Source organism: Strix aluco, chromosome Z (genome assembly GCF_031877795.1).
Source record: "Strix aluco isolate bStrAlu1 chromosome Z, bStrAlu1.hap1, whole genome shotgun sequence".
Taxonomy (NCBI): Eukaryota; Metazoa; Chordata; class Aves; order Strigiformes; family Strigidae; genus Strix; species Strix aluco.
The window spans coordinates 57,384,560-57,528,738 of record NC_133971.1 but is presented as its reverse complement, the minus strand read 5'-3'; the positions used below and the strand labels follow the sequence as shown (position 1 = coordinate 57,528,738).

At 40.2% G+C, this 144,179-nt stretch overlaps 1 protein-coding gene and 1 long non-coding RNA gene across 7 annotated transcripts; one reads left to right on the top strand and one right to left on the bottom strand.

Annotated features, from left to right (window-relative positions):
* Positions 1-59,573: 59,573 nt before the first annotated feature.
* On the bottom strand, positions 59,574-143,191 carry ST8SIA4 (ST8 alpha-N-acetyl-neuraminide alpha-2,8-sialyltransferase 4). 6 transcript variants are annotated; one of them, XM_074811857.1, is made up of 5 exons: positions 142,729-143,191; positions 138,132-138,263; positions 120,564-120,821; positions 107,761-108,054; positions 59,574-64,530 (listed from the first exon to the last, which is right to left on the bottom strand). In XM_074811857.1, exons 1-5 carry the CDS (start codon positions 142,839-142,841, stop codon positions 64,248-64,250), a joined length of 1,080 nt encoding a protein of 359 aa, XP_074667958.1. In that variant the 5' UTR covers positions 142,842-143,191; the 3' UTR covers positions 59,574-64,247. The 6 variants fall into 6 exon arrangements, with proteins under 6 accessions (XP_074667958.1, XP_074667960.1, XP_074667959.1 ...); XM_074811859.1 differs by lacking the exon at positions 142,729-143,191 and adding an exon at positions 140,865-140,964; XM_074811860.1 differs by lacking the exon at positions 59,574-64,530 and adding an exon at positions 86,572-87,033.
* On the top strand, positions 75,973-84,059 carry LOC141918150 (uncharacterized). Its single transcript, XR_012621586.1, has 2 exons — positions 75,973-76,211; positions 81,197-84,059. It is a non-coding gene; the product is annotated as an uncharacterized LOC141918150 (long non-coding RNA).
* Positions 143,192-144,179: the final 988 nt, after the last annotated feature.

The window sequence follows — 144,179 nt, the reverse complement described above, 5'->3', positions numbered from 1 at the left end:
AATATTCATAACTTATTGGACGGGACAGAGAAACAAATGGCATTGAGGACGGGTAAGGCACAGGCAGAAGTGGCAGTTATGAATCAGATGGTTGATGGAACTTTAGAGCAAAATTTTCCTTCTGGAGATTCACAGTGGGATCCAAAGCATGGGGAGCATAGACAGAGATTAAACTGATATCACAAATGGGTTAGTGTTAAGTTAATGGTTGGACTAGATGAGCTTCAAGGTCTTTTCAAACCTAGATGATTCTGCGATTCTGTAGGCTGAGGGGAAATCTCAATGCCCTCTATAACTACCTGAAAGGAGGTTGTAGAGAGATCGGGATGAGTCTCTTTAACCAAGTAACAAACCATAGGACAAGAGGTAATGGCCTCTAAATTGCACCAGGGAAGGTTTAGACTGGATATTAGGAAGTATTTCTTTACAGAATGGATTGTTAGACGTTGGAATGGGCTGCCCAGGTAGGTGTCCCCATCCCTGGAGGTGTTTAAGCGTCGGGTTGACATAGTGCTTAGGGATATGGTGTAGTTGAGAATGGTCAGTGTTAGGTTAACGGTTGGACTAGATGATCTTCAGGATCTTTTCCAACCTAGATGATTCTGTGATTCTGTGGGTTCTGTACGGGGTAAAATGTGCAATACCTAAATCTGTGAATCGGTCTAAGCTATACAAGGTAAGACAGGATAAAAATGAATCTCCCTCTGTGTTTCTAGAAAGATTGAAGGAAGCTGCCAGAAAATATACTGATTTGAAGATGGAAACAGAAGCAGCTCAGATGCAACTGTCCTTGATCTTTTTGGGCAGTCTTCACCAGATATAAGGAAAAAGCTCCAGAAACCAGAGAGAGAAGATTCAAGAAAGTTGAGTAAAATGTTGGAGGCTGCATGGAAAGTTTATAACAATTGAGAGAAAGAGGAGAAGAAAACTAGAGAAAATAGGTTACTGGCTGTAATAACAGGCACACCAGTGAGAGATCGAGGACGTGGGAGAGGATGAGGGGCTACCGGGAGAGGAGGAGGATTTGTGAATTCTGGGAACCGAGATTTTAATGCACCTCTAGGAATAAGTCAGTGTGCTTACTGTAAAGAAGAAGGTCATTAGAAATGAGAATGTTGAAAGACGAGGGGCGGTCAGCAAGAGCCAGCAGGAGTAATGACCTTAGATGAATGAAGGAGACAAGAGGGGAACCCAGCTGAACCTCTGGCTGTAATTAAGCTGGGAGAAAAAGAGGATAAATTTTTAGTAGATACAGGAGCAACATTTTCAGTACTGAATACCTGTAAAAGGAAATTGGGAATGAGAACAGCAAACATAAGGGAAGCAACAGGGAAAGAAGAAAAACAGGCTATTCCTACAAACCCTGTATTTAAAATTTGGGAACAAAATAATTACACTTAAATTCTTGTATGTACCAGAATGTCTGATACCCTTGTTAAGAAGGGATTTGTTGTCCAAATTAAATGCAGAAATTGTTTTTGAGAATGGGGAACTCCTCCTAAAAATACCTGAGTCAAAGACAGGAGAAATCCTGATGATACAAGAAAGAATAAAAGAACAAGAAATTCCACAGGAAGTAGATCTAGCAGTAATCCCTACAATATGGGAAACAGATAAACCCGACAAATCAAAATTTGCACTACCTGTGAAAATAGAATTGACAGAGTGTGCAACACCAGTAATGATTAAACAGTACCTGATTAAACCAGAAGTTAGACGGACAATTAAGAAATTGATTGACAAACTTTTGGAGTATAAAATTCTTGAGGAATGTGAATCTGAATATAATACTCCAATTTTACCAGTTAGGAAATCTTCAGGTGAATATAGGTTAGTACAAGATGTAAGAGCAGTGAATCAGATAGTTAAGGACATTTAACCTGTAGTGGCAAATCCATATACATTGTTGACAGCATTAAGAGACCCATCAGTGGTTTACAGTGCTTGATTTGAAAGATGTTTTCATTTGCATACCTCTGGAGAAGGGAAGCAGAAAATTGTTTTCCTTTGAGTGGAAAAATCCACAAACAGGATGAAAAATGCAATTGACATGAACAAGACTACCCCAAGAATTTAAAAATAGCCCAACCATTTTTGGAAATCAGCTGGTGAAGGAGCTTGAAGTATGGAAACAGAATGATTCACGGACAAAGCCTGGACACTTACTTTTGTAATATGTGGATAACATACTGATTGCTGCAGAAGAAAGATCCACCTCCATAAAGGTAACAATAGAACTTTTAAATTTTCTTGGACTAAACAGGTACAAGGTATCCAAAAATAAAGCCCAAATAGCAAGCCACACTAATATATGTGGGCTTTGAGATTTCAAAAGAACAGTGGCAATTGGGAACAGACTGTAAGGAAGCCATTTGTGGCATAACGGAGACAAAAAATGTTCATGAACTAAGGGCCTTTTTGGGAATGGCTGTGTGGTGTTGCCTTTGGATAATGAATTATGGTTTAATAGCTAAGCTATTGTATGAAGCTCAAAAGAACTTTTCCTTTGTATGGGCCCCACATCAGCAACAGACCTTTAAAGATTTAAAATGAGCTCTAATGTCTGCACCTGCCCTGGGACTTCCAGATTTAACCAAAGATCTTCAGTTGTTTGTTTATGAAAGACAACATCTTGCACTGGGTGTACTGACCCAGAGAATGGGAAGCTGGAAGAGACCAGTTGGATAATTCCAAACAGTTGGATACTGTGAGTAAAGGATGACCTACTTGCCTTCGAGCAGTTGCTGCTACAGTAATGCTTATTCAAGAAGCCCTAAAATTGACTTTGGGAAGAACAATAACAGTATGTGTCCCACATACAGTGATAATTGTTTTAGAACAACAGGGAAGACATTGGTTGTCCCCAAGTAGAATGATAAAGTACCAGGTGGTCCTGACTGAACAAGATGATGTGGTTTTAAAAACAACTAACCTGATAAACCCTGAAGTTTTTTTAAGTTCTACACAGGAAGAAGGGCAGCTGGAGCATGACTGCCTGACTACCACTGAACTTGTGTACTCCAGTTGAGAGGACTTGAAGGACACAGCTTTGGAAGATCCTGATTGGGAGTTATACACAGATGACAGCAGCTTTGTGGAACATGGAGTTCAATACTCTGGATATGCAGTAACAACTGAAAATTCGATCATAGAGGCAAATGCATTGCCTAGCACCACTTCAGCTCAAAAGGCAGAATTCATTGCTGGTCTTGAATTAAGTGAAAAGAAGAAAATAAATATCTGGACTGACTCAAAGTGTGCTTTTTGGGTAGTACATGTCCATGGAGTCTTGTGGAAAGAATGAAGATTATTGTCCTCCCAGGGATCAAATATTAAACATCAGGATGAAATTTTGCAATTATTGTAAACAGTTCAGAAACCAACTCAGGTGGCAACCATGCACTGTAAAGCACATCAGGTTGGGAATACAAAAGAAATCAGAGGAAATAACTTAGCAGATAGGTCTGCCAGAAAAACAACGAAAGAAATAAATTTACAAATGGCATTGATTCCAACCAAGACAGTAGTTCTCCCAAGGGAGAAACCTAAATATTCAGAATAAGATGATAAATTGGGGCAATTGTTGAATGCTAGGAAAAATTTAGCTAGATGGTGGGTTACATTCAAGGGACAAGTAATAGTACCACCTCTTCTAATGAGAGAAATAATTCAGGTAAAACATCAGGAATGTCATTGGGATGTAGAAGTTTTAGTAACCCTTTTAAAAAGCCAAGTATTATCAGTCAAAATGCTAGGATTAGCCAAAACAATAACTGCAAGATGTGATGTGTGTTTGAAAAATAATCCAGTAATAAAGAAAAGGGTCCAAATGGGTAAACTCAAATCTGGAACAGAACCCAGACACTATTGGCAAGTAGACTTTTCAGAGTTGCCTGGACAAAACGGGTATCGATACATTCTGGTGGGTGTTGATAATTTTACAGGATGGCCAGAAGCCTTTCCTCGTCATACCACTCATGTAAAAGAGGTTGTAAAATGGTTGCTACAAGAAATAATCCTGAGATTTGGAGTCCCTATTGGGATCTCTTCAGATAGAGGCCCACACATTGTTGATGAAGTAGTACAAAGTGTTTGTAAAACTCTGGGAATTACTTGGGATTTACATACACCATGGAGGCCACAATCCAGTGGAAAGGTAGAAGGAATGAATCAGAGTCTAAGAAGGCAAATTGGCAAAATACGTCAAGAAACTAATTTAAAGTGGCCTCAGGCACTTCCATTGGCATTGTTGCAAATCGGCATACAACCAAAAAGTGGCCCATCAGTTAGTCCTTATGAATTACTATAAAGGAAACTGTATGAATCTCCAGTATCAAATCCAAATATGCATGTAAAAGGAAAACAAGATTTGTATAATTATTTACTTTCCTTAGGAAAAACCCTGACTGCAATCCGCAGATTTTCCCTGGAAAATCCAGTACATGACTTTCAACCTGGAGAATATGTCTACGTGAAGACATGGACTTCTGAACCCTTGCAAGAACGTCGGAAAGGACCCTTTCAAATTCTGCTGACTGCCTTTACAGCCATCAAAATCACAGAATCACATGGTGGATACACTACACTAGAGTGAAGAAGATGTCCCCTTCCAGGAAGGTCATCAATAGGGATCCGGGAACTTCAAAACTGACCTAAAATATGTCTAACTTTATATATCAACTGGATATTGTTTTTTATTTGATTTCAATCTGGAAACTGATGCTAGTGGGATCCTGGTTTGAAGTAACAATTGAAAAATAAAATGCAACTGAGAATTATGAGGAAATGTTAGACCTGAAAGTGAGGAATAGAAGGCAGGTAGAAACAGAACAGCTAATATACCTCCCACGGAAAACACCAGAAGAAAATTTGATGTTAAGATTGATTAAGAGATTTGCCAGTTTGCAGAACGTAACACAGATTACTGCTTGTTTACCAATACCAAGAACAGTAGGTGAATCTGTTCCATGGGGAATTTTAACAATGAATTTGACCAATTTAAGATATGAGAAAATGAGACTACTCATTGCGAACAAAAATCTGTTGTTGAGTGGTATGAACAAGTGAAAATTATCAGGAAACAATGAGAGTCCCCAGGGAATAAAGCAGATTGTGAAAAACAGTTAAATTATGTTTTCACAAAAATAGGACAATATTAAACTGTTGGGTGGTGGTCATATGATGAACAAACCAGAAACAATGTAAGTAGAAACATCATGGAATGGAAGTGTGACAAAACCAATTAGACTACACAGGAGGAGATGCAATGAGGTTCTATATGGTCCATGACTATATTTTCTCAGTTTCAATATATGGCTAGAACTCCTTGGTGGTTTACTCAGGATGGGACAATTTTTGCAGCCTTTCCATCAGTAAATGACAAAGGAAGCACACTGAGAAAAAAGGAAAATTTAGTGTCTTGATGGAAATGTGAGAAGGTATCTAACTGCAGCAGCATACACCTAGTAATTCAGAGGATTCCTCCTTTGGCTGCTGCGTTAAAATATGGGTGTCTTTGCCAAGGACTTGATTTAACAAAACCCTATACACCCAAAAGAGGAACAGTGTTTAACTGTAGAAGATCTGCAATTCAGAGTCCAGGACATTTAGTTTGGGCAATGAGTGATGGAACCTGAACAATGTATCTGCCCTTGGATGGAAAAGTAAAACAGATTACTTCATTTATGCCGATGTTCTGCCCAATTTGGAAATCTCCTTTTAAAGGATCCTTAGAAAATTTAAAATTAAAGTGGGTTAAAAGATCAGAGGCCGATGAAACATGGAATGAACCCTTGACAGGAGTAAAAATTAGGTGGGTTCTGGAATCCCTTTGAATCCCATAGCATCATATAGAAACAGGGAATGGATGTATTGACTGACTGGACAGGTAGAAAAACAAGGAAAGGATTCAAGGCATTAAATTTTCAATTGCAGGTGTTACTAATTGTTACTGATTTGTTATTAAGTTGAGTTGATGATTTTTGGTGATTTTGATAAGAAATTGTTAGGACGAATTGTGGTGGTTTAGTCCCTGCTGGGGTCTGAGACCACGTGGCCACTGCCCCTCCCCCACAAAGGGAGTGAAATACAAAGCCCCAGGACTGAGATAAGGAGAGGTTTAATACAACAGTGCAACAGCAACACAACAAACAACAACAATAACAGTAACAGTAATAACAATGAACAGAGCAAGATATCTACCGATACAGCAGTGGGAACAGAGTGATGGCATTACACTCGTGTTAACCGACTGTCTCGCGCTGGCGCCAGGATGTGACATCAGCATGATATATGAATAACCCGGCTAGAGCTTCCCCCCACTGCTGGGGAAACTTAACCCAATCCTGGCTAAACCAGGACATAATCCACCCCTTCATTCTATACCATGTGCGTCACATCCAGCTGCCATTTAGCAATGAGCATTGACAAAGAAAAATTAACAAAAGCACAGTATAATTCACGGTGTGTTTTCACCCACAATCAAGTCCCCTTCTGGTATGCATTGGACTTCTCCATACTCCTGCATCACCCACCAGGTGCACCCAGGTCCTTGAGCAAAAGCAATCCTGTGGATGGGTTTGCCTTTGCCTGGCGCAGCACTAACCCAGACCGTTTTTCCCAGCAGATCCCTCACGCGCACCACAGGGACTTTATCCCCGTCTACAACACGTGGAAGTTTTGACTGAGCCGGGCCAGCTCAATTGGTAGTTGACTAACTTGGTGTTGACTAACCAAGTGGCTTTTGTCAGATGCGCGTCCCAATAATTCAAGGTTCCACCCCCCATTGCTCTCAATGTAGTTTTTAACAGTCCATTGCAGTGCTCGATCTTCCCAGAGGCTGGTGCATGGTAGGGGATGTGGTAGACCCACTTGATGTGGTGTTCTTCTGCCCAGACATCTATGAGGTTGTTTCGGAAGTGAGTCCCATTGTCTGACTCAATCCTCCCTGGGGTGCAGTGTCGCCACAGGACTCGGTCTTCAAGGCCCAGGATGGTGTTCCAGGCGGTGGCATGGGACACTGGATAAGTTTCGAGCCATTCAGTGGTTGCTTCCACCATTGTGAGCACGTGGCGCTTGCCTTGGCGGGTCTGTGGCAGTGTGATATAGTCGATCTGCCAGGCCTCTCCATACTTATATTTCATCCATTGATCTTCATTCCACTGGGGCTTCACCCGTTTGGCTTGTGTGATTGCAGCACACGTCTCACATCCGTGGATGATCTCTGGGATGGTGTCAATGGTGAGGTCCACCCCTCGATCTCGAGCCCACCTGTATGTTGCATGTCTGCCTTGGTGGCCCGAGGTCTCATGGGCCCACCGGGCTATGAACAGTTCACCTTTACACTGCCAGTCCAAGTCCACCTGAGCCACTTTGATCTTAGCAGCCTGGTCAGCCTGCTGGTTATGTTGATGTTCATCAGTGGCCCGACTCTTGGGTATATGGGCGTCCACATGGCGCACCTTCACAACGAGGTTCTCCACCCGTGCTGCAATATCCTGCCATACTTCAGTGGCCCAGATGGGTCTGCCCTTGTGTTGCCAGTTGTTCTATCTCCATTGCTGCAATTGCTTCCACAGGGCACTTGCCACCACCCATGAGTCAGTGTAGAGATAGAGCCTCGGCCACTTTTCTCGCTCAGCAATCTCCAAGGCCAATTGGGTGGCTTTCACCTCTGTGAACTGGCTCAATTCACCTTGTCCCTCAACAGCTTCAGAGGTTTGTCATGTGGGATACCACACCGCAGCCTTCCATCATCGATGTTTTCCCACAATGCGACAAGACCCATCAGTGAACAGGGCATGTCGCTTCTCCTCCTCTGGCAGCTCGTTATATGGTGTGGCCTCCTCAGCATGTTTCACCTCCAGTTCTGGTGACATCCCAGAATCTTTGCTCTCTGGCCAGTTCATGATCATTTCTACTAATCCTGGGGGGTCGAGGTTCCCTATTCAAGCCCGTTGAGTTATCAATGCAACCCATTTACTCCACGTGGCATCTGTTGCATGATGCGTGGAGGGAGCCTTTCCTTTCGACATCCATCCCAGCACCGGCAGTCGGGGTGCCAGGAGGAGCTGTGTCTCAGTGCCGACCACTTCTGAGGCAGCTCGAATTCCTTCGTACGCTGCCAGTATCTCCTTCTCAGTCAGGGTATAGGTAGCTTTAGAGCCTTTGTATCCCCAGTTCCAAAAACCTAGAGGTTGGCCTCGGGATTCCCCATGTGCTCTCTGCCAAAGGCTCCAGGAAGGGCCATTCTCCCCAGCTGCGGTGTAGAGCACGTTCTTAATCTCCTGCCCTGCCCGGACTGGCCCAAGGGCCACTGCCTGAGTAATCTCCCGCTTAATTTGTTCAAAGGCTTGTTGTTGCTCAGGGCCCCATTTAAAATCGTTCTTCTTGCGGGTTACATGGTAGAGAGGGCTCACAATCAGGCTGTAGTTTGGGATGTGCATCCTCCAGAACCCCACAGCGCCCAGGAAAGACTGAGTCTCCTTTTTAGTGGTTGGTGGGGCCATGGCTGTTATCGTGTTTATCACCTCCATTGGGATGTGGCAACACCCATCTTGCCATTTTATTCCTAGGAACTGAATCTCCCTTCCAGGCCCCTTAACTTTCTGTCACTTGATGTCAAAACCAACCTTCAGGAGGATTTCAATTATCTTCTTTCACTTCTCAAAGACTTCCTCAGCTGTGTCCCCCCATACAATGATATCATCAATGAACTGCAGGTGTTCCGGAGCCCCACCTTTCTCCAGTGCAGTATGGACCAGTCTATGGCAAATGGTGGAGCTGTGTTTCCACCCCTGGGGCAATCGATTCCAGGTGTACTGGATACCCCTCCAAGTGAACGCAAACTGTGGCCTGCACTATGGTGTTATTGGAATGGAGAAAAATGCCTTAGCGATGTCAGTCGTGGCGTACCACTTGGCTGCCTTCAACTCCAGCTCATACTGGAGCTCTAGCATGTCCGGCACTGCAGCACTCATCGCTGGCGTAACTTCATTCAGGCCACGGTAGTCCATGGTCAGTCTCCATTCACCATTAGGTTTTCTCACTGGCCATATAGGGCTGTTGAAAGGTGAATGAGTCTTGCTGATCACCTTCTGGCTTTCTAGTCGACGGATCAGCTGATGGATGGGGACCAGGGAATATCGGTTAGTGCGGTACTGCTGCCGGTGCACCGTCTTGGTGGCAATTGGCACTCGCTGCTCTTCAACCTTAAGCAACCCCACCACCGAGGGATCCTCTGAGAGGCCGGGTAAGGTGGACAATTGCTTAACCTCCTCCAGGGCAGCTATACCAAAGGCCCACCGGTACCCTTTTGGGTCTTTAAAGTACCCTCTCCTGAGATAGTCTATACCTAGGATGCATGGGGCATCTGGGCCAGTCACAATGGGGTACTTATGCCAGTCCTTCCCAGTTAAGCTTACTTCAGCCTCTAACAGGGTCAGCTGTTGGGATCCCCCTGTCACTCCGGAGATGCAGATGGATTCAACCCCACTGTGGCTTGATGGCATCAGGGTGCACTGTGCGCCAGTGTCGACCAAGGCCTTATATTCTTGTGGGTCTGATGTGCCAGGTCATCGGATCCACACCTTCCAGTAAATCCGATTATCCCTTTCCTCCACCTGGCTAGAGGCAGGGCCTCTCTAATCCTGCTCACCAACACTCACTTGATCTAAGAGTGACTCCCGCAAGAATGACTTCCTGGTCCCCTCAAGAGGGTCAAGCATACTGTTGGCCATTCTATTCTGTCTGGGGGATTTCTGACTGGACACTGGAGCTGCATCTCTCTTCGAAGACTCTCCTTACATGGTCATCTTCCCTTTCAGCTGCTGTACTCATGCAGCTAGGGCGGAAGTGGGCTGTCCATGTCACCTTCTCATGTTTTCCCCATGGTCGCGGAGGAAGAACCACAGGGTGCCCCGTAGTGTGAACCTTCCACTGCGTTTCTCTTGGATGGGGAAGCGCCTGCTTCTAATAGCTGAGACATTGGCCCATGCAGGTGGAATGTAGGACATGTCCTATTCCATTTTCTGGAGCCTCTGAGACAGTTCCTCTACAGCTGAAACCAAAGCATGTTGGGAGGAAGGGAGACTTCCCTCATATTGCCAGAGCTGGATAATCACTTCATCCACTGTTTGAGTCTGGGTGTCTCACCACCAGGACACTACTGCTAATGCTTTGGAATGTGCCTCTGGTCCACTTTGCAGGAGCTTCCGCCACATCAACTGTGTGCGAGGGGCCTGATCTGGATCCATTGGTGACTGCTTATCATTCAGATCACGATAGACCATGTCAAACACAGCCATTTCCCTGATGATTTGAATGCCTTTCTCCATGTCGGTCCACTTGCCTAACCGACATAGAGCATCATCCTTGTAGGGGTTCCTCTCCCTCACACCGAGCAGGAGTCGCCTCCAGAGGCTGAGGGTTTGAGTCTGTTTCCCTATTGCCTTGTCAATACCAGCCTGCTTGGCTAAAGGTCCCAGCTGCTTGGCCTCTCTCCCCTCCAGTTCAAAACCAGCAGCTCCACTATCCCAGCATCAGAGCAGCCAGGTGCAAATTTGCTCGCCTGGAAGGTGGTTAAAATCCTTCCGCATATCTCGCAACTCACTCAGGTATAGAGATCGGATGATTACCTCCGGCTCTTCCTCCTGCTCTCATGATGGGCCTGGTTCATTATCACCCTGTGCACTGCGAGGGGATTTTTTGGTATATTTGGTTTTCCGTATCGGGGCAACTGATATTGGTACTGCTTGTGCCTCTGGCTCTGCTGCTGTGCTGGTGGAGGTGACTGATACTGGCACTGCCTGTCCCCCTGGCCCAGCTGCTGCACCAGTAAGTTCACTTTCAGACCCTGCAGCCCTTTCTCCCCCTTGAGGGCAGTGATCAGTGTTAACGGTGATGCGGTAAGCATGGGCAAGCCCCCAGCACATCGCAGCGAGTTGTGTCTCCCGGGGTTTGTCAGATTGGCAACACACCTTTTCCAAACACTCCACCAGTTTGTCAGGACTCTGCACTTGTTCGGGATTGAAATCCTAGAACGTTGGGGGTGACCACTGACTCAGGTACTTGCCCATCTTCTCCCACACACCTTGCCATTTATAACTGTCTGCCCTCATGGCAGGTGTCCGGGTGGCGCTATTATTGGAGAAATACTGCATGGCCCAAAACAAGATTTGGCAGACATTTAGAAAGCACTGTGCTGTGAACACAGTGGCCTGCGTGCTCCAGGGATAGCTGAAACTCTCAAAAACCGAGAGGATCTCTTCCCCTGGCTCACCCATAGAGGGGGTGAGACCCCTAACAAAAGCCCAGGCAGCAAACAGGTACCAGTTCACCCCCACAAGCAGCCATACAAGCCCATTATAAGCCAACAGTAACCAGTAGAGCAGAACAAGACCCTTGGTACATTTTCCACCGAGAACAAACACCAGCACTAGGAGCAGAGTGGATATAAGGATTAATCCAGCCCCACCACGCAAGCAAATTGGTCAGCATTGCAAACATTTCTTATCAAACAAATGCAAGTAAAAACAGAAAAAATTACACCTAACAGATGGCTCTAACACACCTTCTCCTTTTGTCCTTATCTCAGCCTTGTCGTGCCCCATGTTTGGCGCCAAAGTTGTGGTGGTTTAGTCCGTGCCGGGGTCTGAGACCACGCGGCTGCTGCCTCTCCCCCATGAAGGGAGTGAAATACAAAGCCCCAGGGCTGAGATAAGGAGAGGTTTAATACAACAGTGCAACAGCAACAAAACAACCAACAACAACAGCAATAACAATAACAGTAATAACAATGAACAGAGCAAGATATCTACCAATACAGCAGTGGGAACAGAGCGATGGCATAACACACGTGTTAACTGTCTCGCGCTGGCGCCAGGATGTGACATCAGCATTATATATGAAAAACCCGGCTAGAGCTTCCCCCCACTGCTGGGGAAACTTAACCCTATCCTGGCTAAATCAGGACACTAATCAATTAAATGGAATCTCACAGAAATATCATTTTTTATAAAAAATAGTGGTGTAATGTTTTAAGTAGTCATAGAGATGTTGCATTTAGTTTAAAGTATCCATACAACCAGTTACACTGGTACATGAGGTACCATTATTAGACTGGTGTAAGGATGATTGATAGCCCTGAAGACTGTTTTAGAAGTTGTATTGTAAAAGGGCCTCAAAGCATGTTAAAATTGCAATGTAAGCCAAAGTCCTTGAGTCAAGGGCATGGGAGGGTCTTTCTTCTGAGACAGTAGTCTGTGGTGGTTGCAAAAGCAACCCCCTGACTCATTTCAGGACTCAAGTGTACATGACCGGAAAGAAGTGGGAATAAGAAAATGAGTTTCAGGAATTATCATGTTTATGTACGAGAACTTGATTAATATCACAGAATCACAGAATCATCTGGGTTGGAAAAGACCTTGAAGATCATCTAGTCCAAACATTAACCTAACATTGACAGTTCTGAAGTACACCATATCCCTAAGCGATATGTCAATGAGACTCTTAAGCACCTCTAGGGATGGGGCCTCCACCACCTCCCTGGGCAGCCCATTCCAATGCCTAACTATCTGTCTGTAAAGAAATACTTTCTAATATCTAGTCTAAACTTTCCTTTATGCAACTTGAGGCTATTACCTCTTGTCCTATGGGTTGTTACTTGGTTAAAGAGACTCATCCCCAGATCTCAGAATCACAGAATTGTCTAGATTGGAAAAGAACTTGAAGATCATCTAGTCCAACCATTAACCTAACATTGACAGTTACCAACTACACCATATCCCTAAGTGCTATGTCAACCCTACTCTTAAACCTCTCCAGGGATGGGGACTCCACCACCTCCCTGGGCAGCCCATTCCAACGCCTAACAACCTGTTCTGGAAAGAAATGTTTCCTAATATCTAGTCTAAACCTTCCCTGGAGCAACTTGAGACCATTACCTCTTGTCCTATTGCTTGTTGCTTTGTTAAAGAGACTCATCCCCATCTCTCTTGCGAACTCCTTTCAGGTAGTTGTAGAGGGCGATGAGGTCTCCCCTCAGCCTCATCCAGACTAAACAACCCCAGTTCCCTCAGCCGCTCCTCCTACGACATGTGCTCCAGACACTTCACCAGCTTCAGTGCCCTTCTTTGGACACGCTCGAGTGATTCAATGTCCTTTTTGTAGTGAGGGGCCCAAAACTGAACACAGTAATTGACGTGCAGCCTCACCAGTGCCGAGTACAGGGGTAAGATCACTTCCCTGTCCCTGCTGGCCATGCTATTTCTGATACAAACCAGGATATCATTGGCCTTCTTGGCCACCTGGGCACACTGCTGGCTCATGTTCAGCCAGCTACCAATCAACACCCCCAGGTCCCTCTCTGACTGGCAGCTCTCCAGCCACTCCTCCCCAAGCCTGTAGAGCTGATGGGGGTTGTTGTGGCTGAAGTGCAGCACCCGGCATTTGGCCTTATTGAAGCTCATACAGTTGGCCTTAGCCCATCGCTCCAGCCTGTCCAGATCTCTCTGTAGAACCTCCCTACCCATGAGCAAATCAACACTCCCACACAACTTGGTGTCATCTGCAAACTTACTGAGGGTGCACTGAATCCCCTCGTCTAGATCATCAATAAAGATGTTAAACAGGAGTGGCCCCAAAACCGAGCCCTGGGGGACACTACTCATGACCGACAGCCAACCAAATTGAACCCTGTTCACCACAGCTCTTTGGGCCTGGACATCCAGCCAGTTTTTTACCCAGCAAAGCGTGTGCCCATCCAAGCCTCGAGCAGCCAGTTTCACCAGGAGAATGCTGTGGGTAACGGTGTCAAAAGCCTTCCTAAAGTCAAGGTAGACAACATCCACAACCTTTCCCTCATTCAATGAACAGGTCGCGCTGTCATAGAAGGAGATCAGGTTTGTCAAGCAGGACCTGCCTTTCATAAACCCATGCTGACTGGGCCTGATTATCTGGTTGTCCTGCATGTGTTGTATGATGGTACTCAGGATGATGCTCCATCACCTTCCCAGGCACGGCAGTCAAGCTGACAGGCCTGTAATTTCCTGGATCATCCTTCTGACCCTTCTTATATATGGGCGTCACACTGGCCAATTTCCAATCTTTCGGGACCTCCCCGGTCAGCCAGGACTGCTGGTAAATGATGGAAAGCAGTTTGGTGAGCACCCCAGCCAGCTCCTTCAGCACCCTCGGGTGTATCCCATCTGGTCCCATAGTCTATGTATGTCTATGTGATGCAGTAGGTCACTGACTATCTCTTCCTGGAATTTGGAGGGGTCGTTCTCCCAGTCTCTGTCTTCTGGCTGAGGAGGCTGGTTTCCCTCAGTACAGCTAGTCTTGTTATTGAAGACTGAGGCGAAGAAGGCATTAAGCACCTCAGCCTTTTCCTCATCACTTGTTACCATGTTTCCACCTGCGTCTAGCAGGGGATGGAGGATCTCTCTGGTCTTTCTTTTGCTGCTGACATACTTATAGAAACATTTCTTGTTGTCGTTGATTCCTGAAGCCAGATTAATTTCCATCTGGGCTTTAGACCTCCTGATTTCTGCCCTACATAGCCTCACAGCATCTTTGTAATTACTGTGAGTGCCTAGTCCCTTCTTCCAAAAGCTGTAAACTCTCCTTTTCTCCCTGAGTTGCAGCCAAAGCTCCCTGTTTAGCCAGGGTGATCTTCTCTGGCACTGGTTTCTCTTACAGCACCTGGGGACCACCTGCTCCTGAGCCATTAAGACTTTCTTCATAAAGAGTGCCCAGCCTTCCTGGACCCTTATACCCTTCAGGACCATCTCCCAAGGGATTCTGTCAAAGCACTTGACTAAACAAGGCAAAGTCAGCCCTTTGGAAGTCCAGGATGGCAGTTCTGCTGCCCCCTCTCCTGACCTCCCTAAGAATAGAGAACTCTACTATTTGATGATTGCTGTACCCTAGTCAGCCTCCAACCACCACATCCTCCACCAGTCCTTCTCTGTTCACAAAGAGGAGATACAGCAGGGCACCTTCTCTGGTCGGTTCACTTACTAGCTGTGTCAGGAAGTTATCTGCCACGCTTTCTAGGAATCTCCAGGACTGGTCCTGCTCTGCTGTGTTGTATTTCCAGCAGATGTCTGGGAAGTTAAAGTCTCCCACAAGAACAAGGGCAAGTGATCATGAGATTTCTCCTAAATGCCTATAGAATATTTCATCCACCTCTCTGTCCTGGGTGGGTGGCCTATAGTAGACTCCTACTGCAACATCTGCCCTGTTGGCCTTCCCCCTGATTCTAACGCAAAGACACTCCACCCTGTCTTCACTACGCTTGTACTCAAAGCAATCATAACGGTCTCTAACATACAGCGCCACCCCACCACCTCTCCTCCCTTGTCCATCCCTCCTAAAGAGCTTGTAGCCATCAACTGGTGCACTCCAGTCATGGGAGACATCCCACCATGTTTCTGTAATAGTCACTACATCATAATTTTCCTGTTTCATCATGGCTTCAAGCTCCTCATGTTTGTTACCCATGCTGTGTGCATTGGTATACATGCACTTCAGATGGGCTGATGTTTTGCTCCTTTCCCCCTTCAAATCTAGTTTAAAGCTCTCTAGATTTGTATTATATCTAGATATCTACATATCTAGATATGTATTACTGTATCCTATATAAGCAGCATGCCACACGAGTTAGGCGTGCATTGTTGGTGAGACGACTTCCCTACGCTCCTGGTCATTAATAAAGGAGTGTCTACTTATCTCCACCACATTGGTGTTGATAAGCTCTTTATCCTGTTTTTGCTGACAAAGTCACTTTAACAGAGTGGGGCTTGTTACATTATTTTGATCTCATAATGTTTGTGGAGCTTTGTGAAAATACAGTTGCCTTAGCAAAGTTATTTTCTGGTAATTTTCTTGCTATTGTTTTGTATTTTTTTTCAAAACATCTGGCAGAATCTAAATCAAAACCACTTACATATCATAGATAGAGCCACAATGCATACCATATATAGACCTTAAACTAGAAAAGCATTAAAATAAAATAACATAAATGTCTGTCAGGTCCTTAGGCTTACAAAAAGGCATCCAACTGTCCTTACTGCTTACCTACCCATTCAAATTTTTATGCCAAAAGTGACATAGATGCTGACAACTCTGTTTTGAGCAATCCCAAGCATGTTAAGTATCTAGGACCTTTGTCCCATCTAAAACTGTTTGAGTTTCACAGGCAATATGTCCTTCCTATCCTCATATGCAATGAAGGTCCCTCCCCATTGGATGTACTGTCTGATTCTTAATATGTTTTCATTTCACTGCATAACAAAGGATCATTGTTATGTACCAACTGGTAAGATTTAAAACACATATACATAAGAAGGACTTGCCTGTCTTCTGCCTATTAATGCAGAAGTAAGAGTCTCACCCAACAAATAAGAGACTTTAATAATTGTCCTGATAGGAGTCAGATTTCCCTATTTCCCAGTGATGTGGAAGTTAAAATCCAAAAAACACATTTGGAGCTGATTATAGACTATATTACAGGCCAATGAAAAAACTCACAAGAGCAAACACTGAATCCTATGGTAAAGGCAGCCAGGTAGCTCCTGTCCCTCCTTCTGTGACTCATGTTCTATATTAGGAAGTTTTTGCATAAAACCCAGAAATAATGAGAACTAAAGTAGTATGAAAAAATACATTAGGTTTTCTTTAGGATAGCTTCACAGCAGTGGTAAATACAAGTGTCTGTTTTAATTTTGTCTGGCATTTTTTTCTTCCATCTTCATTCACCTCCTGTGTGAAAGTCTTTTAGCTGGACAGGGAGATTTCAGTAGCACCCACCCCCGTCATTACAATAAACGCATAATAGCATAAATAATAGAGGACATATAATGCTATTTTAGTTCCCTAAATAATTTATTACTGTATAATCAGTAGTTTTATGGATAACATTATAAGCAATGCTGTCATCCTGAATAATGAAACACTGTGATACCTTAGAGCAGAAGAGAGCAGGATTAGAACTGAACTGATTTGTGAGTGCAAAGACCACTGATTAGACTCTCCACTAAGTCCCACTGACTTCATTGTCCTCTAATTTTACAGTGTGCATGATTTTATTTTTTCTAATTCAAACAACATCTCAAGAAAACCCCTATCCCTGAGTTTCATGTTCAGAACTATTTCATTGTCTGCCTCAAAACCAAAATAATGTTCCAGAAATGTAAAGTACAACATTTAACCAAATATACTAGAGTCCTTGCCAAGATAGTTTTTGAGTCAACAAATTTTAGGTCCTTGGCTACTGTGGCAACAGTGAAAAACTGTCATGTTTAAACAGTTATTTCTCCAATGTAGTCAGAATAAAACACAGAACAATTCATCCAAAGAGTACTTTTCATCTTGATTATGTTTTTTCCTAGATGCAAATAGAATAAATGTGGTCTAAGATTATGTTAGTCTTCCTTGATTATCACAAGATGGTATAACTGCTGTCAGAAACACATCTGGTTTTAAAACCATAATCCAGACAAGCAACAGCAAAGGGAAGTTTGCTTTAAAAGACCCTTAAAAAGAACTTCATTTATTTGGAGTCATTAAATCTTATTTACTATCTTTCTCTTAGATGAAAGCTTTTAAAACCCAGCTCTCTGGAAAGTGCATATTCATTTAATAGAAATAACAGCCTGAACTACCAGGAATGAATCCTGTATATTATTTTTTTCTTTTGCATTTCTTAAACTCAAAATGTAACAGATTGTCAAGGAACACGTGTGTTAACTTTTTCATTTAATTGGATTTTCCTTGCGATGAATAAAGCTGTCTGTAAGGCCTTTATTTTTTGTGTATTGAGAAATGTAAACAGACAACAATAGGGATGGTTCTTCAGTAAAAACTGTAACTTAAAAAACAAGATGAAGAATTTTGCTAATGTGGAAACTGCCATTGTTTCCAAAGTGGTACTTCTTATCCTTTTTTGAATCTTCTGCTTACTGTCACTTTGTAGATATTGTCATCTAAATAATAACACACAGAATGCAGAAATCAGAACAAATTATCAAACAATCATAACATGATCTGGAATTGCTTGTGAAAAATGTCTTTTCATTTCTTCCAGAGTTTCATTGTGTACAAAACATTTTATATTTTGAAACCAGAAGTATCAACTATAGTGTCAGTCCTTCAGGATTCTTGTTTTTTCTCTGAGCTGAAAAATTCCCTTCCCATATATACATATATAACTGTAGATATATAGGTATAGATATGTATATATATATTGATGTGTGGACTTTCCAACTTCTTTCTTCACTCATGTTTGAGATTCTACCTGCTAGATCATCTAGTAGAGGAAGAAAGGAGTCAAGCAGGCTTAGTGACAAGTGGAGAGACTGCATGCTAGAGGAATATGGCTTCCAGCAAAGTTCCTTTAAACCTGTGTTAGGTGTTGGAAGCGTGGGAAAAGCAAAACAATGAAAAATCTGCAAAACACACATTTCCTCGACACATGGTGCCCAGAACAAACACAGGATGGGATGAAGATCCAGTGATTTGTGTTTGCTGTGGCACCAAGGAGGAATGCGAAGCGAGGTGGAGGCCACATGGTCCCATTCTTTCACTTATCTCCTCTCAAGGACTGTTTTGCAGTAGTCTGCCACCTTGTCTCTCACCCTTTCTCTTCTCCCACAAAAAACAGTGCACCCCTTGCACCAAGTAATGTGCTGTGTCGTTATTCGAGAGATAATGTCTTGACCACAGTCCCACCCACTCACACATACATACTATGATAAATACTACTCCAAGTTTCACAGAATCACAGAATCGTCTAGGTTGGAAAAGACCTTGAGGATCATCCAGTCCAACCATTAGCCTAACATTGACAGATCTCAACTATACCATATCCCTAAGTGCTATGTCAACCCAACTCTTAAATACCTCCAGGGATGACGACTCCACCACCTCCCTGATCAGCCTATTCCAATGCCTGACTACCCGTTCTGTAAAGAAATGCTTCCTAATATCTAGTCTAAACCTTCCCTGGCGCAACTTGAGGCCATTACCTCTTGTCCTAGGACTTCTCAAGTTTGTACCTAACTTGAGAGGACGATAATCCGACACCAAATTGGAGGGACAGATCGATGGGTTTGTGCTCCTTGCCCCTCCCCCACCCCCACCCTCCCCCCACCCCAAAGGGACGCCTTTTGGTAAGATTTGAGCCCTCGGCTATTCCGAGTGATTACTTGGGAATTTAGCGTGTATGTGATTGCAATCGTTTTCCTTTTTGTATGTAGTGCTGTATCGCCAACCTGCAGTTTGTGCATTTATCGCAGGCAATCTTAAAGAATCTGTAAATGTTGCATAAAAAATAAACTGTACTATTCGTGAACCTGACTGCTTCTATTGAATGCAACCAGACCTACAGCTACGGGCTGTTCGTGCATCTGGTGTCAGAGCTATAGACACGGCCCCAACTGGCATACCTATTAAGAGATAAGTCCTGCCGTCCCTACCCCTCTAATCTCTGAGGATTGGCTAGAACGCAAGGGGATTAATCTCTTACCAAATTTAGCCTCACCTTAAACGCAACAACCCGGTATACTGTTACCCTGGGCTGACAAGTAGTGCCATGAAATCTTCCCAATTTTATGATTTTGTTGTCAAGACACAGCTGGTCAGAAACCCCTTCTGTGAGAAGACTGGAATGGTGGGTTGGGAATGGAGCCCAAGGGACCCTACAGTATACACAAGTGGTATCTTTTCTCCAACTGAGTAGTTACCTTGAATTCTGCACCTACTTTGATGTAAGACTCAGCCCACTGTAGCCACATAGACCTGCAAGCTCCCTTAGAAGATACCTGGCAGCAGCACTAAGTCTTCTGCTGTGAGAGCAGATCTCTCCCAGGAGGTGAAACATGTCTTGAAGTGCTGTGCAAGGAGAGAGGATGGTGTGGTTCACTTTAGCTATACCTTTAAGTGTGGGAATGTTAGGTTATGTGATAAAAGCTAATCTGCACACCCACAGAGGAGCACAGAGAAACAACAGCTGGTGTGGAAGCCAAAGAACCCTGCCTTGCCTAGTCCAGGCCCATCACAGAACTCATCAGTCCACCAAACGCCCATCTTCACAAGCCCAGAAGAGCCCAGAGGTACAAACACAAGTGGAAAACCAAGGTAAGGACTCAGAAGGGACACAAGTTTTGGCCCCTCCCCAAGTTGTCCCAGGAGAGCCCCAGCTGCATTGTCCAGGCATGAGACCCTTCAAGATGAGTCAACTCCAGAGCACCTTTCAGACTGAATGGTCACTGCCTAAGGGAAACGGGACACATTACGGCATGCAGATGAAAAGCATTTTGGTACAAGATGGGGTGTGTAGGGCAGGAGCCACAGGCAGGGCAAGGGATGGATTTAAGTGACTTGGGAGGAATAAGAGTGGGAAAATAGAGGAATAAGGTGATAAAAAGCATCCATTTTGTGTAAATTGTTTGCTGGTCAGTACACTTGTCTAGCCATCTCATGCACCTGAATAACGCAGTCAGCCCTACCTTCTCTGTGTGTACAACTAAAACATGGAGCTGCAGCAACTTCAACTCTCTTGGGCTGTCAGATCTGGCATGACATATTTTCCTCCTAACAGTAGCAACTACATGAGATCGAAGGCATACATGTGAGGTTCACTTTCCTGAGGATGGAACAGAGTATCTCATGGACAGATTACACAAGAGCTGAGATCTGGGACTGTGAGCACAGGAGTTGTTTCTGCATTCACCCATGCTGAAGAAAAACAGGATGCATATCTTGTTGCAAAAAAAGAGAATTGCACTAAGAAATCTGCTCTTTCACAAATATTGATTTGCTGAAAGGTCAAAGGTTCAAAAAAAGGTTCAAAACAAGATAAAAGCATTTACAATATTTGGAAAACCTAGGAAATTATAAAGGAAATCCAAGATATTTTCCTCTAAAATGGGGAAAGGAGGGTTACTGGTTTTGTAAGTTACTCTGTGTTTTAGACAGCAAATGCTGTTTCTGTAATTCATCTTTTCCATTCACTACGTCATGTAAACAGGTGTCTCTTCTTTGCAGACTTAACCAAGATGGTTAACTGGTTGCCCCTCTCAGCCACATACCTTATGGTAAACTGTACTTTGTGGGTTAAACTGCATATTTTGCAAAGAAAATGCAAAACCAAACCAACAATTTCCGGTGCCTTCCCTAAACTCCCACTGTGTTTCCAGGACAGACAGTTGCTATTCTACAGTCTACCAGCAACAGATCAGAATGACTTGCTCTCTGCAGCATAAAGAAACAAGAAATACACACCAGAATATTACACATAACAAGAGGAAATTACAATACCTGAGCTCATCTAACAGATTGCTGATGTTGGAAAGGATGTTAGATCAGTTTAATTGATTAAATGTAAGTGTAATTTTATCCTCAATGGAATACAAGTGCAGCAGCAATAAAGCTCAGTAAATGTCCTCAGTTAAATTGTTGTATTCAAATTTATAACAGAAATGTGAGTCAGGGTGAATGGCATTTCTTATAATCCATAGCTTGGACTTGTTCAACCTTGCTTTAATACTTCAAAGAGACTGGCTCTGTCAGTTTCAGCAGAGTTTTAAGACACAGGAAAGACTGATACTTTTTCTTTTCCCCATCTTAAGATTTTATTCCGTTTCCTTCCATAAGGAAAAATAGTTTACTGACTAGATCTTAATCTTAATGTAGTACCTTTATGGGTTGCAGACCAAGCTCTGAAGTACATTTCAAGAGTTGTCATCATTTTGCTCACTACTAAACACATAAAGATACATACAAAAGAAACATCAAAATGCTCAGAGCACTTGGCATTACTGCCTCCTACTATTTAATTTTATGCAGCACAAAGCTTTTCATATTAGGTATACTTATGGTGGATTTTGCAAGCTCAGTGGACCACAGTGTTGTTTCAGAACTGAGCTTTATAGTAATATAAATGTTAACTAATATGGTAATGGTTATATTCTTGGGGATATTTTACTTCTTGTTCTTCTTCCCCAGTTATCAATATTTGATTGAGCTCAACATGATGTCATAAAGACGATTACTTTTGCACTTCCAAGGACACAACTGGTAAACTTTTTAGTGTCCGCATCATACTGTTTTGGAGGATACCAAAATATCAGTAATGCCTAATAGATAAATCACTTTCCTCATCCCCTGTCCTTCTGTAATTCTTTACATTTATGACAGGAATGACCCAGATGCAGATGACCAAATTCTCTGGTTTTAACATTGCAGGTTGGTAGAAGCCCCTGAAGGCCCCAGACTACGAAACAGGAAACACTAGGCTGGAGGACTTAGAAGGAATTTAGGCTACATAAGTCTGAGACAATTTTTTTGGTCTTGTGTCTGTTGCTATTTAAATCTTTTGGTTGGCATTTTTGGGGGCTTTGATGGTTTGTTTCATTCTGGATTTTTGATAATGTGTCTCCTTCTCTTCACGTTTTCTCTCTTGCAGATCAATCACAGTAACCCTCCAGCCTCTAGGGATATCTTTATACTTCTGCTATCTAACTGACATGCACTACTTGACCAGGTACTTCTCAGTGCCTTCCTCCCACCTTCCCAGTTCCTGCTGTAGATAGTCTCTTCAAACAATGTCAGTTTTCCTTGGCTGGAGACTTGCTCCACTTACATTACAGTAGAACACATCAATCTATGTGTGTACTGCATCTTTCAAAAACCTGATGTCTCATTTAACGTCTTCTTAAGCTTGGACATCCTAAAGGTTTCAACTCAGCAACCTTCATTCAGATAATAGAGGCACTACAAATACGCATCATCTTTTAATTTATCTAAATTTATCATTCTGGATCTTACACTTGTTTTATTGACCACAGCATTCAATAAACCCACATTTACTAGAAGTGTGTCTTTTTCATGAGATCCACTATCTTCATGCCTTCTGGAAGCTATAAACCTCCATGTTTCTAACAGCTATGAATGAGACTGCTTAAGGTCAAAACAAAGAATTGTTTAGTTTTGGAACCAAAGACTCTGAGCTTAATTCCACTGTTACATGAACTGTCAACGGTACATATGGCACAGGATAGATAACTTTCAAATCTTCATCTTTCTATAAACTTTTTTAGATGACAAGCAAATGAATCTGGAAGTTATTTAAAATCTCAGATAAAAACAAAAAGAACACTTTAAAAATAACTTGCTCAGTCAAGGTGCAAAGTAATGTAGAAAGGGACCTAAAAATATTAGAGTATGTGGTGAAAACAATAGTAAATTGACAACCACAATAACATGAATTTGGAAGACAGATCAAGAGCCTTACAAATGGAACAAATCACATAATAGTTGTAAATCTTTGTTGCAGCCTGTAAATAAATATAGCTATGTATTTTTTGTTTATTCTACTGAAAATTGACTAAATGTATTTCTGTGCATGCAGCTTGAAGACTTAGTGAAATAGCTAATGTAACTATACCGGAACAATACTGTCTCTTGATCTTGAAATCAAATCAATACAGCAATATATGACTAACAACCTGGAATGAATCAACTAATTCAACTCCCGGAAATCCACAGGTATGATGTTTAACTACCTTAGTATGAGCCCTCTGCAACAGTAACCTCAGGTATCAGAAGGACAGGGTTTGACATACACATAAGGCTGCAGCTGCACAATTTTAGGGAACTGTTTTTCAAGCAACAGGTACAGCTAATTCTTACTCAACTTAACTGTTCTCCTGGGATATGGAGTGTCTTGCAACTATCACTCTTCTTTTCTATGGTAAACTAGTTTTACATATATGCTCAAAAATTATGGTAAACAGTGACTAAGTAATTTCTAGAAATATATCAATGGACATGCTAATATTTAAGAGAATTTCAATCATACTATAAAGTTATGGACAGTAGTAATATGTAAACAGAAAGTTTTAAATAATAAAGAAAGATTAATTCTTTAGTTTTCATGGTATTTTAGCATACATTTAGGAATAAGAATAGATTGTAGATGCAGTAGTCTTTGTCAGATCTAGTAGGACATTCAAAGCAGAACAGAAAATAGACCATGTTACTGAAAGACTCTGCCTCAAAGCAATAAGGAGAAAACAAAATCTTCCAGCCTCTGCAAAGAGCAGGGATCAAAAACTATCAGATACCACGTTCCATCACTTTTAGTTAGTATCTCCAACCATGGTTTTCCTTTGGAGCCTTGGCTCTGGGGTTGTTACAATAAGAAGAATTTCTCACTTTTTTCTCCCTTTTAGACCGACAGGACAGCAAAGGCTCCCATTATGATGTGGATGCTAAAGGAATACACCTACCCAACTTCACAGATGAGACACCAGGATTTTTCCTCCATGGGTACTTCCACAATTCTTCAGAACAAAATAGACATTCAGTTGTTTTGCTCTGATAACATAAATAAGGTAATAGCTTGATCTTAATTCAATTTGACATAGCCCAAGATCACTTCTTTCCGCTATTTGTTCTGATTATCTCTTCTTTCTAGCATCAAAGACTGTTTCAAAGATGTTATGAATAACATCTGGAAAGAAGATGTCCTCATAGGCACAGCATTAATGTCATCAGCCCTTTCCTCCTCCTGATGCTTAACCTGCCTGATTTCCTTTCCTGTTCTTTGCATGTTCAGTGACCAAATGACTAATTTTTTTCCCCACCCCTCTTAAATTTCTCCTATTTTCACTTACATTTCCATTACCCAAACAAATTTAAAAGTAATCATGATCCTTCTTGGTTACTTTGAGGAAGCAGAAATAATTGTCTTTATTTGATTAAATAAAAAAAATTCTTGGCAACATGTCTCACTCAATATATATTTCTTAGGTATCAGTTATGCAATAACTTAAGAAACAGTTTGCATGGCTTAATTTTACACACAGAAAGCCCTGCTCCTGTAAGCCAGCACAGCTATAGTTACACAGCTTGTAAAGTAAGATCCAAAGTATCTACTTTTGATGAGATATGTTTGATCTTGAAACACTTAGTATATGTGAAAATAAAAATAGAGTCTATTTTTAGATTTTTTGTTAACTATTTGTCATAGTGCTTCTATACCACTTTTCATCCAAATAACAGCTTTATGTCATAGTTTTAATCAATATTTCAAACTGTAGAATGTGTGTATTCTACCTCTGCCAAGATTAGATCATAAACTGTAGGAATTCTTCATTCTTATCATTCTTTAGTCAGCACAAAATACATATTTTTATTTCATGAGGAGAGACAGAGGTTTCTTTGCTGGACCTACAGTTACTGATCTGATTAAGTTTTTACCCTGAAAGATATGCTGTTTTAAAATAACATTTCAACTTCTTTCCAAAGTAAGGTCACTTGTCTTTTATTTTTACCTTCTAAATTTAGGAAGCAATGTCAAGCTCTATGGGAAAACATCAAAACCCATGGAATTAATTTTTTTAAATATGCTGAAGGGTTCTCAGCCAAAATTTTTTAACCAATTTTAGAGTTTGTTTTAAGATAACTCTTACTGAAAAGCCAAATTTACAGGACGTTTAGGCATCTCTACACATGCTAATATGAACTTTTCAGAAGTTCTACTTCTGGCTGCTACAGCACAACACATTCCAAAATTTCACTCAAGCCCCACAGACTTAAATCAGGACAATTTTCGTAAGCTTGAGATAAAAATCCCCAGTGATCTCATTCTAAGATAAGATGTGTTTTCAGTATCAGATGAAGTTTCCAAATGTAAACTCTTGCATTTCATGAAACCACTCTTCCCTCACACTGCTGTTTCTACATCATTCAGATAAGCGCTCATCCAGGAAGTGAAAGAAGGAGCCAAACTTTCCTATCTCCTATATATCAGTGTAGAAAGTCTTTTGCAGTCTGATCTGAAACAGTTGACTTCTTGCTTTCATTATGTATTTTTCTTCTGTTGGAAGAGAAGCAAACAGAACAGAAATTAAATGTGAAGTGTGTCAGCAGGAGAGTACACATGGAGACATTAACTTCACCTGTGGTAAATCACCATTTTTTTCATCAAAGCTTGCAGATGAGGAACATACCTAGGCTGAAAGACTGCTCTGTGCTGAGTAAAAATTCTAGAGAGAAGTGGCCACTTAACTAACAAGTGACAGGATTGCTAAAATTAGAATAATTGCCCTGGTAATGTTTAATAGTGCTGTAGACAATCCACAGCTAATGAAGTATCTGCTGTGTAACAGCCAATATAATAAAAGATTTCTTTTTTCATCTCAGTCTATACATCAGGGGCTTCCTTGAGAAAGAAAGGGAGACAAAACTTACAGGGAAAAAAAATGGCATTAATTAACTGAGAACACATAACACATAAACCAAAGTAATAAATTGACATCACTTTGTAAGTAACTAAAAATCTTGCAGGAAATATATGCAATTCAGTTTGGTTTTATATATATATATGTTTAATACATACACATTTTGCTTCAAAAGTTTAGTGTTTTATATATATGTATCTATTATATCTATATATGTATGTGTTCTAAACCTATGAAACAAAATAGGTGCAAGTGCACATTCATAATTAGTAAAGCAAGAAAGTAATTCCACGTCAGCTGGGAATTGACAAAATGAAGAACTTCTGGGATCAAAACAGAAAACTATTTAAAGACTTTTCTGTGTTGTAGACAACCTGATCTGAAACAGACTAACATCAGCAGGAAGACAACAGTTTCCTAGTATGTTAGTTTCCTGAAGTTAAAGAACATTAATATCTTAGTTATCCTGTATGTACTGTTAGGGAGCCTTGTGACTCCCTAGCAGATGAGTAGGAGAAAAAGCAGAAAATCAGACCTCAGAAATCCAGTCAAGGAGTCATGGATGAAAAGAATGAAGAAACAGTAGGCTACCAAAGCACACAGACTCCACTTGGTCCCATCATCATTAGCCATTGTAAGGGTCGAGAAATAAAACCCTGCACTTGCAGGAAGTGGACATCTTCCAGTTCCCCAGAACTTCCCCTTTCTCCTTGGGATATCAATGCTTTAGAGGCCTGTCAAGTAAAGTTTTATCCTATTCTAGCTTAACTCTGTTTTGGGAGGTATCTGTACCCTCCATATCCAAAGCTAAGCCAAAGCAATCATTCCAGGGGATTGTAGAATAACACACTTCCTATCTAGACAACTGTTTGTCCTTATCACATTCAACATTTAAAATGCTGTTATTTCTAGATTTTGAGGGTCTGTAAATTTGCAGAAATGGAATAGTCTCACTTTAAACATCTTTGGTTACAGGTCCTCGTATAAGTATCTGTTACAGTATGAAATTCATGCATGTACAACCAAAAACTGAGCTGATAAAGAATAAAAAGGATATCTTGTCACTGAAACGAGAAGGATCCTTGAAGTGAAAAGTAAATGCTACTGGTTTTAAGTTTTTGTTTGTACTGTCTGTTTTTGAACATATTTGCTGCCTATCCATGTGTGAATAAAATACAAGAGTTTGTGAACAAATAAGGATTGTATGCTATTTGTTAAAGGTTTCTGAAGTTTTGTTTAATTCTTTTTTGATACAAGGTGAGGTCAAGGTGATGATGACCTCTTTCTGTTTTGCTGCAGATGCTTTAAAAGGCTTTGGAGACTTCAGAGAGTGTCTGTAAAAAGGTTTTTAGCACTGTGAGGGTGAACATATTTCCTTTCTCACATGTGCAGTTTGCAATGCTGCCATTCATCTGAAGGAAGGTCCTTTCTTTCACCTGCCATCTGTTTCAGCTTATGCACACACAAAATCCACAGTAAGTCTGAAGGAAAAGGAGGAGTTTCCATTATATATTGCTACTTCTTCAATCTGTTTTTCTGTGATATTGCCCCTGCTGTATCTTTTTACCTTCCCTTGGCCTCCTAGAAACTCCATTTCTTCTGACATTATACTCAACCATGTTCAGTCTTAGTCAATAAATACACATTTCCCACAGGCAAAGATTTTTGAAGTACCTGGAACTCCGTATTACCAGTCTCCAGAGAAGCCATGGTAGGAGCCTGTAATTAGACAGGGATCATTTAAAACAATTTCTTAGGTATGTGACATAGCTGCTGTGTTCCTGGTTACATATATATGCCCAACATCATCCCAGTTATGCGCCGTTCTAGATTATAGCAGTGCAACATGGATCAATATATGCTAGTTATTGAGGTGTCCAGTCTGATGTACCTAGGCATGCTTGCTACTTGCTTTATTCTTTACAGTGGTGAGTTGGATGACATAAATAATTTGTGATGAAAGAAGAGTGTTTCTCAAGCCAGCTCTTAAGGGCCCCTTTCCATTTCTGTTATCAGTTTTCTGATAGCCACTTGGCTAATACTTTGATTTATGGCCAACTTCCCTTTGGACTCTGTAGTAGTAAGACACAGGTTCCCTTTTCTTCCCAAATAGCTTGTTCCCTTTAATCATACTTCAGTTTGTTACTTAGATTCTGATGTTCATTGCAGCTTCCTCAAAAGTAAAATCTGTGCAAACCAGCTGAAATCAGATCATCAGTAGAAACAAACTTCAAGATTAGCTGGTACTCAAGCAGAGAAATCTCAGCTGAATACTCAGCTGAGAAAGCAATACAGTTGGTTGCAAAGCTAAACTAGTTGTAAACAAGTAAAGGAGAATAATGGTATATTTGCATTTCAGACACAACTGGAAGTTTAATATATCATCATCTTCTAGAGATGACTGTTCAAGACTCAGATTTTTATGTTACTACTTCTCTATTATTATAGCCAGTGAGTAAAATTGGGCTGAAGAATAATTTATTCTTTTTTATATACTCTTTAGTAAAGAAAGAAGAGAGAACCTGAACATTGTCATTTCACCTCTAAACCATAATTAATTGCCAGGAAATTTTATTTAATTTGAAGAAAAACCAAACATGTAAAAATTAAAATAGGGTAACAGAAAGAGGGAAAGAAAGGAAAAGGAAGAAAAGGAAGGAAGGAAGGAAGGAAGGAAGGAAGGAAGGAAGGAAGGAAGGAAGGAAGGAAGGAAGGAAGGAAGGAAGGAAGGAAGGAAGGAAGGAAGGAAGGAAGGAAGGAAGGAAGGAAGGAAGGAAGGAAGGAAGGAAGGAAGGAAAAGAAAGAAGAAAGAAAGAAAGAAAGAAAGAAAGAAAGAAAGAAAGAAAGAAAGAAAGAAAGAAAGAGAAAGAAAGAAAGAAAGAAAGAAAGAAAGAAAGAAAGAAAGAAAGAAAGAAAGAAAGAAAGAGAAAGAGAAAGAAAGAAAGAAAGAAAAAGAAAGAAAGAAAGAAAGAAAGAAAGAAAGAAAGAAAGAAAGAAAGAAAGAAAGAAAGAAAGAAAGAAAGAAAGAAAGAAAGAAAGAAAGAAAGAAAGAAAGAGAAAGAAGGAAGAGAGCTTTGTAAGGGAAAGAAGCACAAGAATTTTACATAAACAATTAGGAAATTAAAAAACAAAAACATAATCACAGACTGTTCTTGCATGATATCACCTACATGTCTACCTAAACAAGAGTCAGTTATAGCTTATTTAAATAGGTCATCAGTCAAATAAAGAGCTTGTAGATGAGAAAATAACTTTCTATGTATATTGGAAGAATACTGTTTTTCAGTTCATAGCATTCTTTGGATAACAATAATAACAAGCCAAAGAACTGTCATTTTATAGAAGAATCCGGAGGTTGGTTTTATTTCTTAAAGCTCACACTAAATATAGTCTTTTTGGCAATTATTCCACAGAAAAAATTAATTTGTTCTAACAAAGAAGCAGGCTGAGTCCAAACTGTTTACTTTGTAAATACCATTTACTGTAAACTAAGGGTAAAAAAGCAGCTTTATTAGGTGAATTTTCCATTTCACTACTTTTGCATGAGTTATTTAAAATATCTTGCTTTGACAAGGGATTGATCTGAAGACACAAGAAATGCAAATGTCATTTTTAAAATAAAAGAGACTTTTACAGGTATTGTAAGTAAATATTAGGATTTTGTTCTTAAATTTCATGCATATAAACTTAAAAGCTCTTACCAAATAAGATTTAACCAACGTCATGAGCCTAGGGACACAGCAAGGAGGTCCAAGAGAGTTTTCTACATTCTTAGTTGACTAAACTTCAAGAAGCAGAAAACAGATCATCAGATATCAAGGAATGAACATCCAAATTAGCTACTATTCATATAGTCCAGTTTCAGTTGAGACACTCAGCTGCAAAGCAGCATACTTGATGGCAAATACAAACTTATAGGCAAGTAAAAGAATAATGAACAGTGGAGTAGAAAATCAGAGACTGGAGTGTCATACTTTTTAAAATTGCAATGTATTCCTTTTCAATATGCCAGGATTTTTGTTTTGCTTGTTTTACCACAGCTAAGTCTGTATGCTTACCATGCTTATGACTTCCCTAACAAAATCCATACATTAAGTTTTTGAGGGCCTGGGAGACAGGAAGGATTTTTAAAAAATAAGCTTTGTTATTGTAAGTTCAGAGGGGTAAAGGGAAGGGAAGGATGTTGATCCCCACGTTCAAAAATTTGGAACTAGGGAGAGAAAAGCATCCAAAGAAAATCTATTTCCAAGGCAGGGAGGGACAGAGAGAAAGAAGTGTGACCAGGTGCGGGGAGAGAGGCAGAGCACGAGGGAGATAGGGTCACAGGCAGAGTGTCTGTGAGAGAGAAAGGGAGTGAGAATTAGTGACAGAGGCAACATGAAAGAGAGGAAATGGGGGAAGAAAGAGGGAGAGAGGGAGAGAGAAAAGGAAGATTGGTTGTGAGTAGAGACAAAGCGTGTGTGAGGAAGAGAGAGGACAAGAAACAACTCATTTTTGCTTTACCTATCTTGTTATGAATGAGAATGATTTCTGACATCTAATGAAAAGTAAATATAACTTATGAAGAAAAATAAACTTTATTTTCCTGCTATAAGTTTTCCTATTTTTCTAAATTGGATTTCATCTTCATTTTTGAAACCTCTCCTAACGCTAAAACTTTTCCTCTTTTTACCATCAGTGCCAACCAACTATAATCACAACCCTTATACCAACTGCTCTGCCCTGTCAGAGGCTAGTAGATTCTGACTACAGTACTGCAAAACTGATATCAGATTATTTCCAAAACCACATTTCCATCAGTAAATAGGTCAGTGAGTCCAAGTGCGACAGACAAGGAGCTTAATCTCTCTGCTGTGAAATGGTGAGTGGCTATCTGGGTTCTCCTTCTTCAGGCGTTGTGATCTATTAAGCACAAAAGAAGTATTTCTGTAAATAAATATATCTGAGGATCATTCATTATTAAGCTGGAATGAGAAGAATCAACAATTTTACTATAATTGGGAGTACAGAAAAAAGGAACAAGCAAACAAGCGAAAAAAAAAATCACCACAGGCAAACTCCCAGCCCACCCCCATTTGTCACCTCCCAAAGATTCAGTTTGCAGATACAGTTCATTATATGCACTGTGCACACTAAATAAAATAATCTCTTCTAGCCACGGATTAAAAGGAAGTCAGTGTTTTAACAGGGTGACATCAGCTGCAGCATTTCAGCTGGGCTATGACTGCTGTCTTTGAAAGAGTTTGATTTGGCTGATCACAGCCATTTTTCTGGGATGTTAACTACAGACTACAAGCAGAACAAATTCATTCCTGGTGGTCCTTGCAGCACACAGTATGAAATAATATGAATGGAGGCCCAAAAAATGTGATCAACATGGAATTAAGAGCCTCTGCCAGAACAACAGGACAACCTGCAGGTGACCAACAAAGATGTGAAGGGCTATTGAGCACTTTCTGGTCAGCTGTCACTAGCTCTCAGCAAGTGACTCTAAATTAAATGCCCATTGAATAATTTTCATTAATGTGATCTGTATACTCTTTTCTAAAGGATTTCTCTGGTCTCATCTTAAAATATTTACTAGGCTGCAAGCAAAAACACATGCAAAACACCCTGAAAATGATAAAGGAGTCATATTCTGGTTTGATCCATTCCCATATCAGAACATGGTTAGTAAAGAATGAAAATGGGACAGTTTCTATATCAATATTCATGATCACCTTCTTTCCCTCCCTCATCTTTGTAAGCTGGTGCACACACTACTGTCAGAGGTCTTCCCAAATACAACTGTGCTACTGCTCTCCATGTCAATTCATCACAATATCCTCTGAAGTGACCAGGATGCAAGAGACACATGATGCTTAGGCAATAAAGTTCAGTTTGCTGGCTGTAGCTTATCAGCTCAACATTGCTTTAACTTCCTCTTCTCTATGTTATTGACAGGGGAAAGGAAAAGGGTGTGGTGTTACAATTGGGTCTATGACAGCATCCTACCACTCAGATCTTGCAACATACTGACCAGAACAAAATAAACCCCACATGGTATTAACCTTCCATCTTTTTTTCTATATATTATTTCAGCCAGATTTCCAGTCAGGAGGAATGTAAATTTTTGAAAAACATTGCTAAGAATTAAGTTATTTTCACTCTAAAAATAAGAAGCATCAAGTTGTGATGCATTCCTGTGATTCTTACTAGAAAAGACAGTTAATTTAAAAATCACACCACATGAATGTCTGTGGTGTTTAAACTTATTACACATTCATTGCCAAGCACCATGTTAGCTTGAGGGTATATAATGCAATCACTGTTTAGTCCTGCAATCCTCATCCAGGCACTTTTCAGAAGATATTAGTCCTCTTAAGTTATTAGTGTCAAGCCCTGTCCCTATAAGTGCAACCATGTCTAAAGTAATTCACACTGTGCATAAAGGGACCAAGGATTTTTCTAGGATTTGCTTACATTTCTGCATGCAGCTACCTCTACAAAAAGTTCAGTTATAGCTGTCTTTTATGTTTGGTTGATATCAGAAAAAAAATTCAAGTGTTGGGTTTTTCACAGTGGTTCCCAGGTGGTTTCCTGCAGACAAAGTGACCACAGATCACAGGATTTCTTTTCTTGAACAGTTCAGTGACCACAGGTCTCTCAAGGCCACTTCAGCTTAGCTCAACTGAGCTCAAAGACTACTCTAATATTGCTGAGGCGTCGCTCCATGGATCGATGGGACAGAGAGATGGACAAATCCAATTTTGCAGCTTGTCTCTTTTATCAAGTAAACTAAAGATGCCAGAGCTGCAGTTGTCCCTTTAAATTATATATATTTGAAAGTTATTGTCTTCTGAAAATTTGCATAAACATTCCATGCATATTTTATAGAAAAAGTGACAAAACACATTTATGGAAAAGTGGTATGAAATAGCTGAATAGTTTTGGGGAAAAAAAAATTTTGCAGGCCAATTATGATCACATTCACTTAGTGATACAAGACAATGAATTAGAAAAATGTTATGAATGTTATCTACTCTTCAAGGACTAAGTTTGTAGAACTTCAAAGACAAAATATCATTGTAGATGAGAAACCCATTAAGTCACTTTTTATTTTTTTTAAGATCTTCAGAATAAAAGGAGAAGTTATAATTTACTCAGTGATAAATGTGAAAAATATATATAACATAAAAATTGTATTTTTGCATTTTGCTTGTGGGTTTGTATTATTTCTTGAAAAACAATCAAACATGTACATCTTTTCCCCCACCCCATCTTCTCCTACTCATGTATAAAGTCAGGTTTTACAATAACAATTTTAATAACACACACAAACACACACCAACTCCCCCCTCTTTTTGGTATTCAGTTAAGTACTGGTTTGTTACTTTGTTCTTTAAATACTCAGACAAATTAGAAGCATGTCAGAGAAGCTGATATTTTACAGTTCTTTAAAACCAAGATTATTTTAAGTAGCACTTCAGTGAGGAGCTCCTTTTCCATTGGATTTGAAACATTTAAATGTATTAGTCAATTGGTTTTTTACATATGTTTTGCTAAAAGTCAGTTCTGTCCTAAAATCTGAAAAAAAGTATATACTTTAAAAAGTACATAGATTTTATGTAAAATATGCATAAATGGCCAGAATGTATGTTTACAATACTGAAGTGGGGTAGCTGTAACTGCCCCAGGAATGAAGTACTACAGGAGGAAGAGTGTTACATTCAACTACGTGAAGATATTTGTCCTGGTTTAACCAGGATAGGGTTAAGTTTCCCCAGCAGTGGGGGGAAGCTCTAGCTGGGTTATTCATATGCCATGCTGACGTCATGTCCAGGCGCCAGAGCGCGGGAAGAATCGGTGATCACGTGGGGTTCGCGCCACTGGGTTTTCTCTCACTGCTATATTGGTAGATATTTTGCCCTGTTCATTGTTATTACTATTATTGTTATTGTTGTTGTTTGCTGTGTTGCTATTGCACTGCTGTATTAAACCTCTCCTTATCTCAGCCCCGGGGCTTTGTATTTCACTCCCTTTGTGGGGGAGGGGCAGCGGCCTTGTGGTCTCAGACCCCGGCAGGGGCTAAACCATTACAATATTTAAATATTTCAACCATGAGCACTTCTCTATCAGCAAGCTGATGTGCATCTTTACTGACAAAGTCTCTGTTACATGCGTCCCAGAAGGTGGACAGGAATGTAGGACTTGAATTTAATTGTCTAAGCTAAAAATCAAAACACTGTCCAGCCAAAAACCAATGAATTGTATCTTACCTTCCCACTGGGTACAGACCCATACTGCTCTAACAAGTAGCATACACACTGCTTAGGCAGCTCTGGAGATGTTTTGTTCTGCAGTTGAACACACACTGGGAAAATGTGTTAATGATAGCTTTTTATTGAAATCTGCTTGGTCATTTTTGTCTGCAGGGAGTAGGACCTGGGTCAGAGAAAGATCCGAATTATGTCCCTAGGAAATTTTCTACTCTGCTCATTCTGAACTTGTAAAAAGAACAATGACAGGGTAAGTCAGTGATTTAAAAGTGTTGTGATCAAAAGAAGGAACCTGGAGATAAAGGAGACAGTTACTCCAACTTTGTAGAAACTATACATATCTGGTTAACGTTAAAAAGGCTGATAGGAGGGGATCATCCTGCCCCAGGAAACACCACAAGATAGATGATTGTCTGAGAAGAAAATTAGCAGTAACTGGGGAAAAGATAAAGGCAGTAGGGGCAAGACTGTGACAGCTGATTCAATTTAAGATCCAGAAGACGGGGCGGGGGGGGGGGGTGTCATTACAGAAAATGTGTATTCATGTAATCTGAAGTGTGATTACCACCTAGCATCCCACTCTGTGCAGACATGGAATAAATAAATACATCTGCTTGGGTGTATATTGGTGTATTGCACACTGAGTAAATGACCTCACTTGAGGGACAACAGTTTTGGTGACTGAGATGGAACTGCACTGAGAGCCTTGCCCAGATCATCTGTCAATGAGGATTGCCCAATGGGGAGAACAGAATGGAGTGGACTCCAGTGCACCCCGACCTGTTGATCAGGGACTCCATTGGCTCCTCTCCCACAGTTGGACAGCAAGGGACACAACGGTGCACTGTTACTAAAAGAGGTATTTTTAAAGTATGAGGAAAAGGGGGGTGGAAGGTAAGAAGTAAGTGTCATTTGGTAATATTTATTTTGTTTTGAGCTCTGCATAAGTCATATCACGAAGACACATGGCAGTAGCATGGTCTTGTTTCTACACATTGTTTTGATAATGAAGAAGGACATCCCTCATTCTGTATTTGGAATTTTGGTGTATGAAATGTTGGTTTAGAAAATTATTTTTTGGTACCAAAATAGGCACTACTACTTCCCCAGAGACACCCTTCTGCTCTCCTCTAGGATGCCTCATGAGAAACTGGAATAAATTTGGAGGGGATCCCCTGACTAAAAATTGAATTCAGCAGTGGCCACAGTATCAATTCAAGGATGGTGAAAAATGGCCTGAAAATGGATCTTTAAAATATAATACTATATTGCAATTAATGTTGTTTTGTCAAAGAACTGAAAAATGGGATGAAGTTGTATAAGTTGATTTGTTTTTGTTTAAGACATAATCATGAATCTTGTAAAAAATGTAGATTGTTGATGTATGATGCTAATGGAATGTATGTATTAGCAGAAAATTAACGGAAAAAGATGGAAAAAAAGAAATAATAGGATAGTAGTGACAGTGAAGATGAAGACCAGCCCACTTCCAGCTCAGGAGTGAGTACTTTAATGTGTATATAATAACTAATAACTTGTATGCTGATTAACCATAGTCAATGTACTGCACATATTGCAGAAGTGATAGGAATGTCATATTGTAATTGATGGAAATAGCATACAAAGTTTACAATAATGGAGATGAGAGAGAAAAGAAGGAAAGACTCAAAGGGAAGCATAAAGGAATAGAATTACAAGCTTCGCTGTTGGTAGGGACAGTTACTGGGAGCCCAAATGGAGGCAGAGGAAGGGGCTGAAATAGAGGTGAATGGAACAGAGAATGAGGACACAGGGTTAACTCTTTGAACTGTATCCCTGTGGGTCATAATCTTTGCAGGAAAGAAGGGCACAAGAAACGTGAATGACCACAGAGAAAAAAATTATTTGTTAAATCCTCAGGAAAAGGGGGGCCAGAATCAGATGTTAACCTGACTATCAGGAACATCTGATAATGAATGATGGGGACCAGGGGAGAATATAAAAATCTCCCCAGCTGATCCTCTGGTTCCAGACAAGCTGGGGAACAAACTATTGATTTTCTAGTAGATAGTGAGGCAACCCATTCAGTAGTAAACATTTGTAAGGGACCTTTAAGTAAAACACATATGACAGTTGTTGGGGTCATGGGAAAGTGATCTTTAATGCCATTTTTTAAACCTATGGAATGTACAGTTGGAAGTACTACATTAACTCATGAATCTCTATACATGCCAGAGTGCCCACTCCCGTTGCTGGGACGTGACTTATTATGTAAACTGAGAGCACAGCTAACATTTTCTGATGAGTCTATTCAGCTACACGTGCCTGAGGAGACAGTGTGGAAAGCTCAAATGCATCTATTGACTGAAAAGAAACAGAAAGAGACTAGGATCTCAGAAGAAATTTTGGATGCTGTAATACCCTTGGAGGAAAGCCAGAAGATCTTCGCCTTTGAATGGAAGAGTCCCACTACCAGTAAGAAAGTAAAACTCTGCTGGACTGTGCTGCTGCAAGGATTCAAGAATAGCCCGAACCTGTTTCATAATGTACTTGACAAAGAATTGGAAGAATGGTAAGATGGAAATAGTTTTGTGATGAAAGGGGAACAGAAGGTTGCATATGCCGTGGTAACACTACAAGAAGAAATTGAAGCACGAGCATTGCTGACAACACTTCTGCTCATTATAGCTCTAACCTGAGCCTTGGAGCTGTCTAAAGGTAAAAGAGTAAACAACTACACAGACTCTAAGTATGCGATTGGAGTGGTCCATGTGCATGGAGCCACCTGGAAGGAGCATGGACTACTGTTTTCCGAAGAAGCTCCTATTAAGTATGGATCAAAGATTCTAAAATTGCTGCAAGCTGTTCTAGAACCAACAGAAGTTGCAATTGTGCATTGCAAAGCCCACCAGAAAGGAAAAACAGAAGTGATGAGAATAAATTGAAAGACTGAGGAAACTAAGAGTTGCAGAAACAGGATAATTCATCAGAGCATTGATTCCTTTGAGAAAAGTTCAGTGGGAACCTCCAGAATACTCCAAAAGAAGAGGATCAGCTTGCCAAACATGTAAAATATACCAAATCAGAAGAAGGTTAGTGGGCAACTAAAGACGGACAAGTATTGAGAAATATTGAAGAGAAAAAAACGCACAGTGAATCTCATGGGAGCAGATGCTTTGGCTGCAAGTGTTAAAGGATATGCTATAGGACTAAAAATGAAAACATAGCTGATGTAATTGTATGAACAATCTGAAAATTCAAAGAGAATTGAGGTAGGCCAAGCCCTGGGGGAATACTGGCAAATAGATTTTTCTGAGTTACCAAAATGTAATCAGTTGTAGATACCTTTTCAGGATGGCCTTTCAGGAAGCTTTTCCCTGTCTCACCAACAAAGCTAGGGAGGTAGAAAAAGTCCTATTAAGAGAAATAATACTCAGATTTGGAGTTCCTCAGATAGAGGACCCCATTTTATAGCAGAGGTTGTGAGGAATGTGTCTAAAATAATGGGAATCAAAAGGGACCTACATACCCCATGGAAACCACAATCTAGTGGGATGGTGGAAATAATGAATCAGAGCCTAAGAGTAAAGTCTGCCAAGAAACATCACTTAAATGGCTGATGGCTCTTTCTTTAGCCTTATTAAGAACACGAATTCAACCAAACTCCAAAGAAAATGTGAACCATATGGAATATTATACAGAAGGTCCTACCAAATAACTGTTTTTCCAGGGGACAGTCATATAATGGGAAACCATAGCTTAAGGGATATATGTAATATCTCTGGGAAAGGTACTCCCATCTTTGCATAGATTTGTTGGTTTAGCTTCCCCAGTGACCCTAGATTCTCAATCACATCCCTATCATCCAGGAGACTTGGTGTACATCTGGATCTGGGGCAATGAACCTCTTAAAGAAAAGTGGAAAAGACCATTCCAAGTCCTCCTGATCACCCATACAGCAGTCAAAGTGGAAGGGATCAGCTCATGGATGCATGTCTCTAGTGAAACCAGCCTCGACACCGGATGAACCTCAGTGGAGAGTGAAATCATCAGAGGATCTACAGATAATATTAACAAAGAGATGAGGACATTTCTCATGTTATGTGTCTGGGGATGGGGTGAGTGGGGAAAGATACCATAATTGATGGAGTTTGTCATGACTACTGTCACGGTCCACTCGGTGGACTCGTGATGATTCGTTTGCTACGATCTCGAAAGTGCAAAATTAAGGTGACCAACACCAAAGGGGATAACAGTAATCAAACAGTGAAACTTTATTGGGTTGCCTGTGAAGAGGCACGCGATAGTTAGAGATGGGTGAAAGAAAGGAGAAAAGTAAAGTTAAGTTTTAGAGAGAAGAGGGAGAGAGGTTATAGCTACCACCGCTGATCTCACGACGTCCTAACGGTCCCGGGTCCAGCTGATGCTGCGTCGTCGATCGTCGTGGTCCTTGGTGGGGAAGCTTCCAATTTTCGTTGTCCAGAAGTAATCTTTTATGCTTAGTAACACACCTTGCTCCACCTCTGCCTCAGGGGTCTCCGCCCTTCTCAGAATTAAATTATCATATCTCCACCCCTCTCGAGCAAGGCCATCGCGCGTGCGCGGGGGGGAGTGTCCGAGGTGTGGTCAGTCTCAGAGGCGGGTAACCTTCAACCAGGAGGTGTGTTTTGGTATTATAATGAAGCAAAGTTCATCTGAGGTTCATGATTTCTTCATCGGTGTTATGGCAACAGTCACGATCCATCTTTTTGACAATGGCTATGCAATTACCACTAACTGCTCTGGCTAGGCCCAGGTACCGAACAATAGCACAACACTCTTTGTACTGCACGGCTCAGGCACCAAAGAACAGCACTGCACTGCCTGCACCACACGGTTCAGTACTCAGGAGAACAGCACAGCACTGGCTGTGCCACACAGTTCTGCATTCAGGAGCCTTTGCACCACATTCCATTCCAGGGGTCGGCAGCTGCGCTCCAAACAGGCCGTTGTCGGGTACCTCACTGTCCATGTCCCTGATGACAATGTTGAGACAATGCTGATCTTCTGACCGACTCTTACAACTACACATATGAGAACTTAAAAAACAGCTTTGCAAAGGCAGTGAATATGACTGATTGTTGGATTTGCTCACAAATAATGACAGGGGGGGCAGGATTTCCCTGTAGAGTAGTTCCTGTATGGGCCAGAAGTGTGTGCAGGATATTGGGAAGAATACAATGGAACCAGGTACAATGCTTATAGTACTACGTATAAAAATTGTACCAAGAAAAATATAAAGCCATGATGATACCTGTAGCGCAAAATACCTACCCTGTGTCTGAAACATCTCAACCAATAGTTGTACGAGGTCATGGGAAAATCAGGCTCATATGTTATAAAATAGAGAAGGATAACTCTTGGTCAAAATCTTGGAAAGTGGGCAACAGTACCTGTACACACTATTTAACACCCACCACCAATGTCACCATGTCTGTTATAAATCCTGTTTCCAGCAGGACATGGTACACATTCTCTAATAGTTACAGCTGGACTAAAAGATGGAAAGAAGGAAAAACATACTATATTTCTTGCTCTTGAACTTACTTTATTTGTGGAAATAATGCATACAAATGGCTCCCACCAGGATGGTATGGTTTCTGTTACATGGGGATATTAGCCCCACCTTTTCAAGTCTCAAAAACATTGCTGAAGGGACATCCCAGGAATAAAAGGATGATAGACACTAAAGAGCACCCAGTGATTAGTGAGGGAGACTGATTTTTATAGATAATGTGCCCCGTGCGTGCTGCACAAAAATATGGAACTTACATAAACAAATTGAGTATCTTGGTGGAGCAGCTAGCCAACACTACAATCAATGTGTTGAATAACACCTCATTTGAATTATTACAGGTCAGTAGCCCTGAAAAACAGGATGTTCTTAGACTACCTCATATCAAGAAAAGGAGGTACTTGTGCTATAACTGGGAAAGAATGTTGCATGTACATAGAAGATGGTTTTAAAATCCAACAGTCAGGAATATAATCTATTGAAAAGGCAGTACAGGAAGGGGAAAAAACAAAAGCGAAATCCAGGTGGCAATGGCTCACTTCTTAGTTACCAGATCTACAATGGCTTAAGAAACTATTTATAGCCATACTGGGAATAGGAGTGATGTGTATATTATGTTGCATCATGATTCAATGCGTTCTGCTTATTACCTGATATTTAGCAAAGAAGAGTAGGGGTCACAGACAAGATAAATGATACTATTATGAGTAGATGTAGAATAAGACTCCCAAAGAGATCTTACTTTGGAAGTCTCGAAGGGAGAAATTGTTGTAAGATAGTTACTAATTTAAAAAGGAAGGGCCATTTCAGCAAAACAACCTTATCTTAGAAGGTACTTAAGAAAACTGCTCAGAACTAGATGAGTAATCAAGAACTGTAAGAAACTGAACTAATGACTGTTAACGACCACTAACAACCACCAAAGATCACATGGAAGCCCCTCGGAGACCCAAGCTGCACATGTAGTGACTATGTAGATATGATAATTAGTTCTGGGTAATTTAATGCATGTGTATGTGTACTGGGTCTGGCTGAGCTGGAATTGGTTTTCCCCTATAGCAGCCCTCATGGTGTTGTGTTTTATGTTGGGAGCTGGCAGGGTGTTGATAGCACACTGGTGTTGTGGCTACTGCTGAGTGGTGCTTACGCAACACCAAGGCTCTTTCTGACATTTCCCCCCCACAGTGGGATGGGGTGGGCAAGATCCTGGGAGGGATCACAACCAGGACAGCTGACCCGAACTGACCAAAGGGATATTCCATACCATATGACGTCTGCTCAGTATAAAGCTGGGAAAAATGAGGAAAGGGCGGGTGGGGGGTGTCACCCTTGGTCCTCCGAGGCAACCACTACGCGTATTGGAGCTCTGCTTCCTGAGAAGGCCCGACATCGCCTGTTAATGGGAAGTAGAGAATAAATCTGTTTTTTTTTTTTTTGCTTCCGCGCGCGGACCTTTGCTTCGCTTTGCTTATATTAAAACTGCTGTTGTTTTACCCACAAGGGTTGGGTTTTTTTCCTATCTTATATTCTTTCCCCTCTTTGCCCTGTTGAGAAAAAAAGGGGAAGGGGTGGAAGTGATAGAGCGACTTGGTGGGTACCTGGCATTTAGCCAAGGTCAAACCACCACAGTATGTAACAGAGTGATATAAGTTCTGGCTGAGGCAACATATGGTGGAGATGTTCAGTGGAATGATTCCTTCGTCCCCTGCTAAATAAAGTAATGCTTGCTTGTTAATGCAAAACCCAGCATTAAGGAGTTTTATTCCCGATTTCGATGACAGAATTACCACCTAGCATCCCACTGTGTGTATATTGGTGTATTGCACACTGGGTAAATGACCCCACTTGAGGGACAACACAAACATTGGAAAAGAAGAGGGGTAAAGGACTAGGGCAAATGAGTTGACTAATAGCTGGGAAAGTCAAAAGGACTGATTATTGACCTTTGAGAATTAAATATTACCTTTGAGGAGATGTTCTGTCATTTCTCAGGCAGCATGATAAATTTCATAATGGTACTTTACTAACTAGAGCTAATAGTTGAGAAAACTTGTAGAGCTTCTCCTGCCTCATGTTGCCAGGGCTCTTCTTTCAGTGATGCAGTTACCTACACCTTCTCTGATTTACCTCTCTTGGCTGAACCATTATTGGGTACATACATCTGGAACTGCATTACAGATCAGGTCAGACACCCATCCAAACAGTGTCTTGTTAAGCAATGCAAGATACTTCAAAGTTCCGAAGCAGTAACCAAATGCATTAAAACATTAGTCCCTAACTTTCAGTAATTTCTGCACAATAATAATGCCAAAGCAATATCCTCTGCTCTTTAGTAAATCTAGTTTACACCCATGTAAGCTCACAAGGACAGACTTGAGGACTTTGGACAATTGCTTTAAAAGAAAGGGCAAGAACTTGTCCACTGAAAAATAACAGAATTGCCTACTGTCTCATCGCATGCGGTGGGTGTTGCGTTTAAGGTGTTGAATTCATTTGGCAAGAGATGAATCCCCTTGTGTTCTAGCTGGTCCTCAGAGATTAGAGGGGCTAGGGGTCGCTGGACATCTCTTAATAGGTATGCCAATTAGGGCTGTAACTATAGGCCTGACCCAGATGCACAAACAGCCCGAATGCTGTAGGTCCAGTTGCATTCAAGAGAAGCAGTCAGGTTCACGAATAGTATTGTTTATTCTTATGTAACATTTACAGATTCTTTAGGATTGCCTATGATAAATGCACAAACTGCAGGTTGGCTGTATAGCACTACACACAAAAGAAAAACAATTGCAATCACACACACTTAATTCCTGGGTAATCACTTGGCATAACCGAGGGCTCAAATCTTAACAAAAGGTGTCCACTGGGGGCGGGGCGAGGGGGGGTGTGGGTGTGGGTGGCGAGGAGCACAAACCGGTTGATCTGTCCCTCGAAATTCGTGTCAGATTATTGTCCTCCCAAGTTAGGTACAAACTTGGGGTAGTATTTATCATAGTATGTATGTGTGAGTGGGTGGGACTGTGGTCAAGCCATTAGCTCTTGAGTAAAAACACAGCATATTCCTTGGTGCGAGGGGTGTGCTGGTTTTTGTGGGAGAAGAAGAAGAGTGAGAGACAAGGTGGCAGACTTCTGCAAAACCGTCCTTGTGATAGGGGGAAGAGCAGGAGATAAATCTGTCCTTGAGATAAGTGAAAGAATGGGACCATGTGGCCTCCACCTCGCTTTGCATTCCTCCTTGGTGCTACAGCAAACACAAATCACTGGATCTTCATCCCTGTGTTTGTTCTGGGCACCATGTGTCGAGGAAATGTGTGTTTTGCAGATTTTTCATTGTTTTGCTTTTCCCACACTTCCAACAGAACAATGACTCAGAGGAACAATTGTGCTGGTGACTTTATTAACTGACCACTTTAGTAAGTGAATGGAGACTGTTTGGCAAGCATCAACTGATAACTGTCTGGAGAACGAATAAAGGCACTTTGGTGATGAGACTATTTTCCTAATAACCCATCAATGAACAACCAATCGCAATTCAATTCGTACAAAAGTTATATACATGAATATATGTAAGAAAAAGAGAGAGAGCGGAAAGAGGAAAGAGAAAAGAGAAAAGAGAGGAGGAGGGGATAGGAAAAGGGGAATCGCCACCCTTGGATCCTGTGTTGTCGCAGAGTAGTCAGCTTGGTCTGTAGGTGGTCAGCCGACAAAGACACATGTGGGGTGTTGCCTTTACATAGTCTTTCTTATGCATGCGCAATCGGTTGTTCCATGAGGTTCTCATTTTCTCTGGCTTATACCTGCACAGTTAGGCAAGTTCTGTCTCTGGGCAAGCACAGGAGGGAGGGGGGAGAGAAATGGCGCACTGCTCCACCTCCGCAGAGCTCACGCGGCTTCTCCCCCACACGGCATCCCGCTTGAGTTGTTTGAGACATCCTCTTTATGAACAGTTTCTTGTTTATGAATATTTTGTGGCAACTACCCATTTCTTCTTCTTCTTCTGGCTGAAAAAAACTCCAACAACAAAATCCCTTTCTACTCTTATCTATACACATATGAAAATTAAGAACAAATGGAATAAGTATGCTTCCTGAGCACTCTATAATGATGCTCAAGACTTTTTTTTTGTGTGGGAACAGATTTAAAAACTAGTATGTGATCCTAGGAGTTGTGATATCCCTAATCAAGTAATGCTACATCTGCTCATTTGTGATTCCATTTTCTCTTTTACCTTTATCTTCAGACTGGCTTTTAGCTTCAATAGTCATCTTAAAGGGGTTGTTCAATCAAAAATAGCATATTTCATGATTACAAGTGTTTTACAAAATCAAGAACATTTATTCTGTGCTCTCTTAACCAAAGATTAACGCAACGTAAGAAATGCTGTATTACATGTGAAAAATAATCATCAACATCATAAGATCTTTGTTCCAGAGAGTTTTCCTAACACAAATTTGTCGGAAATTTGACACTAACTTCAAATGCTGTGCTTCCTTCCCCTACCCACCACACATTGATTTCAACAAATACAGCTTTGAAATGCATTCACACAATTTGTTTTTACAGTTCTAAGATGAAGTTTCAGGGAACAATGAGGAAGAGAAACCACTCCACAAACGTTAGGTCAGCAGTCCTTTAGAGATGGGATACCATAGGCTGCGGTTAAACTCATGGCCATGCTTACTCCCAGTTCTGTGTGTAACCATGTAGTCCCGTAAAAATCTATTGCGGTTGCTAGTAACAGACCATACATTTTGTACTGAGTCTGCAAGGCCTCAGGACTGAGGCTTGTCACAGGCTTGTTTTTGAGTTTTCCCAACCTGCCTGCAGGTTTGCCTGGTTTAGCTGTGACAAAAATTCTTCTAACTAACAAGCTGTCTATGGCTAATTTGTTCTAACCTTTTTCATTGTATGTCACAGCAACATTTTTTATATTGATCGTAAGAGCTGTCATCCTGTCTGCCATGAGCTAATATTCTGACATATCCTACAGAGAAGCAGCAGAAGTTTTGTAAAGTGGAGGCACAGGGTGTGGCGTAGTGGGTTGAGATGAGGTACAGACTTGGCCCTGGAGGCCCCAGAGAAATAAACAATTCACCAGTAGTCAGTTAAAATGCAGACTTGTAGCTAGAAATAAAATCTGATTTTAGGTAACAAAAAATGGTGTGCAATATACACAAAGGCATCTATATAGTAAATTTGGGTGTCACACAGAGTTGCAGACTAATGAAGAAAAAGCAAGATGTAAAGATGTATCAGTAAACATAAAAATGGCCCTAAGGGGATCCTAGAGTGAGAAAGAAACGACCAATATGAATTATCACATTCTTCCTGGCAAAGGAAACTGGATGAAGACAACTCCCCAAACTCACCATGAACCATGAGAATGACCACACTGACATTAAGACAGAAAGGAGCAGAGGAAGGATGAGCATAGCACAAGAAAAAAACCCCAGAAACTAAGTGTGTGTATTAAAATTTAAATTGTATTGTTACTATTACTAACTCCTCCCCCCCCCCATATTCTAACTGCATTATTATTCTTTTTCTGTAATAAATCTAGATTAATAATGATTCTTGAATTACATTATCCAGATTTCACTGATACTAACAATAGATTCTTGGATTTATATGCAAAGTGTGTTTCCTCTTTACCCATAAATAAGATTTTGAAAGCATTGGCCTGATACTGTGCCATCACATTTCTCAGCTGGATGGAAACTCAGGAAATTCAGCCAGCAGTAAAAGTGTCCCCAGGAGACTAAAAATGTAAGAATGATGAAATGGGAACTACACAGGCAAACGAAGGCAAAAAAATTTTTGTGGGAAGCCCCCACCATTGCCAAGACTTAATTTTTTCATAATTTCCTGTTTCCATATATGCTGTATTATTCTTTTTTTATCCTATCAAGAAACATTTGAGTTAATGCTAAAAGGAACCTTCCTAGAGCTCATAAATCAAAATTATGTCTATCATATATTCTAGTTATGAGCACTAACATAGGTTTTCTTTCTCCTCACACTCATGATGTGATCATAAGGTTACTTTGAGCACTGAAATAGGCATATTTTTTTCTGCGGGATTAGAAGACAGACAAGCAGAATAGAGAGCTGGTCAGTCACCACAATGTAATTCAGGGCGTTTTGTACAGCGTTGGCAAGTGGCCTGGCTGATAAATGGGAGATTTAATGTGCTGACATCTAAAGCAGGTTAATGTGGACTGAAACAAGCTTTAGTGTTAACTGCTTGGAAATGCTCTTCCCTTTTGAAGTACGTTCAAATCTCTAGCCAACTGATTCAGTCTTTTTTTTCCTTCTTTTTTTTTTTTTTTTCTAACACTTATAGCCAGAAATGCCATCAAGAAAAAGATTTTTGTCACTGAACCTACCAGTCTCAGTACTTCATAATATCCGGGATCTGTTAAAAAGGTATCTAGAGAAGGAAGATTGATCTTCTATCACATTTATTTCATGTCAAACTGCTACAGACATCCAAATTGTCCTGAAGAAAAATTCATTTAACTCCTTTCCACCTCAAAGCTTTTGGCAGTACTGCAGCAATGTAAACCAGCTTCAGCATCATCTCTTATGCTTCAAGTCTGTGAATGAAACTTTGTGCCATAGGCAGTGAACTGTTTCGCAGACCATGTAAGACTAGAAGTGCTTTTGGTTGCCACTTTTCTGAGTTATTTCTATCCTGAGGTCAATAATGCTTCATTATTTAAAAAACATATTTCAGAAAAGACGACAAGAAAGGGAGAAGCCACCACTGTCTTACCTAAGCCTTTTGCTAGAACTTTACAGAGGCAAAGTCAAGGGCACTTAAAGGAATTTTTCTTTCTTAAATTTCAATTTTGCTTACACCCTTGTCCAGAATCATGGGAAAATGAACTAAAATTACTGGTGCTGAACAAGCTGATTTCCCCCCTCCCTCCCCAAGTAAACATACTTCCATTGGCTTAATACAAGACAAAAACCAACTCAGGGTAGATAAAGGGGCTAAGAGGTACTCTCATATAACAACAGTTCTATGATCCTAAAGCAAACTTTTACTTCCTTTAGGCCCCTCTTTCTTGCTGAGGTGGCCGCCAGCTGTCTCGGCTGCACACTTTTACTCTTCCTGCAGGAACACCTTCTCATCACTGGGGAACTGTCAGGCAATGCTGACTGAACTGCTGTTACTCTTGGGCACAGTCTGCAGGTGCTCCCACACAGGTCCTGCCTGTGCCAGCAAGAGTGGATGCAGTGCTGAAGGCTTACCTGATTCTTTTGCAAACAGGAAGTTCCAAAGTTCATTCCAACTTCATAGCTACTTCTTCCCCAGACTAAAGCTACCTAAGGTATTCCTTAATATGCCCACATGTTCATACAGCACTCCAACCAGAAACTTTTTACCTCTTTAAAATAAGGAAGTTTGTAAATGCATTTTGTAAAATAGAAAGTAGAAAAAAGTAAAAGCAAAGGCCTTGTTTCAGGCCTTTAGACCTCATGTTTTCTTTTCTCCCTACTAGATCCAGAGAGGTGTTGCTCTTCCCATCTAAAACATTTATCCATCCCTAGTGTATGTCAGACTACTTAACCACCCTCCCTACTAAAATGGAATCACTTCTCTCCTGAGGGAATTTGTTTGACTTCAGTTCTGGGCACTGATTCCTTTCAAAAACTTTTTCAATACTTAGCTCCTGGCACTTTTCCTATGTGTCTGTATAAACAAGATGTTAGCGCCTCTTGATTATTTCTCCGTCTTGCTGGGTTTTCATACTGGTAGAAGAAAATACAAATAATCCTTTGCTTTTTTGCTGTTTAGCACACACAGCATTAGAAAAAAATCTCGCCATCAGCTGCCTATAAATCCTAATTCCTCGCTTGCTTCAGGAAAGCTTTCAAGGTAAGACAAGAGTCTGATAGCAATCAACACAAAGACAGAGGTGCCTACCACACAACTCATTAGTTTTAGTCCTAGCTGTTGCTTAAGCCTAAAAGATAGGTTTTGTTAAAAAAAAAAAAAAAAAAAGGAATGACTGACAAATATGTGGTAATATATGTAATATATTAATAGAATCACCATTGTGCTTTGTCAATGGTAGCTGATGCACAGAAAAAAAGTGTTTTTCTTGCTTTCATTTCAAAACATCTGTGTAACATTATGAGTTGTAACTAGGTTAAGTGTTCAAGGACCAGTATACCGAAAGTAAAACCAGAAATGTTTATAAAGTTTCTGCACTGGTTACCTCATTTAAACAGCTTAAGATTCAAACAGCCTGAGCAGTGGTTTTATTGTGCCGCTACTCTGAAACACACTCACTCAGATGATATTTGCTAGAAACAATTTTAAAAGCCACCTCTGTCACTCCACTCTGTCCCCCAGATCCCCTCAGACCAAAACTGACCACCAACAGCTGACCCTTGCCTCACAGCTTTGAGGAGGCTCATGCAGCAGGGCTGTCCCAGTCACTGGAAGGGGACATTTGCAGAGCTGACTGCACTCCTACTTACATGGCATCCGCAACAGTGTCACACCATTAAGGTCAGCTTTCTAAACACACACTGCCTCTCCCTCTTGTTATGTTTACAGTCCTCATAATTTGTCCATTACCTCATTATTGCTGATCATTCTTCTGGACTAAGTTTTATGTACTTATTTCTGCTAGTGGTTTCAGTCTTTATTGCAGAATGCCTTTCTGAAGGCAACAAAATCTCTATTCTGCAATAAAAGAAAATTATGCAAATATTAGCTACTCATGACACATGTCAAACATCACCACCCAGTCACCTTGCTCTTGCTTCCCGTCTGCTTTCCATGCACACTCTAGGCTGGCTGTAACAAAGCAGCCACAACAGTGAACATGCTCTAATTTCACTGTCTCTAGTTGATATATTTCTGCTGGAAGGTAATATTTCAATCTATCCTATATAATACCAGAGAGAAGCTGTAAATATATTGTTGGCCCAAATTAAATTTGAAAACAAAATGCTTTTTAAATATCCATTTAAATGCTATCCATTTAAATATCCATTTTAATCCACTAAATATTTGGGTGTTTTGTTACTAAAGAATTGTTACAAAAGAATTGTTACTTTGATTAAGTGCTGAGAAAAACGTGGTTTCATCAAACACAATGCATTTTCGAATAGCTAAAATCTAAACCACTTCTCTGCACATATTTTATATGTTGTACTGTAGTATAGGCCAAGACAGTGACTCAGGTGACCCTGAGGACTTAATCTAAGACAAGTAACAGAAGTGTGTCTTCCATACTACTTGAGAGTAGGAAATTGTAGGACAGCAATCCTGCCCTACAGCATTATCAGAAAGTAAGCTGGCCTCATATGTCAACTGATAGTCTAAAGTAATCACACTTACCCAATGAGTATTTTCTCTGCTGTCTGTGTAATATAATACATGTCTATTTTCTACCTGGTCTCCTTTTCACTTTAGATTGTGTCTCAATGATAAGAGAAGAAAAAGTATTCAGGAAAGTTCTTTGCCAGCTGCATCATCAGTCACTTCAATAGTGAGATCAGTCATAAGCAAGGGAAAAATCCATAGTTCTGATACATACCTTATAAATGAGCTCAGTCTGAAGTCACCTGTATAATGGCTCTCTCCTGGTTTACAATGCTTTCTGTGTTCAAAAATAAAAGGTTTTTCTTTTGCAAATTAGAATTTTTCTTAAAAATTTTATTGATCAGCTTTATTGGTTCAAATGCATTTAACTAATTTGGATGGTCAGCAATATTTCTATACCTCATAAATTAAGTAAATATATATCTGCATGTTTTATCTGTACTTCTCTGTAAATATTTACTATTTTGTCAAGGCAACTCAAGAAGAATTGGCTTAAAAATTAGAACCTGTGTGCTCCTCTTCAACAGCTAAGCAGAATAGTGCTACTGCAAACCAGAGATTTTTTTCAGAGCCACAGTCCTGCCATACTGTAGTCTGTCAGAGGGTATTGTCACAGCCTGTGAAGTCCAGAGACTGATCTAAATAACAACCAAGTCATTTTCCATAGATCTACTACTTCTTTCACACTGCCTGCATGTCTAACCTTCCTTTCCAGGATTTTGACCTGCAAGTAGGAAACTGCGTCTGCCTGGTAACTAATGGTGCGTTGCTCAGAGTTACTGATTTCTTGCCCCCAGGTTACAGAATTTTCATGTTGCTATGCTCTCCTGCCTAGCAAGGTGGAGCTGAGGACCTGGGCAGGTGACCTGATGAGGACAGAGTGATTGCCCTGTGACAAAAGATTGGGTGCACATGGGTGTTTTCCCAGTTCTCAAGGGTTCTGCTAATTTTCCTCTTGACGTTGGTGGGTATATGCAGGTATAGACCTTACATGTTCTGTAACAATTATCAAAGAAGCAAGCAAATGAGAACACTCTGAGGAGGAAAACACCTTCATTAAAGCAATACAGTGTTATCTTAGCAAAAAAAGAAAACCCACAATGAAGTCAGAGCACCATCTTCGAACTTTATATTATAAATTTTAATTAACTAGGAGTATCGCTATAGCAGATAAGATCCTCTGCTTAGTGACCAAGACATCATTTAGATGTGTACTATATAAAAGCAGAAGGATGTTCATCTTAACTCAGCTACATTTTTTCTGTCTTTCTGTTGACTTTCATTATGGCAGCAACTGAACTGAAACTGAAATTTATCAACTTGTTGCGGTATACTAGTAAAAAAAAAAATCTATAGTTAAGAAATATACTTTATACAAACTATTTCTATGCCAAATAATTACAAACACATATTCTAGTGCTATGTGCTATTCAAATAAACGCACAACTAAGCAGGATACAGAGATGAAAAATCTTTCCTACTTTTAGAGAACTACTAGTTTTCAAGCCAAAAAGTTCTTTATTGGAGAAAATGCAAACCATCACCTTTTTTCAGCATAAGTGTTTGCCTGCAAGCCAGCTTCCAGACATATTGGTCTATTTAGCTCTAAAAGATCAAAACAAAGCCATATGTTTTTAATAGGTTTTCCATTAATTGACACCCTTTCCAAAACATGAAAGTAACCAATACACAAGGGTGTCTAGAGTCACTTGCTTCATCACAGTCACCTAAAGATCTGTTCAAACAAGAAGCCATACAAGTATAATCTGATCTAGTGAAACACAAGAATCCAGGAACAGAATTCTCCTGGGCTGCATGGTAACTCTCATACAGTTCCTGAAAAGCAAGTTACTTTCCCTGGCAGAAATTCTGCATCATCTTTCCAAATTTTGTCATATGTTTCAGATAAGAAGCTACTAAAAATGAAAGGGAGAAAATATGGACTGGATTTCTACTCACCTGTCTTTGTGTCACAACTGATATCCTCAGTTAGAGGGTTTCAAATACTATCAGTAGTAGAGACTGGGAACGAGAGTTTACTTTTATTGAGAAAATAAATACCTTCATTCTCTTCAGGTATTTTTCTGTCCTATCTAAATTCATATAGCTCTCTCTTTACCTGCAGCTTACTTCAGCCTGGTTTGCTAAGGCAGTAAGGCTTATATGACGCCATTGCTTGTCTGTCAGTTCATTCTAATAACTTAGTCAATGAGTCCAGCACTGAAGTGCTAAGGCTTGGACAATAGGCCCAAGCCAGAGTTGACCTATAGATGAATCCTGTATATTTTATAACTGATAGGCATTGTACTAACAGGTATTATACTAAGTTATAACAAACCACCTATTCTGATGTAAAAAGTGGAAGTATTGAAGCCTGAGCAACAGGCCTTGAGCTGAAGCTGCTAACTCAGTATGTAATCATTAGTGAAATATGTATGGAAGATGTAGCTATCTTGAATGTATATTTATCTTTTTTTGTGTGCGGATAAAATAACATGGTCATGGAAACAGTTGTCTGGCACTGTGGCCTGATGTGAGACCTAATCCAACTAGGTAAGCAGAGAAGCTCCCTTAGCTTCTCCCTTGAGCCCTGGCCAGGCTCTGGGGGAATCTAATGTGAGATTGAAAACAGATATTTCCGCTTAAACCAAAGGTGCCAGTTATTCTGGCTTGCTGATTTTGGGGTATATAAGGCTGGACCCGCTCACAGCAACTTTGGATGCCTCACCTACGGGTGGACGCACTGCGTAGGATTTCCTACTTGCCGGGACAGGCTCTCCAAATCCTCGCTGTAACCGGGGCTGCCCAGTGACTGCAGATGTGGATGACGGTAGCATATGCAAGTGGTGATGTATCTTTCTTAATCACTATTCTCTCTCTCAGGTAGTAATGATTTGATGCATTACCCTGTATTTTCCTGTTTAAGTCCACTATTCTGTCTTTTCTTACTGTATGTTTTCTGTATTACTTTGTTATATTATTTAGTTATCCCCAGTAAAATACACCTACTCTTTTCACTCTGGTGTCTGAGTTTATTTGGTATTCCTAATCAGCAAAACAAGCACAGGCCCAGGATTAAGATTAAGGGACTAATGCATCTTTCATATGAGGAAAGGCTGAAAGAGCTGGGACTGTTCAGCCTGGAGAAGCCTCAGGGAAATCTCATCAATGTGTATAAATACTTGATGGCTGGAAATGAAGAAGAAGGAGACAGACTCTTCTCAGTAGTACACACTGACAGGACAAGAGACAATGAGCACAAATTAAAAAATAGAAATTCCATATGAACACAAGAAAATGCCTTTTTCCACTGTGACGGTGCTCAAATACAGAACCAGGCTGCCCAAGAGAGGTTGTGGAGTTTCTATCATTGGAGGCTTTTGAAGCCCAGCATGGTCCTGGAGAAACTGTTCTGGCTGACCCACCTTGAGCAGCAGGATTTGGACTGCATGATCTCAAGAAGCCCCTTCCAAGCTAAGTGATTCTGTGATTCTGTACTGATTCTAATCCCTTGATCAAATTCAGCCACATTTACTAGAAGAGTAGTTGTCTTAGACATTTTAAATTCCTAAAACTTTTTTGGAAATAAGTTACATGGAGAGGGAGAGTGAACAGCACTATTGCTGCTGCAGGGGAGACAAGTAGAACTCTGCACTCCTTCAGCGGTGACAGCCCACTTCCTAAATGGGATACAGATTTATTAGCATGGGCATATTAGCCCTTGCATAGCCGCAAACTGGCATCATAGGAACATTTACTTGCCTGGCTTGTGAGCTTCTCTGGCCTTTGCAGAACAGGTCTTCTGTCCCATGCTGCAATAGTTGGTACTGGAGTGATGTGGGATTATTGGAAGAGGAAGCAGCTTAATGGACTCTGGAAGACACTGGAAGTGGAAAGGTGGAAGGTGGAAAAGCAGCTAATATGGAAGGAGCTGAGGTTACTTCAGGACATAAATTTGTGTAAAATCAGGCTTTACACATGGTACTACTCATAGGATGACTTGTTTGGTGAACAGAGTTAAAGCTATTATAGCACCGAATGATGTTTGTGTATCACACAGCACTCTTCTATGCGCTGTAGAAGCAGAGCAGAGAGCATTACCATGATGCACTGCCCAAGCTACTCCATCCTTCTAGAAGAAGCAATTCATACATGTGGAGTACCATACTACAATAGATATTCTTCTTCCAGGCTGGCGCATTGCTACTTAATACTGCTTCAGGCCTCAAATAGGGTCTCTTTACACACAGATTTAGGATTCAGCTTGCAGTTGCCAATGATTCAGCAGGAGTAAGAACAGAGAGCTTGAAGAGAAAATGGACAATCCCGGAGAGGAAAGCTTGAATGCCATGCAGCTGGGGGTTCAGGAGAGGAACACTTGAAAGCATCTGCTCTTATTTTGCTACTGGTTTTTTTCTTGTTATTTTCTGTTATCTATCACAAACTGTTCGTAAACGAGAAAATATTCATAAAGAGGATGTCTCAAACAACTCAAGCGGGATGCCGTGTGGGGGAGAAGCCGCGTGAGCTCTGCGGAGGTGGAGCGGTGGGCCATTTCTCTCCCCCCTCCCTCCTGTGCTTGCCCAGAGACAGAACTTGCCTAACTGTGCAGGTATAAGCCAGAGAAAATGAGAACCTCATGGAACAACCGATTGCGCATGCATAAGAAAGACTATGTAAAGGCAACACCCCACATGTGTCTTTGTCGGCTGACCACCTACAGACCAAGCTGACTACTCTGCGACAACACAGGATCCAAGGGTGGCGATTCCCCTTTTCCTATCCCCTCCTCCTCTCTTTTCTCTTTTCTCTTTCCTCTTTCCGCTCTCTCTCTTTTTCTTACATATATTCATGTATATAACTTTTGTACGAATTGAATTGCGATTGGTTGTTCATTGATGGGTTATTAGGAAAATAGTCTCATCACCAAAGTGCCTTTATTCGTTCTCCGGACAGTTATCAGTTGATGCTTGCCAAACAGTCTCCATTCACTTACTAAAGTGGTCAGTTAATAAAGTCACCAGCACAATTGTTCCTCTGAGTCACTGTGGTGACTTGGCCCACCCTGCATCTCTGCCGAGCAGAGAATGGCTCTTCCACTGGCACACAGACTCTTGGGAAATTCAAAAGATTCACCCCTCTTGTAACCCACTGCGTGGGATGAGACATCTTCATACTATCATGTCATTAACCTTTACTTTGACTCTTGCTTTCCTGCATTCAGAGGATTATATAGGAAAACAATGTGGGAACTGGCTGCTCAGACACTGTTCTTGAACTTACCAGACCTGAAGCTCTTTTTTGTTAGTGCAACAAAGCAATAGATGGAGACAAGGATTTGAAGGCTTCAGAACAGCTGCTGAGTCATGAAGGTGGGTCAGAGAAACCTGATAGCAAAAGCAGACAGATTACTTGGATTTAATAGCAGCTGTCAATCTCTGAAAGGAACAAAAGTTATTGAGAACAATAATCGTGAGGTACTAAGGAAGGAAAAGAAGTCTTAGAAACTCTACCTGGACAGCACAGCTAGATCATCAAAGAAGTTTTTTTTGTTAAGGTACTATTTGTAAAAAGGTATGCATCAGTAAATGCAGAGCTTGCATCTGCCTATCTGCTACCATCCAGGGAAATAGTCCATTCCAGTCCTTCTGTATTAGGAAAACACTTTGTAAGTGTGATTTCCCTTTGTCAGGATTTCAGAAATTGATTACTTAAGGCTTTAATTACTTGAGGCAAGAAGACCAGCTACAAAAAGCATACAACTGCTTTAAACATTTGTTAAGAGATTAAAGATGATGACAACTATTCGGAAGGATTCCTTCTATGTACAGAGCGTATTTTCAGACAGTCAGGGCCTTTGCTGACTCTCCATGCCCATTCTGACCTTGGAACTAATTAATTTTCCAGTTTTACATGGGTCTGGGTCTTAACTCCAGGATAGAATCCCAGTATGTTAATAGGCTTTCTTTTTGCAGGGGGATTTCCAGGAATGCCTTTGAGTGTCTGTTAGAAGGGGACTAAGTTTAAAGGCAGGAGTTGGACTCAGTTGTGTGTTATCAGCACACTGACATAACAGTAACACTCAAAGCTGTTCAATCACGGTAAACAGAAGAAAAAGCTTTATTAATAATAATCACCCACAAAATGGTCTAGTCCTGAGGAATACCATTTAAGCTAGTCTAGAAGAACTAGAAGGATTGTTTTATGAAACACAAAAATCTGAGTTCATCCACAGATACACAATCAAAAATGCTATCGCTTGGGCAAAATAATTATTCTGATATTTATTTTTCTCTGGAGCAAATAAAGAGCTGAGAGACTGAAAATTTTTTACATTGTATTTGGAAATGTCCATATGTGTAGTTCTGGCATTTGGAGTCCTAGCACAGCAGTCTGCCATTCCTGATTGGAAATGTTTTGTTTTGCAATGTTTCCCTGGGCTTTATAGGAGTTGTATTTTGGGTGGGTGTCCGCACTTTCCACTCTGGGATAGAAATTTTGACTTCACATTGCCTCTCAGAATGAAGAACACTCATGAGAAGCCCCCTGGCTCTTCAGAAGAGGGTGCTCCTTGGTGTACCACAACAGATGCTAGTCTGTAGAGGAGACAGGGGATAAAACCTCCCATCTAACTCTAGACAGTAGATTTAAAAGCAACAGAGTGAAGACTGTATTTATTCTCTGAGTCTCTGATGTACAGGTAATATGTGATATGTGTCTGTAGATCTGTTTTTCCTCACTCTTTCAAAAGACCAAAGACCATTTTATTTTAAACATACTCTGCACTAAATAGTATCAACTCCACTATTTCCACTCAAATTATGGCAATGTAAAATGAGTGAAAAAAGGTGAGAATAACCAGAGTATGTATACAACAGTCTAGAGAACATGGAATGACTGTGAGGAGACTAGGACACTGACTTGTAATCAACAGACACTTTTTAAAAGGAGAGGTGTTTCCTGTTTGTTCTAAAATAATCGAACAACACTGAGACTTAAGCAATGATGTCTCCTTTAGAACAGAACCTTCTCATTCCATCAATGTCATTTTATGTTTCTCATTGTACTTTCCTTGGAATACATTTTAATCTCCAGGAAAGAAGTATTCTTTCCTTTGAGACCACAGCCTCTACTGTGCTGACTAGCTACCTGTGCAGTTGGATAGCTCTGTTGTCACCTGAGTACCATAAAGGAAAAACTAAACTGGAAGTGGAAATTATACTTCCTTTGGCAGTACTCCTTTGAGAAGCAGTCTTTCATATTGTTAATCAGGTTTCTTAAGGCTTAGAAGCAGCAACTGAATCACATCAAATATCTAGAGTTTTGCAGTAATAAAATGGTGAAAACATCTCCTTGATTTATATATGTATTTTTTTGGGGACATAAAAGACAAACAGAAGACAAGAAGAAATAAACTGAATACAGAAAGGTGGGGCTCACAAGGCTACTGTTAAAGGCTGCAGGAGTAAGTACAGCTGAATATTGCCAGTGTAAGCAGGTCTTCATTACAGTGCAAGAATTTTTCATGGACACTGTTACTGATTATCAATTATATGCTTATATTTCTCCTGTAGTAAGTAATCAAAAGAGAGCACTTTCCCAATAAAAACGGTCATTTAAAATAATCTAATTAATATGACAGAGCTGTAAGCCTGATTCAGCAAAATATGGCCTCTTGCGCTCATGCCATGAAAAAGAACACAGCTCAGCAAAATTTTGACTTATAGCATTTTCAAATACATAGATGCTCTAACAGTGTGTGAAGGCTGAATCTGCAATTATAGAATAAAAATTATCAAATTCATTATGGAAAATACTGGGTTTTTTTCTAGTTTCTATAGCCAGGGTGTAGTTGTGTATTTGCTTTTGCAGCATGCCTGGCAAAGGTTATCGATCTGTTACTGATTTAAACATGATACTGATTGATTTGCTAGACTTTAAAGCATTGTGTATGGTTTTGGCACTATTGTATATGATTTATACAAGCTATATTTTCATTCTCTTAAATTTTGAAGTGTATACAGAGATTAATTCTGGCCCTCACTAGGTAAGTTTTGCTCTCATATGAACCACTTCAAATATTTTATAATAGATTGTATTAATGGGACATTATGAATGGCTGGCTCCTCCAGCTGCTTCAGGCCAGGACCTCTCCTGCCCGGCTGATGGAGCCCAGCCTGATGCCTGGGGCACTCGGGGTGTCTGCCCAGGCTGAGGGATGAGGGTGATGTTTTGCCATTTGCAGGCTCCACCAGAAGTGAAGCTGAGCACATATCCCTGTGACACACACCAAGGACACTGACACAGATGGTCGCTCACACAGGAGACTCTGCCTCGGACAGCACACCCATAAAGGACTCACACAACCACAAGGGCAGACAGCTCAGCCCCCTCCTCCTCCTGAGCTGGCAGAGACAGCAGGGCACTAGTGCAGCACACACAGGACACTCTCCAGGTTCACGAGCACACACATGTTTGCAGATCCCTTGAGTATCAGCACAGCCCCTCTGTCTGTCCAGCACCCCAGGCCCAATCCTGGGCCCCCTTGTCTGCCCCACAGATCCCTGACTCGCTGGTGGGTCCAACTCTGTGCTTGCTGCAAACGCACAGAACTCACACACTTGGTCCACATTACCCACACTTGCAGGTCCCCCTGGTCACACCAGCACAGACCCTCTGCCTGTATGAGACCCCTGCCCATCTGAGACCCCTGCCCTGACCCAGGGTCTCCTACTCACCAGTTTGAAGTTTGGTGGTGATTACACACAAACACCCCTCACACACTGGGTTTGGGGAGGATACATACACTCAACCCCAGCAGCTGGCACCAGGCATATGGACTGTGACCTGTGGTCCTGCTCCAGCCACCAGTGCTGAGCCCCTCATTTGCCTCATTCATGCTGATGACCCCACAGCAGGTGGTTTTGGGAACACACACCATTCCTGCCCTGTGGCTGGAAATTAAAGACCTCCACTTGCTCCAGCTGCTAGCACCGAATCATAGAATCATAGACTCATTTAGGTTGCAAAAGACCTTTAACATTAGAGTCCAACTGTAAACCTAACAGTGCCAAGTCATGTCATGTCAGCTCAATCATGTCCCTAAGTGCCACATCTACACGTTTTTTAAATACTTCCAGGGATGATGACTCAATCACTTTCTTGGACAGTCTGTTCCAGTGCTTGATAACCCTTTCAGTGAAGAAATTTTTCCTAATATCCAATCTAAAACTCCCCTGGCACAACTTGAAGCTGTGTCCTCTCATCCTATCACTTGTTACTTTGGAGAAGAGACCAACACCCACCTCACTACAACCTCCTTTCAGGTAGCTGTAGACAGCAACTGAGACCCCCCACTCACCCCAGAAGCCAACACCACAGGCCAAGGACACCCAGACCCCTGATTTGACTCCAGCAGCTGGCACGAACTCTTCTCACAACACTCCCCAGCATCTGGCACTGAGTCTTTGCAGCACTCACACGCATGGGATGTAGAGAGAGATTACACAGAGAGATAGCTAAGAAAAGATTTAATGGGAAATTCAGACAGATTGTGGCAATCAGGCACAGGGTCCAACCAGACAAGCATACTGACTGGTCATGGTTCACATGCAACTGGCCTCTTTTCTGTCTATTCCTCTTTTCTTCCTCCCCTGCACATTGCCTCATCAATTTGTACAGTCCCACCGACCCCCTCTCCAACATCCCGGACCCTAAGGTCTGCATCCTTATCAGCTGAAAGTCCTGTTTGCCTGCAGTTTCTTGATAGCTGTTCAGTTATTGTGACTGATGAGGTTGACTTCTTGTCTTTGTCTCCATTATGATTTGCATGTCAGTTTTGTGTCTCCATATACTTTATTGCTTCTGCCTTTCCTTAGTATCCCATTTGAAGAGGTTCTTGATCAGATAATCTTACGGGAATAAACATTCCTACACTTCATGTATCCTTACCAGACAGAGTAACTGATCAGTTTGGTTCCCATTGCTGCCTCCCTTATAATTTGTTGGTCAGGTCTGCGTCTCTGTGTTCTTATTTATGGCTTCCTCCTTTTCTTAGTATCCCCTATTGTGTTGAGAAAGTCCTTGACCAGACACCTTAAAGGAGCAGACACTTTCATTCCACATATCCTTACATAGCACATAGTTGAAAAATATTATTACAACTATGTTACAGAGGAATATGGAATTGAATATAGGAGAAAAAAAGGAAAAAGAATTCTTTATTTTACAGTTATACAAATAAAAAACAATCCCCATAGGTGTACTTAAACTAATATTAACAGTGTCAAACATAACAATCTTGACAGAATACATACCGATACTTTAAACCACAGACAGTGTATTACATATGCTCAGTAGCAATAGTACTGTGCAGGAATGAAGCTCTTGTAAACGCTTTTTCTTTATTTTATTTACATTTAGAATAATTGTGCTTTTCCCTACACAAAGTAACAGTGCTCTTAAAAATAAATAATGTGCAATTTCAGAGTTATATCCTGAAATACGCTAATCTAGATCCCCATCTAAATCCTGGACATGTCTCTCCCAGGAAAGTCACTGTAAAGAGTGCTCAGCACTTTGCTAAATCCAATACTAAAAAAAGGTACTGAACCCACACCCGGTCTTCTTCAAATTGCCGTCAACTAGAGAAAAAGTGCTGACCTTAAGCACGTTGCTTATATTGTTTAACAAAAGAATGATACAGTCTTATTACACATCAGACTGTGTAAACTATCCAAGGTTTGAAAAGTTCAGTAGATCTTTTATCTGGAGAGTGGCTCAGAGCTGTAGGAGAGAGAACTGTCCCAAAGCTGAAAACTTAACAATCAAATATATTTATTTATTAATTTTATGAAATATGAAAGACCCTCTGCCACAGGAACATTAACATGTACGTTAATAAACAGTTTACAATAAATTTCTCCGAATGAAATCAAGTTGTTCAATGTAAAGCTGCCACAAGATTTGGAAAAATACACACTCACTGCTGTCTTGATGTAGTTCCCAGTTCTTATTTTTAACATACATTTAGGAACCATAGCTGGCAATTGGTATGACTGATGTGAGGATAAATTTGACGAACACTCACCTGATGGGCATTCCTCAGTTGTTCCTCACTAGGGCAGGTATCCTAACAATATTAGGGATCCTTCTTCTTTTTATCCTATCTACTTTGTATTAGATAGTGTTGGATGTGTTGTAATAATAATAAAGCCTGTTTATCTGATTTGTGCTATAGGCAGCAGAGGAGGTCTGAATGTATATAAACAACCAGAATCATTCAAGGCAGCTATGGAAGCTTGAACTGTTGACTGCTGCCCTGTGAAGGAAGGACCATGAGGTGAAATTTGTTCCACTGTAAAGTCCTTATACAGCAGCTAAGCCTTTGGTACTACGTCCTGGGTCACCTTTAGGGAAGAAGAGTCATGCAGTGGAAATAATCTTTTTTTTTTTTTTTTTTTTTATTTAGGACCTAGGATGCCTCAACAGAAATGCGTGAGGAGCCCCAGAACAATACAGAGCCAGGAAGTATAAGGGAAAGGTAAGAAAGGGAATTTGCAATGAGACCACTGCTACAGCTTCCCAAGAATGAAAGGGCTAACAACCAAGGTCATGTAATCTAACAGGAAAAGCTCTGTGCATATCCCACCTAAGGTCATCCTAGAGTAACCAGTAACTGGTGATCACAAACCTCCTAAAACCAGACAATTTGCATCACAACAAACTACACATCAGGGAGCCCCTGAAGTTTTGGGCTCCTCATGGACACAGATCTTACACAAGACCAATAGAGTAAAATGACTCCTAGTCCTGTGAAAACCTGCACAGTTAAAAACTACAACTGCTACTTGTCTCAGAGGATGGTTTGAAACCTACTACTCACTACATTACACTTCAGCTCAGGATAAAGCTAGGGCAGATTGAGGAGTCATATGCTTTTGGTGGGGAGGCACCTGGTGTGGGAGGCAAACTGGGCGCCAGTTTGAGGGGTGGGTGCTATGAGAAGGATGACTGTGGATGATGGTGGAGACCTGTAAGACCATGGCTCATGGTGACAGAAGAGTGCAGTACTGAAGGTGGAAAGCCTGCAGGAGACGAGGTTAAGACCCAGTTTTAAGAAGGTATGGGCAAACTCTGTTGTCTTGAAAGTAGGTGTTACTGTCATGTCTTGTGCCAAACCAAGTTGGAGAAACCTTGCCCTGTATCACCCTCTTCTATCAAATTTAGTGATAGGACTCCATGGCTTATGTACTAAAGTTAACTTCACTCAGAGAGAATCAAATGTGAAGTTTGCAAAACAGGCTCAGGCCAAATTTTTCTTCTTCCACTGACTTCCAAAGGCAGACTTGTTCATCTGTTTTCCTATTTACATCTCATTGTTTTCACTTATGCAATTACACAAGTAATTTTATTTTTTTTTACTACCATAAGAATTAGTGTCTCCATCTACCTTGCTTTCAGAGAAATAATCAACTGGTTATTAAAACCTTCCCTGAGGTGAAAAAAATCACCTGTCGGTTAATATTTTAGTCTACTTGAATTCCCTTTTTGTTGATGGCCTGACACTAGAGAGAAGATGTTCCTAGAAGAAAAGATAAAGCTAACAAGATGCTGCTCTGAGCTTCTGTGAGACTGGCATCTATGAATTCTTTATCTCAATATAAATTCTGTCAATGTATATGAAATATATTTTGAAAGATCAACAGCAGCAAAACCCTAACAGATCAGGAATAGGCCCAACTTCCATCAAGGATATAACCTTATTTTACACTGCAAGTTTACACAGTGTACAAATAACGCCCTCTGGCTTATCAGCAACAAATTAAAACACATTCCAATCTGTACTGCTGTTTAGTTCCTCATGATGCCTTGGTTTCAGAGGTGATCATGTTAGGACCACATCCCATACCTTAGCATATAGCCAAAGTAAACTGTCCTGGATAGGACAGAGGTGAATAAGGAAAGATGCTACCGTGTCTTAGATATAGCAGAATGAATTTCTATTTGCCATCAACTTTTGGCAAAACTGTCTGCAAGGCAGTGATTTAGCTACTAAATTTGCATAATCACAGGACTTTAGTCATGCATGATGAAACACATGTGAACTTAAGAGGAAAAATGGGTAATAAATGGCACTTTTAGCTAGCAAATGTTTGTGTTGTGCTACATATGAAACTACTCAAGCTAGTTCAAAATTCAATAGATACACCAAATAGTGTATGTGGAGATGAGGACCTAAGGTAGAGCTGAAAACATAACAAGAAAATACCTATACATTGTATCTGCATGCCTCTTCCTTAGCCTAGCCTGACATGAAAATGGTGGAACCATGGTGTTCTTCATTTACCTGCTCCATTAGTGCTAAAACATAGCATATGCAGCCAGGTTTTGTATCTTAGTGTATGCTGCACTGACACTCCACCCTCTCCTACCCTCCTGTAATTTCTTGTTCTCTTTTTTGAAAGAAGAAAGTGAAAGAATTCTTGGGTTTGTGGATAAACAAGAACGATACTCAAAAAAATCACTGTGAGATAATGCAGCTCTGTGTTATTTCAGTCAATTACACATCAGAACATCAAGCTGATACAAAAGGGGTATATTAGCGATAATCATCCAGCATGATTAGAAATTTAAGTTTTAAAAGAACTGCTTGATCTTTTATTTTCCATTTAATTGGCTAGGTCTTTTTTTTTTTTTTTCCTTTAGATGTGTTCCAATGTCACCTGAGTTCCTTTAGACTTTGTGTTGTGTTTTTCTTTCCATCAGAAATAAAAATTGTGTGCGTATATATATTTGAATACACGAAATAATTTCTTTACTCCTGCAGATATTTCTGAAGAATGAAATTCTATATGCAAAGTCAGTAAAGAGGCTTTGTTTTGAGATGCTGAATTCAAAAATTTAAATAACATAAAGAATACATTCCCTTCAGTAGGAAGAAAACATCATACTAAATCTAGACCTTTTCTTCATGGGAAGGTAAAAATGTGTATGAGTAATCTTTGGTACCAAAAATAAGGGCACCTTCTTGTATGTCTTCAAATCCGAACACAACAGAAAAACTTCTCTTTAAAAATGGATCAGAATGACCTCTGAGTAGTTCCATGTAGTAGGTACTGACAGCAGTAGCTAGAAAAATAATTGGGACATCAAGAGTTGTGTGACAGCAGGATACAGCACAATAACAACTGATAAAATATTTGATGTTTCCCTCCACTCTCACAAATATTTTTCCTAAGACAATTTCATAAGAGATATACTTTTAATTATTCATAACATCCTCAAAATCCCTTAAGGGCTCCAATACTTAAAAGCAACAAAACCCAACCAATAGCAGTAAGAAAAACAGAAACAAAAGCTGAGGTTATAATACAAGATCAAAACCAGTCCTCTGACTGAAGGCATTTACTAATTTGTTTGATCTTATGGACTTCACTTTTTCTACTCAATTCCATCATGATCTTTTCTGCCAAAGCCTGGTTGATTTGCTCAAGAAAATATTCTATCCACCGGGGATTTCTTCTGTGGGCTGTCTGACCACAGCATCAAGTCAGCAGTAAGCAGGATATATTTTTCTCCTTTAATTAATGATGAATATGTCACTGGATCCTGTAAACACTACTGAGTATACATTCAAGCTTTGTTCTTAGTGAAAGTGGCACTTACTTAAATCCTTGCAGTCAAGATAGCTTAGTTATATAGCACTTTACAGGTATAACAGCTGGTTATGTACTTCTGATAAAATTCCTTTTTCTGATGGCTTAGTGGGTATTGAAATATATCCTCACTGAGATCCCACTGTCATTCCACAACATCTTTATGATGAAGTGTGTATTCTGTACTTCTTATTGTACTTTACATGGGCTTTATTGCTGTACGCATTTCCCTGTTGTTAATTTAAGTGCTCCTCTGTTATGTAATACATACAATGTTTTAAACTCTAATGGCATCCTATGAGGACTGGCATTAGAAAAGTACCGGTATTTCAGATCATCATAATAATGATACTTGACTGGTTTTCCATGTACATCCTTTGGGAATGGCCAAAATCCATACAGGTGAATCTCATCACAAAATCTGGTGGCAAGAGTATACATGAGGAGACCAGTGCTGGGTCGTTTAATGTGGACCTTGTTTGTCAGCCAATAGCTGCAAAGATAGAAAAAGTAAATTTAAGAAACTCTCATACAACTTCGTATGAATAAATCCTGTAAACTTATTTTATCTATTATGCATTCGTTTTACACTATAAAAAAAGCGAAAGTTTTCTTCTTCTTTCTAAACTGAGATCATAAATGATGACCCTGTTTTGTCACACCTTTATTCCACCTAGAAGAAAAGTGAGATCTTAGTTAACACGGTGCTGAAAAAAAGCTGTCTAACTAAGGTTCTTAGTTCAGGCTTTAACCCTAACAAGAAGTCATGATGCCTGCAAATACTAGAAAACTGCAGTTAACTTCCTCAGCCAGACAAGGGAACAGTCTATTGCTATAAACTTTGACCTCCTGCAGTATCCAATTCACCTCATCAAGTCAGCCCTACACTGAATATCTGATTGGCCTAGTGACTACTTCACAGATTGCTTGTCTAAATAGAAAGTAAATGGAAATAATAAACACAACATATTAGGAATCTAACTTTCAGAAGTAAACAGAAGTGAAGCTTTAATTACTTTGCTTGTGATTAATTATATAAAGCTTGGCTGTTAACAGCAGTCTCCAGAAAAGCAAAATCTTACACTAATAATTTTAAAAAGGTTTTGTTTTGTATTCAACAGTTCACAGATCCGACTGAAGCTATGGGACAGTTTCCCTGAGCCAGTAACAACATGTCTGGTTGTGGGTTTACAAGATGCAGAGAGATTTCAAAGAGGCAAATGGTGGGTAGGTGCAGAAAGAATATGAGAACTGAACTGGACTCCAGCATGTAGCTCACAGCAGTACCTTAAAAATCTGCCACCAACATTGTTTCACATTCCCAACCTTTAAAAATAAAAGTTCAGTAAAATAGTGCCAGTCTGTTACTGGTAAAACACTTCTCCCAAACCTGATTCAATGTAAAGTTTGTTAGTACTTTATAGAAACGAAAAAGGGTATTTAGAAACTTAAACCTGGTCATTCTGCTGGTTCAGATAAACAGCAGCCACACACACAGTTGTACTGGTCAAACTGTGGGAATGAGTGGCTGCAAGTAAGCAAGTCTTCACACAGTGTTACCACACAAACCTGACACACTGCACTGTATCACTATATTCTTTGTTAGTTATAGGCTGTGAATTGTTTCTACCATAGCCCAGACAAAGGGTCAAGGGAGATAAGCCTTATCAGACCAGAGTTAGCCTTGTGTTAAAGCAAGGTTACAATAAGGTTGGAACTCTGAATATGCAACCAGATTGCCTTAAAGGCATTTAGTGGTGTAGCAGGATGAACACCCCACCTATGAGATAGGATAGTAACAATATGTCTTTAATCAAAGCTTAAAGTGCCTTAAAAGCATCAGATGTTGTGCAACATTAAAAATAACCATCCATTGAAACTGGTCTTTTCAGTTTCACTTTTTGCCAAAACCATTTGGCCTAAAGGCTGATGTCTTTGAATCACAGATACATATGCATGGGAAATATATTTTTTTTGTGTGTGTGTTGTGCTCAGTTTCTTTTTTGAAACCTGAAGGACTCTGCAAGCAGAAGCCAGTTCTACGCTGAATGATTGCTTCTCCAAAGCCAACAGAAGGAATGACTCAGAATTTTGTTTGGCTGTAAAAAGCAGGATGGAAAAAAGCATATTTAAGAAGCAAATGCAATGGGGAATGGTTACATGTACAAATGACAAATGAATTACATATACATTTTTCATTGTTTTCATAAACCTGAGTTTTCAGATAGAGGTTTCTGAGATAAGATGCTAAGTAGTTTATTTCCTACTCTGAGAAACCGCAACATTTTAAAACAAGACAAGTCAAAGTAGACACTCCAATTCTAGAAGATTTTTTAAAAAATGTTTGCTCATAGAAAAATTATTGAAGAAAAAAAGCTGACCACTTTTGGCACTTCATATCACAGATAAAGCAAAACAGATTAAAAGTGAAAACTAATTATTTAACTTTTGTAGAAATGGGTATTTGTCTCTTCAAAAGTTGGTACTCACTCTAATCACACGCAGTCAGTCATCTACGTGAGTGTCTCTAGCCCAACAGCAATCAAACCTGATGTACTGCAGGACACAACTGCTATCATCTCAGCTGAATTTCACCCTTTCAGGAATAGGATGATCACAGCAGAGAATGAAATTAATAGTAAACAGGTGGATCTAAATAATTGGAAAGGATGCTACATCTTACTTAACAGCTTCCGTACAGGAATAATGTGATGAAGGAATAGGATGTTACAAAGAGCCTCTCACAATTTTAGAATATAAAAGTAAATCTTTTCTTCTGCTTGTCATATTCAGATATCATACAAAAGGGAAGTTTAACTGTTTGGTTTCTCTTTAAAAATATGAAAAATGAAAAATAGTACTTGCTGTACTTACTATCAAAATTTTGCAACTTGAGATCAACTCTACTTCAGATGAAAAAAACCCACGTAATACAATGAATGAAAAGTTAGATTCATTCCGTGCTCCTCGCTGAAGTTTTCTGGTAGCTACTCTAATATGAAACCTAGTTAAGGCTGGTGTTTAGAGATTGATTGATGTCATATATGCTTTAACCAATAAGCACTTCTGTACCTGCTTTCAGTTTCTGGAGTTTTGTTATAACTTTAGTTTTAAGCCTAAAGATACCCTTCTTACCTATTTATCTGCGATGCACTCATTTTCTGTATAACTAAGGTTACAGTGTGAGGGAAGCAACTTATCACAGATCTGAGAAAGAATCTCTTGTTTCTTGTAACTAATCTCTAGATCTTCACCCATGACCAACTCCTGTTTTTCACGCTGGATATAGGAATAAATTTAATTGACAAAGGAATAAGTGCATTTTGCCATGTTAGAAAATGGAGTCTGCTATTTAAACATCACTAACAAGCACCACTATTAAGTGGAAGGCTGCAGCCACACAGTGCACCACTACAATGCTCCAGTCACTTGTTCTCTTGATATCTATGCTAAAACAACTCTTTTGTGGGGCCATGCTCTAAAGCAGGCTACTGAATTTACTGAAATGTGCCAACGTGTAAACACACTTCATTTCTTGACTTAAAGTTGAGTAGCTTGAATTGAAATAGATCTCACTTCAAATTACTTTTAATTAGATGGCTGATGGCAACTTAGTAAAGACACTGGCAATGTATCATGACTTTCAGCTTAACACTTAGAAGTTAAAAATAAACCTCCAGTGGTAAGGGAAAAACACAGCACCAAACATGAAAAAAAACCCATGCAAGAGTAGAGTATCTTGAACTACCTGAAATAATGAAGGCCAGTTCAGTACTTAAATTAATTTAGAAATGTTAATGTATTTGATTTTTATAAAATTACACTTAACAATTATCAAAATTGCAAGTGGTAACTAAAAATAGCACAATACACCAAAAAACTAAAAGGACACCCTGATCACAGCAGGGGACTGCAAAACTCTCATGAAAAGAAGGTATGGTCAACCAGGTAATGGCTCTTCTAATGATGCCTTTCTTCTCCTACTCCTTTGTTCTGATATTATCTTGTCTATTTTCACCTCTGCTCTTCATCCCAAATCCAAGCATCTTTGCCTCCGAAACTTTTTTACCTGCCTTAGACATATTATGTAGTAAGTCATGGCCACACACTTTAGACCTTCTCTTTCATCCAGTCCAATATGGAGCTCTTTTCTACAATGTTTTCTTTTTAACGGGCATACATGCTACGAAGAGATTTCACGTGATTTTAAATTTTGAACAGTGATCTCCTGCATGTTTCAGTGTATGTTACATATAAAAGTGAAAATAATCAAAGACATCTTTCAGTACTTCTGTTAAGACTGGAGATAAGTATTGTCAATAATGGATTCGTGCCAGCATTTTTTTAATACTTTCTCTTGCTTTAGGCATAAAGAAAATGTTTTTTCCTTCCTTTTTAATGCTACTTTCTTATCAAAACAGAGTTCTTTACATGTAGTTCCACACCATAAATAAAAGACTTGCATGTTTTAATATTCTGTATGTAAAAATGTAATTTTTGGCACAGAGTCTTCTTTACCTCTACTAACATAATAACGAAAACTAGGGTAAAGGAGAAAGACTTATTAGATACAGTAATTTGATTTTAAATTGAGACATGGGTAAAAAAACTAAACATCTCAGTAATTACTTTTACCAGAATCATGGGATCATTCAGGTTGGAAAGGACGTCAGCAGATCCCTAGTCTAACCTCCTTCTCAAAGTAGGGCCCCTCAGCCACTGCTGATGGGGCCTGTCCTCCAGCCCAACCACCTCTGTAGCCTAAGCTCAACTTGCTGCATTTGGCCACTATCTTTCCTGTATTAGGGGGGCTCAAAATACAGCACAGGGCTCCAGATGTGGTCTAACAAGTGTTGAGTAGAGGGGTACAATCACTTTCCTCATGTGACCATCAATGCTCCTGTCAATACAGCCCAGATGTTTTTGGCCCTTTGCTGCCAAGGAATACTGATGGCTTGGTGCTCTTGCTGCCTGCCAAGATGCCCAGGTTCCTTCCAGCAGAGCTGATCCCAGACACTCAGTCAGTCCCCAGCCTGTACTGCTGCAGGGTTTACCCCTTCCTAGGTGTGGAACCTAGGTGGTTCCTTGCTGAATTTCATAAGGCTCCTGTGGGTCTATGCATCCAGCCCAATCATCCATCTAGACTTTCACACATCTGGTTGTCCAGTCAACCAGACCACAATATCTTAACCTGGATGCAAGAATATTGTGGGAGACAGTGCCGAAAGCCTTGCTACCACTGAGGTATATGACATCCAGTGCTCTACCCTCATACACAAAGTACAGGATGTTCATAAAATGCTCAGTTATTTCACCAGCTAAACTTAGTAAAAATGTACAACTCTGTGTCTCTTCATGAAGCAAGTCCCTTTTAAAAGGGACTTATCTTTCTCAGGTAAAATCATGTTCTGTTCTTACACTGACAACAAACAATAAATTCTAAATCCTACTGTTAGAAATGAAAAGGTTGTGTTATTTTCTTGGAAGCTTATTTTCATACTACTATAAGCAAGAAAAAAACCATGACTTTGTAGTAAAATACTACAGTTTCCTACTATCTAGGAGAAAAGCTGATTTGAAAACTATGATCAGTAGCCATCAGTAGTTCTCCATCAAAAGAAAGTTGCACATAACATGGGTGGAAATTAAAGGATAAGAGTGAAAATACAAAATAAACCTTACATATTTGAGGAAAAAATATGATACAATTTAATGAATGGGAAATGTAAGTTAAGCAGAGAATTGCCTGCAAAGGCTGGCAAAGACTTAAGGTGTTACTTCTTCAGAGATGCGTGTGGAGGCTAGATGTGGTCCTAAACTGTGTGCAAGTCAACAGGGCAAATTACAGATACCTTTATTATAACATGTTTATAATTTGGCACATTTGGATGCCAATTCTTGCCGTCCCAGGAGCTGAAGGAGGCTTTCCACTCCAAGTAAAGAAGGAGAAACTGGAAAACTCTCTGCCAAGAACCTTCAGCCCTGCACTTGCTGTATCTCCACCAGAATCAATGGGATTACACTGGAAAGTAAGAATTTAAGAATTTGCTTCTGTTGGTGTCAAAAAACTCTCAGTCTCCTTGAGCTTTGGACTTCTAAATATACATTTGAGTACATTCTATTTTTTTTAACTTTTTATTGTGTCTTTCAATCCTCACAAACATTCATCTCTTTTTAACCTCAGCTGACCTTAAACTATTTAACTCAACCTTGCATGAAAGAAATTTGAAATAAAGTGAGACCAAATGAAAAATAGAGTGTGAGCAGAATATAAAACATTCCTTCTCTGATCAGGAGTAACCTTCTGGCAAAATAATTGCCCCCAGTCACTGGTACAACACTTCAATAGTTGTAAACTGTTCTTCGCCACTGGGCTCTGAAACAGGACAATGCAGTACAAGTTACAAATCACCTGTACTGTACATTGGTCTTAAGGCTTGTGTCAACAGTAAATTGATATGATTTATAATGATCTCCAAAAATGAAAGGAACCATGAAGGAAAGAAGTATGAGTGGAAAAACTCTTTATACACCTGAAAACTGTAAGAAAAGCAATTAAATATGTGAAAATCTGCCCTGATGAATATCAGATACATAAATTTTTTACATGCCTAATCACTGTTAAAAGATTGCTTGGACACTTATATTTGTCTTAGTGTTTATGGAACCTCAATATTTTGGCCTTTAAAAATACTGAATCTGTTTCTGTCAAAGTATCACCTATGGTTTAACCTACAGTGAAAACCACCAGACTTTCACCATATGTAGCAAGATACCTTTACATTTATCAAAATGGAATGTACTACTATCAGCGTAATTGCAGAAGAAATGTTAGTTGAATAGCATTTACTACCAGATGACTTCTTGCAGCTATTGACAAAATTAAACTCAAATAAACACATAAAAATATAGACATCTGTTTTAAAAATAGTTAATGTTAAAATGATTTTCTGACAAGACTGTATTACAACGACTAATACATGCAACAATTGATGCCAATCATTGTTACATTAAATGGATGCTGGGGAATTCAAATGACAATTGTTTACTCTGCTACTGCAAAATAGATGATTTCTGACTACATTAAAACATGAGATTGTGGGAGACATCGGCCTGTCAGCCTTGCACAGCCTTTGAATCAACAGCTAGGCTTTGATGAGAAACAGGCCTTGGGAGAAAGATAAGAAACTGCTGAGTTGTGCCAAGATGGCAGGGGAAAACAACAGATAGCTGCAACACTGAACTGTGGAAAAGTACTGAACTGTGAGAAGTTACCGTCGAGTGAACAGCGCGTGAACAAGAAGGTGATTGGTCTGCACAGCGCGTGTTAGAGTGGTCTTATGCTGATAGGAGAAAAGGTTGAAAACTGTCTAATTGCTGATTTGCTAATTATGAAGTAAGAGCTTTGGCGAGAGCATAAGTATGTACTATTGGAAAAATAAACGGCTTTGCTGTTTTCTCTCATAGAGTTATGCAAGTCCTATATCCTCCCACAACATGAGATGTGCTTTCCCAAGGGTGTACTCAAAATGTTATGTGTCGTCTCAGATAGTTTAGCTTACTTAACATCTTTATTTGCCATATCTACATATTCCATAGGATTTCTAAGTATAAATGAGATCAGAATCTGGTAGTGTATATTTCAATGGATTTTTTAACTCCTTTCTCTGGACAAGACTGAATCCAAGGAAACATAAATGTTATAACCCTGAATAGCCTGAAGGATTTTATACCAAGCTCTGTTCATTGAGTGGCAAGCTAATCTCCAAGTAAACCTACTCATAGGCACTTGCTCATCACTGAAATTCTGTTCCTTCTACAGACTGTAATTACATGGAAAGAGCATTTTTAAATGGGCTGTCTGAGGAATCTTATATGGTATTTGAAAAGTTAAAATATTAGCATTAGTAAGAAGATAGGGAAAAAAGATTGTGAAAAAGAAGACAAAACATTTAAGAGTTACTCAAGAGTGTCTGTGTCAGTAGAAGATAGAGGATGTATATTGCCTCGATTACACTCTCTCAAAAAATACTGTAGAACAGGACAAGACACAGAGAAAAGCTATCAGAAGAATAAAGTGACTTCTGTATGAGGAGAGAGTAAACTGAGTAGCTTGAAAAGGAGACAACTAAGTGAGGATATGGCAGAAAGATCCAAAATTATGTAGTGTGCAAAGAAGGCAAATGGGGACTATTTTAAAACAAGTGCTGTAACATAAAAACTATGGACCTGGTGGAGTTAACTCAGCGGTAGGTCTAAAATAAACAGATGAATACTTTTTTATACAACACACCATTGAACAGTGGAATTCATTGTCACAGGATGTTTTGGATGACAGTGGCCAACTGACTAAAAAGATACAAATTGTTAAAGTTCACAACACAGTGGTGCAGATGAAGCTCCTCTCAAGGGCTTGCTAAGCTGCTGGCCGTGAAAGCACATATAACAGCGTAAATGCTTGAAATTTCCTCTGTTTCTAACTTTTCTTCTAAGCCTCTCTGTTGGCACCTGGCACTGGTAAGACCACAGGCTAGAGAGGGATCTACTTAAACAGACACTTTTATGTTCTTGGACTCAGCGTCTGCCTTCTCTAGAAGATGTTAGCTAAAATAACTTCCTCAAACTCAGAATGAATTGCTTGTGGTTTCATGTCTTCAGTGGGATTAATCACATCAAGATATGAACAATCCTTCAACTGTCCCTCTCAATATATGTGAATGTATTAATTAAAAATGCATTATTTGTCCTTGTCTTACTGAGATATGCCTTCGGCAGGAGGCTGTACAAGGAATCTAGAGCATTAAAGAATTGAAGTGTGAACAATAATACTGAGAGTGTGACATCCAGCATGGAAACACTGCAGAGTGTGTTAGATCACTTTACAGTTTTAAATGTACACTATTTTGAAACAGCATACACAAAAAACATTTCATTGAAAGCAATAATGCACTTTATGAAGAGCTGAAATACCCCCCAGAATTGTCATTTGCTTTTTACCAAACTTAACTCACTACTTTAATAGTAAGGGTTGTTTTTGTTTGGGCTTTTTTTCCCTTTACCCCCTCCTCTTATATTGTCAATTAAATTCAAATTCTTGCTTATAAAGCAGATTCCAAGGACCACTTGAGAGATTGGACTCTGCCTGGCAATATTCCTTAGAAAGAGAAAGAAAAGACCAGTGATATCAATGGTGAATGCAGTCATGTTACATACCTTGCATTGCCACAGATAAATGAGAACACGGCCAATAGGCGGCCATTCGATGTCATTGCCATTGCAGAAAATTTTAACCACTGTGAGCATAGTCTTTACTAGCTATGGCAAAATAATATATTGAAGCTCACTTTTACCTGTCTTAAAATAAAATGGTTCAGCTTCCCTGGTGTAGGAGACTGTTTCGCTTTGCACCATTGCTCTAGCATGATCTGCTCCTGAAACTGCTCTAATGAACTTTTCAAAAATCACCTCAATAGGAAAAGGGTCTGCTAAGAATAAAGAAGAATAAAATATAGCATAACATTGCCCTTCTCTTGCCAGTGAATTAATTCTCTTGCTAAAGTTAAGACCAGTTAAGCCTATGAACTCTTTTCTCATACATAAAAAGATCTTGGTGTAACAGCTGGAATCCTCCACAGGCCCTACATAGTATGGCGTAGGAAGGCCTATATATGAAGGAGAAAGCCTTCAGGACTAATTACCAGGATACATTTAAGACTGGGAACATGTCTGAACTCTATCCCACTTCTGCAACATTTCCAAGCGATCAGAATACTTATATTTATTTAAACACACAAACTCCTTTAGTTTTCATCTAAAAAAATAAATTATTCACCTAGGTTTAGAAGGAGATCACAGGATGAATAAACCTCTTTAACCATTTGATAAAAGCATTCACCCAAAGGAACAGACCCTTTCAATCCTTGATGAACCAATGACAACAGCTTTTTATGTGAAACCACCATTAGTTTCAAAATATAAAATGCCCATGCTGATTGATTCTTCAATCTTGATTCTTCCTTCATAAAAAAAGAACTTTCAAAACTGCCCACATATTTTTTGATTTGTCAAGGTTTCTGTTAGAAACACTCTACTTGTTTAAGAAGTTGAGTCTCGCTTGGTTTGTTCCAGCAGCAGATAGTAAACCCCTGCAGAAGAGTCTCCAAGCAACAGGAGTTGCAAACCTCACAAAATAAAAAAGAAATTAAAATGAACCCAAATGTAAGCAATGAACAATATACATTTATTTCTATTCAAAACAACGTTCCAAATAATTCTGCAATTAACACACAGAAACAGCTGGAATACTTACTATGTATTTTTTTTAAAAGCAATTGAAATTACTCTGAAAAAGACTATGTGGGACAGGAAACAATGATTTAACAGCTAGTTCAGTTTAGATTTCACTGACAGGAATACTTGCCATCAGTGTAAATTACTAGTAATAGTGTAAAAATGTTTTCCAGAAGGTCCATAAAGAACAAGACTGTAAAGTAATATCTTATATTAAATTTCAATCTTTAGGCTATGTGAAAGCAATAGGAGTGCAGAGACACTAGCCCAGGCCTGTATATCTTTTCTTTTGCAACAGTAAGTTACAGAGAGGATTAAGAAGAAATGTCTGCACGTGCTTCTGTGAAAAGCGATTCATGCAGCTTCCAAAACACTGAACATGTCAAAGTAAGAAAGTGATGTCTTTTTTTCAAAAGACAACCAAGGTGTAATTGAAAATTATTTGGTTTTGTTCCATGAGCAATATACTAATGATCAAACTGGCAACATAATTTATCTGGCAATTCATAGAGATACTAATGTTGGATTATTAAAAGGAATGCTAAAAGATCAGAGGTTAGTTTTGCAAGGAACACTGTAGAACCAAATGCTTAGCTGCTAGGATGGTAGAAACAAATAATTAACCTTAAACCAATCTGCTATTGTATATGCATGTCAAAAAGCAGGAGCCTAGGAAGGATTAATGGGAAGTAGAGACAGGGAGCTGCTATGACCTGCCTATGTCTGTCAAACTATGAGGAAACTAGGTAAAAGGTAATATTGGCAGGGGGAGATCACGACCACTGACCCATGGACCACCAACTCTAATTACACCCCAGACTCAAAAGAAGGTGGCGGAGAGGGCAAACTAGGCATGCATGCTAATTTATATGCTAAGCATTAAGATTATGACCAATCACTTAGTAGATATGTATCAGTGTATTGAATATGTATAGATTGGGTGTATAAATAATCGTAGGTTTTGGGACCATGGTGTACTGTCTCAGGACAGGCACGTGTGCAGTACATTCACGTAATAAAGGAAAATACCTCCATTCTGTGTATGAATTGGGCCTCTGCACACTGGGTGATGAAGCCCCATTTTTGGGACAACAATACTATCATTAGCATTATTTTGACACTAGCTGAGTTACAGGTACTCTTAGAGCAAAATATAAAATTGTTTACTGCACTTCTAAATCTATTTTGCACGTACATCAATAGCCCTTTTGAAAATACATACTGATTTCTTTTAAGGGACAATATTAGTGAAAGTCCACCCCCGTAACCCTTCGTACAAGTAATTCTCAAACTGATTTACACACTGCTGAGTACAGTATGTCTGATAGCAAAGACTTAAACAATTTAGTTAATATACCAATAACAGGACCCTTTGTATACCAATAACAGGCTCCTTTGTATAAGCTTCATACAGACAAGATAAGCAAGCCTACGTGGCGAAGAGTGACCATTCCCCAATTCAGTACACATTGTACAGACAAGATAAACGAATGTGTGTGCAAAACCAGTCTCGCAATGCATGCATTAGATTTCCTGGAAATAGGCAGGTACTTAACATATGCATTAAATTCCCTGAAAATAGGTGGATACTTCTCGGGAATTATATAAATATTCATTTTTTAAAATGTTTATAATGAGTGTGCTTTTTCCCTTGATGTGCATGTTAGGAGGAGAAATCTCCGATGCACCCAGCGCTGCAATAAACCAGTGTCAGCTTTCTAAACTATTGTTAGGTTTGCAGTTTTCTTGGTTAGGATTTTCAGTAACAGAATTTGGCGACCCAGATGGGACAAGTTTTCCAGTGCCTTGACGGACCAGAGGAATTGTGAGAACTCCAGCATGCACCAGAGTATTTTCGGGGAGGCCCTCCAATTCCCTGGTTGGGTGAGTTTCTGCAACAGCTATCTGGGAGATTAACGACATTGGTCACAAGTATTAGTTGCTCACAAGTAAGTCATATCTGAATTATGTATGCGTTGTTGAGCTATTGGTATTGGAACTTGTAGCGTGCAATTGTGTAATCCATACTACCGAGATGCCCAGAGTCTGGATTTTGTTTGGGTATTCGTGGTAATTTTGAAATTGTAAAATGGGAGCTGGATAGGCTACTGAAGGGGAAATTCTTAAGTGCTCTCCCTTGGAATGTATATTAAAACACTGGAGCAAGTTTGGGGGCAACCCCCTCACTTGGAAAAAGTTGATAGAATACTGTAATCATTGGTGGCCTTGTATACTTTAGATGATCAGAAGAAACGTTCTAAGAATGGAAGTATAAACTATAATACAGTGTTACAATTAATGATGTTTTGTAGATGCAAAGGAAAATGGGATAAAATGCTGTATGTGAATTTGTTCTTTGTATTATGGGTTAATTATGATATACGTAAGGAGTGTGGCTTGACTGCAAGTGAAAGTGGTCTATTAGCACTAGAAGCAGAAAATAATATACCGCCTAAGCACTGTTGCTCGGTATGTAGCATCAGCAGGTGATGCAACAAATATGAAGAGAAATGGGGAGAAGAGGAAGAGAACGTTGAGAGGTTGGTCGGATCAAGAAAGGGCAGAGGGGCAAGGACAAATAAGCAGGAAATTGCACCACAAGGCAAAAGGGGTGAGAACGAAAGACAAAGGGAACAAGCGAACAAAAGGCAAAGGGAACAAAGGAATAGAGATTTGGGTAGTTCCTATGAGGAGGAAGGTTTCAGTCCGATGGCAGGTAGGTCTAGGCAGGGAAATGCTCAGAACATACAAGCCCCTCTCAGGCAAGCGGTAGGAACAGACAGACCACTTTGGGTAAAGATGCCATTTTCGGTATCAGATTTAAATGCTTGGAAGGAAATGGCAGGCATATATAGGGAGGACCCCGAACAGGTGGCAACAGTTATGGAAACTAGTTCAAGAATCATGATCTGGATTGGAAAGATCTGCAAGTTATCTTAAACCACTTAGTGTCTTATGAGGAAAGAATAATTATTATGGCCAAAGTTAGAGAGGAGGTGGACCGAGTGCATATTCAAGTCGCACAAGAAGGATGGATAGAGGATAATTTTTCTCCCAACAACCCTAGCTGGGATCCCAACATCCCTGCTCAAAGGTTATTATTAATCGAATACCAACAATTTTGTATGGTGTTTGGAATGCTATTTCAAAGTCAAAGAATTGGTCTAAATTGTATCAGGTCATCCAAGGAAAGAATGAGGATCCCTATTCTTTCTTTGAAGACTAATGGAGGCTACAAGGAAATATATTGATTTGAATTCGTAGAATGAGGTGAATGGTGTCTTGTTGGTCCACATTTTTATGGGACAATCTAGTGTCTGGAAAGTATATAACAATAGGGAAAAGGTGGAGAAAGAAAAACAGAGAAAAGAGAAGCTTAAAGACAGTAAGATAATGGCAGCAGCCATAGTACAGCAAACTGGTAGGGTCAGAGGACAGGGCTATCAGGGCCTGAGGGGAAGAAGGCTTCCTGGTGGAGCACAAAGGGCCGGAATACCATTAGAAAAGGAGCAGTGTGCTTTCTGTAAGCAGAGACAACACTGGAAAAGGGAATGTCCACAATCAAGGTAGCAGGGCCTTGAGGAAATGCCAAGGCAGTCTGTTAACATGGTGATGATATTAGATTCAGACTGAGGAGGACCGAGGGAAGAATCAGAAGCCTCCCCAGCAGAACCCTGGTTATAGTAAGGTTAGGAAATGAGAAAGTAAAATTTTTAGTAGATACAGGGGCTACTTATTCAGTATTAAATACATGCAAGGGTAATTTCAGTAATCAAAGAATGTCAATTATTGGTGTCACAGGGCAGAAAGAAAATTGACCATTTTTCCAGCCTTTGAAGTTTGGAATTAGGAAAAGGGTGTTAACCCATCAACTTCTTTATATATCAGATTGCCCTATGCCGCTATTAGGACGGGATATATTAATTGAATTAAATGCAGAAATTACTTTTGAAAAAGGAAAAATCCAAAACCATATTCCTGAAGATAAAGCTTTGGATGCCAAAGTCTCCATGTTACAGGAGGAAGCTGTGTTACAGGAGATACCAGAAGAAACTGAAAACGCTGTGACACCTCTCGTACAGGCTTCAGGAATACTAGGATGATCCCGAGCAGCAGAACTGGTAATCATCCAGTTGAAATCAGATGCCAGACCCGTAAGACAAAAGCAGTACCCAATTAAATTAGAAGCAAGAAAAGGATTAGAACCATTAGGTTCTAATTGTATTGTAGGACAATTAGTGAATTTTGGATTATTAAGAGAACACCAGTCAGAATACAACACCCTGTTACTGCCAGTTAAAAAGCTGCATTCAGAAGACTATAGATTGGTTCAGGACTTAAGGGCTACAAATCAAATTGTGCAGGATGTCCACCTGGTAGTGGCAAACCCGTATACTCTTTTGGCCACCCTGAAGGAAACAGATAAATGGTTTACTGTATTGGATCTGAAAGATGCATTCTTTTGCCTTCCACTGGCAGATGAAGAGTCAGGAACTGTTCAGGTTTGAATGGAAAAGCCTTACAACTGGTAGAAAAACTCAACTGAGCTGGACAGTATTACCACGAGGATTTAAAAATAGACTTACAACCTTTGGAAATCAATTAGTCAAAGAATTAGAGGGCTGGCAAAAGATGCATGAAAATATCACCTTGCTGCAGTACATAGATGACATGATACTAGCAGCAGGTCAAAAGAAGGATTCATACAAATGACAATAGACCTTCTAAACATTTTGGAACTACTGGGGTTCAAGGTGTCCTGGAAAAAGGCACAGATTGCCCAGCAGTAAGTAACATATTTGGGGTTCACAATTTCCCAGGGCAAGCGTAGTCTTGGAACTGAAAGGAAAGAGGCTTTCTGTGAAATCCCAGAACCTAAATCAAAACAAGGGCTCAGAGCATTTCTCAGAATGGCCAGATGGTGTCATCTATGGATAATGAATTTTGGACTCACTGCCAAACCCCTATATGAAGCTGTAGAAGGGCAAGGAAACCTCCTTGTTTGGACTCAGGAGTGCAGGGATGTGTTTACAAAATTGAAACAGGCCTTAATGAGTGCTCTGGCTCTAGGCCTCCTGATTTAGAAAAAACATTTGAACTACTCATACATGAGAGTCTGCATATTGCCTTAGGTGTGTTGGCCCAGAGACTGGGATTGTGGAAAAGACCCAAGGGATACTTTTCAAAACAACTAGACAAAATCAACAAAGGATGGCCAGCATGTCTCCGAGCAGTGGTGGCTACAGTACTACTGATCCAAGAGGCCTGAAAATTGACACTCGGGCAAAAGCTAATTTTATTTGTGCTCATGCAGTTACAGCAGTTCTGGAACAAAAAGGACACTGGTTGTCACCAAGCCAGATGCTGAAATATCAAGCCATTTTTTGAAGCAAGATGATGTGGAGCTGAAAGTAACTACAATCCTGAATCCAGTGACCTTTCTAACCACTGATCTTGGTGGAGAATTAACTCACGGTTGTTTGCAAACAATGGAGCTGATATACTCCAGCAGAGAAGACTTGAAAGACATGCGAATGGAAAAGGAGACTGGGACCTGTTTATAGATGGTAGCAGCTTTATGCAGGTAGGAATGCAGAAAGCAGGATACATAGTGGTAACCATGGAGGAAGTAATTGAGGCCAAAGCTCTCTTATCTAACACTTTGGCCCAGAAAGCAGAGCTCATAGCCTTACTAAGAGCATTAGAGCCGTCAAAGGACAAAACTGTTAATATATGGACAGATTGAAAGTTTGCCTTTCTCGATGCTCATGGGACCGTTTGGAAAGAAAGGGGACTCTTAACATCTCAAGGATCCCCGGTCAAATACAGGCCAACGATCCAACAATTATTACAAGTAATTAATCTACCTAGACTAGTGGCATTGTAAGGCGCATCAATGCAGAAACAGTCCAGCAGTGCATATAGGAAACTGTATGGCACATAAAGCTGCAAAAGAAGCAGCAGAAAGTCAAATATTGCTAGTTTTGCCGGAAACTGGGACCTAAGAGTCTGCAGTATGCACCAAAAGACAGTCAATTGGTTAATCTATTAAAGTCAAATAAAAATCAAGAAGTGTGGTGGGTGAATCCTTCACATCAAATAAGTTACACAGGAAATTATGCATGAATTGGCTAATAGACCACACCAAGAAACTCACTGGGGAATTAAGGCAATGGTAGAGGCATTGAAAACACAAGTGCTAAGTGTATAAATGACTGGAATGGCCAAAAACATAGTGAAGAAATGCGAATTATGCTAGAAGAACAATCCTCACTTACCCTGAAGACCTTTACCAGGGGTGACAAAGAGAGGAAAGAGTCCAGGAGACTACTGACAAATAGACTTTTCTGAATTACCATGGCAAAATGGATACCAGTATCTTTTGGTAATGACAGATACCTTCTCAGGCTGGCTGGAAGCTTTCCCTTATCATACCAACAAGGCAAAAGAAGTAGCAAAGTGTTACTTAAGGAAATAATACCGAGATTTGGGGTACCTATAGGATAGGGGTTCACACATCACAGCAGAAGCCGTTTAAAGTTTAGCTAAAGCATTAGGGGTAAAATGGGATCTCCATACCCCATAGAGACCTCAATCAAGTGGGAAAGTAGAAAGAATGAATCAAAGCCTAAAAAGACAGATAAGTAAAATTTGCCAAGAGGCTCAGATAAAGCAGCTGGATGCTTTATGCTTAGCTTTGCTACGAATACGCATCTAGCATAGAACTAAAGAAAAGGTTAGTCCATTTGAAATCATATATGGTAAACTTTATTAGGTGACAGAAAGAGGAGTTAATCTGAAATTGTAAGGAAACATTACCTGAAAGAGTATGTTATGTCTCTAGGAAAGGTTCTGTCCTCTCTCCACAGGTATGTCACTGTGAGCACACTGCTATCCCTGGACATGCCTGTGCATCCATACCAGCCCAGAGAATGGGTGTATCTGAGGATGTGGTCAGCCAAACTGTTGAAGGAAAAGTGGAAAGAACCCTTCCAGATTTTACTCACCACCTACACAGCTGTCAAACTCGAAGGAGTCACTCCATGGATACATCACAGCAGGATTAAGACAGCTGCATCACCAAAATGGGCTGTCAAACAATAAGGACCTTTATGCTTAAAATTAACTCAGGAATTATGAAGTTCTGAGTTGTATTGCTTGCAGATCTGCTGAGAAGTTTAAGAGTTGGTGAAGACAGAGAGACCAGTGCAGACCTACATGAAAACTTAATTCTAACTTTAATACTGGAATTTGGTAGAATGTGTAATCTTACTAATGTTACAGCATGCATCCCGATTCCTCATTCGGCTAGACAACCTATAACCTGGGGCATCATTACCAGTCAATATGTCCTCCCTGAAAGAATGGCAAAATATTACTGACACAGTTAAAAAGGCAGGTCTTAGACACTACATAAATCCCAAGGGCAGGTGTCACAAACAGCAAGACTTGCAGACTCCCTCTAAGGAAACCATAGGCTGGCATGTGACTACTGGGGACTGTCAACATAATGAAGTTTTGCTCCTGAATGGAGAAAAATTATGTTGGAACTATGATACGAATGTCATTGCCCCGAGTGTCACAAATGAGACTACTATCCCTGAATGTTTAAACCTTAAAAAGAAACTCAAACCCTGGACCAGACCAGCTGAAGGGGATTGGAAATATATAGGAAATGTAGACTGGTGTTTTAATTGGGGCATGAAACCAATTTATATAAGCAAAGCCAACTGGAGGTGCCCCAATGTTTTAAATCATAGTAAATTCTTGATCCTAAATTCTACTTTGATAATGACGGAATACTGCAAGAAATACAATTTTTTAAATTAAGACTGTAGAAAAGAAATTCCGCCTCCAGGTTACAAGACACAGGTCACGTCGGATGGATATTGGACTACCTGACTGTGACTTAGTACAGTAACTAGACAAATAACTTTAGGATTATTGACCCTATGTTGTACACAGAAAAAGAGTCCAATCAAAGCCCAATACTGGGGAGAAATTAAGAGACACTGAAACAGAAAAAGACCTTGATACTTGGACAGGGCATTCCACAGCAGTACAATTTGACTGGGGATTCCAAAGTTTCTTATTACCAGGACCAACGGCTTTAGAAAATCGAATACTGATAAAAAATTTGACTTGGCAAGTAGAAACTTTGTCAAGAGCCACTGAAAAAGGATTCCAAATTATTAATAAACATGTCTAAGCTAATACTAAAATGGCTTTACAAAATAGACTAGCCTTAGACTTGCTATTAGTTGAAGAACAAGGGGTGTGTGGATATCTTAAGTTAGACAAAGAACAGTGCTGTATCCACATCACAAACATCACCTATAACCTGCTAGAACCATTAAATAAATTGAGAAAAGTAGCAGAAGACAGCAGAGTGATCAGGGATGCAGCAGAAAATACTTGGCTCAACAAAATCTTCCCAGGATTAGGCAGATGGTCTCTAAAAGGACGGTGAGCCATGTTGTTGGAAGGAATAATTTGTGTAGTTATAATTATAGTTGTTACAGGAATCTGCATAGGTTGTACTAACAGAACCATTGAGAAAAATACATGGAAGTAGTAAGAAAATCTAACTACTTCTGAAGGGGGGATCGATACCAAAGACTTAAACAATTTAGTTAATATACCAGTAACAGGCCCCTTTGTATAAGCTTTGTACAGACAAGATAAGCAAGCCTACATGCTGAAGAGCGACACTTCCCCAATTCAGAATGCTTTGCACAGACAAGATAAGCGAGTCTGCGTGCACAGAGGCAGTCTCGTAATGCATGCATTAGATTTCCTGGAAATAGGCAGGTACTTCTTAGGAATTATATAAATATTCAGTTTTTTAATGTATATAATGAGTGTGCTTTTTTCCTCCATGTGCATGTTAGGACAAGAAATCCCTGATGCATCCAGTGCTGCAGTAAACCAATGTCTGCTTTCTAAACAATCATTTGGTTTGGAGAGTCTTCTTGGTTAAGATTTTCAGTAATGTGTCCATACCATACCCATTACAGTAATGCTCCAGTCCATTTTAATCTGAAAAACATGTGCTTTAAGACCCTCCCATGACATAAAGAGCAGTAAAAGAGAATGATCAGGACATTTACTTAACAAATGTCTTCTGATGCAAACTGAGAACACTAAGGTAGAGACATTCAGTGACAACTATTGACTTAAAAGGTAACAGATACAGTCTCCAAAATATTTCCTGAAGACTGCAATTAGCATGTTTAAGCAATTCTTTGAGGTCTCTCACTAAAACTGCCTTACTGTACTTGAAAAAGCAACAGCACTGTTTCTTTAATACTGAAAGCGATGACCCTTGATTCTCATCAGAGACTACATATCTGTCTAGAACAGAGATCATGAGAAAGATGCCAACACTTTCCTGGTAGCATAGGTTGGGTTTAGCGGTCATCAGATAAGAATGACTGCAAATCTGATGACAGCACAACAGCTAGGACTTGACTTGCCATTGTCATGCTTTCATTGTCATTATAAAGAACAAAGTGAAAAAGATGGCAAAGAAGCAATAAATAGTGCATGTGTGTGCTTGTATGTAAGACAGTGAAATAGCAGTTTTGATGCAGAATCTCTAGGAAACAGCTACATATTTTTCAGGACAAGGAAGACGAAAATCAAAGCAATTGAACAATAACATTTTAAATGTATTGTGATAAATATTATCTTATCTGAAGAATCAGATTGGAAATAAAGATCACTAGAGAAGCTTGCAGAATGAAACTGTTTTTAACCCAATGCTATTATTAAGAGACTGGGCTTGGTAGAAGGATCATTATGTCCATGTTTCCTCCACCCACTTCACAATAACCATCTTCTCATAGCCTTACTGGCCAGGCTGGAATGCATGCACATCCTCTAATGTTGACATATTATTTTTAAGACCTACCTAACAAGTTCTTTTGTGAATCTGAGATCCTGTATTAGAATTCCTTAGGTCCTAAACTTTGGTCCATTCAACATTTCCTTAACAGTTTCAGGAAGCCAAGGTCACTTTTGTTAATTTATTTTCAGTAGAAGGGCTTTTTTTCTTGCTTATCATTGGTCTTCCAGATCATTTATTCACTGCCATCTACAATTAGCCACACAGTATTTTTTCAATGGTGTGGGAAAATGTATCTTCTCTGACATTACTTTCATGTTTACCTCACAGTGCAAGTCATATTCATGACAACTTTTAAAATAAGTTTGCTGAGCAAACCTTTTGCTGATATATATAGGACACCTTACTCCTCAGGCTGCGCTTAACTGCTCAGCATTCTTACAGAAAAACCTGAATAAGGCTTTTCACAGCTCCTTTTCACCTCTTTTCTCGAAGTGTTCAAGCTTCTGGGAACACACTTAATCACTTTTCACCTTGACTTTTAAGCCACAGGAGAAGTGGAGAGTAGAGACTACTTAGGTAGCTACTGAAAAAAGCAAAGAATATCCATACATATATTTTTTAAAGCCACTTAAGCCCTTAGGAATCCATTTACACCAAAAAGAGTGCTGAATCTTTGTCAGTAAACCTGGTTAGTCTTCTGTGGCATAGCAATTTAAACACTTATCCTTGCTTCAGAGTCATGGAAGTCATCAGCTGACACTCATTCTAGCACAGTATGTTCCTCTGGTGACCATTTTTAAGAGTGAAACATATCTTCATTTTAGAAGATGTTAGTTATAAATTATTTAGAGATCACAAATGCAGTAGATGTGCACACAGGTACATAGCAAAGGTGCAGTAAAACAGACCTAGAGTACATTTTACAGACTAAGAAAGCTAACAGATAAACTTCTGGAGAAAAGGTTTTCCTTTCTGGCAAATCAGCTCCTTCCTGAGGTCTGGTGGAAAGAGACAGACCTCTCAGTGAGGTGTTGCATATCTTATTTCTGTGACATACTTAGACAATAACATATTCCTGCAATACAGATAATGGAGTAAAATACAAAATTCTATGAATTAAAGAATCACATAATTGCTTGGGTTGGGAGAGACCTTTAAAGATCATCTAGTCCAACTCCACCTGACGTGGGCAGGAACACCTTCCACTAGATCAGGTTGCTCAAAGCCCCATCCAACCTGATTGAACACATCCAGGGATGGGGCATCCACCACTTGTCTAGGCAATTTATTCCAGTGTTTCACCACACTCACTGTAAAAAATTTCTTCCATCTAATCTAAACCTATCTTCTCTGAGTTCAAAACCATTGCCCCTTGTCCTCTCACTACAGGCCTTGGTAAAAAAATCTGTCTCCGTCTTTCTTATCTGCCCCCTTTAAGTATTGAAAGGATGCAGTAAGATCTCCCCAGAGCCTTTTCTTCTGTAGGCTGAACAATCCCAACTCTCTCAGCCTTTCTTCGTAGCAGAGGTGTTTCATCCCTCTGACCATTTTCATGGCTCCCCTCTGGACTCATTCCAAGAGGTCTGTGTCTTTCTTATACCAGGGACTCCAGAGTTGGACACTACTCCAGGTGGGGTCTGGACTACTGAGCAGAGTAGAGGGGGAGAATCACCTCCCTCCATCTGCTGGCCACCCTTCTCTTGATGGAGCCCAGGATGCGACTGGCTTTCTTGGGCTGCATGTGTATACTGTTACCTCATACACAAAGAAATGAAGATATGTTAGTGTTTTCCTTTAGGCTAAAAAATTCTGACCTGTTCAAAAAAATTATTATTATTTTTTTTAATTTGTGGCCATAAACTAGAACCTACCAGTGATAAATAATAAAATTTCATCAATTTCTTTTTGTTTTACTCCCCTTCCCATTATAAATGAATGAACTACCTTCACACTTACAGGATAAAAGTCAATGTGTCAGTCTGGAAGTTCAAACCAATCTATTTTTGATTAATATAGACAGAACCTACATGAAGTAAATTATTCTTTATTATACATTGGTTAAAAGCTGCTGGCATTAATGGGCTGGTTTTTTTTTCTTACACTTCCAACATTTAAGAAGACTATTTTTTCATATATTTTACTCTTGCCCCATGGAACTGTTTAAACACATGGAAATAGTAAGGGCTAAGATAAAACCTTAAAAATAATGAAGAACACTTGAACAGGGCGACCCTTTGGTCTAAAAATGGTGATCAAAAAGCATGTATGTGAATTTATGAGGATGTGAAATGGAAGATGAGTGATGTGTTTAGATGGTTCATAAACAGTCAAATCTAAGCTAATACATAAACAAATGTCTGTAGCAAGGTACAGTAGCAATGATGAGAAAACAGCACAAAAGAAAAGCATTTTATTAACTAGGAAAAAACACAGAACTGACAAGTTGATTACCAAACTCAAGCAACTGTTTGACATAATTTGATAGTCTTCCTTTTTCCATTGTTTCATTCCTTCTGCGTTCACAGAAAAGAAACTATTTTCCTCTCTATAGCTACAAAGCACAGCTACAAACTGACCGATGGATGTTCCCATTCAAAACTTTTCTGTGACTTGTCGATGAACCACAACCTCTTTCTTTCGTCTCCTGAATTTTCTTCCTGCTCCAAATGCTAACCCTATAAATGTCAGGTTAGATAGAGCAAAAGGTGCAATCCCAGTTATATGGAAGTTCATAGGTGTATTCTGATTTGTTTCAGTAGGGCTTGGGTTTCATCCACACAATCTAACAGGATTCTTTCCTCATGACACCTTTTCATTAATGTTATACCCTCTGTTACACAAGTATCTCCCAATTTCCTAAAACACAATTGGAAAGAAATACCAGGTTGGAATGTCATAAACAATTAATCTCTATATCATCTAGAAGACAGTTCAGCTCAATCCTTTCTATGTTCTGCAGGGTTGTGTGAAAGTCCAGGCTTTCACTATCTGGCTGTCTTTTATGACCAAGGGGGAAGGTGCAAAATACCCAGCAAAGCTTTTTTAAGTGACAGTTTGTTGGCTGGAAGGACACTTTGATCATACAGTCTTACAGACCTCCATAATAGCTAGTGATAATAGCAACAGTCCTCGTGACTGGAGACAGCAATACATTCAGAGAATCTGAGTTAACAGTAATGCTCATGACCACTGAATATGATAAGCATAATGGGAGAAAAGCACTGTGCTGCTTTGCTTATGCAGTTGTGCTGATGTGCTTCAATTAGAGCACATCTCTACTATTCCAGATGAACGCACTTCTTCAGACCAATGTCTTTAAGTAGTGCTGTGCTGTGCAGTTTTCCTTTGTGGTTAAACATACATTAGTCAATATGTAAACACCTCTAAACTCATTGTAACAGGTTAACCAAATCAGACTCCTATAGAAATCTTTAAAGACTAAAGATTGGAGCACCACTACATCTCCATTCACCAGTCAACACAAGCAAATAACACTTACAAAAGTTAAGCATACTGACAGTGCAAATGAAAAACGTAGGCAGGAAAAGTAGTGCTGGATTTCCATTCTCGAAAGCACACTGGGCCCAATCCTAACAAAACAGTTACAAAAGTAAGCAAAAGAAAGCAATTGCATTTTAAGTAAATGGGGCTAGAAATATAAATATGTTTTAGAGGGAGTCAATTGCTTTTTTTCCTCTCGCATATACTGCAAATATTACTTCCTTCTCTAAGAGTATTGGCATTAGTTTGGGTTAAACAAAAGTGATGAAGCAAAGGAATGGAAAGGAGGAAGAGAAAAATCATAATCAGATTGGAGATGGCACATGAGTATTTTACTGGTTTTAGAGAAGGAATTACCTTTGCCTTGATAACTAATTTTGTATTCAGTAAAACAAGACTACTTCCCAAAATCTTTCACCCACAGAAACAACATGTAGAGGTGGGGGAAATAAGGCAAAACAGAGAATGAAAGTATGGAAAAGTGACAAACAAAAGGAAGTATGTAGCGTATAGAAAAAACAGCCTTTCCCACCAGCAAAATGAGAAGGCAGTCACAGAATACTGGTATTTTACTTCACTGAGATTTTCAGATTTTTAGGACACTTACAGCCTAAGTTTATATAGCTTACAGATAGTGGCTAAGCCACTATCCACCATATTTGAGAAGTCGTGGCTGTCCAGTGAAGTTCCCACTGACTGGAAAAGGGGAAACAAAACCCCAATTTTTAAAAAGTGAAGTAAAAAAGACCATGGCAACTACAGGCCATTCAGTCTCACCTCTGTGCCTGGCAAGATCCTGGAAGATATGCTAGGGCACATGGAAAGGAGGTGTTGATGACAGCTAACATGGCTTCATTAAGGGCAAACTGTGCCTGACAAGTTTGATGCCCTTCTATGATGGGGTTACAGTGTTGGTGGATAAGGGAAGAGCAACTAATGTCATCTATCTGGACTTGTGCAAAGCTTTTGACACTGTCTTGCATGACATCCTTGTCTCTAAATTGATGAGACATGGAATTGATGGATGGAGCACTCAGTGGATATAGAATTGGCTGGATGGTCGCACTCAAAGAGTTGCAGACAACAGCTTGATGTCCAAGTGGAGAGCAGTGATGAGTGGTGTTCCTCAGGGGCCAGTATTGGGACCAGTGCTGTTTAACATCTTTATTGGCGACATGGACAGTGGGATTGAGTGCACCCTCAGCAAGTTTGCTGATGACACCAAGCTGAGTCATGCAGTTGACATGCTAGAGGGAAAGGATACCATTCAGAGGGACCTTGACAGACTTGAGAGAGGGGCCCCTGTGAACCTTGTAAAGTTCAAAAAGGTCACATGCAAGGTCCTGCACATGGGTTGAGGCAATCCCAAGCACAAATACAGGCTGGGTGATGAGTGGATTGAGAGCAGCCCTGCAGAGAAGGACTCGAGCATATTAATGGATGGAAAACTGACTATAAGCCAGCAATGTGCACTTGCAGCCCAGAAAGATAACAATAACCTGGGCCACATCAAGAGAAGCCAGGGCCATGCAGGTCGACAGAGGTGATTCTCCCCCTCTACTCCACTCTTGTGAGACCCCCACCTGGAGTACTGCACCCAGCTCTGGGGCCCCCAACATAAAGACACGAACCTGCTTGAACGGGTCCAGAGGAGGGCCATGAAGACGATCAGGGGGCTGGAGAGCACCTCCCCTATAAGGACAGGCTGAGACAGTTGGGGTTGTTCAGCCTAGAGAAGAGAAGGCTGCATGGAGACATTACAGTGGCCTTCCAGTACTTAAACAGGGCCTACAGAAAAAATAGGGAGGGACTCTTTCTCAGGGAGTGTAGTGATAGGACCAAGGGGTAATGGTTTTAAACTGAAAGTGGGTAGATCTAGATTAGGAAGAAATTCTTTATTGTGAGGGTGGTGAGACACTGAAACAGGTTGTCCAGAGAAGCTGTGGCTGCCCCCTTCTTTAAAGTGTTCAAGGCCAGGCTGGATGGGGCTTTGCACAACCTTATCTAGTGGAAGGTGTTCCTGCCCATGGCAAGGGGGTTGAAACTAGATGTTCTTTAAGGTCGCATCAAACCCAAACCACTCAATGATTCTATAATTCTATAGTTCTATATTTTGACTCACAATTATGTTGTGTCTGTTTTTGAAGCAGAACTCCCTCCTCCACTGAAGGAAACGTTCTGCCCTGAGCAGTAATCACTGCTGGAAAACCTTCCTTTCATCTCCACTCACCTTCTGGGACTCCCTTCCCATTCAGGGTTGGCACATGAGGCAGTACCACTGCTCCCTGCTGCTGACACATTTCATGGACCTAAAGGTTGATCCAGACCAACTGTGATGGCAGGCTAACTTCCTAGGCAGAAGTTGGTCTGTGGCATCAGCAGGGTTGATACCAGAGGTCAGCCTCCAGCTGAAGGGCAGAGTCAGACGCCCACACTAGGACCTGTCCTGTTGCTGCAGCTGAAACTGAGAAATCAGAACTTAAGAGTGTGTCTGATTTCACCTGGCCCAGAGGGGCAATTTACAGGCAGAGATTGGGCAGAGTGATAAATAAGCAGCCTGCTTTCTACCAGCTATATTCCCTTCCTGAAAGAGCCTTTATTTGTATGTCTCCGAGTAGTTATTCAAACCTCAGAAAGATTACTGAAGCAGTTCCTTGGTAGGAAACGTTTATAATGGCTTGGGTCAGCAAAGATACCTCAGCCAAGAAATGAATTTGACCCACGTCCTGCATAGTAATGATGAACGCTCTAATAAATGCAAAATGATAATTTTCCTATTGCACGACTATTAAATATCTATTACATGATGGCAATTACACAGATTATACTTCAGCTATGAGAGAAGTTAAGTAATTTTGAATTTTAGTTTCCGTTGAATTAATACCTACCCATGTCATTGAAATAACATATAATACAACCTAACCACATGGTTTATTTTGTCAAACTGTGCCCTATGGTGCTGACTCTTTCTAGGGATTGGTGAGGGCATGACAAAATGTTCATTAAAAATTACCACATGTAAAGCTGTCTCCCATGTCAAATATGGGCAAATGGAGTGGAAAAGGAATTTGGTTTGTAACAATACAAGAGTGGGACTGATTGGATAAGACTCTTCACTCACATCAGCCGATTAAGTACAGGGAAGAATCTTCTGTTTGAGCAAAGATAACAATTCAGCTAAAGGCCAGTAAGGGAAAAAGAACAATGTAGTCTTACTGCAAAGTTATAATAATAGCAGTGTGCAGCAGACTGACCAGTGGACATTGGTAAGTTCTTTGAAACACACAGATAACTTTGGTTTAAATTTATAAAACACAAAAACCCTATGAAATTCTTAATATCTTATGAAAGCATTACTACAAGTTACAATTGAATAGCATTTTTCCTATGAAAATTGCAACAGAATGTTACTGGAGTGCTGTAATTAAAGTTAATAACTTGCACTAATTCTAGTAGTTTCTAATTTCTAGTTCTAATTTCACTAGTCTTTGTTACTGATGTGAATATCTGTTCTTACACTAATGCCTGGTAAACACATTTCTGTAACAGAAAAAATCCTAACTAATTTTCTCTCTTTTCAAAACAATGTAAATGCTGTTATATTCAGAAAATTAAAAAAAAAAAAACAAAAACAAAACAAAACCAAAAAAAAAATATCTGAGGAATAAGAATAAAATGCAGTATGTCCAGTATGTATATTAAGGAATTAGGAACACAATGATGGAAGGATCTACTCCAATTGTTAAATACCATCTTTGACATTTCAGAAAACCCTGGAATAACTTGTTACCCAGAACATCTATTCCACAGGAGAGACCATGTATTCTTGAGAGACCATTTTCTGATACCATATATCAACTGTTAAATCTACCCTAAAAACCACAAAAAGACACAATTATGGGACATTCTGCTCCCTGATATGCAGTATTATATTGTGTCCCTGCAACAGGGTGAAATTCATAATGATCCCAGGATGAGCAGTATGCCTTGTACCATGGAGCATTTCAATAATGGCACTGATACTAGAAATAATGTTGAAAACATAGCCTGTGAATTTGAGAACATGTTTAGAATGCTCTTTGTTCACTGGACTGATAGACACGTTAAAACTGGTTCCAGTTTGCACTCAACCCCCCTGAAGGCTGAAGTCAATAATGTCTAACATCAGGTCCAGATAGATACAGTAAAAGAACATGTTCAATGCTATGTTAATTGTTAGACTAACTTCAATTACATTGAAAAAATCTTTTGATTTAATCAATACAATCTGAAGTCTCCCTGTTAAAGATTATTATATAAAATATCCATTACAGGCCTTTAAATTTGATCAATGTAATGAACCAGAGCAGATTAATCAGATATAAAAGCTATTGATTTTACCGTAATAAATCCCACAGCTGTCATTGAATTAACCAATAAGAGCCAGGATTCATACAAACAAAAGTAAATTTCAGTAAACTTCAGTAAAACAAGGAAGCAGAAGTTACTCCTTAGGATCAAGATTACACAAAAACCTTTAAACAGTTAAAAAACATTCACTGAAGCATGTGCAGGCATGTGTTGAAGAACATGACTGAACAGAAACAATTTGCTGTGTCACAACTTAATGTAGAGCTCAAAAGTGAGAGATTGCCTTATGAAGTCCATTAAATATGAAAAGTGCGTTTAAACAATAGACAGGAGCCCGCACCTACCATGTCAAAGGACCAGTGCCTTTAGAGAACGATTGTGGCTCACTTTTCACATCCTATTAAGCTCTTCACCTCGAACAATACCAATCAAAACACCAATTAACAGCAATGAGATGTGATTGGAGTTCTGCTAAGCCCACCAACTGGTTTCACAAGGACATGCAGTAGACCAAGAAAAAACTATTTTCAGTCACTGCTACACTTGGTCAGAAACAAATATATGATACCTATCTGAAATCGGCTGCAGATCCCATTACTGATTTTACAAGCAGTAAGTTCCCAACAGAAATTCCTGTCGTTTTCAGGTAGGATTAATGGATGCTCTTCCTCCAGAAAGATTTCCCATCTTTAGCTTGTTTTCCTCCAAGACTTGCTGATATGACAGCCTTCTCCATGAATTTCTCTTTTCTGCTACATATTTCAGAAAGGAGTATAGAGAAATAAGAAAAAAGACTTTGACTTGATTGGCTAGTATTTGCTAAAAAAATTAAAGATGTGTCCTCTCCATTGTATAATTTATTTTGCTTTCTTTCTGTGGGTTTCATGAACTTTAAAATGTATCAATAAACACATCCAGCAGGTAGGAGTACTGCTGTTATAAATCAATAAAAAAAGGAATTATGACAATCTCGAAACAAATCAGCTACCCCATTCACTGAACTGTAAGATTACAATTAAAAAAAAAAAAAGGAAAAAAAAAGAAAGAAGGCTGTGTAAATGTATTTTTTTAAATTCTTTTAAAAGGAAAGGAAATACTTGTCACTTTCTTGATTAAAGCCTTTAAGCAAAAACTGGACTGTCTTACTGTTACTTACTATTATGCTAAAAGTCATGGTGTACTGCCAGTGGCTTTACTAAGTTACCATCAGCCACGTAATTAACAGTAATTTGAAGTGAGATCTTCAGTCTGAATTCAAATCACTTAACTTCAAATCATCAATGTTATAGAAATTAAATGTGTTTACTCATTGGCACATTTCCCAGATATTTCATGCCCTGAACTTGTTTTGCACATTACAAACAAGTTTATAGAAACTGAAAACAAAAAGAGAAAGACTGATTTCCTCTTCTCTTTCATCTCTGTTTCAGAGGATGATCACCATACCAAAATAGCAACAATGGTTTAGCAATCTCATAAGTTAAAACCAGGAGATCTCAGGCAAATTTTGCATTCTACAACAGCCTTTCTGCATTACCCCCTGTTGGTAAGGAGCCTACTGTTCTCTAAATGGATTCAGTAGGAAAAGGACAGATGTTCACTACTAACAACAGACAGTTGAGATTTCCACAGACACGAGCCATATCTTCTCCTATCCATGTCCTCTCAAATCCATCCTTCTCCCTCCTCAGAATTCATTCAGTTCACCTTCTAATTGACTTCAAGCCAGCATCATCTCTATGGATCTGCTCCCACTGTGAAACGTCCTTGAGGACTCAGAGAAACCCACAAACTACAGCGAATCAATTCCTCTATGAAAATCCATAACAAGCCCCTTGCAGGCAGCAGAAATCCCAATTGACATCAGTAGTCTACAGGTCAAGCCCTGCATTTTGTTTCCAGTGCTAGCTCACATCAGTCCCCTACAGCCAGCCACACTGCACCACCTCCCTGACAGTCTCCACAGCATGGCTCACAGATAAGCTTGTGAGGTTTCATGCAGTCATGCAGCTTCCCAGCTTGTGCAAAAATATGCACCTCACTGTTTGGAGAGGAGAACATACTGCAGCATTAAGGGAGGGGTTCCCTCCTCCATCCTGTCTTTATCAGCCCTCAGGGTTTCGCTTTAGTGATTTTAAGATGACTGCTAGCTCTGCAAGTGAAAATAAAAAGAAACACTGAAAGTATTTTCTAAAAGCTTCTTGTCGTTGAGGGATATGTTCTGTAGTCTACCTTCCCTCTGTTGCATTTTTTTCTATATTCTGTCCCTTACAGACTAAAGGTAAGAAAGGCCTCACTTGGAAAGTTCATGCCAAACTTGAACCTTTCAAACAGTCTGCAAAGCCCACAGATAGATTTTACATTGTAGGAGCAGTCTCGAACAAACAGGAGAATACTGTCCTCTTAGCCCTTCTGTATATTATGTTTCATCTGATGCTAAAGATTTTGATACGAACATAAACTGTTCCACCTGTTCGTTTCAGTATGACTCTGATACACCCACTACTTCCTCTCTGCCAACACTTCTGGTGAGTGTGCCCACATTTATACTGAAATGAGAAGATAAAAATAAAAAACCCCTCATGAGTCTCCAAAATGTTCTGAAACCAGCAGTTGCAGTTGTTCTCAGTAAGGTCTTATCTCAGATCCTTTTATAGATTGTCTTTGCTTGTAAATTGTAACAGAAAATGATTACTCATTCTGGTTGGAAATTCCCTTGTATCCCACTGCTAGCCAATAAAGTACAACTAAGTTTAAAATGAAAAAGCAAGTTCTAGCAATAACTTTCTCTAAGTCAATTTTGGCTATTTCACTAAATATATGCTTCAAAAAATGCAAATGATGACTGTTGCTCCCACTAAATACAGAATAAATACAGTAAATAAATATAGTAAATAAGCTGTCTCCACAGAGCTCATAAGATATATCAATTATTTCTATACAGAAATATTGTTTTTTAAAAAGCTAGAAATAAAAGTAATGGTCTTTTACATTTTAGAAATAGCAGTTATTTTCTTAAGTTTTCCTGTGGCCCATTAATTCGCTTGTTGAAGACAGCACAAATCTCAAAAAAGGTCTTCAATATGGCAACCTTACATATTAAACTCATAATGTGAATCCACACATGACGTTAACCTCCCATACATTTACAGACATGTCCTTATGTCTACACATGAGCAGAACACCTAACAACAACCTTTGCTGAAGGAAATGTGTTACGACAGAATGCAGAGGGGCTGAGACTTCAGTCTATCCTGGGAAGGAAATGAGGACTGGTGAGAGATTTAAATCCCATTCCGTCTGAAACACAAGCACCTAACACCTAACACAAACTAGGGCACCTTCTAACACCAAAGTAGCAGAAGCCAGACCCATTGCCTGATGAATCAGTTATTTTCTTTCAAAACACGTTCCATGCTTAAACATCACCAGGTATGACAGCACTGACTTAATCACCTGGCCTTGTTATGTCCCAAACGTCCGAAATACAGCAGTGTTCACCCTTTTTCTCACTTTCTAACTCAGTCTCTTAATTCTTTGATGCAAACTGGAACAGGCTAGTAGTCTTCTCTTAGTCTCTGAAAATCCAGTACTTGGCTGATGTAGCAAATACACAAATTCTTTCCCTCATGTGGTGGGCTGACCCTGGCCAGCAGCCAAGCACCCACATAGTTGCTCTCTCACTCCCTGATCTCTCCTTGGTGGGTCAGGGGAGAGAACAGGAAGCACAAAAGCAAGAAAACTCATGAATCAAGATAAAGACAGCTTCCTAGGTGAATGAAAGGGGGGGGGTGGGGGGTGGGGAAGGCTCACCACCACCCACCTCATCTCTCAGCCACAGCCACCCTGGAAGACAACCCCCCCTACTTCTTCTTCCACTATCACAGTTTTATTTCTTGCTGAGCATGATGCTATATGGTATGGCATTTCTCTCCAGTCAATTCAGGTCACTGCCCTGGCTGTGTCCCTTCCCAGCTTTTTGCCCACTACACCTTACTGGTGGGGGAAGAGTGGGACATGGAGAAGGCTTTGAGGCTGTGCAAGTAGTGTTCAGCAACAGCCAAAACACTGGTGTGTAACCAACAGTTTCACCCACAAAGCCAAAACACAGTACCTGTATATGTCACAGGGCTGTCATGAAGAAAGTTAACTCCATCCCAGCCAGACCCAGTACACCTCAGAAAGAGGAATGAACAGGAGCTTTTCTCCTGCACAATGGAGAAATACTGTAAACCCTGGACTCTTTGTGTAAAACTGCTTCCCCACAAGCTGTGCTTAGGCGAAGGTAGCCATTAGCCTTGGCATTTGGTAACTTCAGACATAAAATGCCCAAATGCTACTCAGTGTTTCTGACTTGAAGCACTTAAGTCTTTCTCCATATACAAACAAGAACCCAGTGATTTCAAACAAATCCATTAAAGGAGTCTTGAAGAAACTCATGTGCACTGAAAAGCGAGGCTACAGAAGATACTAAGCCAAACAGTTCCTTCCTATACTGACACCACTGTGAGGATTGTCCCAATATATTATTTCACTGAAAGACTGGACTGTTTATTCATTTTCACAAACAACCCAATGACTTGAATTGGAATATAAGGTAACTGAAGTACCTTGTGGCACTATCTTTCATCTAACGTGGTCATCTGTGCAGAAAGAAAAGCCATACTTTGTTCTTGATCTAGCTCTGCTAATGCAGTGTGTCAGCTAGGAGTGTAATATAGAAGAATTACAAAAGGAAAAATCACAGGCATGTTTATCTATTTCTATCTTCTCTCTTTTGGTTTGGTTTGGGCTTTCTGTTATGTTTCTGTGCCCCCTGCCAACCCCCCTATAACAAAGATGAAAAGAGGAAAAAGAGGCTTAGTCTTTTAAATTTCTTTTACAAACTATTTTTTATTATTTTTTTCCAGGTGAAGGGATCAATTTGGAAAAAATATTTAGAACTAGTAGATGTATCATATGGTAACATGGTATCCTAACAACTCTCCACTTTTACTGAAAAGTTCAGATGCAAAGGCATTTTCAGCCAGACGGTAGTGATCAAAAAGCTGGGAAGGGACACAGCAGGACAGCTGACCTGAAGTGACCAAAGGGAAATGCCATACCATACAGCATATAAAGATATAGCATTGTTTGCTTATTTCCATGTTAACTCAGTAATTAACTAAGCCTTTGAAGAAATCTGTTACTGGCTGGATACTCAATACAACTGCTCCTCATCACAAAAGGTAAGTAAGATCAAAGCTAAATGCACATTTCTTCAAAAACTCCTGGTAGATATTATAATCAAAACAAAAAATAGCAGAACTGTTATTATTATAAGTTCTACCTTAGAAACATCAGTTTTAAAAAAGTAAGGAAACCTGTCAGAACTTCCTCATGTGCACACATATCATACAAAATCAACAGATAGCTCACCTCACGTATCAAGAAAAAGAGAGAAACTACTCTCCATCTGCCCAATACTATCTGTCCAACATGACTCCTCTCTATGGACTCCAGCCCTCTCTACTTTGATCCTCAAAGACAGACTATAAAAACTGTTTCTGGTTTGCTTCTCAGCTGCAGAGCTACAATTTTTGTTACAAGGGTACAATACGGTCAAAAGAGTTAATTAATTTCACACATTTTTATAGTTTTCAGAAACACAGAAATTAACAGTTTTTATGCAAGGTAAGATGAAATAAAACTAAATTGAAAGCATTAATAATAGAGTAGCAAAATAGTTTTCAAAATAAATATAAATCTGCAAATACAATAAACCATACACTATTTCTTCCCTGCTTCCCTGTTAACAGTCACAGAATCACAGAATCGTCTAGGTTGGAAAAGACCTTCAAGATCATCCAGTCCAACCATTAACCTAACACTGACAGTTTCCAACTACACCATATCCCTCAGCGCTATGTCAACCCGACTCTTAAACACCTCCAGGGATGGGGACTCCACCACCTCCCTGGGCAGCCCATTCCAACGCCTAACAACCCATTCTGTAAAGAAGTAACTCTTAATATCTACTCTAAACCTTCCCTGGCGCAACTTGAGGACATCACCTCTTGTTCTATCGTTTATCACTTGGTTAAAGAGACTGATCCCCAGCTCTCTGCAACCTCCTTTCAGGTAGTTGTAGGGGGTGATGAGGTCTCCCCTCAGCCTCCTCTTCTCCAGACTAAACAACCCCAGTTCCCTCAGCCGCTCCTCATAAGACATGTGCTCCAGACCCTTCACCAGCTTCGGTGCCCTTCTTTAGACACCCTTGAGTAATTGAATGTCCTTTTTGTAGTGAGGGGCTGGAAACTGGACACAGTAATCGAGGTGCAGCTTCACCAGTGCCGAGTACAGGTAAGTACAGGTAAGATCACTTCCCTGTCCCTGCTGGCCAGCTATTTCTGATACAAGCCAGGATACCATTGGCCTTCATGGCCACCTGGGCACACTGCTGGCTCATGTTCAGCCGGCTGTCAATCAACACCCTCAGGTCCCTCTCTGACTGGCAGCTCTCCAGCCACTCCTCCCCAAGCCTGTAGAGCTGCTGGGGGTTGTTGTGGCCCAAGTGCAGCACCCGGCATTTGGCCTTATTGAAACTCCTGCAGTTGGCCTTAGCCCATCGCTCCAGCCTGTCCAGATCTCTCTGCAGAGCCTCCCTACCCTTGAGCAGATCAACACTCCCACCCAACTTGGTGTCGTCTGCAAACTTACTGAGGGTGCACTGAATCCCCTCGTCTAGATCATCAATAAAGACGTTAAACAGGAGTGGCCCCAAAACCGAGACCTGGGGGACACCACTCATGACTGGCCGCCAATCGGATTTAACTCCACTAACCACAACTCTTTGGGCCCGGTCATCCAGTCAATTCTTTACCCAGCAAAGGGTATGCCCATCCAAGCCACGAGCAGCCAGTTTCGCCAGCAGAATGCTGTGGGAAACAGTGTCAAAGGCCTTCCTAAAGTCCATGTAGACAACATCCACAGCCTTTCCCTCATCCAATAAGCAGGTCGCTCTGTCATAGGAGATCAGGTCTGTCAAGCAGGACCTGCCTTTCATAAACCCATGCTGACTAGGCCTGATCATCTGGTTGTCCTGCATGTGTTATATGATGCTACTCAGGATGAGCTGCTCCATCAGCTTCCTGGGCACCAAAGTCAAGCTGACAGGCCTGTAATTTCCCAGATCATCCTTCTGACCCTTCTTATATATGGATGTCACACTGGCCGATCTCTAATCTGTCAGGACCTCCCCGGTCAGCCAGGACTGCTGGTAAATGATGGAGAGTGGCTTGGCGAGCGCCCCAGCCAGCTCCTTCAGCACCCTCGGGTGTATCCCATCCAGTCCAATAGACTTGTTTATGTCTATGTGATGCAGTGGGTCACTGACTATCTCCTCCTGGATTGTGGGGGGGGTCGTTCTTGCAGTGTGTGTCTTCTGGCTGAGGAGGCTGGATTCCCTCTGTACAACTAGTCTTGGTATTGAAGACTGAGGCAAAGAAGGCATTAAGGACCTCAGCTTTTTTCTCATCATCACTCGTTGCCATGTTTCCTCCTGCATCTAACAGGGGATGGAGGCTCTCCCTCCCTGGTCCTTCTTTTGCTGTCGACATACTTATAGAAACATTTCTTGTTATCCTTAACTGCTGAAGCCAGATTAATTTCTAGCTGGGCTTTAGACCTCCTGATTTTTGCCCTGCATAGCCTCACAGCATCTTTGTCATCATTGTGAGTTCCTAGCCCCTTCTACCAAAGGCCAAAAACTCTCCTTTTCTCCCTGAGTTGCAGCCAAAGCTCCCTGTTTAGCCAGGGTGGTCTTCTCTGGCACCAGCTTCTCTTACAGCACCTGGGGACCACCTGCTCCTGAGCCATTAAGACTTCCTTCTTAAAGAGTGCCCAGCCTTCCTGGACCCTTATACCCTTCAGGACCATCTCCCAAGGGATTCTGTCAAAGCACTTGACTAAACAAGGCAAAGTCAGCCCTTTGGAAGTCCAGGATGGCAGTTCTGCTTCCCCCTCTCCTGGCCTCTCTAAGAATAGGGAACTCTATTATTTCATGATCACTGTGCCCTAGTCAGCTTCCAACCACCACACCATCCATCAGTCCTTCTCTGTTCACAAAGAGGAGATACAGCAGGGCACCTTCTCTGGTCGGTTCACTCACCAGCTGTGTCAGGAAGTTATCTGCCACACATTCCAGGAACCTCTGGGACTGGTCCCACTCTGCTGTGTTGTATTCCAGCAGATGTCTGGGAAGTTAAAGTCTCCCACAAGAACAAGGGCAAGCGATCGTGAGATTTCTCCTAAGTGCCTACAGACTATTTCATCCACTCCTCTGTTCTGGTTGGGTGGCCTATAGCAGACTCCCTCTACGACAACTGCTCTGCTGGCCTTCCCCCTGATTCTAACACAAAGACACTCCACCCTGTCTTCACTACACTTGTACTCAAAGCAATCATAACAGTCCCTAACATACAGCGCCACCCCACCACCTCTCCTTCCTTATCTATCCCTCCTAAAGAGCTTGTAGCCATCAACTGGTGCACTCTAGTCATGGGAGACATCCCACCACATTTCAGTGATAGCCTGTACATCATAATTTTCCTGTTTTGATCATGGTTTCAAGCTCCTCCTGTTTGTTACCCATGCTGTGTGCATTGGTATACATGCACTTCAGATGGGCTGTCATTAGCATTAGGTACGGTGCTGTTGCTCATCGTAGATAAACTAAGCAGGAAAACTTGAAAATGGGCAATTTCATTACTATTTTTCTTGTGACCTATTCTGTTGCTCTCCTGTAGGCGAAACCTGACATTCAACCTTAGAAGAGTAAGTTTTACAAGTCTTAAGTATATACATTGCCAATAAACAGGAACAAAGCAGTTGCCACAGCAAAAGAGACAAACCCTCACCCCCAATCAAAAACTCACAGAATTTTATTATCAAAAGATAAACAAAAATAAGAATAATGTTTCTCTCCCTACAATCACAGTCAGGCTTTTCATGGTCTACTTTGCAGAAGGGACCAGGCAATGAAAGGTATAAAAAGTAAAGAGTTTAGTGCACATTCACAGTTTTCCCATTGTCTTCTCCACTACTTCAACTCTTTGCCCCATTGAAAAAGTTCTCCTTTTTCTCAAAAAGTGACATTTCTCTTGACAGATCTTGATAAATCTTCCTTCACAATAAAATACGAGATCCTGTGCAAAGGAAACAAAAGCTTATCCTGAGAAACTTTGAACCAGATGAGAAGAAACCCTCATGAGGTACATGGGCCCTGCAACCCTGGTAATTAGCTGCTAGGCTGAAAGACCAACCCCAGAGTGTCTCCACTCCAGGAATGGAAGCATCACTTCCTGCTCTCCTATTAGGACAGGATCCCGGGATCCAAAGAATGATTTCACACAATAGATTAAGTTCTGAAAATCCAAACTAACTGGCATCCCACTTGTTTGTATAACATATAAAACAAAGCCAGCTTTACTGATATGTTACACAAGGGTGCAAGGGTACTGTAATATAGAACTCCTATTTTAACATCCACATATACGAGAAACGCAGTTGTACTCCACTGAAAAGTAGGGAAATGTGTGAATTTTTTTCCTAATATTTTGAATATTTACATGACATGATGCAAAAGACATGGTGATTTTATATTAAGTACATTATTGTATTTTTAGCTTAATGGCCATTTTTTAAATCTTGTTTTCTTGCAATTCTTATTTATTCATCCATGTACTTAAAAATGTCTCTTCTTAAGAAATATATTTTAGTGGTAAAGAAAAAAGTAAAGTCTGTTTTCAGTAAGAAAAGAAACAGATGTGTTTACAATACAGATTACTCCCAGCAATTTTTTCTTTATTAGTACAGGGATGCTGGAGAACTACTTGATTTCTGCATGTCTGAGTTTCTCATTTTCTCTGTAAGTCCCACAGCAAAGGACTCTGGAGCCATGGTGAAGTTGTGTAAAAGGTCACTACATTCAAACAACAGCTGTTTGCTTTCATTTATAAAGGAAAAAAGACTCTGCACTGAAAAGTGACCATAAACAGGCACAGCATAGTCTTTACACACACAAACCAGAGATTTCAGTGGCAATTCTGCCATGTTTAATGCAGGATCAACTCTAATACTGCTCTTTCACAGGCAGTATCAAGAAGAAAGAAGCTGAGCACAGGCAAATCCCACAGAATGTCCACACGATTGTTCCATATCCAAAAGATGGGAAGGAATCTTATGTGAAGCAATTTCAGCGCTATTGCTGCTGAGTGACTAATAGTTTATGGAATGGCTCCAATACGAAAGAAAAGCCAAGAAAACATTCTCACACATGAAGATGAGCATGAGAACTTTGTTTATGGAGTTGAGAAAGGAAACACAAGAAAAAGCTTCTCAGAAAACTTCCGTATTGTAAAAGATTGTATTGCTTGGCAGGGTGTGTGTGGGGGTGGTACTCTCTCTCTTCAGCAGACACCTTCAGATATTCACCAACAGAAGCAGAACAGCTGTGCAAGGCTCTGGGAGTTAACTCTGGCCTCCTAATGTGCCAATGACATGCTTAGTCTCAGGAGCCCTCTCTACTCCCTCCGGGGAACTGCAAGGCAGTATCCATTGAAGAAAGCATCTGCTAATCCTACTTTCATGTTTGGTTGACTGCCACAATGGACCATCAGAAGTAAAAAATCTGGACTCTAATCCCAGCAGGCTCAGTTCCTGTTTGCATACTGTTGAATGTATATTCCATTAGAGCTCTGCTACTGAGTACAGACCCCATACACACACTGTCCACACTTCAAAGAGTATCACCTCACTTGGAAAATATTATTAAAAGTAATTTTAATTAAAGAGCTCATCATTCAATCTCAGGCCTATTAATAAATCAAAGTTTTTGAAATTTGTTGTTACATTCAATTTAAAAAAAAAAAGTTTGGTCATTTGTTCACTATAAGTATTTAATAATTAACCTTCCTGGTAGTGGCATTAGAGAGCAAATAAATTCTTTTAATTAGTTAAGCTCTTGATTTATAGATTCTAGTTCCATCTGGAACTGTTACATAATGATTACCTCTATTTTGTCAATAATACGTGCACAATTACATTTAAAAGTTCCATAAAACAGCATTTAGAAACACTTTGTGAAAAAATCATGCAACTGCCCCCAAATCACTTTCCAAATCCAATATTCTAACTTGAAGTACAAACTTGTTGATCAAGAAGTACAAAAGCAAAATAAAGAAAATAAATGGTCACATGAAGCCACTTGATCTAGATCTACTGAAGTAAAAAATCTGAATCCAACAGCCATTTAAGATATGCTACTGATTAAAAAAATAGTTATCACGTTGAACTTAGTATTTACATAATCTGTTTTAAAAACTTTGAATTTCTCTGATATTTTAGAGGAGTGGCTATCACTCACAGAAGTTTAATAAGGCTTCAAATCTGCAAAAAAGTAATTTCTTTTTCCAACACCACATTACCTTTTTAATGACCAAAATGGACAGGAAAAAAATAAAAGTTTTTCACAGTGATCTCAGAATGCAGTCATTATTCTACTATCTGATCAAGAGCAACTCCCAAATACCATGTGCTGCTCAAAAAGTTTCTTCTATTAAAAGAGAAGGAAAAATAGGGGAGAGAATTTCAGTGCTGTATGTGACTGCAGCAAAACTGCCCTGTTATTATGTAAAACAGTACACAGGAATGCAGAATTTGGCTTCATTAGAACAGAAGTCTAAGAAAGTTAATGTTCTGTCTTTATAAACTGCGTATGCCTTATGCTTTAAAGACTGATGAAGGAAAAACGTAATTTGCCTGAACAATTTGGCAGTGTCATACACACAAAAGAAGAATAGAGACAATACTTTCCAAACCATCAGCCTGCACCTTTGAGCATTAAACATCTCTATTAGTACTTAATATGTCAGGTTGGAACTATGAATTTTATTCATGATTTAGTTACCAAATTATTTAGCCCATAATACATTACATTTACATATTTTTAATAAGATTTTAGGCATATTAAATCAAAGAACTCCTGATATCAATTTAAGTTTACCTGGGAATTTATTTGTTCTTCAAAAAAAAAAAAAAGACTTCATAATTCTAACTTTTTAGGATAGACATCTTCTCTTTTTAGGCAGTTTTCAGGCCTGTGGCAGAGTGTTTTATATTTTTAGATTATGAAGATGTGTAGTTGCAATATAATACATAAAAGTTTCAAATAAAAGCCTCATTTCAACCAGCTGAATGATATGGATATGGTATAGCCCTGTGATATACCACATCTACAGGTGTATCTGTGGTACAGAAAAAACAGCATGGATGCCTAAGTCTTCCAAAACAGCTTAATGGAATAAGCTGTTTAATAAGCTTTTAGCTTATTAAAACATAAAATTGCACCTTTTATTCATCTCTATAAGAATATGCTTTCAAGTTGAGGACAGTTCTTCAGTATACCCTCCTGGTATCATGTCTTTGGAATAGTATAACAAAAATCTCACTGTGTTTAAGTTGTTATGAATGTGGGAGGGTTTCAAGATAGAAAAAACAACCTAAGAATAAGAGAATTCTTGACTAATTCTCTTAAAGTCTAATTTAAAACAGCTCTACCTACCTTCACGCTATTATTTAATTAAAAATGTGCATACTCAAATAAAATGTAAAGCCAGAACGCTTTGGAATTATCAAGACAAGAAACTGGAAACAGAAGAAGTGAATGCTTACTTGTATGGATGTTAAGGGGAGTTTGGGGATGTTAAAAATATTGATATGGGACAGTGATTGCAAATGCTACATTCCCATGTGTCTGCTCTGAACTTTTGTTGCCTTTAATGAAAATCAGCAAGCTACATTCAAGCACAAAGTTACAAATATCTGAGAATGCTCAAAGTCTACGAAAGAAAGGTTGCAGATGCAAGTAATTTCCTTGCATAACCTAAGAGTCTACAAAAACTGTTTCTTGCAGTTCAGCTTCCCTCATCATACTTTCATCAATAAATCGAACTTCATCTCCCTCTTATGGCTTAAGAGGCTAAAAGACATAGCATAAGCCTTGCATTTCATCAGCCTTGCACATCTGCTTAGGCACCCTATGAAGGGGATTAGATGCTCTGCACAGGTCTTACCGTGTGTTTTAACATGGAGGTTTTACGGGAAGATTTCCTGGTTTTGCTCCACATCTAACAGCAATCTTCACATATTTTATCCTTTCTGTTTTAGAGTGCCACAGGCCTCCACTAGGGTACATCTCTATTAACATGGTCACAAAGATTTAAAACTTGCAAGCAGAGAGCTTGCAAAACCATCAAATATGTCAAAATAAATACACAAAAAATAGTTCAGATTCATAAAACAAGGAGTGTTTTATAGGACTTCCTTTTAGGTAGTGTCTCTTCAGAGGCTCATAAATCATCAATTTACATTGAATTTGAAATAAACATAAACACAATAGATAGAATACAGTATTATGAAGATTTTCCTTAAAAGTGAGTACATAAGTTGCACACATTGTTTCAAATGGCAGCAGACTTAGCTGTCCATCAGTTTCAAACTCAAGTTAGGAGTTCTAACTTGCTTAACTTTCACAAGTCTTACTGCTCAAAATGGTCTTTTCCAGCCTAGACGATTCTGTGATTCTGTGACTGATTTGATAATCAGGTTATGGAGCTTTAAATTTTACTTTATTTTTCAAGTTACTTTATTTATTTCTAGAAAATAATTTTTAGCTCAGGCACATTTTCATTTAAGAACAGTTTTTGCTTATTAATTTCTCATACTACCATTTGACATGTGAACCTAACAGAACATAGAGATGTAATTCAACCTCTAAAAAGATGATACTCTTTCCTTAGATTTAACTTTGCTGTAATACAAACCTTATTATTATGGGCTGGTGTTTTAAGACAGCTGTCTGAGAAATCTAAAGAATGCTTGTTCCACATGTATTACTGCTAACAGTATCACTTCCGAACTTGAGTTACTAAGACATATTCACCTCATGCACCTCACTTCATAAACTCAAGACTTAGACCAAAGATAAATTTGACTTTGTGTTTTGTTCTTATTCAGATTACAAAAAAGAACAGTAAAGAACACATGATGATATTTGATTACTTCCCACAAGAACAAAAAAGGGAAAGTGAGATGATTAAACGTTTGAAGTGGAGGACTTAAGGTTTAGCACACAGATGCAACAACCTGACAAATCTGTGCAGTCATATCAGACGATACTGCTAGGTATAATCTGAAATACAGTATAGTCTAAATTTTCAACACCAATTCTGATGGCAGAGCTTTTTTTGCCTTTCTTTCAGAGACAGTGTAGGTGCTAATTATTTTTTTAAGACACAGCCCCCTCAAGCTGGTCAACTGAAAAGGCTGCACAGTCTGAATTACCATTCACATTTGTTAGTTTTGCTCAGATTTAGCAGATGGAAATGAGAACAGCTGTTTGTAAACTGGAAGTAATCTTATTTAATTTATATACACACACAAAACCCACTACACCTATCCATGTGTTAAAGGCATTTTGAATACTTGAAAATTCAACACAATCAAGGCCCATAAATAGCTAAAGTGTTACTGTATAATGAAACAACTATGGAAACTGAGCAACTCAGTAAAAAAATTAAGTATTTCCAAAGGTTTTCCAAATTCCAAAGGGATTGAATTTTTTTTTCCAGTGCCAGAAGTGACATGAAGAATATAGCAATTAATCTATCTGACACATGGCAGAAGGAGAAAAGCATATTCAAAAGTTCTAATACTGTGAAGAACAACACATTTCTAAGCTTTATTCTCATACTGTCATACTAAATTGGGGTAACAATTCAAACACCCCCTCTGATCTTATCCCTGCTGCTGTAACAGTAACAACTTTGTAGGCAGATAAATAACTGGTAACTGGTGTAAAAGACAATACCAATACTTTAAGGCATCTTCCAAAACCCCACAGACAGCACAGTTCAAACAACTCAATATTATCATACTGTCATAATTCAGTGCACAAATAGATGTTGCACTACCTTCTTCTGAACAGTTTTCATGCATAGCCCTATATACTCTTACTTGTAGTGACAATGACATTCAAGCCTTCATCTGACAGTCCTGTTTAATCATGGTGTTAAAAAAAAAAGTCTCTGCACAAAGCATGGGTGCATTTTTTTTTAATGACTGGTTACATTAATGTTTACAGTGATTCTGATCAGTGTTTTTGAATTCCCCAAGCATCTGGCCAAATTCAAAACGGGAAACATTGCTACAAAGTCCTAGATGTTTTAGGAAGGAGCTCATTATTTTCAGATCTTCCAGACTTCATTATTTACATGGTTGTTACCTCAACCCCTATGCTATTTAACTTCTATTTTTTATCTCCATAGTCTTGCCCAAAAGAAGACATGTAGCACTTTCATTGTCCTCTTATCTGATGACTCACAGATATCATTTGAATTCAGACTATTTTTTCATCAATTTATCACTATAATGATTATAAATAATTTCTGTACATAAAATTGAAAGTGAAAAGTCGTTGTGCTAATGCATTTCAGTTGTTTCCATTAGAGTAGGCTAAATGAGTGAACGACATTTATTACCAAACTTATTTTATCATAAATGCAATCCATTATAACAATAATGGAAATATCATACTCCTTTTAACATTTTACTTGAGCTTTTTTCTGCCTGCTAGGAATTCTAGTTATGAGCTTCATTATGCCAAAGACAGACCAGTGTTTTCCAGACACTTACCCTCTGACAGCATGAATAAGTCTCAGTGATGGATAGGCGGTTCGCACTTTCAATTTATTCTTAAGGATTAATGCATTAACCCACTCCACATGCTTCTCTCCACCTTTGACCATGAAAGCAGGGATCCAAAGAACACTGTCATTCAGCATGGATAGTCTACGCACAAATTTTTCTCTGTCACTCTCATTCCGAAAGCCTCCAAATGCTCTTTGTACAACTGATGGGTTCATGGTAATAAAATCAGATTTAGTTCCCACATCGGCAGCAAACTCCACCACAGGAGCTAGATTGCACCTGAAGAGGAAGAAATTCATGGAAAAATGAAAATATATATGAAACATTAACTCAGAAAGATGTGTGCATGAAGGGAAAGCTGAAAATGAATATGCAAGCCCATTTCAATTTAATGTGAGAAAAAAGTACCAGTGATAATAGGTCTGATAACATGTAGCATTTTACTCAGCTTGGACACTCATTTCACAAATTTTTTAAAAATACTAAAAGTACATAATGCTGTGAGAAAAAAAAGTTCCTTGGACATTTGAAAACCATGTCATCATGCTTTAAAATGCATCAATGACTAGAGTACCACTTATTCAAAACAGTATACTTTCTACACCTATTACCTTCCATTTGTGTTCATTTGTCATCATGTTATCAACAGTCCACACTCTTAAAGGAAGCCATGTCAGCCAATTAAGTATAATTTACACAGGTTAGTCATTGTAGGTTTTTTAAAATACTGTATTTAAGTATGATTTACAAATTAACTTTACCACATGTTAAATGAGTTTTTGGTATTTTGGTTTTTGGTATTCTTACTGCAGCTGATCAGAAGTTTTGAAATTTAGTATTTTAATTTCATTTAGAAATGAAATTTTTGGAAAAAAGTATTAATTACTCTTTCCCTTGATGTCTCATTTTCAAATCTTGTTTAATTTTGCAGTAGCTTTTTTTCCTAGGCTTGAGAAAGGTCTCATCAGGCCTTTGTGTTCAGTGTTTTTTTCCCTCAGTTATATAAATACATATATATGTAACCACACAGAGGCAGCATTCTCCATGGGCAGCACTGGATGCAGGTGACAAAATGCAATTCAGAAACTGTGATTTCAGTGACCAGTATGATTCAACTGAAACAAATCACCTCCACAACATCCTCAGTGAATTAGCCTGTAGCTGGTATGCCCCAAATAAGTGTCCTGACACAACATTTTCACAACTTAAACTGCTCTGTTGAGGTGACGGATGCTAAGAAGCAATGTCAGAACTAGGTCCTTCAAAACATTTGCATGTTATTATATTGCTAACATAAATAGCATTCTATTAGTTCTGCAATTCTTTTCTGGTACAGTAAACTTTTTACATAAGCTTATCCCCCAGCATCTTCTAATGTCTGCATCTCCAATGTCATATAACAATAACTGAAGTCAGCAAGGCAATACCAATTAACACCAACTGATGACCTAGTCCTGACTGATAATTGCTCAGAACATAAATTTTCATTCTGTAATTATCAGCTAAAGAAGTAGTCCTATATTCTTTAGAAATAAATGTTCTAAAGACCATAAAGCCTATATATTCTCAAGAGATAAAGCTGTCCAAGCTTCTGATGACATGTGGGCAGATGTAAGCTTTCTTAGGAAACAGACTTACATTCTTCAGTATCTTTATACATCTATTCCACAAACCATCTTCATATAATACAGGCTGTTAAGACTAGTATCTTTTAGAAACTGGTAGATAGGGCACAAGAAAAACTTACACTGATTTCAATACTGGCTTTGAAAATTGTTTCTAAAAATCTTAATATTCCAGACCTGTAGTCTGGAATTGTCAAAAGTCTGGTGTTGCAAAATTTAAAAAAAAAAAAAAAAAAAAGAATCAAGCCAAAGACTTAAGATAAACCAATCAAATTCACTGAATAACTGCTGCTCTTGAAAATACCTATTTTAAAGGCAGACTGCACAACATAATGAAGGATTCTTGTACAGCAGGGTTTTTTTCAGTAGTCATACCTATATGCACATGATGACATCTATTACAAACATAAGACAGAATCTGGCATTGCAAATCCTGCTCTCTGTGTCCAACTCTGAGAAGCACTTATGTAGCAACACCACCTTGTTTAAAAGCTCTACGCCATATGCAAAGTGCACATGTAACATAGGCCTTATAGTTCTAATATGATTCCATGTCTTTTGACAGCTCCTTTCTGATCTGCCAACGGTATCAGTGCCTAAATCTTAAAAGAATATGTAGTTTCAAACCAGCATATAAATATAATCTCACCTAAATCCTGAAAAAAAATTGTCATAGGCATAACAAATATAAGGTCTACTTACCTTGCATGTCATTAATGTTTCACCAGAATACTTAAGATCAAATACTGTATTTTAGAAAGGTATACAGCACTAGCAGTATAAATTCTTAACATATTGCATGTTCAGATTTTTCATGTATAACTTCAGAAAGAAATGAGCAATCCAAATGCACTCAGTAACAATGGTATTACTTATGAATAGTTATATGGAATATTAGTCATATTTTTCAACTTTTAGTGTCTCACATTAGACACCTGATTGCAGTATTAGAGGAAGGTAAGGCATTTTGCTTTCCAAGTGCTGAGCACCTCTTAACCTTTGATCTTTTAAAAATTCAGTTATATAAATATGGATTAGCAGCAGTGAAGTTTCAAATAATGTGGTAAGTACATCTGCACTTTGAAAGGCTCTGTTTCCAAAGTAGTAACTAGATGCTGTTAGCAGTACACTGCTAAGATTGCTGTTTTAGAACATGAATGTAAGACAAGCTATACACAGATTTCTGTCTCAGCTAAGGAAATAAACATTACTAAATTAATTGTAGTTGATCAAGTTATAGAAGTATTACCCTCATTAAGTCACTTCTCATTTTCTTAGAGGCTACTTCCTTCAAAAGAGGATTATAATACTAATTAAATTAGAAGTGTCAATAATCAGTATTTATTTTTTGTTTATCCACAAAGGTGGAAAATATAAAACACCTGCTAAAATACATCAGTTAAAATCAGCACATTCTTCATCAGGGATTAAATGGAGCAGTTACATCAGAAGTGTTTCCATACAAGTTCATGAGTTTATGTGCTAGTGATGAATTGTAACACTTACACTAAACTGCTAGTACTAGATAATTTATAATTCCAGATGAGTTCAAGACAATTTTATAGAAAGGTATCATAGAATCACAGAATAGTTGGGTTGGAAGGGACTTTGAAGGTCATCTAGTTCAACCATGTGCAATGAGCAGGGACATCTTCAACTAGATTAGGTTGCTCAAAGTCCCATCCAACCTGACCTTGAATGTTTCCAGGGATTGGGCATCTACCACCTGTCTGGGCAACCTGTTCCAATGTTTCACCATTCTCATTGTAAAAAATTTCTTCTTTATATTTAGTCTAAATCTACTCTCTTTTAGTTTAAAACCATTACCCCTTGTCCTATTGTAACAGTCCCTGCTAAAAAGTTTGTCCCCATCTTTCTTGTATGTTTCAGGGCTAATAAAACTACTTATTGCATTTTTGCATATACACCTGAATATATGTAAACAGCTTTTACTACCCATTTCAGAGCTTTTCTCTTAACCTCTAATGCATCTTTATGATATGCCACAACTTCATACAGTTGTTGGAATTTTTAAGCTTATTTTGTTAGCGGATGTCAGTGTCATAAATTCTCAGGACTCTTTCAAGAAAACTTCATACTCAGAGACACATATAAACATATTCTTATTTTCTTTTAAGTGAAACTAAGTAGCCTATTAACTGAAATAGGCAATGCAATACCTTTGCTGTGTTACATTCTTTAATTCTAGCTCATTTTAAGACATAGAATGTTGGATATATCAACAACAATGATGAGGAGGTGAGGGGGACTCTGCACCTCAAGCTTCACCATTACGTGCCTAGGAGTTTGTACACAACAAATGAAACCTTACTACTTTTTTTTTTTTTTTAAAGTTGTCATTTCCATATCAAATCCAGCAGGAAGAATAAATAGAAAACTGTAATATACTGTGTCCTATTCTCACATGCTGCATTATTGATACCTTGCAAATATATGATTGATTAAAATTTGACTCTAAAACACAATTTTATGCAGCATACCACCATCTTCCATTCATTCTAAAAAAACTTCAGTATTGCCTTCATGTTAATCAACCTGTGGGCTGCAGGTCAAAGCTGAGCAGGATGAACTTGGTACAAGGTTTGTAACACTGAGAATACAAGAACAGGTTGTAATTAGAAGTCACACATAGCACTGAAGCATTGACTTAAACACAGCTGCAAACATGAGCACTGAGAATATATATCATGTTATATAAAGGTTTGTAAACCTTCTTCTCCTGAGCTGAAGATATCGACTATCTTCAGCAGCTTGTCCCAGCAAAAACAATTTTGCAAAACAATGGTTTTCAGGAGTTCTTTCGGTTTCTTTGTTTTGGCATAAAAAAGTCACTGCATTCTTTAACAAGCTTATGGCTATTTTTTCTATATAATTTTGTTTAATCAGGAGCTCTAGGTCCTTCTTTTTCCCCTTGCACTGAACTAGCAAATATTCAGTCATTATCTGCTCCTTTATTTCTAAGCACTAACTATGGCAGAAGTGTTCAGAAACTGGTCTAATGAGACAAAGATTGGAACATTTGGGAGAGAAGGTAAAACCTAAGTGGGAAATGTTCATAATCTGTGATTGGTAGTATCATAATATGCAAGATACCTCTAATTAATGATGCAGTCCCTGTTCTTCCCATAACAACAGTCTGGACCACATCCAAAACCTCAGCACAGCCATTTCAACAGGGTAGTTAGTCTAAACATACTATCAGGAATCAATTATATGATTTAAGTAATCAGTAAGTTTACAGGGTCACTTAATTTACATAGCATCCATGTATAATCATGATACTGAAAGGCAAATATATGTATAGAAAATATTCATAATAAAAATGCAGGGGTTCCCAAACACGAGCTTTCAGTGTGATAGCAGATTTTCACCAGGAACATGCACTACAATGCTATCACTAGAAAGAGAACTGTGGTAAAAAGAAAAAATTAGTTCATGTCTGAAGTATCACATGCTATTTGGGTATCTGTACAATAACTGAGGTCCTAAAAACACAGACAGAAAAGTCTCAGTGATTGAAAACCTGTTTCTTCTACAACTGTCTGTTAAATATATTAGCTACAGTAGGATATATTATGAAAAAGAGTGGTGAAAAAGAGCCAAATGGCCTATGTCTGGAGTTGTATGCCATGAGAAAAGACTGAAGAATGGACTAAGTGCTGCTTTATCACACTTAGATGTAAGTAATTAACCCTGCATTTGCTGTGACACCTTTATGGCCCAAACACATCCGTAACATACTTAACTCTTTTAGAGAGCAGAGCTTAACAAAGAAAATTATGAAAATGTATTCACAAAAATACACTGAAGTGAGAAGTCAGTTATTCCACAGAGATTCAGATGAACTTGCTTGGTCACTAATAAACGTACAGCTCATGTATATACACACAAATGTCCAATACATAATATTAATAGGCCATATATTAGTGTTTTCAAGTTGATTTTAAATAAAAGCCATACAAATTTGCTTGAGTAGAAGTGATTACTATTTCCATTTTATTTGACATTGAGAACTACAAGAATATTCTTCATACAGTAATAATGCAAGAATTGGCCATGAATCTATACACTTGTTAATCTTTTAACATCGTGCACTTGAGGTTTACAGGTTGAAGTATTTAGAAACCACTCTAAAGCCCAAGCTGCACAAAAGTGCTATAAAAAAATGCTTTGTTTCATTAATATCTTCTCCTTGTAGAGCAAAGCCAAAAATATCCATAACAAAATATTGACCATATACACTGAGAAGCCAAAAAATGAAAATTAGATTGTTGCTGGAAGACATAATATTAAACCTCTCTGAAACATGAGGCATTACCTAAATAATATCTATAACATAGACTCTTTCCTGAATAGACTGCAGGCTTTTATATTCAGGTTCATACCCAGATTCCCGTAAGAATGAAAACTGCAATCTTGAATTCAAAGATTCTTGACATTTTAAGAAACACTTGGATGTGGAAGTAAAATGCAAGGCTCAAGCACATGGGAGGAAAATAAAAGAGTTAAGTTCAAGGCAGCAGACAGCCTAACATTACTCTCTACCCAGTCTACTTGCAGGAAGCATGTCACTAACACATGTGTGTATGTAGCAGCCATTTCATTTGGTTCTTCAAAGGTGTGCAGCAGCACTGTAATCACCTTCACATACACACATATACCCAAAAAGGGGAGATTTAAAAAAAAAAAATGTACACAAACCTCCCATCTCCTGCTGCCAAAGTAAAATGTATGGATTCTCACATGTTGTGTGTACTTGTTTGGCACCTGACAAAACTAAAATTGCATCGAATTAACTGTATGGATCTGGATTAGCAGGGAATCCCCCAACATACCTACTTCATCCAGTCCTTATCCTCTGCATGGCACAATAGAGAATGTCTCATGATGCTGCAAGCTGTGTAGAGGCTCAGATACAGCATAATTATGAATTCTATTCACACAGGAATCACAACTGCCTTCTGAGATGCGCCACATAAAATATACCATTGTTGACCCAATACCCCTTTTATAACACAAGTCCACAAGAATCCTGAATTTATGACTGATTTCACATTAGAAGATGCATTTTTGTGACATCACCTGCTAATAAACTTCATTGGTTCTTATTGCCTAGAACCTGTACTGATAATCATTAAGTTCTTTCTTCTTAGCATCTTCCTTAACACCAGTGATTGAAATGCAAGTTATCCTCAACTGACACAGCACAGATGTGAAGAAAAGGTCTAAGTGGTGTTTTAGAAAGTGGCAAAACACACTATTTACCTCTTTATTGTGAGTCCTTGTTGCAGCAATACCCATGAATTAGAGTTTTATTGTTCTTTCCAATACCATTACTTTGACACCAAAATAAAGGAATCACTGAAAGTTTGTCGCATATGGAAAAAAAACTACAGTAGTGAAATACTGAGAATGATATTTTAATGTAAGAAAACCTGAGAAATGGAACTTAGTAGTTTCCTGAATACCTGTATCTTTGCCTTTTTATTTACCTTTACACACTACTGTCCATAAAGGGCATATTCTATAGGGCTACAGAAGTGTTACTGCAGAAAACTTCGGAACAGTTCTGCACTCATGTGAGGACAGAAGGGGTTAAAAAATTTTATTATCCTTGCAATAAATTCAGGCAAAATGATAATTTTCATTGTTTGGAGAAGCACTTTGGGGTTCTGAGTTTGGAATGTATTAAAAAGGAATAGTTTGAACACTCAAAAATGGAGAACAGCAAAAAAAAAGCAGCAATGTTTAGACTAAGACTGTTCTGAACATTGTCACACCTCTTAATCGAAACAGTCAATGAACAAATGTATTCATGAAGCTTCCCTCCATTTAACACCATTCAGAAAACTACTAATTAAAAGTTCTGTATTACCAACAATAGGAGTAAGCAAATTTAAAAGAATTTTATCCTTTTATCTCAGGATAATTATAGGAGGAGTCAGGCTAACCCCATGTGCTCTACATTTGGATGCTTATGGGACACCTATTAATTTAAGTGACTACTTTCAAATCTTTGATCATTTGTATATGGGTTTACAGAAGTCACTTCTTACTGATGTTTCCTTAGCCTTCTAAACTTACGTCCTTATATCTCCTCCCATATCACCTACTTAAGAATTAGCTTTGGTTTTTTTTTTTAAAATAGGAAGTTGCACCAAAGTCGGAATTATAAATGCTTATGGAGGGTATACACTACTGTGGCCCCAAGGATAGGCAGCACCAGGTGCTACGTACTGACGAAGAGATTCAGATTCATAAGAAGACATTTCTGTACCAGCCCTCACTTCATGATGGGCTGCCTGGTGTAGCAAACATGCAAGGACCCTTCCAGCAGCTGAAGAAATCGTGAGGTGAAGTCAAAAAGGGAAAATGTGGCCAGAAGAAGCCAGGCCTTCTCCAAGGTTCTACTGAGGTGGAGGTCATGTCTAACTTGACTGAAAACACTGAACAGCTACACTTGTGCTCCCCCTTTCTCAGGCACCCAAATCACTGAGCAAGAACATCTGAACATTATGGTTTCTGGCTTTCTTCTGCTTTCATTTAATGTTTCAATGTATGTCACAATTTGTAGGAAGAGACAGAGGGCAAAAATAGAGCTGCCACATTCGAAAGCTGAAAAAGGTCTAATGAGCTAGTCATGATGTATTCAGATGTTATTTTTAAGGGAAGAATCATGTTTTTGAATAAGTCTGTTAAATTGGCAACTTCACTTTCAACAGATCTGCTGGTTCTGAGCATCCAGCTCTACAGGCACAATCGTTATGCTCCAAGCAAGGTATGTTAAATAAATATTTGGACATAAAAGCTGACACAAGTTACAAAACAAAAAAGAAGTCCCAGAATATAAGTACATTAATATCGTAATTCTGACAAATTTATGATTGCGTTTTTCCTATTAGTTGAAGGAACAACACAGAAGAAGCTACTACCACTCTCTGCTTACATATTAATATTAGCAGAGAAATTTAAATTGTTCTCCTGAAATAAGAAAACACACCTCCATGGTATGGTTAGAAGGTCTGTCCTTTTCTTCTTCCTGAATACATACGCTGTCTTCTGCTCACATCACAATTGCTTGCCCACAAAACCAAGATATCAGGGAGGAAGTCAAACATATTATCCTCCTCTTTGCATAGGATAAGACAACAAATTTATTAAAGGACTACCAGTTTTTTCCATGGCAACTTCTCTAACCACAAGAATTGCCAACTTAAAACATGAAGGACAAAGCACACTGGAAAAATAAGAGCTGCATTTGCCCAGCAAAATTTTAGCACCCATGATGGCAAAAATACTCAGCTTGATTCCTAGATGCTGACAGATTTAGTAGGAAAACACTCCAATGAGAGAAAGAAGAGTTGTAACATATAAACTAGGCACTTCAGTCCAAAGAAAGAAGCAATTAATACACTCTCATGGCTGTTCCTTCTTAGAGCAGCCCTAAGCTAGTCAAATAGCTTCACTCAAGAGGCCTGTTCTCTGTATAGTCCAACTGAAATGAAAGGGACTTTACCAGAAGTGTCACTACAAGAAAAACCACAAGATTATCTATTAGGTTTGGAGGTTTTTGTTTGTTTTTTAACCAAGTCACTCCAAAACTCTACCTGGCCTCTTCTTGTCAATAGTTCCCATCATGAATGCTGAATTCCATCAATTAAAAACAAAACTAAAAATTTCTTCCAATCTTTGGCATTGTTCAAATTCTGAACCCAAAGCTGACCTGAATTCTTTTTGGTACTTCCTGGCTGCCAAAAGTAATTCCAAGAATCTGAAAGTTATTACTTGGCAATGTTTAGTATTGTTATTTTACATTTACCCAAAATACAGTTGTCTTTTTTAGGAAGTCCTATGTACCTACTGCATTTCAAAATGTACCACCTAGTCTAACAAGTTCATCTGTTTGTTAAGATGTAACAGTTAACACAGCCCTGGCATGAGAATGTCAGCATCAGAAAGTGTAGACAATGGGGGAATAATATGTATTGCATTTAAATCTCACAGGGAGTGCGCACCATATATCTCACCCAACAGTTAGACAAACAGCTGACAACAGTACCATGCAAAAAAACAGCTCCTGCAACAGCACGGTGCCATTTATACATTTTAAATGCAATCTGGTACATTATCTCATATTATCATTCTGATTTATTTTATGGAATCAGAGATTTTGGAATGCTTCAGACCCTTTCTGGGTATAGTATCAAAATGCAGCATGCTTTAGCTCACCAATAGTAGAGGTGCAAGGATCGATATTGACTTAAGAGGGTGTAAAGTAATAGGATGTAAAAAGGAAAGGCATATGGGAAATGGGAAATAGTTAATAGTCAGCACACTTTTTTTTAATAGCAAAGAGTCTCCTTGCTTCCCATTTTAACTAGATGGGTCATATTTTCTACTGTCAATATAGGCATGATTTCACTGAATTTGTGGAACTAATCAATTTTATCCTAGCAGAAGATATGTCCCTTGACTTTTGATTTCTGATGCCCTGAGAAGAAAATAAGGCTTTATATGATTAATTAAAACCAAGCCACTTTAAAATGTTTGGTAAATATAATAAATCTACTTATGCTGACAAGATATTACATTGCTTGCAAGAATTACCCTTATTTATGCACATTCAGAGATGTCTGAAGAGGAAGAATTGTACTGGTTTACTTGTAAAATTTGCTGACAGAATTATATGTTGGCTTGCAGGCATGTCTATTATTTGACTCCAGTTTAGATGTCTATTTCTAAACTTTTTTCGTAATAGAAGTATTCTAATTACTGGTGTCTCTGTTGGATCAATGTTCTTTGAGAGGCACTGTTATATAGAAGGCACTGAATATGCTGGAATATCTCAAAGCAAGATAGACAGTTATTAGCAACTTTGGATGACTTTTAAAGACACTGACAGATACTAACAAATTACTTAATGTGCTAGGTACTGACACTCTTCTTTACCCTTAATAAAGCGTATATTCAGTGTTTTTAACAGTTATTACCAACATCTTCATATCACTTTTACTGGAGCATTAAAATTCAGGATATTAAGTTCTGTAATGCAAATACTGCTGGATGTTTGTTGTGTCCCCTTCACTTTCACAGATCACCACTATCAGTTTTATCATTAAATTAAGGGTATTGTTGGTGTCAGATCTAACATTACAACTGCTGTTCTAAGAAAAAACTCTCTCAAAAACACACACTTTTGTTTCAGGTCTCAAAAAGAACATACAGTACTATCAAAATCAAATGGATAATATATTTAACCAGAATAGCACGACATACTTGTCCCAACAGATAAGTATACTGCACTCAGCATTGGGAGATTCTACAAAAATGTTGTTCATCAGCCTATACATCTAGCTGCATACAGTACATGTACATACAGTAACACCTTTTCAGAACACCATCAGGTGGTGAGTAGAATGAGTTCATTTTACTTCCAGAGAAATCAGCTGAAAGCAAAGAGAGTAACAGTGTCATGGTACATATTAATACCAGAATCCTAATAGCAATAGAGGTGAGTGGTTACCAAGTATGCCAGTACCATTACATCACATGATTACATATCATGTTGAGTGCAACTTTTTTTAAATGGAAGAAGAGGAATGTGGGAAACTTTAAGTCTAAGTATGCTTTGCATTTTTCTTTAACTCAAAATACAAATGAATTCATTGCTATTTACTTCAAAGTGTTTCCAGAACCTTATAAAGATTACTATCCACAATATCATCAAACTAGTTGTTATACTGATCGCTTTACTAGTCATACCCCTTACAAGAGATGTTTCTCCAGTCTAAATAACTGATTAGCAACAGTAACTTCCTGATGCTTCACGATTCTTCATTTATTCATGCACAGATCTTTAAGAATATTATCTTTACTCCATATGGTTTGAATTAGTTAAAGTCAGGTATCATCGCCTAGTTTCACGGTAGTTAAAACATGGGGAAGAGCATGGAGATGACTTAAAAGATATTCAGCACATGATTTAAGTATATACCTTGCCTTCTGACAGAAAATTTTCATCTAGAAAATCTAGTATCTAAATTTTTCTGTAGACCTGAATCGCATTTCATCTCTGGGAGAGTGAACAAGCATGCCGTAAGCTAAATCTGGTTTAGAAATGTGGTATTTATTTTTGAATTCCTTCTGCAACGAGGATGCTAATTTGAAAGACTAGTGGTACAAACAAAACAAATAAGCTAAATGAAATAGTTGTGTGTATTGCTAGTACACCTTTCAAATAAAATACAACTTTCATGTCTATATCCTGTTTTCATTTATGTACAGAAAAACTGTAGTTTTTCTTCTCATATCCTTTCGATATTTTTTTTGCTACCATATTTCTCACCAGGTGAGAAAAGAAAAAACAAGTAACTTGCAATGACAACTATTTCTATATTGTTTTCTGCCACTGCCCTTCTGTCTTCTGCCCCTTCACCCTTCTCACACCAAATCAATTGAAACTTCTGCCTCAAAAGCAAAAGGACCTATCTCTTGCCCAACCTTCTCTATATCCATATAACACCAGGCTGCCAAATGAAGCCAGCTATTCCTCTTTGTTTCCTATTGATATGTGAAGTCCAAAGGTATTCTATTGTTTAAAGAATGAATAAAAAATGAAGCATATCAACATCATTGCCTAAACTGAAGGGATACATTTTTAGAGCAATGTGAAGGGATTTAGATGTGTGACTTCTCTTTATCTTAATGGCAGCCATCTGATTCAACATCAATACATCATACTGAAATTTCACCCTGTGCTGCACATAAGTAATGTAGTAATTTACAGCAGGCCATCTTTATTGGCCAAGAGCTAAGAAAGAATATTTTTGAAAGAGAAAACATTTTGTATTTATTCTACCCAGGTGTCCATAGAATATTCATTCTGTCTAGAATAAAAAAAACAAACAGCAAAAATAAGTAGCACAAAACTCCCTCCTTTGCTCCTTCTTTTATTTTCACTGTAAAAATAATGTTCTTGTCAACAGTATGGGCATGGATTTAAATTCAGAGAATCACACAGTATACTGTTTCAGATTAATTTCAGATAATGTCAGAAATCTGTATTTTAAATTAAAACATTTCTCCCAGCTTTTCTCCAAGAAACATAGGAGGCTGTATCTTCAACAGCAGATGAAAACTCACCTTATTACAAAGTCATGGCTATCAATCTCTTTTCCACATCCACTGTCCAGAAGGATGCCAGAATTCCCAACAACTGCACAGGTTTTAAATCGGCGATTCTTCATCGGGGAAACTTCAGGCAGAAGTCTGTGCAAATCCTGAGAAATGTTTAGGGTGCGACGTCTGTCCAGTACATAATGGATTACATCTCCTGGCTTGAAGCTGCTTTTGACCACTGAGACATCTCTTTCAGCATCCAAGAATCGAAGAATGTTCTTTCTGCGTTGACAGAAAAATGAACAAATAAATCCCAACACTCATGTCTCGCATGGAGTACATTTAATAGTAATACAGACAGTACAGAGCATACAATGTAAAGCAGAGGGTAGATAATGTCAGACAGACTGAGGTCATTTCCCATGCTCCAGGATGGAGTTAGAGCAAAGCTGTCAGCACAGGGTTCAAATTCTGGTTACAATGTAACATGTAAATACTACAGTGATAGAGCTTAATCACTTCCTACAAACGAACTGAGAGACCAAGGGAACATTAACTTTGGAAATTAGAAGGCATACTATTTTTGAGTATTTTACCAAACTTTGAAATAAATGCATATGTTTGTTTTCATAGAACCATAGTTAAATATATGAGGTATTTATGATTTAGGAAATAAACACTTCACTACAATCTCATCTTGCAAATCAGCTTGGTTCAGGAATGGCCATGTTTTCTTATAGATTCCTATTTCATCATAAGAATAACATACTCAGTTTATCATGAACTTGCTCCTAATTAACTGAAGTTGACCCAAAGTTATCCTAATTAACTTGAAATAAGAACACCCACAGTGTTTTGTATCAACTTAAATGAAATCAACTTAAAAACGTACTGCAAATTAAGCTACTGCAGCTCAGGGTCTAGTCAAGCTGTCAGCTGAACTCACAGAAACACTTATGAACCCTATCATCACTTTAAATCAGGTTAATCCAATCCTTTACCTTGCTTCTCTGCAGTTGTCTAAACTATTAGCTGGATTCAGACACACATGACCAAGATATGAGGGTTTATCAAGTTACTACAGGTCAAGTAAATTATGGTAATTAAACAGCTGTATACTCCCAGTCCACAGCAAGTAACAGGTGAAGAATGTCTGCTTAAATGTCAGCTGAAGAAATTAAGCCATGGTAATTGTACCTGCTTACGAGGTTGGGGGCAGGGGTCTAAAAAACTGACACACTTTCAGTACCTAAGTTCAAAAAAGACACTTTTAATGACTGCAGCTACTAACAACAAATACCTGCACTGGCAGTGTCAAGCAGTTTTCAATACTCACTTATCCTTGGTATAAAAAGCTGCAAAGTACTCCAGGCTAGAGCTGCAGGAGCCACTGGTAGCTCAGGACTGCAAATGAACAAAGACTTACAAGCTTGTGTCCATTCCTGCTCTGCAAAGCATGTACGTTGTGAAGAGGCATAAAAGGATCACATCTGAACTTCAGCAAATACTTAAGTACAATACACTTGGGGAACAGAGCAGGAGTGCTGAGCTGGAGCAGGGTGTTCACTACGTGTTAATTTCAATGCAAACTTTTGCCTCTGCAACTTTAACAAGAAAAGAAGAAAATCAGTAACTTTATATTTTCCATTGCTGACAGCAGGTAATGTGGAATTTAAAACAGAATAGACATTTCATTGAGTAAGAAAATGCTATTTTATGTAGTAACTTTTTAGAGCAGAAGTTCCTTACAGCAGATCAAAACAGGAAAAGATCATTAGAGATGCCACTCTAGCAGTTGCAACACCCACTCAGAGACATAAAGGGGAAATAATCCCCCACAAGTGAAAAGGGATGAACTGTAGGAACTCCATGCTAACCAGCCAGCTCTTGTGTCACTGCCTCAATAGGGAAGAATATGTCTGAAACTTCCAACCAGTGACACAAAATACTCACCCTGGAGCTGACTTGAAAAGCCAGAGGGGAAGTGAAACATGATTAAAACATTTTTCAAGTGTTTCCTCTCATTTCTTAAACTAGGACAAAAAAAAAAGTAAGTAATGTCAAGAATGTCTTGGGCCGTCTGTTACAGTTGTCATGTATGAATGAAGTAGCATCAGAGCAAAGACAGCTTGTGCTGAGGCATATGAGGGACTCTGAATAACGGAGCAGGACAATGTTAAAATCCTGAGTGTCTAAAGCTTTTGGTAAAGCCAGACAGTTATGTCTGTAAAATGAAGATGAAAACTCCAGTTCAGCCTGTAAATTGAGTGAACTTAAAATCTCCATGGATTTGATAAGCTTCATTTTGTGGGTACCACGCAACAGAAATATAAATTGCTACGAAATTAAAAAGAGCAAGGAAGAAGGAATTGCCCAATCTAGCAGTATTAAAAATGACTGAAATTCTTCATTACCTAAGAACAGAGCTACCAGAACTGTGACTGTAAAGGAAAAGATGAATGCATCAAAAGTTATCAATAGCATCAGCCAATAGCTATCCAGAGACTAACTTCACACAAGCTCTGATGTGAGAAGGGGGGGACCATAAATGAGTCTCAAAAAGCAGAAGAAATGTACAAAACCTAGGGTTCTGACTGAAAAAAGTCACACATGATTACCAAAAGATTCACTTTAGTAATTTAGAGCACCCATCCCCAATGCCTAGAGTGAACAGGCTTAATACTGTTTCTGTTAGCAAACAAGTAGCAACATTTGTGCAAGAATAGAGTAACATGTATTATTTTAAAACATAAGACGAAGGCAGTGAAGTTATCCAAACAGTGACAAAAAAATAAACTGTCTTGGCTTCCATTATTAATCTGGTTACGTACAGTCAAAGCATATTTATCTATGTATGTGCTTCTATATCTATATATATGTGCTCATACAAGTCCCCCGGAGGGTTTCAAGTGGACCTGAATTAGATTTGGATAATCAACCACTTATTTAACACAGCTTTAAATTTCCAAAATGTCTAAGGAATTTATTTTTCAATATAATTTTGAGATAGGCAAAAGTCACTGAATCTTACTATCTTCTCACATATTTAAAAACACTTTCTTATCTGAAGTTGTAAGTAGCATATGCAACGTATGCACAGGTAGTACACACAAGAATCCCCATATAAAAGGTGTGTAATAATGCCAACATTAAAATATTTTAATGGATTCATCTGACTGTATCCAGATATCTTTTAATACTGAAAAAAATGATTAAGAATGCAAAAGTCCATGCTATTGTTTTAAGTTCCTCTGTGCTACTGACTCATCTGTACCATGGGGATAGTAGTACTTCCTATTTTCACGTAAGTGCTGAGAGAAAAAAAATTTACGGGGACATATGACAAAAACTGAAAGTACATACACGAGTGTCTCAGTCAGTCCTGATGCTGGTTAATAATAAGAACTTGTTTAAACCTCTGTTCTGTCCCACAAAGAGCACTGAAAATAGCACAACAAGGTTATGTTGATTAAACACACATGACAAAATAATTTAAAGTAAGTGCTAATCCACATCCAGCTGCATATAAAATTCCAAAGTAAGCTCAATTAGATGAAGGAAAAAACCAGCATGAAAGCAAAGGTGTTCTGCAACCCTAAGCTAAAATGTATAAAGAAACTTTTATTGCAAGTCTTCAAGTTTTGTTTTGAGGAATGAAATTCTATCTGGGGTGTGGCCTAAGACCTTTGTGGGCAGGTGAGGCAGATGTGACTCATTCTTATCTGAAGCCAAGCAGCTGTTTGCAACATGTTTACATGACTCACAGAAACATGTTGTCACCATCAGTGGTTGACCTCCATTTTTCCTTTGATAACCAGAAACAGATGTTCATAGTGTTTAAATACTAACGACAACTCTTGGTTATCTGATAAAGTATATGTAACAGGCAGCATTGTCTCTGAACAGCTTTCCAAATGACAGAAATATGTATTGCTCTGGGGCAACACAGTGACATTTTTTTGGTTTTATTCTCTACCGCACCTCGATTACTGTGTTCAGTTTTGGGCCCCTCACTACAAAAACAATTGAATTACTCGAGCATGTCCAGAGAAGGGCAACGAAGCTGGTGAAGGGTCTGGAGAACATGTCGTACGAGGAATGGCTGAGGGAACTGGGGGTGTTTAGTCTAGAGAAGAGGAGGCTGAGACCTCATCGCCCTCTACAACTACCTGAAAGGAGGTTGCAGAGATCTGGGAATCAGTCTCTTTAACCAACTAATAAGCAATAGAACAAGAGGTAATGGCCTCAAGTTGCTCCAGGGAAGGTTTAGACTAGATATTAGGAAGCATTTCTTTCCAGAACAGGTTGTTAGGCACTGGAATGGGCTGCCCAGGGAGGTGGTGGAGTCCCCATCCCTGGAGGTGTTTAAGAATAGGGTCGACATAGCGCTTAGGGATATGGTGTAGTTGGGAACTGTTAAGGTTGGGTTGATGGTTGGACTGGATGATCTTCAAGGTCTTTTCCAATCTAGACAATTCTGTGATTCTGTATTACACAACTATTATGTAATGGCAAACTCTTCCTCATCTGCCTCAAAATTGTCTGGATTAAGGAATGAAAATAAATCACTTAAACATCTGACTTTAAAGATAACAAATAAATTTATATTTTTAGATATTGTCAAGAACACTGAAATATGACCCCCAACACTTTTCCTGGAAAAATTATTCCTTTTGAGCAAGGCAGTGCCAGAAATCCTCGCTGCTGGGACATATGCACTTGTCTGGACCCTAGCTGTGAGGGGAGGCCCCTGAACTGCATCATCAGTACCCAGGAATCTGGGCTAGCTCACCAGCAACCATATTATAGAAACAGAGATGGACTAAGTGGTTACTTAGTCCACACTCTGCCCCCACTGAAGATGTGTCTTTATCTACATCACTCCCAGCCCATGTTTATCTAATATATTCCTAACCACCTCCTGTGGTAGGGACTCAGCAAACTCCTCACACAATCTGTGTCAGTGCTTTCGTAGCCTCACCAACAGCAAAATATTCCTCATGCTACCTCAGATCTTTCCCCCAGCAACTGAAGCCTTTTCTCGTTCCTTATACCTTGACTGTGGAGGACAGACTATTCCTTACTCTTGGCAATAGCCTGCGCCTGCATTTACCTGAGGCTATGAAGCCATCCAACTTTTAACTTTTATTTTTTAATTGGACAGGTCATGTGTTGTCTCTGATCCCTCTTGCTGCCCTCCTGCAGACTTTCTCTGATTCACACAGGTCTTTAAACAACTTGATTTTCTAACCCTAGCCAGTGCTGATGCTGCTTTGCACTCCCCAGCTGGAAGGCAGAAGGTGGCTCCCAGCCTTTGAAATCACCAAGAACTCTGACCTAGGTAAAGCATACTTTTTGCCAGCTAAATTAGTTTAATTAAGAAACAAAAGAAGAACCAACTGTGTGGTAACACAAAGTCACAGCCTGCCCTTGTACATGGCTACAACTACAGCTCCTGTTGGCTTCCTGAGGCAGTGGGGACTGTGACCCCAACACAGGTGCAGCTGGGTTTGGCTTTAGTCTAACTGAAAGGGAGCTTTAAGAAAACCTCTTCAAGGAAAGCAGCATTTAGAATCATATAATAGTTTGGGTTGGAAGGGGACTTTAAACGTCATCTAGTCCAACCCCAATTTGGATTTTGTTAAAAACATGCCTAACTGCAACTAACCATGTAAAGGTTCCTGGCATTCCCCAGCCCATGAAGGACCACACAAACATAAGTGTCATATTATGGGAAGTTGCTGTGTGGCTCTGTCCCACTTTGTGCCCTTCAGGACACCTCACTCTCCCTTGACCAGAAAGGTCACTTCAGTAGCTGAAGTACCTACTAATAGGGCACAGATCTTCAGCAGGCATGCAAAATGAAATAGAGCATGACTCAGCTACTACTTAACCATATGAAGGCCAGCATATGTCAGCCTTTCATGAAGTTAAGCAAGTTAGTCAAAAGAAAGGATTCAAAGGAGTTAATCTCCCCAATTGACAGTGAACAGACTTTTCAGTGGAGGCAAGGGTCTAAGGAGGCAAAAACCCCCTTAAGGTTTATTATCACTAGATCAGACTAGAGAGCCCCAGTTTGCATGTCTGGGAGACACAGAAGATCTGAAGAAAACAGTGCAACTGGCCCCAAAATGTTGCTCCAAAAGCCTTCAGAACAATCATACTGCTCCACCGACAGTTCAGAATTTACCGCTTGCACTTCAGGGACTTATCATGGCTGTTTCATATTAACTTGAAAAATAAACAATGATAATAATCTGAACCTTTCTAAAGAAGAAGTTGTAATTATTTTTTTTTTTATGATGTTGTTAACATCTTACAAGTTCTCACACTTTTCTGACAGGAAATTTCTGCTCAAGTTCTCTGACACATTGTAAAGAGATAAATACATTCTTGACACACTTCTTTTCACTTTGGCTTCCTGCAATGCAAAACTTCATCTGCTCCTTCCAACATAAAATCCCACATTTAATCAAAAATAAGTGGAAGAAGAAAGTCACACATTGAGATGTCAGACTGTAGTTCATTTCACACAGGTCACAGATGTGCTGGCATCAGTCCTGTGTGGAAGGCTTCCCTGGATAGGTTTGTACCATCTCATCCACATCTCTCCTTTCTGAAAGTATCATCTTCAATACAACTGAAATTTCCTAATTTCCTTAACTGGAAAACCTTCATGTTGCTACAGAGAGTAGAAAGGACTTAAGACACAGGAGTTTGAAGATGGTGGATTCTCTCTCTTCGTCATGACTGAAATCATTCAGGCAGAAGGGGAGCCAAGCAAGCCGTCTTAGAATCACAGAATCATTCAGGTTGGAAAAGACCCTTGGGATCATTGAGTCCAGCCACCAGCCCTACTCTACAAGTTCTCCCCTACACCATATCCCCCAACATCTCATCTAAACGACCCTTAAACACATCCAGGGATGGTGACTCCACCACCTCCCTGGGCAGCCTATTCCACCATCTGACCACTCTTTCTGTGAAAAATTTTTTCCTAATGTTCAGTCTAAACCTCCCCTATTGCAGTTTAAAGCCATTCCCTCGTGTTCTGTCACTAATCACCTGTGAGAAGAGACCAGCACCAACCTCTCTACAATGTCCTTTCACGTAGTTGTAGAGAGTGATGAGGTCTCCCCTTAGTCTTCTCCTCCTCAAACTAAACAGTCCCAGCTCCTTCAACTGATCCTCATAGGATTTATTCTCCAGGCCCTTCACCAGCTTCATTGCCCTCCTCTGCACTCACTCCAGCACCTTGATATCTCTCTTGTATTGAGGTGCCCAAAACTGGACACAGTACTCCAGGTGTGGCCTCACCAGTGCTGAGTACAGGGGGACTATCACCTCCCTACTTCTGCTGGTCACACTATTTCTAATACAAGCCAGGATGCCATTGGCTTTCTTGGTCACCTGGGCTGCTTGTCAATGAGAACCCCCAGATCCTTCTCTTCCAGACAGCTCTCCAGCCACACCTCCCAAGCCTGTAGCGATGCATGGGGTTGTTGTGGCCCAAGTGCAGGACCTGGCACTTGGCCTTGTTGAAGCTCATCCCGTTAACGTTGGCCCACCGATCCAATCTATCCAAGTCTCTCTGTAAAGCCTCCCTATCCTCATGCAGATCGACACTCCCGCTTAACTTGGTGTTATCTGCGATCTTACTGATGATACACTCTATGTCCTTATCAAGATCATCAATAAAGATGTTGAACAGAAATGGTCCCAACACCGAACCCTGAGGAACACCACTTGTGACCGGTCGCCAGGTGGATTTAGGTCTATTGACCACCACTCTCTGGGACCGTCCATCCAGCCAGTGCTTAACCCAGCAGACAGTTCACTCATCCAGGTCATGGGCAGCCAGTTTTTCTATGAGAATTCTATGGGGAACTATATTGAATGCTTTTCGAAAATCCAGGTAGACAATATCCACAGCTTTTCCCTCATCCAATAGTTGGGTCATTTTGTCATAGAAGGACACAGAAGTCTTCTTCCCTTTGGCACAGGAATGACCAATTATTCAAAGAAGTTGTCAGCAATCAGAAAGTAACATGAGCTGGAAAAATCCCTCTTCCACTAGATCAGTCGTGATTGGCAAGGCTGCAAATCTGCTACAGTCTCAAGTAAGTAATACCCATGCTTTCCACCTCAGTAACAGAAAGTCTAGCTCCTTCTTGCAATGCCTGCTTCACATTTCCAAAGGGCTGCTGCCTTCCCAAAAGTCCTGCTACACTCCCTAGATTGTCTCTTCTGGCTGCAAAGTCCCAGAGAGCACCTTGTGACACAGTAACCCAGTTGAAGCTTTCCATCCTCCCATGTGGTCCTGATAAAGGAGCTTTTTCACTCATTGACTCCTATATGAGACTGGTCTTGACAAGAATTCATGGGACCGTTGAGGTTGATAGACTGGTGTGGTGGTTTAGTCCCTGCCGGGGTCTGAGACCATGCAGCTGCTGCCCCTCCCCCACAAAGGGAGTGAAATACAAAGCCCCAGGGCTGAGATAAGGAGAGGTTTAATACAACAGTGCAACGGCAAAACAACAAACAACAACAATAAAAATAACAGTAATAACAATCAACAGAGCAAGATATATACCGATACAGCAGTGTGGAGACCGATCGTAGGAAACACGCGTTCCGATACTCCCCCTCTCCTGTGCTTGGGCACCAGCATGTGACATCAGAATGATATATGAATAACCTGGCTAGAGCTTCCCCCCACTGCTGGGGAAACTTAAATCTATCCTAGCTAAACCAGGACATAATCCACCCCTTTATTCTATACCATGTGCGTCACGTCCAGCTGCCATTTAGCAATTAGCAATAACAAAGAAAAATTAACAAAAGCACAGTATAATTCACAGTGTGTTTTCACCCAAAATCAAGTCCCCTTGTGGTACGCATTGGACCTCTCCATACTCCTGCATCACCCACCAGGTGCACCCAGGTCCTTGAGCAAAAGCAATACCATGGATGGGTTTGTCTTTGCCCGGCACAGCACTAACCCAGACCATTTTTCCCAGCAGATCCCTCACGCGCACCACAGGGACTTTATCCCCGTCTACAACACGTGGAAGTTTTGACCGAGTCAGGACAGCTCGATTGGCAGATCCCCTTGTGTTGACTAACCAAGTGGCCTTTGTCAGATGTGTGTCCCAATGTTTGAAGGTTCCACCGCCCATTGCTCTCAATGTAGTTTTTAACAGTCCATTGTAGCGCCCGATCTTCCCAGGCTGGTGCGTGGTAGGGGATGTGGTACACCTACTCAATGCCGTGTTCTTCTAACCAGGCATCTATGAGGTTATTTCAGAAGTGAGTCCCATTGTCCGACTCAATCCTCTCTGGGGTGCCGTGTCGCCACAGGACTCAGTCTTCAAGGCCCAGGATGGTGTTCCAGGCGGTAGCGTGGGACACTGGATAAGTTTCAAGCCATTCAGTGGTTGCTTCCACCATTGTGAGCACGTGGCGCTTGCCTCGGCGGGTCTGTGGCAGTGTGATATAGTTGATCTGCCAGGCCTCTGCATATTTATATTTCATCCATGGATCTTCATTCCGCTGGGGCTTCACCCGTTTGGCTTGTGTGATTGCAGCACACGTCTCACATCCGTGGATGATCTCTGCGATGGTGTCAATGGTGAGGTCCACCCCTCGATCTCGAGCCCACCTGTATGTTGCATCTCTGCCTTGGTGGCCCGAGGTCTCATGGGCCCACCGGGCTATGAACAGTTCACCTTTACGCTGCCAGTCCAAGTCCACCTGAGCCACTTCGATCTTAGCAGCCTGGTCAGCCTGCTGGTTGTGTTGATGTTCATCAGTGGCCCGACTCTTGGGTATATGGGCGTCCACATGGCGCACCTTCACAACGAGGTTCTCCACCCAGGCTGCAATATCCTGCCATACTTCAGTGGCCCAGATGGGTCTGCCCTTGCGTTGCCAGTTGTTCTATTTCCATTGCTGCAATTGCTTCCACAGGGCACTTGCCACCACCCATGAGTCAGTGTAGAGATAGAGCCTCTGCCACTTTTCTCACTCAGCAATCTCCAAAGCCAATTGGATGGCTTTCACCTCTGCGAACTGGCTCGATTCACCTTGTCCTTCAACAGTTTCAGTGGTTCGTCATGTGGGATGCCACACCGCAGCCTTCCATTGTTAATGTTTTCCCACAATGCAACAAGACTCATCAGTGAACAGGGCATATTGCTTCTCCTCCTCTGGCAGCTCGTTATATGGTGGGGCCTCCTCAGCACGTTTCACCTCCTGTTCTGGTGACATCCCAGAATCTTTGCTCTCTGGCCAGTTTATGATAACTTCCACCAATCCTGGGGGGGTCGAGGTTCCCTATTCGAGCCCGTTGTGTTATCAACACAACCCATTTACTCCACGTGGCATCTGTTGCATGATGTGTGGAGGGAGCCTTTCCTTTCAACATCCATCCCAGCACCGGCAGTCGGGGTGCCAGGAGGAGCTGTGTCTCAGTGCCGACCACTTCTGAGGCAGCTCGAACTCCTTCGTACGCTGCCAGTATCTCCTTCTCAGTCAGGGTATAGTTAGCTTCAGAGCCTTTGTATCCCCAGCTCCAAAAACCTAGTGGTCAGCCTCGGGATTCCCCATCTGCTCTCTGCCAGAGGCTGCTGGTAGGGCCATTCTCCCCAGCTGCGGTGTAGAGCACGTTCTTAATCTCCTACCCTGCCCAGACTGACACGAGGGCTACTTCTGGGCAATCTCCCGCTTAATTTGTTCAAAGGCTTGTTGTTGCTCAGGGCCCCATTTAAAATCATTCTTCTTGCGGGTTACGTGGTAGAGAGGGCTCACAATCAGGCTGTAGTTTGGGATGTGTATCCTCCAGAACCCCATAGTGCCCAGGAAAGACTGAGTCTCCTTTTTAGTGGTTGGTGGGGCCATGGCTGTTATCTTGTTTATCATCTCCATTGGGATGTGGCAACACCCATCTTGCCATTTTATTCCTAGGAACTGAATCTCCCTTCCCGCCCCTTAACTTTCTGTCACTTGATGGCAAAACCGGCCTTCAGGAGGATTTCAATTACCTTCTTTCATTTCTCAAAGACTTCCTCAGTTGTGTCCCCCCATACAATGATATCATCAATGAACTGCAGGTGTTCTGGAGTCCCACCTTTCTCCAGTGCAGTATGGACCAGTCTATGGCAAATGGTGGAGCTGTGTTTCCACCCCCGGGGCAATCGATTCCAGGTGTACTGGATACCCCTCCAAGTGAATGCAAACTGTGGCCTGCACTCTGGTGGTATTGGAATGGAAAAGAACTCATTAGCAATGTCAATCGTGGCGTACCACTTGGCTGCCTTTGACTCCAGCTCATACTGGAGCTCTAGCATGTCTGGCACTGCAGCACTCATCGCTGGCGTAACTGCATTCAGGCCACGGTAGTCCACGGTTAGTCTACATTCGCCATTAGGCTTTTTCACTGGCCATATAGGGCTGTTGAAAGGTGAATGAGTCTTGCTGATCACCTTCTGGCTTTCTAGTCGACGGATCAGCTGATGGATGGGGACCAGGGAATCTTGGTTAGTGCGGTACTGCCGCCGGTGCACCGTCTTGGTGGCAATTGGCACTCGCTGCTCTTCAACCTTAAGCAACCCCACCACCGAGGGGTCCTCTGAGAGGCCGGGTAAGGTGGAGAATTGCTCAACCTCCTCCAGGGCAGCTATACCAAAGGCCCACCGGTACCCTTTTGGGTCTTTAAAGTACCCTCTCCTGAGGTAATCTATACCTAGGATGCACGGGGCATCTGGGCCAGTCACAATGGGGTGCTTATGCCAGTCCTTCCCAGTTAAGCTTACTTCAAGTTCTAATAGGGTCAACTGTTGGGATCCCCCTGTCAATCCGGAGATGCAGATGGATTCAACCCCACTGTGGCTTGATGGCATCAGGGTGCACTGTGCGCCAGTATCCAGTATCTACCAAGGCCTTATATTCTTGTGGTTCTGATGTGCCAGGCCATCGGATCCACACCTTCCAGTAAATCCGATTATCCTTTTCCTCCACCTGGCTGGAGGCAGGGCCCCTCTAATCCTGCTCACCATCACTCACTTGATCTAAGAGTGACTCCTGCAAGAATGACTTCCTGGTCCCCTCAAGAGGGTCAAGCATAGTGTTGGCCATTCTATTCTGTCTGGGGAATTTCCGACTGGACACTGAAGCTGCGTCTCTCTTGGAAGACTCCCCTTTCATGGTGGTCTTCCCTTTCACCTGCTGTACTCATGCAGCTAGGGCGGAAGTGGGCTGTCCATGTCACCTCCTCATGTTTTCCCCATGGTCGCGGAGGAAGAACCACAGGATGCCCCGTAGTGTGTGCCTTCCACTGCCCTTCTCTTGGGTGGGGAAGCGCCTGCTTCTAATGCCTGAGACATCTGCCCGTGCAGGTGGAATGTAGGACATGTCCTCTTCCATTTTCTGGAGCCTCTGAGACAGTTCCTCTACAGCTGAAACCAAAGTATGTTGGGAGGAAGGGAGATTTCCCTCATATTGCCGGAGCTGGATAATCACTTCATCCACTGTTTGAGTCTGGGTGTCTCGCCACCAGGACGCTACTGCTAATGCTTTGGAATGTCCCTCTGGTCCACTTTGCAGGAACTTCCGCCACATCAACTGTGTGCAAGGGGCCTGATCTGGACCCATTGTGACCGCTCATCATTCAGATCACCATAGACCATGTCAAACACAGCCAATTCCCTGAGGTTTTGGATGCCTTTCTCCATGTCGGTCCACTTGCCTAACCGACATACATAGAGCATCATCCTTGTAGGGGTACCTCTCCCTCACACTGAGCAGGAGTCGCCTCCAAAGGCTGAGGGTTTAAGCCTGTTTCCCTATTGCCTTGTCAATACCAGCCTGCGTGGATAAAGATCCCAGCTGCTTGGCCTCTCTCCCCTCCAATTCAAAACCAGCAGCTCCACTATCCCAGCATCAGAGCAGCCAGGTGCAAATTTGCTCGCCTGGAAGGCGGCTGTAATCCTTCCGCATATCTCGAAACTCACTGAGGGATAGAGATCGGATGATTACCTCCGGCTCTTCCTCCTGCTCTCGTGATGGGCCTGGTTCATCATCACCCTGTACACTGTGAGGGGATTTTTTGGTATATTTGGTTTTCCGTATCGGGGCGACTGGTACTGGCACTGCCTGTCCCCCTGGCCCAGCTGCTGTACCAGTAGGTTCACTTTCAGATCCTGCAGTCCTTTCTCCCCCTTGAGGGCAGTGAACAGTGTTAAAGATGACATGGTAGGCATGGGCAAGCCCCCAGCACATCGCAACAAGTTGTGTCTCCCAGGGTTTGTCAGATTGGCAACACGCCTTTTCCAAACACTCCACCAGTTTATCAGGACTCTGCATTTGTTCAGGAGTGAGATCCCAAAGCATTGGGGGTGACCACTGACTCAGGCACTTACCCATCTTCTCCCACACACCCTGCCATTTATAACTGTCTGCCCTCGGGGCAGGTTTCCAGGTGGTGCCATTATTGGAGAAGTACCTCATGGCCCAAAACAAGATTTGGCAGACATTTAGAAAGCACTGTGCCACGAACACAGTGGTCTGGGTGCTCCAGGGATAGCTGAAACTCTCAAAAACTGAGAGGATCTCTTCCCCTGGCTCACCCATAGAGGGGGTGAGACCCCTAACAAAAACCCAGGCAGCAAACAGGTACCAGTTCACCCCCACAAGCAGTGATGCAAGCACATTATAAGCAGTCAGTAGCCAGTACAGCAAAACAAGACCCTTGGTACATTTTCCACCAAGAACAAACATCAGCACTAGGAGCACGCAGTAGATATAAGGATTAATCCAGCCCCACCACGCAAGCAAATTGGCCAGCATTGCAAATGTTCCTTATCAAATAATACAAATAAAAACAGAAAAATTGCACTTAAAACACCTTCTCCTTTTGTCCTTATTTCAGTCCTCTCGAGACCCACGTTGGGCACCAAAATTTGTGGTGGTTTAGTCCCTGCTGGGGTCTGAGACTATGCAGCTGCTGCCCCTCCCCCACAAAGGCAGTGAAATACAAAGCCCTGGGGCTGAGATAAGCAGAGGTTTAATCCAACAGTGCAACAGCAACACAACAAACAACAACAATAACAGTAATAACAATGAACAGAGCAAGATATATACCGATACAGCAGTGTGGAGACCGATTGCATGAAACACGCGTTCCGATTCTCCCCCGCTCAATTCTCCCCCGCTCGGCGCTTGGGTGCCAGGAGTGCCAGGAGGTGACGTCAGCATGGTATTGAATAACCTGGCTAGAGCTTCCCCCCACTGCTGGGGAAACTTAACCCTATCCTAGCTAAACCAGGACAACTAGTTACTAACCTGAGCAAAAATAAGATGGCCAGAGAAGGTGCCCATGGTCAGCAAAGCAAATAGCAAAGCATAATATTCCAGCTACCAGCCAACTAGTTGCAGACATACCATTGAACAGTCCTCACACAAAGCAAAATTCACTACTGAATATATTCTACATTTTAAAATTGCTAATGTGGGTGTCAAGCTGACATAAGACACAAAAGTAGCTGCCGTTTGTGGGTGATTACAAGTTTTATGAAATGTCTTTTATGCTGCACATTAATGATTTCACAAATCATTTCTCCACTGCTAAGAACTGACAACTTTTTATACATTATTCAACAGGCGCTAACTTTTTTTGTTTCTCTCTTCCTGTTACTTGCTATGGTCAACCTCACACAAGACCACCACTGTTCACATTAACAGTTGCAGTATTAGAGTATGAATCATCTTCACAGTCTACACAACACATGTAATGTACTTTGGAGGGCTGAACAGTTACTTTAACCATGAGAACACTCTAGGAGACTGCTAGACACATTTGACATTAGTCCTGATAAGTCCGTAAGCGTAAAAATATTTACAACTAAGATGCTTCTTACTGCTGTGACAGAAAAGAAAGGTGTATAGCAAACCTCCTGTAAAAGTGAAAGAAGAAAGCACATTGTTTAGTCAGCATCAGAGTGCAATACATATCACAAGGGGCCGCATGTGGCTTCCTCAGGGAACTTTCCCTCCCTCACCACCGAGTACCATAATTGAATATGTTATGCACATTAGCAAGAGGATTTCTGGAAAGAATATGACTGGCTGGTAGCACTTTCATATAGTTTACATTAATGTGACTTAGGGCCAAAATTTGACATAAAATCTTTTACTGGTTCAGTGAAAACACCTGTTCTCTGCCCCAGTGTTCATGATTGGGCATGTTCATGTTCATTGTTCATGTTCAATGTTCTATTTAATTGAAAAACAAGACTAGCAATGCAGACATCTAAATAACCTCAGCTTAATGCTCTCTACTGTACAGAAAACCTTTAGGCTGATAAAGTGGAACCTTTACTGCTTAAACCAGTGTACAAGATAAATGTTTTTCTTCACTCTACTACTGAGACAAAAAAGATCTTTCACTGTACAATTTTTAAAAATCACTACATAATCACATCATGATGCTTTTTAAGAGCACATCAGTAATTTATAAAATGAGAGAACTTTGCCCTGCCGGTCAACAGTAAGGAAAAAACTGATTTTAAAACTCATGATTTTAGTAGATTGAGATCATACACATGTAGCAACAGGCTTAAAAAAACCCTATAAAGCATTCTCTACTGTTTTACCTCTTTGTCTGAATGATGTATTTTGCTTTTGAAACAGGTGAAAAATGAGTATAACCTATGCTTCACTTTCTCTCTTAACTTTAATCAAGAAGTTATTGTAATAATTTTACTTGTCCGTTGTTTGGCTTGAGCAGCAACGTGTACTGGTTTTAAATGGTTCAGAAACATGACACTGAATTTTTTAACAAAATGACTGTACATAGTTATCTGCCTCTACTTATAGTCACTCAATGGCTTCCAAACCAGTTTACTTCACAAGTAAAACAGCATGCTATTTTCTCCTAATTGCCAGAACCATAACCTATGATTTGAAATTCCAATAGTATTCTTCTGAAGTTTCTCAGTATTTTTTCAACTTAAATTGTCAGTTATATGCATATAAATTTTAAATATTGATATAGAATATCTGCTTATCTTTCCTAGACTACCTTGAAGCATAACTTAGCCTTCATGGAACAACTATACATTGGTCAAACAGGCTGCATCTGGACAGCCCTGGAAGAAACTCCATTCCTGAGCTGCACCTCAGCTGCATTTTAGGGCAATCACCACGTCCTCACCAGGAAATTCAGATACCTAAGAGCAGCCAAGTGTCTGAGGGTCTCTTAGTCTAGGCAGTCTGGGAGTGGGGACTCCACAGAGCTCCACAGAGCCCCTGCCAGGCAGCTGTGACACAGTCACAGGCTCCAGAGTATTAATCTGCTGCCTACCCAAATCCCGCCGCTCTTTCCATCCCTGATGCTGTTCCTTGGCTTTCACAGCAGAGCTGTGCTATGTCAATCATAGCTCAAGACTTCTAGAACATAAGTCCTTTTCTACAGCTTCATACATTTCTGAGCTACTCATATATTCCGCATGTTTTAGAAGTAGGGACATAAAACATCAGTCATCAAAAAAAATCCACAAGTTCCTCATTCAGACAAGCCATGCTTTCATATGTGAGAACACTGCCAGTTTAAAGGTTTTGTAAGCTGTCCTTTAATTAAAAAAAAAAAATGGTAGAAAGGGAAATTACATAGAAACGACATTTTATTTAGATCAAATTCCCATTCAAAAATCTTAATATTCACAAAATCAAGTCTACTCTGCTATGTGATTGCTGCTTAAAACAGTTATTTTCTATATTTTTTTCAAAGAATGTGACACTCCTACCTCTCCACACTCCCAACCCATACTCCATACACTTCTCTCACTGGCCACCTTCCTCACTAAGACAGGAAAGATACAATGACAGTGCAACATATGGAGAGGCTTCTGCCTTCTCTTCTCTAAGGCTCCAGGGTGAGTAGACCCACTGTAACTACTGCAGACACATCAGAACTATCACTCACTATTAACTCTGCTATGGTGCCTTCCTCCTCAGCATGAGTCTAAGGCTCTTTTTGGCCCCTCTGACTTAAAAAAAGAAACCTGCATAAGATATGGGTACTGTCAACATCTGACCTTGTGACATGGTCCAGCCACAGACACCTGACGTCCTAGCTCTTGACTCCTACATTTAAGTTGTCTGCCTAAGCTCCCTTTGTAGTTAAGGGAGAAAAATTGGTATGTTCAGGGTACTTCCATCTGTTCTATTTCAGACCTTTAGCATGAGAGGAAATCAAGTCCTAGAAGTGCCAGTTTCTCACCACTGATGACAAGACAGTTCTAGACAACCAGCTCAAATGTGGACAAGTATAATGTAGATACTGACTGCACAGGTCTGATTGACACAGACAGATGAAAACATTTTATTTACTCTTGTGAAGGATGACTTGACTTTGGAGTCTAATGTAATTTAGCTGCATTTAACACTGAACACTACATATGTACAGTTATAAAACACCCACCTACAACCGTAAATCAAAAGACTGTTTTCCAGAACAGAAGAATTATAGGCAATATGAAATGAAAAGAATTATAGGTAATATGAAATGCACTGCTTTTTATTTAAGACACTCACCTTATTTCCAGTACCAAAGAATTATTGATTTTCCAACCTTCTACGGCATGCTGAAAGATTGAGGAGCCACCCTTTCGAATCACCTTATCAGAGCTATTGATCATTGATCTACTAAAACTCAGTTCGCCATCTCTGCAATGCAATACAGAAAAGACACAATTACATCAAGGCTAACTCTAGTTTTAAGTAATTTACATCACATACTACCTCTCATTCACAACAAAAGGAAGCAATTATCTCTCTGCTTGCCAAAGCAAATAAACTGTACCTGTGAAACACCTATATCTAATACTTGAATATGCAACTTAAGAGCTTAAATATGTTTATAATTGTAATGAAATAGAAATAACAAAAATTACAATAAGTTCAAAACTGTGAACCTGGACCAAAATTCAGTATGTTTGTAAGGCAGATTCTGCACTTCTATGTTCCAAATTTTCAGTACTAAACTAAGAATTAAGTGTTAACTTTCAAGCCTTTGCCCAACAACTGCTCATGTTCTACAATAATGGCCTAATAGACTATTGATACCAACAGACTTTCATGCATTGAATTCTGGAGTTTAATGGCACACAAAACACAAAATTTCCTCAAGACTTCCTGAAACTTTTGTATGCACACATCCAAACAACCCCAGTTGTCTTATTCTCTTTATCAATCTTATAATATTCATAAACTCTGATAAAGAAACCTTAAAAAAATAAAAAAATAAAGCTGTGGGTGATGACCTCTGAACATCTGATGAGGTATCATAATCATAGTATACCAGGTTGGAAGGGACCTGGTCTAGACAAGACGGCCCAGAATCCTGTCCAGCTGAATCTTAAAAGTGTCCAATAATGTTACCAGTTGCAATTATTTAGCCATAAGGGTCACACATATGTGACAGAAAAGCTAAAACACTGCAAGCACAACTTAACATCTTACACCTAAAATCTGTTTTTATCTTCGTATGTTTCCATTATCTTCCATACTGTTTCCATTTAGGTGTCAGAGCAACATTCAGCTGAGTTCAAACATAGCTGTTAATCCTAAATATATCAAGGTTGTTGGATATAACATTCTACCATGTAAAATATCTTGTATCTCAGGAGTATATATAACAGTAATATACAGAAATCTCTTTATCTGTTTAAGCATGCTCTGAAATACTGCCAATAACCATAACTTCACTTAGCTTGCAGACAGAACTTTTGACCACCAACCATTCAACCAACAAAATGGAAAAGATGTGAGACTAAGCTTTCTAGGGAATTGCTGTCTCTTGTTTTCCTACAGCTTTGAGTCCTTAAAACGATTGGATCCTGGCACTTAGTAAGAGCTACAGCAACATTACTGCAGTATATAAAGTATTAAAATTTGGTAAATTATATAGCAAATTACACTAACCTGCAACAGGACATTAATTAAGCTAAATTAACAAAACTGGTAACGTGCAGTCATTTGCAAGAAGTGCTGTGATTGCAAAAGCCCCTGTAACTAATAAGCCAGTATTATACACTTCAAGAAAAACAATCCAGAATATTAGCAATGCTCTCCCACCCTCATCTCTATGCCAACACACTGCAGTACTCATACTGCACTGACTCACAGGTAAGACTGCCACCTACTGAAAAACCTACAACTTTAAGCAATCGTGTAGGTACAAGATCTGTATGCAAATTACCCAAATCACTCTAACTTGAGGGCATGGGAGGACGCTGCAGAAGTCCCTAAACTCAATAACTAGAATATAATTCATACTTTTTGCTATTTTTAAATGTTTTATTCCCCCAAAGTTTTCCATAATGGTTGTAAATGTATTTATTAGGTATATTTTCCTTCATATATTTTCTAGATGCATAGAGTGTATGCATCTAAAGGAAAATTACCAAAATAGATCCAGGTACTCAGTCTAAAAGCATGTCTCCAGTTTATGCTGGGTTAAACATTATCCAGCAGACACTTTAACAGTGACACAGTTGAGAAAAGTCAGCAACAAAGTATGTTGCCAACACCTAAACCACTGTAGCACTTGAAATGTGGTTGCCTTCCATATTCACAGCTTACATGTGCAGTGAGCTATACAGATTGTACAGTAAAACAATGTTAAATTATGTTCCACTGAGCTAAAAGGACCTCGACACTGTTAAACTTCTACTATGAACACAAAGGTGTTCACTTAAAAGCTCCTCTCCCTTCTATTAGTACTGCTTTGTTTAATTTTCACAAAATTAAACTAAATTTCACTAATATTAAATAAACAAACACATAAAAAACTAAATTTACTCCAGAAAATTCTTCACTGTGTAAATAACTGAAATAAATTTGGGCTACTTTATGTTCTAGAATCACTGCAAATCCTCTCTGATGTAAATGAAACAGCTGCCAAAGTGTGACAGCAACTTTGTGGCTGACAGTATCAAACTTCACTCTGAATTACTTTGCCTTGGTGACCAATCAGACCAATATAAGACAACTATCTCTTCTCCTGAAGACAGTTCATGAAATGTAAATAACTTCCTGAAAGCATTTTCCATATCAGCAGAAGACCACACTGTTTAAGAAACACTGCATTCCACATATTATGCATGTTTCATCACTTTCTTAACCTTTAAAGGGACATGCCTTCTTTAGAAGGGCATGCTTTTGCAATTATGGTCCTAACAAACTGCTATGAGAACACAGCTGATTTAAGGTTTATCACATACTTTGGAATTGCACATAGTCCATTTTGGAACATCTGGGATTTACCTGCAGTGTCACATAACCATAAAATGGGCCATCTCATGCTTTCACAGTTCTGCATTACTTCTGGAAGTAAAACATCCAATGGAAGACTTTGCTTGCCCATGTGGCCAGTCAAAAATAACCAAACAGCGTAAGTCCTTCCTTCAGAAAAAAAGACAACTGTAACATCAATAGTAGCAGCAGGTACTAGTAGGACACCTAGGGTTTTTTTTTTTCCTGCTTCATACAGTAATGGATGGGATGACAGGCTGGAAAAAGAAACTATATTCCAATATACTTAGCCAAAGTGTCAAACAACATATCATAAACTGGAGGGGGCTTTTTTTGAAATCACATATGGATTCTACCTAGTGACTAATTTCTGAATCATTTTAGCAGCTACCTCTAGTCTGAAAGGAAGGAGTATATATTAAGAAACGTGGGTATCGTTAATGCTGATTCTCCCTCACACATTCATCTTCACAAGTATTTGTGCACACCTAAAACCCAAAAATGTTAAACTTCTGTGTATCTCGTAAGTATGCAGATACCATAGCATAGTGACAGAAACTGGGCTTACACCCAAGCTGAACAAGATGGAAAGTTACCAGCAAGTTCTGAAAATCTCTAATACCAAGTGAAGTAAACATCACATCATTAATCAGGCACACACAGAGGTGAGGCCACCCCCTGCTCCCTGGAGGTACGGGGGCTACTGCCTTCCTACTGTACCTGTGCCTTGCTTCCCCACCGGTGTGCCTGGGCAAGGGTCTGGGAAGAGGGATGCACTTTCCGCCTTTAACACTGGGGTCCGCAGGGGCGAAGGGGGGACTAAGGTTGTAATTGCCCCAGCTTCCTCCAGGCCCCTATGGGCACTCACAACCTCCTTATGTCTCCTTCTCAAATCAAGGCAAGGGTTTACACCAAAGAATGAAAATCTGCTGTGAATGCATCTCTCCCCCAGTCGATTTGCACAAGCAAACAGAAAGTGTGAGCCCCTTTCCCTCCTTTGCTGATTTCACTCAGTCACCACGGAATTTATGCATCCCTTCTATGAAAAGAAAAAATTATACCCCTCCAAGAAGAAACAGATTTGGCTGAAAACCCAACATCTTCACAGGATAGCTGCAAGTTGGGAGAAAAATGAGGAATATAGGCATGCATGTACACAAAACACAAGGCACGACAAAGAGAAAGCTGAGGTGCAAACAGAAAAATGGCAAGCGACATTTCGCCTTTTATTTTCAACCGAAGACAAGCAGGAGAAGGAAAAAACACAACAGAGTGTCTCAGTGAAGGGACCGGAGTTTCCAGAGGAGGAGCCTCAGGAGCTAAGGGGGATGTCCCGCAGACTCTCAGAGTAAGATTCCCCAAGGAGCACCGAGTTAAGCACAGCTCCCAGGCAAACTTCAAGGACGGAGGCAAAGACCGCCTGGAGCTACCCGCGGCCGCGCACCTCGGCACGCTCGCCTCTTAAGGGCTCCCAAAGCAGGAAACGAGGCACAACGCGCTCCGGCGGCCGCCGCCAGCATCTCCACCCACCCCGACCCTCGGGGAGCAGTCGCGGCCAGGTGTACTTCCCCGGCGCGCCCTACCACTGGGGCTGCGGGGGGAACAGCATCAGCCGCAACCCCAGCACCACGCATCGACCCCATCCCCCTCGCCCCCAGCCGCTGAGCTCCGCTCGTTACCCGTCCCGCAGCGGTACGCCCGCCCCGCCCCCCTCTCCGGCACCCCCCGCAGCAAGAGCGCCAAGTTGCGCTGGGTGAGCGGGTCACGGCCCGGGGTGGCCGGGTGACCCCGGTGGGGCCGCGGAGAGGACCTCAGGCAGCGATATCGCCCCGCCGCCCTCTCAGGGAGCCCTCCCGGCGCGGCGCCCCACAATTACCCAGCGAGAGGTGCCTCCCGGCGCTCTTCCGTCCGCGCTATTTCTTTCGTCTTATAAAAGATGAGGAGGAGACTTATCGTGCACACAGTCCACCTCTTCCTGACTGAACGCATGTCTTCTGCGAAACGTGGTCCCCCTCCCCCTTTTCCTTTGTTTGTCAGGGGTGTGCGGAAAACAACTCCACACGCGGCACAAATTACCAAAACCACAGTGATTTCTTTTTAAAAAATAATTAAATAAAAAAATTAAAATCAGGCGGGCGCTGACGCTGGGGGTTGTTTGGCGTTTAGTTTGTCTTTCTTTCACCCTGTCCTCCCCTACCCAGAAGCCAGGCTCGAAGGCAGCAGCTCGCTCTCCTCGGCTGGGGGGACAAGTCCGTGGTGCCGCCACTGCGCGCCCACCGGGCCAAGGCGCTCTCCTCCCGTCGCTGCTCCGCTCCAGCTCCGGCTCCTCAGCAGCCCCGTTCCGATCACGGTGACGACGGGCCGGAGACGGCGCTGGCACCTCCCTCCCCAAGGCGGGGCGGTGGCGGGCGGAGCACGGCCAATGGGCGCCGCACGGGGGCGGGCACCCGGCGCCGGGCCGCGGGTAGCGGCAGCTCGGAGTGGGCACTCCCGGCTGGGGGATGCGAGGGCGCACGGTAGCGGGAGGTGTACGCCGCGGGGCGGGAGCTCACGCTGCGGCACCCGCTGTGCTGAGGGTGGAGGCTCCCCTTTTGTATCCCTTCTGTGGGGAGGGAGTGCCTTTCTATGCCGAAGCACGTTGTACCTTGTCGCCTGTTGGGTGTCAGAAAGTTTCAATAAAGGACTTCCAGCGCAGTGCCACTAAAAAGGAAAGACACTCTTCCTTTTCTGAGAAGGATAAAGGTTTTGCTATTTTTTTTTTTCCTTTTTCTCCCGATGGACAGTTGGAGCTTGAAACATTGAAACATTGGAGGTTTTTCCGAGCCTCGAAGCACCGTCTCGGCAGCAAACCCAGCCCCAACACCAGCGGGAGAAGCCGGAGGGGGAGGGTTGAGGAACGGGGGGGGGGGCGGAGGAAAGGAAACTGCAGGGTTCCTGCACACAGCCGGTGGGAGGTTAGCCTCGGAGCCTGGCCAAATTCACCGCCCAACCCCCGCTCCCCCACATCCTGTTTCATCTACACTGTCTCAACATGGCCGTTAGTTTCGTACTTCTGCCAAGGACGATTTCTCTGAAATGCACAAAAAAACCCCACCAAAACACCAAGCCCTCGAACCCCAAAACAGAACAAAAAACCCCCTTTAAAATGCATAACACAACATGAAAAAGAAAGCATGAACTATATCCACTTTTCTTAGTATTATTCTGCCCTCTTCAAAGTGACTGGGCTGTCCTGGACTGTCCTTATTCTGTGTGACAGGAGTCTGCCCACAGCCCTTGAATTTGCATTTATGGAACAGGCTTCAATACCGACATCACTCTTCTCCA

Coding starts and splice junctions, on each gene's coding strand:
- ST8SIA4 (XM_074811857.1), bottom strand. CDS start 142,841: ATGCGTTCAGTCAGGAAGAGGTGGACTGTGTGCACGATAAGTCTCCTC. Junction 138,264..142,728: donor CGGGAGGCACCTCTCGCTGG/GTAATTGTGGGG, acceptor ATTGCATTGCAG/AGATGGCGAACTGAGTTTTA. Junction 64,531..107,760: donor CTTATTCATGCTGTCAGAGG/GTAAGTGTCTGG, acceptor CTATCTTTGCAG/CTATTGGCTGACAAACAAGG.